The sequence below is a fragment of the Schistosoma haematobium genome, chromosome 3 (genome assembly GCF_000699445.3).
Source record: "Schistosoma haematobium chromosome 3, whole genome shotgun sequence".
Classification (NCBI taxonomy): Eukaryota; Metazoa; Platyhelminthes; class Trematoda; order Strigeidida; family Schistosomatidae; genus Schistosoma; species Schistosoma haematobium.
In genome coordinates, this window is record NC_067198.1 from 29503546 (window position 1) to 29622771 (window position 119226).

The 119226-nt window shown below is 34.9% G+C and overlaps 2 protein-coding genes across 3 annotated transcripts; one reads left to right on the forward strand and one right to left on the reverse strand.

The window, feature by feature from the left end:
* Nucleotides 1–52146: 52146 nt before the first annotated feature.
* Nucleotides 52147–88581, forward strand: MS3_00005466 (uncharacterized protein). Its single transcript, XM_051213539.1, has 15 exons — nucleotides 52147–52343; nucleotides 52379–52608; nucleotides 52642–52743; nucleotides 52777–52879; nucleotides 52987–53294; nucleotides 54928–55073; nucleotides 55435–55747; nucleotides 58270–58542; nucleotides 58918–59063; nucleotides 61777–61862; nucleotides 63345–63454; nucleotides 72701–72794; nucleotides 74267–74457; nucleotides 78477–78576; nucleotides 84696–88581. Exons 2-15 carry the CDS (start codon nucleotides 52426–52428, stop codon nucleotides 86483–86485), a joined length of 3945 nt encoding a protein of 1314 aa, XP_051069528.1. The 5' UTR covers nucleotides 52147–52343; nucleotides 52379–52425; the 3' UTR covers nucleotides 86486–88581.
* Nucleotides 88582–88665: 84 nt separating this feature from the next.
* Nucleotides 88666–89620, reverse strand: MS3_00005467 (uncharacterized protein; the record flags this gene model as incomplete). 2 transcript variants are annotated; one of them, XM_035730330.2, is made up of 6 exons in its annotated part: nucleotides 88734–88868; nucleotides 88903–89000; nucleotides 89033–89119; nucleotides 89149–89251; nucleotides 89291–89410; nucleotides 89447–89620. In XM_035730330.2, 6 exons carry the CDS (start codon nucleotides 89618–89620, stop codon nucleotides 88734–88736), a joined length of 717 nt encoding a protein of 238 aa, XP_035585625.1. The 2 variants fall into 2 exon arrangements, with proteins under 2 accessions (XP_051069529.1, XP_035585625.1); XM_051213540.1 differs by having other exon boundaries at nucleotides 88666–88868; nucleotides 88903–89251.
* Nucleotides 89621–119226: the final 29606 nt, after the last annotated feature.

The window sequence follows — 119226 nt, forward strand, 5'->3', positions numbered from 1 at the left end:
AGAATGTGTATATAATGAAATCTAAATTACATAGAGAATTTTCACACAGCAACAAACTTTCTTGATATTCTAAACCTTTGCAGTAAGTCGAGAGCATTTGCTTCGCACTTTATTTATGTTAAGTAGATCCGAAGTCGAAAAGAATACTTCATGCTACTTATTATCGAATACTGTGTTTTCAAACTTTGATGCAATTCAGATAATAACAATATAGTGGATAAAGAAAGCTTAGACAGAACTAGGTGATAACTGTTACATACGATATAAACTTCATTGTCTAAAATGATCCAGTTCCAATGACTGACTACTGAAACTAATGATGCGTCTTGGTGATCCTCAAATGATGCTTCATTTTATTTATTCTGATTAATAAATCAGATGTTTGTTTATTACTTTCATTCAAGGATTCACACAGCAGTCATGCTAAATTATCCGTCACCTATAATTTGACTGTACATCAGTATTCACATAAAACGTACGGTATTAACTCTACATTATTTATACTATGTTAATCTACTATCCAATAATTAGCTCATTTTAATTTGTTCACTAAGCTTTATAGTTATCAATGAACAATCTGTAATAACAAACTGTTGTGTATCGAGCTCTCCTGAAACAATCACATTTATATCTAAGTTTAGATAATTTGAATTCCTATTTGATCTCCGGATCTTTATGAAACCTGAAAAGATGTTTACATGTATATTTCAAATTTGCAATTTATTATTCCATAATCTATACATTTATCTTTTATTTATGCTTATAGAAACATTAGTTTTCAGTATGGGGTTGTGGAGATTATTGCGTTTTTGATTAAAATCATTAACCGATTGATGTTAGACCACCATTAAAAACCTGGAAGCACTAGACAGCCGTTTCGTCCTATTGTGGGACTCGTCAGCAGTGCGCATCCACGATATCGTCCCGCAGGATTCAAACCGAGGACCTTTGGTTTCGCGGTCAAACGCTTAATTTCTAGACGACTGAGATGGTTGGAATCCAACGGCATTAATGTCTGACTTTAATCAATCCATAAAATTGAGTAACCACCTCCCATTTTCTAAGATAGATTCCTGTCTCTGTCTGACACGGATTTGCTCCACTGGTCACGTCTTCTCATCAGAACTCTAAGAATTCCCTCACGAAACTAGTCACTATTGAGCACATGGTAATTATCAGTATGTTTTCAATGGTAGTCTAACATTAATCGGTTCATGATCTCAATCAAAAAAAAGTATTATTTTTATTATTACTTTAAAATTGATCAAACAATACAGTTATTGAGTAATAATGTAAATAACATGTTAACACTAACCATTTCAATTAGTAATTAATATTATGTTTTGATCGAATTTTTAATGAATAAACAAAAACAAAATTTACTCTTTAAACAAACTACAACTTTCGATATTCAATATGTTTTTCAATGTTGAATATGTTTATGTTACATGTTTTTATTCAGTTACTATGTATATATATATAAAGTAAAAATACACATGATATATGTGTTTTAGCAAACATCATATTTTCGTTAGGCCTATACATGTGAAAACGTTTCAATCACAACATTGTTTATTAACCAGATGTAAACGAAAATAGATTGAATTGTGCGAATAGCAAAATATATAAGTAAACCGTTTCGATGAATATTTCATTTATACCATTATAAGGTAACATTTAATTTCTATGTGTGGCAAGGATATAATTTATTAAGGTACATTCATTTGAAAAAAAGGTTAATTCCCAATTTTAATTTACTTGGAATTAAGGAAATTTATTCGTGAAATTATGTATATTGTAAAAAAGGAAATCAGGCATAATTAAACGATATGAATGCTTGTTATATAGTATAAAAGAGAAAGGTAGACATTTTACAGTTCAGTTCATAGTTTCATTAATCCTCTAGACTAATTAATGCATCAAACTATTAACTGTTTTGACATGAAAAGAATAAAAGTCCTAGAATGTTTTAATTTTATGTTAGATTATCTTAGTAACTAGTAGTGTAATGAACGAAAACTTGGTGGGGATAACTAATTTATTATTTAATACAAAATCACTGAGGGGTTTAGTAAAATATTAATGTCATACGTTAAGTATATCATTTGTAAATCTTTTCATTATTCCTTCATTCCTCTTGTTATATTGGTGGGTTTCAGGTTTTTTTCTCTCTCTCCTCTTCATGTCAATCTTCTCAATCTTCTGCTGACAGTTTTCCCCACTTCCCATTGATGCTACATGATTTTTATCTGTCAACATAAATAGCATACATCACAGTAGTATTCAGTTAATTTGAAATCAAAAACCGTTTTGATTATAGCGAATGAATGTTATTAACAGAATAGAACTAAACGTTTTATAGCGACTCTTCTTTATACATCGGATTTATCAGTCAACGAATTACAATTTATCGGCACAATGCTATTATTGCATTATTTATTTTTATTACACTATATTATTCAAACTACAGTTTGCTGATAAACAGCCTATCCTTACTACATTCACGTGGATTGACAGAGAATTATTCAGGTAAAGATTATTCAAACTACCAAATTTATAATCAAAGATGGATAATGGCTAGGAGTGAAATCCAGGACGCGCGTTTCATCCTATTTGTGACACATCAGCTGGATGTACCTGCATCTCATTGTCGATATTCACTCTGGAACCAACGTTATCAGTGACTTATCCAGTTGACCTTAGTACTTTGTGTAATATAAAAAGTTGTGAAACATTTTATTTCAAAAGATATTTGTTTACTATAGTAAATTGATTAAATCGGCATTATATTCAATGCAGTATCAAAAATTGTGATTTATTCAAACGGTTCAATAATTTTAAAACTTTTTAAGAGTTAGGTATAAGAGTTTTGAGTCTGAATCATTACACAATGAGGCTGCTGCCGTGCCGTACCATATTTTAGATTCTATTCGCAAAATAAAGGCATGAAATAATTATTACTATACCATTAATTAAAACAATTTGGAGAAACTGGAGTTAAATATTTCATGAGACAAGTAATACGGTCAATATAGCTTTTATTTCGTAAAATTAATGAAATTTCTTATTTTAATTATAAGAAATCTTGTTAAATGTGATACTACTTTCTGTTGTGACTGTAAATATCAGTTCTTTGATGCTAGCTCTAATGAAACCTTCTTATGAGATTGATTATACAGGTTAATTAATCTATAGCATAGAATGGATTTCAAGTATATCTTAAAGTAGATACAGTTCTACTGAATACAATAGCTTGAAAATCATAGCTGATAAACAATATCAACAATATCAACATCTCAGCCGCGAGAAGACAAAGAGTAGGGCTTCCCTGACAGTGGCTGTAAACGTGTGACCATTCGAGAGCATTTCAAGAGGGAGAGAGGACTCTTTCCACCCTCGGACGTGCTAGGGCTTGAAATTAATTAATAACAATTCTTTATATACTTAAACTGAAACTTTTATATCATTCATTGAGCAGCATTAATCAATGTTATTTTAAATAGTCATTAAATCACTTGGCTTTAAGTTGATGTAATATACTTGTGTGAAATTATGAAATTTAGAAATAATACTATAATCTACCAATGAATACAATCATAATCACAGTACAATTTAGTTTGTTTAAATAATAAATACTACATTCCATTAAGTATCAAATTTCATAGAAAATCATTATAATTAGAAATATCATACGTATAATTTAATTTGGGTGAATAAAGCTGAAGTGGTTTTATTCATTCTACATTTAGCTAATAGCCATAATTAATTGTTTCAAATATATAGAATAAACAAGTATTCTTTCATACAATCTAATTGTTAGATTGTTTTATGTATCTACTTAATATCTACTATAATTACTGGTATCAATTTAAACAACTGATCTAATAACAGTATAAATGAATGAATTGACTGATACCAGTAAACATTATTAACGACTGTATGATACCGGATGTGCGATGACTCTACTGATTATGAACTTTCACTCAAATTTCAGAAAATTTATTAGTCAGGTGAATGTCTAATTTTAAATAAAGTGATTTTATGGAGATTATTTTATGTTCTTTTAGACTGTGTTCATCACGAGTGGTTATTGTCGTTTCAAACTGCATTTTGAGATATGTACCATCTGATATCCGCACAATGTTTCTGATGCTTAAGCCCTGTCCTCTAAAACTGAAGCCACACAAATACGACTGCTGGAAGAGTAGTGAATGCGTACTCTTGGAGTGCCCCATACCAGGATAAAACATTTGTCCGCTGTTCCTCAGTTTGCAATGTGGTCAATCGGTGATGAATTCCATCTGCATAATGAAAATCTCTAAAATCGATTTCATAGATTATGAATATAACTGATTTTTTTATGGCATCGACGCCGACATGTTATAATTTCTACAGTAGAACTTAGAGAGAAACATTCTTTTTGATACTCTATTACAAAATGATCTTCTTTCTAAATATTTCGGTTACATACGAACAAAAGAGAAAACTGCTCCCCTTGAATAACATGAAGTCCTTTTACCAATGTAAAACATGACTTTTTTGTGAAAGATTACTTTTGAGTCAGTCAATAGTAGTATCCCTCCATAGTTCCAGTTCATATAAAGTTAAGCGTTTTACTTTCACATATCATTAATATCCCTAACTGTGAAAATATAACATTTACTGTAGAGATCGTTTAAACTCCAACACTTCACTACGTTATATTTCGTCAAGTTACTATAATGTCATTATAAGGTCCTTATTCTTGTATAAACTGAACTTTAAAACAATCGATTAAGTAACATTCAAGTAAAAATGAGGTATAATATCATATCAACTTACGTCTTACTCATACATTCTGTCCACTTACAGTAAAACTTAGCATATTTGGTCGGAAGTATAGTTATTTCACGAATAAAGCTATGGTATTTGACTTAGCTACACAAACAGATAAATATCGTTTAACAAATTCGATAACCCTACTACTTTCTCAGTCTTCACGTTTTGTTAAAAAAAAATAGCATGATCTCAAGTATTGTAATGATTTATATTGTAACGTGATAATTTTTCCGATCAGAGGGCCAATGTAGTATTTGGATTCGTTTGATATATATTGAGTAGGCCATTAGTCAATTTTCCATTTTATAACTTGTGCGGTAGTTCAATGCACTTAAGATTTTTTGTTATAATCCGTCATTTGTCAACAGGTAACACATTTCCAAGTTTTATAAGATTGGGATCACTACAAAATCATTGGTCAACCGGACCTTTAAAATACCAATATAGCTACTTCTGTGGATATTGATTTTATGTATTTCAAGGTAATACACCCAATTTATAGAATACAACCTATTTATACCATATAAACGCCCAAATATCTTTATATATGCGGTAAAAGAAGTATTTCCTGAAAAATGATTTCATCGGAAATATATATTTTAATATAATGGGACTTCTGAAGATTTTAGAATTTTCATGGTTTAAATGACGAATTGATATTGGCTGGACCACTAATGGAAATCCGGATGAACTGAACGTGTGTTCCATTGAGTTCCATTTTGGATCTAGTCATAAGTGAATATATGATTATTGGTAGTCTAAGGGAATCTGTTGAAAGGAGGAGTCTTTTACTAGGACAGAATTGCCGTCCAGTCCTTCCAGGATTTTAATGGTGGTTCAGCTGAAATCATTTTGTGATTTAAGCTATGAAAATATACATTTCTTAGGAAGTTAATATTAACTTCACCTGGAGCCCATCTTGGGCTACTGCCAGTCCCAAGCCCAGATAAAGGATGAGGGTTGAGCATGGGTTTAGTAAGTTAATGACTCATGAATCAATATATTCTAGAAGTCAAAATCAGTTAATTAGAATTACTAAACTACAGATATTACTAATGAAATACAAACCCTTCAGAGTCAAAACCAAACTATTGATATCCATTTAAATAAATCATAATAGAATGTATAAGTTTACATTTATGACTGAAACTCTAAGACTTTAAGCAACGAATAGACTATATCTAAATGTTTGATCGTATTCACGCGCAAAATTTGAAATCAAAATGATTGCATATTCACGTTCATTACAAGTAAACAAAATTTACATATTTATAAATAGCAGTCAAATATCCATATTGTACTAACGTGCATGAATATGTCAGATACAATAATCAGTTAAATATGCTTATAAATTTTCGTTATAATCATAAAACCATATAATTTAGATCATCATTGAAAACCTCAAAAGCTTTCTGAATTTTTAATGAATACAAGTATGATTTTGAAATTCATTATAAAATCATTAAGATCCATATGTAAAGATTAAAAACACACAAATCTTATTAATCTTTGTTTTAGCTATAAGAAATCTTTTACAGAATAGTTATGTTCAATCTAACGAAACTAGTATAGTCAAAGTTTCTACTCAGTAGAACTAAATCATTTTGTTTATAGAGTTTTGGTTTTTATTAGGCTTTCACTGATATATCATTTTTAACATTGTTTAAGTGTTCCATCAATTAGTAATTGTTACGTTACATTTGTAATATTACAAAGAATAAGTAATACGACTTGTTGCACATTCCATAGGCGTTTAAGAGAAACATGAATCGATTTTTTTTTACAGTAAGATGCTTCTTGGTGATAATTTTATGTTTTAATCAGTAGTTAAAACTAGATAAGTTGAAACTAGTTTATGGACGGACTAATCAGGTATAAGATAACAGATCTCGGATTTTGATGTGAAATGCACTCACCCATTTGGTTAAATAGAGTCTTGGCATTATAGCTGATGTCAGTTAGTGATGAAAACCCTAAATATAATTCCTAACCTTAACCATCAACTTTAGATCATAATTCGAATTCTTCACACTAATTTATAACCCTTATTTGGTCTTAGTTATCAGGTGGATACTCTCAAGGTCATTCTAGTGTCGCCCAAAGGTCCTTCATAAATTATAGTCTCGCCCTAGATAATTCAAACTTTATGGCAATTATCTAAAATCTTATCTTATTTTTGGCAAACCTTTCGGTTATGGTGTGATATATGTAAGCTCAAGTAAGAATTCCGTGTATCATTTCCATCCAATTGACCACTTGTTTGTATAACATATCATTGAGCATTTCATTTCATGTTTGATATTAGTTTGTAAAATTTAGTATGGCATTCTGTTTCATATCAGGTTAGTGTGATATTTCATTGTGTGAATTCAGTGTAACATGTTGATTTATTAGTATAATTTAAAAATGGTATTTTACTACCTAATAATGAATGTGTTTAAATTTACATATAAGTGACTATACTTTTAGTTTAAAAGTCTTTTTGTCTCAAATGGATAAGTAAATCTTTATTTCCACTAATGCCTTTCTTGTTTCTTACATTCAGCTATATCAATTTCAATTTCTATTTAGATCACAGTTTCCGACTATTAAATCTGTAATCCAAGTGAAAACATTTTTTTAAAATCCAGTATCACCTATAAAACATTTTGTTCTCAAGTTATAACAGGAAGTATCAATGAAATACATTATGTTCTAAATCGGAGACGGAAATAATAAAACAATGGTAATTAAAAGCATTAACAATTGATAAATCAAAATTGGTTAGATTGCATATAATGAATTAAATGTCATCAACGACGACAGTGAGATAGTTACTAACAATAGGATTGAATAAATATGAAGCTACATTGAGACCTCAAAGTTGAAATTTTTGACCTGTAGAGTTTAAATGAGTAAATGGAGGTTATTGTGACCATGACGAGACTCAAATGTTTAGTATTAGATCCGTAACAGAGTTGCAGGTATGCATATAAATTTCCAGTATATTTATTCCTTAAGTTTTGAAAGTATAAACATAAAGAATTATAAATAAACTCGTGAGTATCAAAACGATTTAACTGTTAAACTTTTGAAAAAATTTAAATGCTTCACTAAAAGGATAAATAGGTTCAAGTTAAATATCCTATGTGACGTTTGTTATTATTTATCGGTGCTACTTTTGAAGCTATCACGAGTTCACTTAGTCTGCAAATGAGAACAAGACTCGGTGACCAAAAACCAGTGCGCTAGATATTGATGCGTCCCAGCCCCGCTAACTAGAGGGAGAAGTCCAAGCTTGGAATTGGAAGTATATTCTGCAAACAGCCAGAAAGAAGAGATAACAACAAACACAGTTCAAAACGTATATATACAGTGCAAAACCGTCCTTGGGGAGAGTTACCAAATAGCATACTAAAGACGCAACGGACCAATAGCATTTAAGATATGTCCCAGTGGGAAATACAACATGAGGGTGACAAGAGCGCCTTTGGAGCGAAAACAAACAAATTTAAACTTTCTAAATAAAATTACAAAATTAGGTCCTTTCCCAAGTGAGTTCTGTAAATTTAACTTCCCCAACAATCGGTGATAAAAGAATTCCATTCTGGGCCATTGTTTTGTGTCTGACAACCACCAGTTTCAAGATACAGAAGATGGGTAAAATATTCAAAACAGGAATTAGTGTGGATATGGTGATCATGGTTACGACATACAACACGTTATACAACATTTTAAAAAGAAATTCAACTTTATATAAAATGACAGAATGGCATTCAACTTATCAAATTAAAAGATTCATCAGAGTTTAATTACTTCACTTTCCATGTCAGCGTGAAGTATCACACTGAAATTACTAAGTTATATAAATTTTGTAACAACTGATATTTGGTTGAGTCGAGAAGTGGCTAATCAACCTTAAAAATGGATAAATTATTTTTTGTAAGTTAATACGAAGTAAATGGCGCTTTCTTTCTTTTTAAAGAAAAGTCTGTTTCTAAGACTTTGGTTCAAAGGTTATAAAACAGCTGAAAATATTGATTTTCTTCTGAAAGCTATACAAAAAAATGAAAATAATCATCAGCGAAGCTGGTTTCTCTCTACCGAGAGAACCGACCATTGCATCAGTCGATTGGGGACAAGTTTCCTCCTTATGTTACCTTCGATTGTGTCCACCGAATAACATCTATAAGCTGAAGCACTTTCACTGAAAATACAAAAAGTAGGGGTATCAATTGAATCTTTTGGCGCACATCACAGAAGCTGAGACTAAAAGGAAGAATATATTCTAAGCTGTACACTCATTTATCATCTACTTAACATTAAACGCGATGTTGACGCTGCGAAATCCTTCAAGGTAATTAATCCATCAAAATGTCCGCCTTTTTTATTGCCCTTCTAGTGCGTTAAGAATATAAACCAGACATATGCATCCAAAAAACATAGTTATCCATCATATTGTAATTTTATGACTTTATTTTCATTAGTTTTTACATGAAGAGTTTTTAAACAAACTTGAATATAATTTCTTATTTTCCGCTTTACTCAGTTAATCACACATTTGATCAGTATCTATACTGTAACAAAAATCCTTAAACTTTAAAAAAGAACCCTATTTTAATGCTTTTTTCAGTTTTTCATTTCAGAATAATCATAGATATAACTCATAAATAAGCACCCATTTGAAAAATTTTAATGCCGAACTGAAATCTCTCCAATATTCGTTTGATATGATGAAATGAATACCTGTTTCCTTTTTATTGATTAGTACTGCTGTTTCAAGGTCATCAACTACAGAAGCAAAACCATACAAGTAATGAATATATACTATTCTTCAACTTTTATTCTTTCTTTATTCAACTATATCTGAGTTGAATGAAACACTGACCAACTGACTGCAGAAATATATTCCAATGTTACGTAGCATTCGATTAATTATAAACGATGTTATCAAGACGACGTTATCCATCTGATATTTAATCAAACAGTTACTCAAGGACGAAAACAAAAGTTGATGAAACAATTTTTTTTGGGCCATTCAATGTTTTAATTTTAATCTACCAATAAAATTCATCGAACATATCGAATGGGTGATGATACATGTGAATAACAAAAACAAAAACGCATGTATTATCATTTATTCTGATGAAGCGTGAATATGATATCACATGGTCAAAAGATAATAGATTTGCTTGATATTGCTTTCGTGCATAAAAAAATCATCTCGTCAAGAATAAATTATTGTTTTGTGATGCATTTATAATGGAATGTTGTTACCATCTACAAACAATGTTCATTATCTGGTCAATTTTACTTTGAGTAACGTTCTACTTTTATAGTATTAATTAAGTTAATTATTATATAATCATGAAGTGTATTGTTTATTGAAGACAGTACGTATTTAGTATAATAATTAAATTGTAATCATTTGTTTTGCTTTATACAGATGATATACATCGTCATCATTTTAGTCATTCATCATTTCATCCGTATAGAAATAAGCTAAGCGAAGTATACAACTTTCCAATTTAAACTAGTGATGTTTACCTGGACAAACGTTTAATCAATTCTAATGGATATTATATACATATACATATATATATATATATTGAGACCACCTATAAAACTTATAAGATTTCCACTTTATATTGGAAAGTACAAAACAAATTTATTTTTGTATTTTTACTTATTCTAGATTTTTAATTTCCTATCGAAAATAAAACAAAATAAAAAATAATGTCATTTCAATATATTTATCAAAAACATTTGTTTGTTTGTTTGTTTACAAACTACTCGATGTTTCCTGTCATGTGATTTACTTAGTAACAAATGTGTTAAAAATATAAATAAATAAAACCATCTGAAATATACACTTGGTATTGTTTTACTTGAATTTTCCCATTGATGTTTAGGATTGTAATTGACCAGTCTCTTATTGGCATATGTGCATACTGTGTGTGTTGCCTTAATATTGCCTTTAATTTGAGTCATAAAGTGAACATCAACTCTAAGATGCAGGTATGCTCAACTGACGAATCTTAAATAGAACGAAACGTACGTCCTGGATTCCACTGCTAGCCACTATCCATCATCCGAAATATATTTTTAAAATAATCTGTAAACACCTTATGAACTAAACAACTTATTGAAAATATATTTCAACATTACATAATGCTGAAGATATAATGATAATAATAATAATAGTAATAATAGTAATAATGTAACTCATTTAACAAGCACAAGTTTATGTACTGGGCTTTGAGTCATAGATTATTCTCGTGTACGAAACACTGATGCTAAATGGCATTGCTCTATCCTACAACCTGTTGGTTAAAATCTGATTATTTTAACCGGTTTCCAACAGCCTTTTTTGCTTCCCAAAATTATTTAATAATTTATGGAGAATATAAGCAGTACAGTAACCTGAAATCGATACATTTATGTACAGAAGAAAAGATTTCATAACTTACTTTTGTATAAATATATTTGGTTACCATTAATGTTTAGAAATGTTTCAGAAATCGAAAGAAGACAAACCTCCCTGTTCCTGTTCACGTTTTAAATAACATTTGTTGACGAATTTATTTTGATTAAAAACAAGTATTTGTAAGAATTTCGGTCACTGTATTTATTAAATACCCACTTCTGTTTAGTTGTAAAGAAAGAGGGTAAATTTCTTTAATCCTATTAAATATTACTTGCTTCTAACGACTGATAGCTCGAGACCCGAATGAATTGATATATGTACAACTGTCAATATAAAGCATTTGATAAGTAAATTACTACTCATGAAATATCAAAAAAATGCCTATATAGTTTGACATCAGACCACATTACTTTTAACTCCCTTTCCCAGTCCATGATATCATTTCTAATAAACCGAGTTTGTCTAATGTCATTCCTAATTATTAGTACCCGGTGGTGTATATTAATTTCAATATCCATTCGCTTGATTGGAACACCATCGGTTATCCATTTTTTAAAGTATTCATTTGCAGAATGACGGTTAAGTGCAACATTACATTTTATAAACTAAATTATTTAGTCATCTTCAACTGAATACGGCAATCAGGATACTCAAAACTTACAGGGTGTGTAAAAGCTTTTGACCAATCAAATGACTAGTATGTACTTTATTACAATGACTTTTGACAAACTAAAAGAAACTGAAACATTATATGACCATTTCCTTGAGTTGTGATTGACTTCATCAATAATAAAGTGATCTGATAAAAAATAAAGCTGTAATTCACTTTTCTCATAGTTACTAGATTTCTCACCCAATATGTTAATAAAATTAAAAAAAAACAAGCAAATATGAAACACATATTCAGTGGTCTAAAACATTCTTGGATAGTCTAATACTAAATATATGGTTTCCATTGCTTATTTTTTGGTTCACTAAATATAAAGCACCGCTGATTATTTCCATTATGCATATAATTCTCATTATTCCGTTCACAGATTACATATCAATGAGAACTTGGAACTAATTGCATTTTAAAAGTATCAACAACTTCCAGAAAGATTCCAACTGTCTTGGGTTTGGTAAATTAAAGGGTCCAAATTACCGAAAAGTCCCAAATATGATCAACACATTTACTCATTGTTTCAAAATGATTCTTTAGTTGGTGTCAATTTGAAAAACAGCATTTTTCAAGTATATATTATAGTCGTTTACTAATTTGAAGTATTGTCTCCACTGACTGTCAGTCCTGTATATATTTGGTTTATAATTAATATCATTTTTCTGTCCGGTGCGTTTGATTTTTAGGTTGCTTTTGCGTGGACTCTAGAAAAAAGCGTAATTTTTGTATATTTAGTTAACCTTGGCATATATTATAGCGTATACTGTTACAATTAAAATCAAAATGAGAAGTCTATAAAAACAATGAGCCGAAAAACGTCCAAACACCTCTGTTAATAGCAAATTCGTTATAAACCTGACCTCTTTCCCATTGACTCCATGCATAGCAGATAGTATCAGGATTAGATCAACTTCACTATTACCATTATCTAGCTTAATGGCTAGTTATTATAAGACACTTAACGAGGATCTAACATAGTTAATTTGAAATGCAAATTATATGGTATAAACAAGGAACTAAGCTATATGCGTTTCAAATGTGAGTAGCTTGCAGGTTTATTATCAATATCTGATGATCCCAAACATAAAATTAAGGTCTGATCACAATCTACGTTATTACTGTTCAAGGGTGTGGTTCTATCTGATCTTAGGGATGTTATTAAAAACGATTCGTCAGTGATTTTACAGCTAGTAAAGATAGTGAGTGAATGATTTCTATAAATAATGTGAACATCCACAACATACCTGATAAGACGCCACTTAAATCGGTTAAGGACACGATATTGAAAGCAGCTAATCTTCTTATCAGTTCATTCTAAGGCATCCGTCTTAATAAAATCCATCTAGAATTCTGTCTTATCGTATTGATATTCGATTCATATTTAACCGCCAAACGACTGAAAGCACACTTAATTAATGCATTCATTTAGTCTAAAAGTGCTCGTTAAGTTTCAGAAACAATTATCAACCAATGTCTTATGCGAAGCGACCCTTCAAACAAAACTAAAGTTGTGAAGACTAATGCAATTAGTTTATTACTGGGATTCATGCGTGAATTAAACTAATTTGCTATCTTGAGTTCTGATTCACAAAAGAAAAATGTAATTTGAGCACAAATGTCACAGAATTCCGATCTCACTTTTGAAAACCAATATATATCAAATAATAACATAGATTTTATTTCTTCTGATTTGATATCTTCTAATGGAATGTTATATGTTTATTCCTAGCAGTGCAGCTTTTCAAAGAGCCTGTACGAATTCTAATTCGAAAAAGTGGAAATACATACAGAAAAAATCCGGTTTCAGTAGTAATTCTAAAAAGCTAATCAAAGCTCCATCAGACAAAGATGGGCTTCTCAACAAAAGATCTAACTCATCTAATCATGGAGGATGTTTGAAGATTCTATCAACAAGATGTGAGCTATCCAGTAATGAGCCAGTCCATCTAGACCTATAATTGTTACTTAGTCTATCGAGACGCCTTATAAGCCAACCAAATAAACCTTATGTAGATGACAAACACAAAATCATCTATAGCCCTATTTTAAGTAGATATCAAGGAAATTCTAGACCAACTATAAGACACCAGTTTGTTTGACGTGTATACCCACCATTATTTTACTCATTATCTACTTGTGCTTTTAGCATCCCTTCTCATTTTATCAATTATGCACAGCGAGAGCTCATAGTTCATGAAGCAATTACTCCTCAACTACAACTAACGGACATGTTTCCTAAATACGCTTTAAATCAACATGGACATCTAAATATCTCTTACCCACGTAAAGAGTAACCTTATAAAATCCTTTTCTTTCACATATCTGCAAATAAGTTAGGTTATAACCATTTTCAAAACCCAAAGGAGGCATGGAGAACACTAGATTATATCCATCTATTTCAAATATGCAAACCTGATACTCTACTACTTCTATCAAAACAGTTTACCTTCTCACTGAAAACAACCACCTATCCTTCCTGCTGAACAACACCATGTAGCATACCACAGTACACATTTGGAGATAAGACAGGCCTGAACAATTACCAGATTATAAATATTACTCAAGCTACCTCTGTAATTGTATGGAAAATTGTTGGTGATGAAATTTCCAGAGAATTACTCACTGGAAAACATATCACAGATTAGCAACATGCCTTTCTTTAAAATCAGATCTGGTATGACTTTGATTTATTCTTTACTAACAGGAGCCTAAGATGTTCAGATTTTTATCATATTTTAACATGTCTAGAGCTGTTGACATTGTTAACTACAAACTTTTTATGGGAAAACTCTCATCTTACGAGATTAAAACCATCTGCCTCCTTGGTTTAGTTCTTTCCTCAGTAACCGACACGAAATAATCAAAGTACACTCTTCCTTGTAGGACGATGTCCCAGTTATAAGTGGTGTAACACAACGTAGTGCTTTTGATAGGTTTCTACTCACAGTTTCCACAAACGGTATCTGCGACTGTTTTCACATGAGTATGGCTTTTCTGTGTAAACGTAATCTTCAAGTATTGTGCTCATTTTCTTTTTCATCCACTGATCCAATCCAATATGCAGAAATACCTAATTACAATATTAATAACTCTAAGTCAAGAGTGAAAATATCTCATTCAAAATCTCTCTATATATTACTTACTCTGTAAGTAAACTTTCGAGACTGTCAAATAGTCTGAAATAATCTGTCCGTGAAAAAAAATCACTATCATGATTTCTTCACTAGATCGATGGTTACTTATCCTCTGAAATTGCTCCAAAAACACTTATAACTGTGACTATATCCCATTCCACTAATGACATTACAATAACATCGTGTTTGTTTTTGAGTACATTCGTTAAACTTCCATTGTTGATGATATTTCACAGTTACACTATTTCTTGTTATTACGAACAGTTTCAACAATATCTAATCAAATCAGCAGTAGATAAATAACCTGATTCATGTATACCAGTAAACCCATCATATTAATTACTAGTTTATTTGTTCTTTGATCTCTATTTCGATTTTTCCTAGTTGTCGATGTCTAAATTTACTCTCTAATGTCACTGGAAATCAACCTTGATATACCATTTGTACTTTGACAGGATGTCCCAGGCCCCATATAATGAATGATTAGTTCCACTCAAACTGATTTGATAACTAAATATTTTTGAACAATTCAACCGTTTATCTCTGTCCTTTACCGATAAATTTTCTTTCTTTATCAGCATGATCATACCTGCGAACCCGTATGGATTCTGTAATTATTTCCAGTATATAATTTATTAATTTATTGGTTTTAGTAAATTTTCCATCATTAAAATTCCGATGCTTTTGACTTTATTCATGCTTGTCAATAATTGTTTCACTTAGAGGTTTTATGAATATTATACACTCTGTACTGTAAAACAGTATTTATGAATTCATGTCTTTTACGTTTGTTGTAAAGAGAATACTTGAGTGTAGTTGTTCATTTTATATTCTTTCTGTAAGAATCCTTTTGTTACTTGGAAAGTGCTCAATAACATGTTTTTTATATCTTTTTAATTGTAAAATCTACATGATTAGGATAATTAGCTAAGTGTCTAACTCTTCTTTTATGTATCAATAATTATTAAGTAAACACAGTTATTTTTCTAACCCCATTACACTGCAATAATTTTAATTGTTTTATTTATAAGGGTACCCGCAACATCTCAATGTCGCTCAAACATAGATGCTGTATTTCAAATATTATTACAATGTGGGTTATAAACTTGGTTGGAGTAATTGCGATGTGCTTCCTAGCTTAACCGTAAACATTTCTGATAATTACCACTCAACTATTGATATTTAAGTAATACATGTGATATCTCGTTAGTGATTAGATAAACTGGTACCCAAGTTTAAAAAATGATCCATTGAATATTTAGTCAAAAGACTATTTTATCAGAAAGAAAAAGTTTCATTTATTGCATTAAATAGTGTTATTTATTAGCTTGAAATTGACCAGTGATTATAAAACTTATGCAAAAAATATTAAGCACTTGTGGCAGAGTATATTCTGAACGAATTTGACTGTACACTCTGTTTTAACGAAGTAGAAGTTTGTGCTATACATAATAAAAGTTTCAAATAAATGGTTTGACAGAGTGTATGTTTACATGAATGTTGTATCGGTTCTGCAACTAAATATGTTAACTAGTTTAGCTTAGAGTGACTTATGAACTCAACTGTCAAAATTACCTAGATTCGTTTATGTTTATACAAGCGCACATTGAATAACATCCTGAAATAATGAATCTGTTTGAGAGAGTTACTTTTAACTTATTGACAAACGTGGGTTAAGTAAACTACTTCAATAAAGTAACAAGAATTGGATTATTTATAAGCTACCTTTATGATTTGTTAACTTAATGAATTTTTCTGGTTCATAAGAGAAGATGCAGACTTACTAATCATAGTTAACCCAGTAACCCTAATCTAAAGTAAGAGACACTAGCTGGTACAACCAAATGCTATTTATAAAATGTTTACTTTAACTCATCCTTTACTATTCTCTAAATTGTTGTTCAATATGATATTGTTTCATTACCTCCCTTATTTTTGTTCTATCTGACGTAATTTACTGTAATAATAAATAAACGGAAGAAATAGAATGCAAAATGTATATGTGGATATTTACGAAACTACAGGGGGGAAAAAGACAAAATTTCTTCAAACATAACACATTCTTTTTCTTTCTTTATTCTAACTACTTATTAGATCAATAAGTATCAACAACTAATACAGTATTCAGTTATGTAATAATAATTACGCATCTAATCAAACATGTGATATTGAAATCAAAGACTCATTGAAACTATTGTCTTTTTCTAGAATAAGTTAATCTAAATGCGTATTATAGTCTGTACGTCTTAGTATATAAAATCCACGATTTAATTTAAATTTAAACCAACTTTGGTTTTACTTATCATAGGATACTGAATTGTTTTATTGTATTACTATTCATGTGTTTAATACTGTGGTGAATAACGAAATGATTTAACACCTTGATTGAAAAGTCATTAGGGTGATAGTGTAGACATATATTTATAGTCTAGACTTCAAACATCAAATGAAGCTTCAAATTAAATAAGCTTTTTTTAAAAGATTTATGTTATCCATATCCATAATTTCTAAAGCTAATTCTGCTGTAATGTAGATATTTATTGTTGACATTGCTTTATCAAAGGTTCGTTTGTTAGCTTTTAAACTTGTAAGACCTTTTCTATCACTTAATAATAAAAATTCATTTATTTAGTCTGCATACTTATGAACTAATTAATAAACTTTATTAAATATGACATATAACTATTAGATTGAGTAAAAAATGTGTATTATCCTGAAAATCAATATATTAATTTTTAGTGACACAATGTGTTACTTGTGTTGTGTCTGAAGAAGATTAAATTATGGGTAACTTCTGGGAACGATTTATGGAATGTTATTATATATATTCTTATTGTATAACTATTAAGTAACTAGATTATGTGTATTCATATTTCGCTTATCATAAGCTTTCATTTGAGCGATTGGCTACCATTATATGACTTATTACTCTTAAGTTATCCCTATTTATTAGTCACAGCATCTCACACTCATAGCCACTTTTGGCCTGATCTTGTATAATTGGCATTTTTAATCTAATGGAGTGATGCGGTCTGGTCCGTTTGTATATAAACCACGTATTTCTGAAATATATGATTCATGAAGTGGAAGCTGAGATTGTGTTCTGGACTCAATGGGAAGGGCAAGGCAAAAGGAATTAATAAAGACTCTGAGTTGACTCTAGGTTGCTCTCACTGGTTAACGCGTTAGTGGTTTGGCACAGTACCAATGTCATATAAGTTGATGTTCTAATTGGCAATATTTCATATTTGATGGAGCATAGAACATTACAACTTGTTCTACTGTAAGGTTATAAAACGTTTCACATAATTATATTATATTTTTTTGCAGATTTGTAAAACTGATTATTCATTACATTCATTCTAGGCTCTAATTAAAGCCCAGTGCTTACATCTTTGTCCGTCATACTATCAGAAACAAGCATTCACCAGATGACCACTTACAATTTATTTTCAATAATGTTAAATCATCTTAAGACTTTGTTCCGAACATTATATTGTAATCTATAAACTTCTGAATAAATTATAGACACTAACTACTTAACATGATATGAACCATGGTCCAGTAAATACTTAATGTATGAATAACACCATTAAAAAATATCTCATTTCCGAAACATAATGTAGTATGTAAATCTGTCTAATATGAGGGAAAGTACATAACCCAGATTAACAGAAAAGAATCATCAAGCCTAAATTCTCGCTTGAGAAATCATAACAACCATTTACATTTATAGAAACTTGTATCATTTGCGTATCAATCCATTAACAATCTAAAAATGTGAAACAGTTTAAATTTAGAAAGCAATAATTCAAAAAAATGAATAAATCATATTTATAATTTCTGTGTAATTACCCACTGATCTCTATAAACAGATACCTACCGAATTCTCCATTCACCTCTTTACATATATATATGTATAACTAAACATCTGAACGAAACAAATGCATGAACTAAATTTCGGAAAAGTTTGTGATTCTGATGATGTAATTAAATGATCAAAAACAAGTATTTAGTTTATTTGTTTTGAAAGTATTGTGAATAAAAGTTGTACCCTTGTGTATACATATATATATATGCATATATTTATTTACGTGTGTATGTACTTTACGGTAATTTTTCAATGTAAATTTCAGTCATTCAATAAATAAAATAAAAATAAGTAATCGAATTTCATTGGAAACACAAGCTTATACTTTCGAATTAAATAATAATGGTAAATAATGATAATGGGACAGAATAATCAATATGAATATATCATATTGGAAATATGTAATTGTGAGAAGTTTGATTGTTACCGAATGATATATTCATAATTGAATGTTGCTTAATGGCAAAACAAAGTTGATATCTTGTTTGTAATAAATTTACCTTACTATAAATCCTTTACATCTACTAGATGTGGGTCAAAATGACCTGAAATAAAACAGTTGAAAATACGGTTTCAATCTTACCGGACTTCAGAATCCCATCGTGCATATAAATGAGGGGAATTCATGTATGTAAAATGGTACTTCTTACTCATTTATCATTTCTTGTTACCTAAATGGAACTTGCACAAAGTTAAATTTAAAAAATAAGATACTTCTCGTGCTATCTAGTTGAATGAAGTCAATGGATCATTCAACTGTTGAGTCTTATAGAAATCATGTTTTTTTAGTTCATAAAGCTATTGGACATCCAAAAGTTAATTGCTAATTATGGTTATTATTCGTTTTTTCTAAAGCATAATTAGTAACTGCTTTTATTTTTTTTGAAATACATTTACTCTAGCTTTTACAGTTAAATTTTTTAATATGCACTGAAAGCTTTACATTTCATTTTAATAAAGAAAAGATTACTTAGATTGCGAAGAATAATAGTCCAGAAGGAGTATTATGTATGTTCTGCGTTATCTAAACTGAGTTACTCAGTCATGTAATTAATGAATAAATCACTCAGTTTGAAATAAACTAACACCTTCAAAAATAATTTCTAACTTGATGTTTAACTTTAATCCACATCTCTATTACTAGTAGAAAAAATGTTTCAAAATTACTAACATGAAAACACTTTCTATTGTATAACTGAAGCCTTCAACAATAAATTTAGGTCATTCTCAAAGCATGCTTATATTTGACAGTTTTTACTTCATTGATTATATTCTTTTATAATATGAAAACAGCTTTTTTTTCTTCAAAAGCTTATAGCATTCATTTCGAATGTGTTAAAGCTCAGTTTTGCATAAAAATCTGACTAGTTCTGCACGCATTTATTAATGTCGTGTTAACTCTGGTATGCATAGCACATCATCATTTTATAAAGTTTCATTTATTTTCTTAAGAAAAACTTTATAAACCTTTTTAAGTTATGCACATTTACTCAATACCTTTACATTATTCTTAAGTAACACTGATGAAAATCTACATCCTATATCAATATTATATGAATAGACTATGACTTTTTCAATCTTACTCAAGAGTTATGTTTACTCTATTGGATACTTTAATAAATGGTTCACCTATTTCATCAAATAACAACATTCAATAACAAAAGAACTATTAATATAAAACTTCAAAATATTTCCGAAAAAAAGGTAATACAAAATAAAGGAAGTCATAAATACATTAAAAGACTGTTTGGTTTGTACAGTTCAGTTTTCCTTTTTCTTTTTTTTAATAAAATTGATGATTTTATTTTAGTCAATGTAAAACCTTTGCTTTTTTTAAAAAAATTACTTAAAATTGAAATTATATTTAAATAGTAATAATAATAATAATAATAATAATAACAATAATAATAATAATAATAGAAATCCAATTATTCTAAAGAATACTTGGCAACTCATTTCGTTTAACCAATCAACTTATCAGACTAATATATTTTCAGACCAGTCAATCAATTAACCAATCAACGTTAAGAATAAATTCTAGAGAACAGAATACTCTTCTGCCTAAAGTATAATTGATATAATTAAAAATAAAGGCCAGAAAAGAAAAAAAAAGATTGGCTTTCACAACCTACATACTTTTAAATCTAGAGTTGAAATTCGTTCTTGTATTCCACTTCACTGATTGTTATCTATCACAAAGAGGCATTCAATATTTATTTGGTATTGACTATTTTTATGTTTTTGTCATATTATCTATTGTCAGAGAATTAACTTAATCTTAGACTGTTGAATATCATTAAGGCTAATTAAATGATGTTTTCTTAGCAGTGGTAGATAAGACGAGGTTTCATTCCAGTAATTCAAATGAATGAAATAAATGATTCTCTATCGTTTTGCCTTATACTATTCATGTATTATGTGAATTTTTACTAAAGAAATTAAGGATGAGAATCCCATATGTCATTTCATAGTAAAATAATCTGTAACAACATAATATTCTGATCTAGAATCCATCCTATAACTTAACACACTCAGTAGTTCGCTTTACGTTTTTGAATCTGTATTCTCTTATGATATTAAATAACCTTATGTAACATAAGTTTTAAACGTTTCACAAACGAATGCTTGTTTTAATTATCATATTTTAGTAAAATCTTTTCTAAACCAATATATCTGTACAAAGGAAGATATTACCCATTTTGGCTTTTAGAGCAATTAGATTTCAAAAAAGGACAGGTTTGTTTTATATGTTAATCTTTACTCGTTTTACTTAATACATCCAACTCTATCAAAATCATCCACATGAGCTACAAATCTTCTCCACCATCACATCCAACACTAAAAAGTTTTTTATGGATTGTTATAGACAAAGAATAATTCCTGTTCCGAATTGGTTATATTATCAAACTCACCAGATAAAGTCTATTTTTATTCGTAAAAACAAAAACTTAGTCGTTTCAAAACAAATACTGTTTCAACTTTTTATACATAATTTGAGTAGGAAATTTACCTAGCCAATCATAATATAACATATATTTAACAAACAGTCGAAAAAGACATTCAAAGAAGTAAATAGATCTGTATTTTCACAAATTAGACAATGAGAAACAAATAAAGACAACCCATATCCTCGTACCTTCCTAACAGGAAAGCCTTTTCCATTTATCTTTTCATTATTAGATTAAATTGATTAAAGTTAGACGTTAACAGAAATACCGGCCAGCTCAATGGTCTGGAGGTTAGGGGTTCGCGCGCGAGACCGAAGGTCCTGGGTTCAAATCCTCGAGTGGGATTATGAATAAGTACTGTTGAGGAGCCAAACACTAAGACGAAACGGCCGGCCAGTGCTTCCAGGTTTTCAATGGTGGTCTAACATCAGTCGATTCATGATCTTAATCAGAAACGTAACAATCTCCACAACCCTATACTGATAGTCACCATTTATTTATGCTCAAAGTAAGTAATAATTCAAGGACCAAGCATTTAATTTTCAAGAGATGTTAGGTAATCCGCTAGAAAATATTTGCATGCCAGGTGATTGAGGGTAGTCAAATGGTTTTTTGTAACTAAGCCTTCGTCGACAAGAAGTATTTACAATCTTGAGGTAACTAGATATCATTGTAGGATTTGAGCCCACGTCGCCTAGCTTCCAAGACTGAGAGGTCACTACACCTACACACAATCCATCGGATGGCAAGTCACTTGGACTAATGGAGACATTAAAACTTGATCAGCAAAATTCAATTAGTACTCAAAAACTATATAAGCATGATGTTGATTGCAAATCAATGATCAGTCAATTGTAAATATTTTCATTCAATAATTCAATATAATGTAGAGCATTTTTGAGTGACAGAATGTGTTCAATTATTTTAGCAATCTACGAACGTAAACAGTATGGAGTTGTTTATCTTCCAACTTATTTAAAAGATGTGCCAAAACAAAATAATTTGTATTTATGTAAACAAAATGTTAGGTATTGACTCAAAAATTAATACGAACACGTTAGAGTTTTAAATAAACAACTAATTTTGAGTGGCACGTTTTCTAATAATTATAAAAACAATTGGAGTGTTCAGTATAGATAGATGAAGATAGTCACCAAAAATAATTCTTGATCATGATAAACCGTTACAAAATAATCTTAGTTTGTATACTAATAACAGGAAATATAGTTAATGATAAACAATCTAAGTCAATTTAATATGCGGAATAAAAGCAACTTTATCGATTGTTTATTAAGTAATAACTAATGTCGTATACACTTACTTACGCCTGTTAGCACTCGTTTAGAAGCATAGGCCAACACCCACCATGATTCGAAATCGAACTTTGTCCTAGGCAACCCTATCCAGTTGTTTTCAAGTGCTATTCATTCTTTTCATGTCTGCTTCCAATTCCCAACACAACATTTTGCTTGGCTTATCTCTCTTCCTTTTCTCTTCAGGATTCTAATTTATCACTTGACTCGTAATGCAGTTTAATGGTTTCTTCAATATATGTCTTATCCACTTATAAAGTCCTTTCCTAATTTGGTCATCATTTGGAAGTCGGTTTGTTCTCTCCCACAGTAGAATGTTGCTGATGGTATCCGACCAACGGACATTCATTATCTTGTGTAGATAATTGTTTACAAATATTTGTATACTCTTGATGACGGTTGTATTGGTTCTCCAAGTTTCAGTTCCGTACAATAGAATGGTCTTGAAGTTGGTATTGAAGATCGTGACTATGATGTCGGCCTGCAGAGAGATGCTTTGAGTTACATATGTTGTTCAACTGTGGAAATGCTGTCCTTTCTTTGCCAATCCTCGCCTTTGTGTCTGCTTCAGGTTCTCCTTGTTTAACGATAATCCTGTTCCTGACTACGTGAAATTTTCCACCTCATCCGGAGCTTCGTCGTGACTTAGTCTCTGCCTGATCAACCCTTACGGAATCCAGTCTGTTGATCTCGAATTCGGGCGTCTGCTGAATCCGTTATTTAGTTCAACAAAATTCAGTTGGAAACTCTTGCTGATATCAATAATAGTGTTATGCCTCTATAGTTCTCACACTTGTTCAAATCTCCCTTGTTTGGTATCTTAATGAGGTACCCTTGTTTCCAGTTTGTCGGTAATTGATCTTTCTCCTACATATTCCTGAATAGAACGTGGAGAATGTTTGCAGTTACTTGCATTTCTGGTTTTAGTGCTTCAACTGGTATTTTGTCAGGTCCTGCTGCTTTGCCACTCTTGATTCGGCTGATGACCATCTTGACTTCTTCGATCGTTGGTGGAGTAACAGCTATAAGAAGGTCTGTGTGTATTGCTTCAATATTTAGTGAGCTCAGTGTGGCATATCTGTTCAAGAGTTCTACCTATCTGTTTCTCTGTTCTTGAATCTTAGTGGTTGACTTGTATTCTTTGTCTTCGACTGATCTCTCTGGTTCACCATATTTCCCTGCAAGTTTCTTCGTCATAGCATATAGTTTTCTGATATTTCTTTCTCTCGAAACTTTTTTTATATTCACTGCTAGTTCATCCACGTATTTCTGCTAGTCAGATTTAATGCTCTTCTTCACTTGCTTGTTTGCTTCTGTGTATTTAGCTAGTGTCCTCACTTTCTCTACTCTTGCTCAACTGTTTTTAGTTACCGTCTTCTTGTTCTTCATTTCTTGAGTCTTGTTCACGGTTTCCACAGAGATCCAATCTATATGATGAAACTTCTTGCCGCCCAGTACCTCCAGACACGTTGAAGTCAGTGCTTCTTTAATGCCTTTTCACTTGTCCACCATAATAGTTTCTTCTTCTTTATAAGTCTTGGAACCTGTTGTTAAGAGTTATCTTGAATTGGTTGAGTTTATCAGTATGTTGAAGGAAGACTGCATTAAACCTTTGTAATGCTGTTTGTTCAGTTGTCCAACGCTTCTTTAGCTTCAGTTTCATCTTAGCAATCACAAGTTGATGGTGATCTGAAGCTATATCTGCTCCTTCGCTGGTTCTCACGTCTTCTATTCACCTTCATAATATTTTGCTGATGCAAATATGATCGATCTGATTCTTTGTAGTGTGATTCAGTGAGACTCATGAAGCTTTGTATATGATCTTGTAGGGGAATACCTTGTCGTCTATAAGCATCTTGTTGAATGCACAAAATTTGCGAATCCGTCACCATTCTCGTGCATAGCATTGGATAACATTCATTGTGATTCCCACATTCTTTGTTTTGAAGGATGCTTTGATGATCCTGGATCCATGAGATTCCCATCCTATGAGTGTTTTACGCGCTCCTTTGGACAGCATCAGGGGAACTCTTTAAGTGTACGGAGCATTTACTTCTTCACAACCAGAATATAGCAGCATCTCTCCTGAATCTAACCTTTTCTATCCACCTTGGGTCCAATGGGTTTCACTGATTTTGAGCACCGTCAATTTGTATCTCCTTATTTCCGTAGCTATTTGGCTGGTCCTCCTGATCTCCTACATTGTCCGGATATTCCATGTACTATACAAATTGTTGCTGTGGTTGTTAGAAGGAGCATCGACCTCCTGACATCCGAAGAACCTCGATTTTCACCATGAGACGTCATAACTCTTCTAAATGAAGATCCTTCAGCTCAAAAGACAGAGTTTGAATGGTTTAAACTGTTTACTCTAGTTAACATATTTTAAAAAACAACAAAAAACTCCGCCTGGAGTCCCTCTGGGGGTTACTGTCGGTCCCAAGCCCGGATAAAGGAGGAGGGTTGGGCATGGGGTTAGCGTCCCCATCCCGTAGAAAACTAACTCGCTAAAAAACGCCAACCAGAAAAAATTATTCAAAACTTTTAAACTCTGCCCTGGGAGTAAGAAGGTATTCATTTAGTAGAACTATGACGCAATTGATTGATCACTGGGTGGTGATCAATGTCATGCTTGTCTAGTCCATATTAGTGCAGATCGAATGCTATCGATCATGACTATGACGCCTCATGGTGAAAGCTGAATTCCTTCGGAAGTTACGAGACCGATGCCCCTTCTGACAATCAGAGCGACCATTTATTTAGGTATATGGAATGTTCGTACAATGTGAGACATTGGAAGAGCCTTCCAAATTGCTGCAGAAATGAGAAGATACAACCTAGAGGTACTTGGGATCAGTGAAACACATTGGACGCAAGTTGGACAACAACGACTAACTACAGGAGAGCTCCTGTTATACTCCGGCCATGAAGAAGAAAACGCTCGACATACACAAGGAGTTGCATTGATGCTGTCCAAACAAGCGCAAAATGCGCTTATAGGATGGGAATCTCATGGACCAAGGATAATCAAATCCTCCTTCAAAACAAAGAAAGAGGGTATTTCAATGAACATCATCCAATGCTATGCGCCTACCAACGACTGCAATGAAGACGCTAAAGATCAATTCTACAATAGGCTGCAGTCAATCATCGAGAAGTGCCCAACAAAGGACCTGACCATTCTGATGGGAGATTTCAATGCTAAGGTTGGAACGGACAACACTGGATATGAAGACATCATGGGACGACACGGACTGGGAGAAAGGAACGAAAATGGTGAGAGATTTGCAAACCTACGTGCCTTCAATAAACTGGTCATAGGCGGAACTATATTCCCACATAAACGCATACACAAAACCACATGGACTTCCCGGGATCACACAACACAAAACTAAGTCGACCATATCTGTATCAACAAAAAGTTCAGGAGGACTATAGAGGACGTGAGAACCAAGAGAGGAGCTGATATAGCATCAGATCATTAGTTGCTGATCACCAAGATGAAATTGAAACTCAAGAAGCACTGGACAATGGGGCGGACAATATCACAAAAGTTCAATACGGCTTTTCGTCGGGATACTGATAAACTCAACAAATTCAAGATAGTCCTCAGCAACAAGTTCCAGGCCTTTCATGATCTACTCAATGGAGAAGGAACTACTGTGGAGAGCAACTGGAAGGGGACCAAAGAGACAATCACTTCAACATGTCACGAGGTCCTCGGTCACAAGAAGCACTATCACAAGGAATGGATCACTGTTGATACACTGAATAAGATTCAAGAAAGGAGGAACAAGAAGGCAGCAATCAATACCAGTCGAACAAGAGCAGAAAAAGCCAAGGCACAAGCTGAATACACAGAAGTTAACCCACACAACATCGAAGCAGCACCCACGGACCTCCCAATCAATGTTGGCCCACCAACAATTGAAGAAATCAGCATGGCCATCAGACAAATCAAGAGTGGGGATGCAGCAGGACCAGACAACATTCCAGCAGAGGCACTGAAAGCAGACGTAGCAGTAACTACAAGGATACTCCACATTCTCTTCAATAAGATTTGGGATGAGGAACAAGTACCAACAGGTTGGAAAGAAGGACTCCTGATCAAAATACCGAAGAAAGGCGATCTCAGCAAGTGTGATAACTACAGGGGCATCACTGTTCTCTCAATACCAGGAAAAGTCTTCAACAGGGTATTGTTAAACAGGATGAAGAACTGCGTAGACGCCCAGCTTCGTGACCAACAGGCAGGATTCCGTAAGGATAGATCGTGTACAGACCAAATCGCAACTCTACGGATCATTGTGGAACAATCAATAAAATGGAATTCATCACTCTACATCAACTTCATTGACTACGAAAAAGCATTTGACAGCGTGGACAGAACAACACTATGGAAATTTCTTCGACACTACGGCGTGCCTCAGAAGATAGTCAATATCATACAGAACTCATATGATGGATTACACTGCAAAATCGTGCATGGAGGACAGTTGACAAAGTCGTTCGAAGTGAAGACCGGTGTCAGGCAAGGTTGCTTACTCTCACCCTTTCTCTTTCTCCTGGTGATCGACTGGATCATGAAGACGTCAACATCTGAAGGGGAACACGGGATACAATGGACATCTAGGATGCAGTTGGACGATCTAGACTTCGCAGATGATCTGGCCATTCTATCCCAAACGCAACAACAAATGCTGGAGAAGACGAAGAGTGTAGCAGCAGCCTCAGCAGCAGTAGGTCTCAATATACACAAAGGGAAAAGCAAGATTCTCCGATGCAACACAACATGCACCAATTCAATCAAAATTGACGGAGAAGATTTGGAAGATGTAAAAACCTTTACGTATTTGGGCAGCATCATTGATGAACATGGTGGATCTGATGCAGATGTGAAGGCGCAGATCTGCAAAGCAAGAGCAGCATATTTACAACTGAGGAACATCTGGAACTCAAAGCAACTGTCAACTAACACAAAGGTCAGGATTTTCAATACAAATGTCAACACAGTTCTACTGTATGGGGCAGAAACCTGGAAAACTACTAAAGCCATCATCCAGAAAATACAGGTGTTTATTAACAGTTGTCTACGCAAAATACTTCGGATCCGTTGGCCGGACACTATTAGCAACAACCTATTGTGGGAGAGAACAAACCAGATCCCAGTGGAGGAAGAAATCAGGAAGAAGCGCTGGAAGTGGATAGGACACACATTGAGGAAAGCACCCAACTGCTTCACAAGACAAGCTCTCACATGGAATCCTCAAGGTCAAAGGAAAAGATGAAGACCAAAGAACACATTACGCCGGGAAATGGAGATAGACATGAGAGAAATGAACAAGAATTGGATCGAACTAGAAGGGAAGGCCCAGGACAGAGTGGGTTGGAGAATGCTGGTCGGCGACCTATGCTCCATTAGGAGTAACAGGTGTAAATAAGTAAGTAAGTAACAGACAACAAAAAATTATCAGTATTTGCTAGAAACCTATACCAATAACTGGGTCACTTTTATAAAACATTCAGCTACGTTTGCTGAAGCTATCTTGGATGATTAGTCTGTAAAATTCAATAAGTTATGGTCGTATTTAGGGATGTATCATACTCACCTTTTATGAGAAACACGATTGTAGTTTGAAACTAATGATTTTCAGATCACTATAATCACATTCAATTTGTGTAATACAATATGTTTGGATACAATAGAGAATTCATAGTTCAAAATATAAGATACTGAAACTCACCAAACCATTATATCTACTAAACTTTCAAGTATTTAAATATATTAATAAGATATTTGAACAATGATTAGCTAACATTCATTTTCATCACCAATTATTACTAGTTTCTCTTCTAGGAAATTCATATTCATCACATCATGTCACAACTAAGCGATCTCACAGTTAAGTGATTCATATGATCACAAGAGGTTCAAATCTCAATCATCCATGAGCTTATTAACTTGCATTACTGAAAAAAGTTCATACTAGAACGAAATACCTCATTAAAGATTAACTGATCTTTCCACAATTTTTAACCAAATTCAATTTTTAATATAAAAATTAAACATTCAATACTACTCATAACTATTTTAACTAATAATAAATTTTATTCATAAATTTCAATGTAGTTACTATTTGATTTAATGAAAAATGAATCGAAAATGAAACAATCCTTAAATCTATAATGGCTGTTTATAAATATTGAATCATTTTATTTGTCAGATCTTTTTTTCTCTATATGGATCATATGGGTTTATACATAATTAATGAGTAAATATTAATCTTAAACAGAAATGTTTATTTATAATTTTCACATTTTTTTTAGAAAACAATCAAACTCAGGGAAACCTCTGAATAAATAAAATAACATTTGACTTAAATGCGCATAATTCATCCAAAATAATAGTAAGGTCCTGGGTTCGAATCTCGCGAGGCGGGGTCGTGGATGCACATTGTTAAGGAGTCCCATACTAAAACGAAACGGCTGTTCAGTGTTTCCAGATTTTCTATGGTGGTCTAGCTTCAATTGACTCATGATCTGAACTATTGAAATTACTACAATCTCCACAAAACCCCTTCTGATAATAATTTTTGAGCAGAATAACAAGAAATTCATCTTGGATGTTCAGTGCTGAGGAGGACCATACTAGGATGAAATGGCTGTTCAGTGCTTCCAGGTATTCTATGGTGGTCTAGCTTTAATTGACTCATGAATTTAACTATTAAGTTACTATAATCTCCAAAAAACCCCCTTTCTGATATTAAAAATATTAAAGAGAATTCACCGAAGAAATTTTTCTTTTCGATGAAATCATTTACTTAAGCTGTACATTCATATTTATAGTTATGTGGAAAATATATGTCTGTACAAGGACAGAAAAGATTGCATCATAAATTGGTAAGAGATTAATATAATGATGGAAATTATTTACGGGTCTGATTTATGAAGGATAATTGTCCGATTAAATAAGAAAGATTAGTTCAGCGAAGAGTTCTCTTTTCGGTGAATTCATTTTCAAAGCTGTACAATCGCAAATATATATACTTACTTTTACAGGATGATAATAATACTGATAATAAACTTGTTAGACATGGGGACAGTGAGGTTAAATAAACAAAGGTATTTAAAAAAAATTGGGAAAGGATGGCTCAGCATGATAAAATAAAATGTTGAAACAGAGATGAAATGTAATCGGATTGATCGTGAAAATAAAAACAAACCAGTTGGGGGTAGAAGATTTAAAGGGAAGATGGAAGGTGAAGCAGATGACTGCAAAGGAACAAGGGTATGAAAAAGAGAGAAAAATTTTAACGTATTAAGACCATGGTAGCAGAAGAGGTTGTACTAACTTCTTTTGCACACACAATTCTGGTTTTTCCAGATGTATGGCTATTGCTTCGGCAATGCGAAGAAGATGCAGTCTAATCGTCTTAGGAAGACTTCTACTTACCTTGTAGATGACTCTGAACGCAGAGTCTGTTTTGATTGAATGACTTGTGTTCACATAGTCTTCGATTACAGAACTTCTTACTGAACCGTTGCCTCCTCATTTTAGCCACGCCGGATAATGTTACAAACTAGGTTAAGATTACTTACATAAATACATTTATAATTAAGATTCTATCTGATCATAAAGAAAAATAAAGAGAATTCAGAGAAGAAAATTCTCTTTTCGACATTTTGAATTTTAAATCATTTTATGATACAACATTGGCAGTGAAAATAAAAAGAACTAAAGGGTTAGAAATAAGCCATTGTGTTTTTGATGGGATTTTGTTCTCTGAGCTGGATGGTTTGGTTGTGGAGCTTTCATTGTTCTTCTGAATGACATCATTAGCACAAACTTCAAGTAGAAGTCTTGTGCATCCATTTCATCCGATGTAGTGTTTTTCGCAGTTGAAACAATTAATTTTGTAAATGATGTTCTGTTTTCTTTCTTTTGTTGTCTCATCCTTTGGTTTGCATAGGATTGATTGAAGTAATTTTGTTGGCTTGTGTACTACACCTATCACAAAAGGCTTCAACAATCTCACCGTGATTTCTAATATATATATATATAGCATACGGCAGGAGTATATAACAGGTGCTACGTTTTTCTTCACAGAAATTCATCCGTAACCCTTATCAGCGGTTAAAACGCAAAATGACCAAACTTTTTAATCACATTAGTTTAAATGCATAACAGGAAAAGATTTATAATAGAAAACTTTCATTAAACGCATTGATCAAAGACTATATTTTATTCCAACGAAAGTGAGACTAACTTTTAATTAATTTGGTCATCCGAAATCGTCCAATTTAGCAAAATCATTTCCTCGTTAACGATCAGCTTTTTGGTGAGTTCCTGATGTCTGTATTTTAACTTATGGCCGGTGAAGTTTGGCAGTCGCTTATCGATGACACTAGCTAACAAAAATGTATCCCACTTTCCATGATTTTTAATAGGCCTCCAGCAGCAGACGTCAGTTCGTCATGAAAGGTGATTTCAAATACCTTATTTTAGCAAAATTAATTAGAATACACTGTTGTAATATAATATCCTTCTTGCCTTAATATCAGTAAAGGATTCTTGAAATGAACTAATAAAGGGAACACACTTATTAGAACTGTGGGTTAAAAGATGATTGTTGTACATTTATTGAGCTAATTACCACTAACTGGTTAAATTATTAGTTGAATAACAGATTATTAACGACAAAAGATACTCACTATGAATTATTCCTGGGTTCTTTTTGACAGAATCTACTATCTAAACAACACCTACGACCGGTAGACTTTGACGAAAGCAGTGAAAACAATTTAATATCTATACTTTGAACTTGTTAGTCCTAAAATTAGGACAATAAACATTTTCTGTATATAAATTTACTTAATCAGATAACTTATCATATTTCAGACAGTTTCCTGGAATTTTATCTATCTGCTGATTAGTCCTACCAACTCCTTGTCTAATGTAAGTTCAGTAATACTCATTAAAGTAAAAATTCATAATCAGACAACCTTGAACAAGATCACATGTTTGGTTTCAATACTAGCCATATATTTTAATTTGTCTTTTATTTGGTCAAACAACCATGAGACTAAATTATTGACACAGTTTCTGTAGTTAAGACAAACAGACAAGTAACCAAATGTGTTGTTTTATGAAAATAAATGAATCTTCGTGATCACTGGATATTTTGAAGCACCAATAAAACATAAATCTGCTGATAATGATCCAGACAATCATTCCATTTTGAATGACCGGATACAACTAACAGAAAACTCTGTACGTTTCATGCATATCGGTATTCAGTAGTAAGATGCATCTTCATGAGTGAAGTTGGAACGAGTCAATTATATTTAGGATAACGCTTCTTAGATTCGTCTATACGGTTACTGAGTTTTCTTGCTTTATAGTTGATGTCTGTTGTCAATGAAAACCCTAACCTTAATTCCTTATTCTGATTCTCAACCATAACTCCTAGCCTTGATTTCTAGGCCTATTTTGAATATGATAATTGCGTGGGGTTTAGCAAAGTCACTTTTAGTACCGGCCCCCCAAGGTCCTCCAAATGCTCTACTCCTGCCATATTGAGATAACATATGTTTTTAAATAGAAGGGATTCATTTGTTAAACGACTGATCAGGATGTTATATCCCGCCGCTTATTATTTATTCTTGAAACAAGGGACCACTACAATTCCCATGACGTGAAGTAAGAATACCAAGACTGATAGAAGTAGAAATATATTAATCCCAAAAACACAGCGACGACTCTAATCGAAAACACAATTATATATTGATTTGTACACACATTTGGTTATTAATTAAGAAAAAACCACACATGTGAAAAATGGCCAGAATTATAATAAATGACGTGCTGAATATTGTGCTGAACATGGTTCACGTCAATTTAATACAAAGAATATCGTATCTTAAATAAACATCACACTGAAATAAACCAAGTTTATACTGAGTATAACATCACACCAAAAATAAAACAAATATTACATTGGATAGTCATCATATTGAATTAAAAGTGAAAGCAATGTTGAATGAGAATCACAATGAGTTTAAAATGTAATTTGACTTATCATTTCGTCATATCACTGAGTGAAAACATGTCAAATCTTCGGAGAAGCATTAGCCGCCTCATCTCGCTGGAGAGCTCCGAATCAAGTCCTAGGTCTTTCTAGTAAATGCTTGCAACAGTGGAAATCAAATAATGCCACTTTCGAACTTGTTCATTTTACCACTCGGCAGAGTTTTATTTTGAGACACACTCTTCTGTCCGGATTTTGAGAAGAAATTAGCACTTTTAACTGAAGCATTAAGCTCAACAGTCTATATCCTACTCATGTAACCTCAACTTTGAAGTTCAATAAAAATAATAAATATTCGAGCAACTCATCAACCAAGTACAGGTCCTTATATTAGCCTTTGATCAGTGCTTCTTGTTTAAATGATACTGATAATTTACGACTAAAGCAGGCAGGTTGGAGTTCCTACCTGTAACCGTGTAGATGAAAGCTGAGTGGTTTTATAGTTAAACTACTATAAAACAATTCTGCAAGCAGTGCTGGGTAGTTAAACAGAGCTATTACATCAAAAGCATATTTTGAAGCGTTATCAATAAAGGTACTCGGTGTATGAGTAACTCATGATCTGAATTCAGTAATTATTTATAAAATCTATTTTATAATCGAGTAGTCTGTAGATGTCAGTCCAGTTCGTTATAAGCAGAGAGTATCTGAATAACCACTGAAAATCGAAGAGTACTGGATGGTTCTTTCGTCTTAATTTGAAACTTTCCAATAGTGTGCATATATGACCTCACAAAGCGTTGAGCTCAATATTTCGGGGTCTCGTGTCAATCATAATATCTTTAAACAAGACAGTTTTGGGTTCGATAGTGCATGGGGTTGTGGTTTCACATTACAGAGAGTCCGAAATTTGGTTAAAACACTTGTTTAGTATCACCTGGTCTCTAAAGATCCTGCAGATGATATCAAATTTTGACAGAAGCTACCTACATGCCTATTTCTCCTACCATATGGTGCTTTACTTAGATGGAAGCATTAAACCTATGATATGTTTGATAACCCTGACTACATTAAAACAATTGTGCACATTATTTACTGGTTACAGTGGTCGTCAACAGCCTTTGACCGATTCACAAGCTGAGGGGGATACCGATAACAAGTAATCATCGTCTACATAGTGATACAATTATCTCAAAACAATTAGATCAACAAAAAATACTAGAATACACGATAACAACGGGAGTAACCAAAGATAACCATAACAGTTCAATATTCAGAATGTCATTTTCAATGTGCTACAGTCAAAGTAAGGTAGACTGGATAAACATGAGGTACTAATCTATGAAATGAAAACGAAAAGTTACGATATCATTATCTAAGGGACCACTATTTATTCAAATCGCAGCTGGTGTACATCTTCAGAGATTCTGATTTATATTATCCTGCCACTGGGTCAAAGATTTATATCTTAAGAATACAGATGAAATTCTACCAAGTCTGTTTATGAGATGTTGAACTGCTGTTTTTTCAGAGCTTACTTCTAATATTTGACTCTATCACCGTATTTCGGTGGATTTCTCAATTGGTTATATTCTTAACTAACTCGTTTTAGATGGGAAGAAGCAAATATCTTATATGTAGTTTAAGATATATTGTTACCGAAGTATAGGTATTTTAAGGCTGCTCTCTAAAGTGAAGCCTCATTGGTTGCTTTGTAATCTTTGAATTTATCATTGATTAAATAAAATTTTAAGCAACTCAAAATCACATTATCTGGGTTTCCTGAGTGAGTTATCCTTTCTATCACTTCGTTTACTGAAGTATTTAATGAGATTGTCTATACCGTTATAAGATTTTCTAAATATAGCTTGTTAGATATGGCGCTGTTGCATGTAGTATCATCCTTCTGGTCATTCGATCGACAAAAATTTGTAATGCTATCGATCTTTCCCTTAAATGTCACTGCAAGTAATTGTTCATTATGCCTATATATTTATATCAGTGATAGGTCAATTTTCAAAAGTATATCTGGTAATTTTAATCATTATGTATCATGAATATTTTCGTACAATATGGTTTACATCTTTAGGTGGTTTGATTTATGAACTGAAAGGAATTTACGCTGTGTTTTGACTGTTCACAAATTTCACGTTGAAGTTTTTATTTCTCTTAAATCACCTAAGGGATTACTTTCTGGGCAGTTTAAACCAAAAATGCCATATCCAACTTTATTTTCAAAGTTCTAATTTTTTATGGCTTTCACATGAGAAAGAATATCCTATTCTAAAAATGGTTTATGATTAGATCAACACTATCAAAATATGTCGTGTTTATCATTGTATAAAAGGGATTTGAGTATGAGTTACATTCTCAGTCCATCTAATAAGTATGATCACATTTAAGCTAATTGTGAGGAACCCCATCGTGAGACAGAATACATCCTTGACTCTCTAATTTACACATGAAGAAGTGCAGACATGTTTTTACGACTATGCTTTATGAGAGTCCATGGATTCCCTTAAATCAACCCCATCTTAACCTATTAAACAATACCTCACACCTCATTAGCGTTCAAATGACATTGATTGTTGCTGACCTAGTTCAAGGCTACTGAATCATGAGTTGAAAATAACTCGATTTTCAACTGGTTAGTTATCTATATCCTCAATAACAAACGTTATCCAATTACTACGGACAAGGTATATATACATTAGGATTAAATCTATTTATTAAGCAAAATGAGTGATGATTAAATGAAAAGTCAAGCCAGAACGAAATAGGATTTTTCTTTCCAACATATTTGTAAGCATTTTCCCGTATTTTCTTGGTTCTGTATGAGATATTTATTAACTTTGAATATAGTTAGCACAACTATGCCATCAACAAAAAGTAATTCCAACTACCAATAGTTTAATGACAAAATTGTCGATGAAAAGTGCTCATATGTACTTTATGATTCCAGAATATTCGAACAGTCACCGGACGATTTTCATTAGCATAAAAATCTTACTAAATTGCTATTAAGTTATGAAGTTTGGTGTCCTAAAAACATCCAAAACTTTCAGCCTGTATCTAACTACGAGTCACAGAAATGATAAAATGTTTAGAATTGTTTAATTTCTTTTCCACTATGTTCTAATGATAATATCTCAGACAATAAATCATCCAGCTCAGAGAAAGTAAAATCGCCAACTTATTTGAATATCAATTTTATCTCGCCTTATAATTGCCTATTATTCATTGAGTTTTTTCGTCATAATTATTTGAACTACCAGCTGCTGAATACATAATGATCCAAGACTTATCATCTACACTTCGATGACAACGAGTCTATCGTTGATAGAAAGATCGTTTTCTTCAGGCTATGGAAATATAGATACTTATCCTGCTTAATGATATTATCCATTAATTCTCAATAACCTTTGTCTCAAGTATAACGACTTATGATCCTGAATAACAGGTTACCATTTGAGACAATACTGAAGCAACAGTTACGTGGTTGAAAGTTTGCAACCGTAAGAATTATCGGTATGGACTGTGTAGTCAACCACTAATTGGTTAGCTTTTCAATCTACAAGGTTATAACATCTTAATAATCAGCTCGAAGATACTAGAAGAAACTTCGAGAGTGTAATAAGAAGAATCTAATATTAGCTTATTATCTAGAGTGATGAGGTTTCAAATTGTTTTCACATTATTTGTTTATTATCCCTGTCTCCTCTCACCCTCTATTTCTAATCTAGTTGACCTTTCATTATATATATATATATATATGTTCTTAACAAATATACGTGTGATCAGATTGTTCGAAATGTATTGCGCTAATATATCACATAGTTCTGACAATCTTCATCTTCTAATTACACTATCAAAATTTATCAATGGGACTACTTGCTTTAAATTTCTTACAAGAAGACTCCCTGCACATACTAGAAGAAACGCGTTTGAACTCGTCAATGGAAAAAATTAGAATTATGTTTCTACTTCGCTCAAATTATCGTCACACTATTTATTTTGTTGTAATTGAACTACTGAATAATAATAAGTAGTCACACAAAATATGTTCAACACCCTAACCTACGTGTTGGGGCAGTTAAAGATTCGTGGTGTTATTACTTATGTTCCGTATAACTAACTGTCACTCCTAAATAAACCCATTTCATTTTCCGCAGTCCCTGTTGTTTATTAGTACCATAAGGTATATCCACTAGTTACTGTGCTAATGTATGTGGTATGTTGTCAATAATGAATTATCTTAAGAACCAACTTCTTTAAGCAAGTAGTAGTGAGTCAATGCTTGTGAGAATAACATTTGAATAATCCAAATAAATTATCTGGTAATTTATCGATGATGTTCCAGAAGCATTAATGAATGTATTTTTTTGCATTTTCGCAAGTAAAATTTCCATCATACCAGCGTCCAGTAACTGCCTAGGGACGAAGTCATCAGACAGATACGGTTAATTAAATATAGTATTTGCACACAAAAGCATTAAAACTCTATAGGTCTGCGGAACCTGAATGTTTATCTAGGCTGAATAAAACAGCGGATACAAGTTCACAAATACTATCAAGTATAAATTTATTAAACCAGATGCTTTGTGTTAAACATCATATAGGACACTTATGGAAGGTATTCCCAAAACAGATACCATCCTTGGTCGATAAACCACAGCAAGTTATGTTAGATAAATCATTAAAGTTAACAAATATAATCGATAAGAAGGTGAAGGTCAATGGCGGTTGTGTGATGACTAGAAGCTTCAGCAAGCAAACAGGTAATGTGTTCCAAACAGATGATATTTCAATAACTTTACCTAGTATGACTATTGTTACTAAAATTGGCTTAGCCAGACCATACTATGATTTTTTAATACCCAGAGAATGTGCTCCTAGAACATTTATTTCCACATGTTCCAGAGTTCTGCGGGTTTTTTCTGGGGTACAGAGTTATTCACATTTATCTCACTAGTCGATAAACGACTTGCTTGAAAACCCATCTTTCAGATGACTCAAATCAATGATATCTAGAATTCCAATCATAGATCTTCTAACACTATCCTGCCTCACTAAATAACGCTGGATCTTTATATCCCGAAGTCACAAATAATTTGGCTTTATTTACAATATATTTCTTAAATTTACTAGAGGATCCACTAGAAGAGACTTCATGGTGAGGATTAACAACATTTGACATGAGACCATCCAAACTGTAGTTACGTTTGAATTCACTTAAAACTTTTGCTTCAGATCGACCAAGTTTTTACCAGAAAAAAATACATTGTAAGGACAAATAACATTTAGTATGAGATCATCAGTGTTTGATTCTTTTGAAATATTTTCCTCAAATTTATTAAGGATGTCAGTGAAGGACAATGGATAATTGAAAAAATCAGTACCTGTCAAAATTGCATTAGATTTTTTATCATAAGTGGGTTCATTCGACATATTTTTATCATTTTTACAAGACTTTTTATTGGAAATATGTAAATCATTAAGACAACCTGTATCTGGTAAAACAGCATGAGAAACCCAATAAATTGGTTTATAAGAGATATTTTGTCTCACAGATATTCTTGTATGACCGGGGATGGGGAAAGTCAGCTATCCCTCTCAAAATGCCCTCACACAACCACGCGTGTACAGCCACTGTCAATGAAATCCCACCCACTACCTTCTCGCGGCAGGGGTGTTTTATGAAACTGAAAAGGCGAAAAGCGAGTGTCTTGAGCTTTAACCGGACTGGTAGTCACCTATGAAACTCACCTACTTCGGTTTGGGCTCTCAGGCAGTACCCCAGTCCTCACACAAATCACCTAACTTGAGAGTCGCATTTATATTTGGTGCCTCCTTGTACTAATGTTGGTGTGTTTAAAGAAATAAAGAAATACTCTTGTTGCACTTCCCAAGCTCCCTGTTTTGGGGAGAATTTCGAGGAAGACATCATAGAAAACATCGGGGAAATAGCCCAAAAACCCCGAAAATTTCTTCAGATCCGGAGAAATTCCTAAACAGGGAGATTGGATTACATTCATTGTGCTGCTCCAATTATTTTCTGAAAACGTGGAGTACAGTTTTTTTGTCGCTGGAGTTCAGTTTCAAAGTTATGCAAGGCTAACAAAGCTTAACTTAATTCTGGACTAGTCTAGAATATCTCAGCTGAGATATGACTACACAGTGCTTTTCAAAATTATGGATTAGGATAAATGATGATTAGAAACATCCAAATTAATAAAATTTAAACCAAAGGGTTTGTCATCATTAGTGGTAAAACGAACAGTAGCTTAACAGACCGAATGGATGTGTCATATTTTACCATTTATTATGACGTAATGCACATGAATTACGTCGGCAAAATTTGCCTCATGCCAAGCTCATTCATTGATTCATAGTTAATACATGATGTTTTTATTTCTTGGAATAAAATTTTGTGCTTCTGAACTAATTCTTTTTCTAAATTCGGAATATTTCAATCTCCCTATTTTAAGGGAAATTTTATCCGTTTTGAGGAAGACACAAAGAAATATTTTAGAGTAATGACACAAAAATTCCAAAATTTCTCCATAGGTCTGAAGCATTTTCCCCGAATTTTGAGTTGTCCTCAATATTTCCCTAACAGTTTTAAACACTAAAAGAAAACTCATCTATATTAATAGATAAAACCCCATTATTTTCTAACATTTAGTGGGATTTCTCCAAAGCTTTTAGTTTTCCCAAATATGTCCCAGAAATACCCCCAGAATTTTTGACAACTTTTGAAAAGTTCATCTGTGTTCTATGATTAAACTGTAATATTTTTTCGTACATGGGGGAAATTCCGCAACATTTTCGGTTCTCTCCAATACTTTCCTAAACTAATTGCACGATTCACAGAAAACAAGTGTCAACACGCAGTTGCACCTTATTGATGTTATATAATATCCCTATCTTGCCAGCATTTGTTATGACGAACTCGATAGATAAGCATCGCCGTAGTTTAAAGACTGACGTGTTACAAATGAGATAGTCTATTGAAGTTTTAAAAAAGTACGTCTTCGTATTATTAGTAGCCGCTGCTGGGTTTCTGTCGGTTACGTCGAGTGGAAGTTAAACTATTGTTCACAGTGTTCTACAATAATTAAAGAAATATCACTCTTCTGCGTTACAAACGAAGTGTCAAAGCTGCCAAACTGCGAATGTTTTATATCATAGCAGTTATGCAACCTATGAATCCATAATACCATGTGAAACTTTGATTGCGTACCAACAGTATTTTAAAATGGTTTGCTGAATTAAGAACTTACAGTTAGGTCTGTGAGCACTTGTGGAGTCAACTGAAAATAAAATAAGAAACAATTTTGTCAATATAAATGTCCACCACAAACTAATATGGAATCAGAAACTGCTATTCTGTTGCAGATCGAAAGTGCATTTAGCTCAACTATTCTTTGGATCGCCATCCACGTTTATTGACTCCATCTTTTGCGTCGTGTAAAAAAGTGCGACTCGTAGCATTCATGGCTTGTACTATTTGTTTCTCTGAACAGGTTACAGTCCGGAACCGTGGACACATAACGTCCATAAATATATCAAGACTGCTGTCTGAATTCACTTTGAATCGTTCTGTCGAATCTGTAATTAATAATACCTATTTTACTTTTAATTCCACGTATGGTGTGAGTAATTACCAGTTCCGGCGTCAGCAAGTAGGCTAGACAGCTTTAGTTGACTTCAGAAGATCATCACATACAATCTCTGACAATCTGTTCGCCTAAAATTTCATAAACAGCAGTCACAAATTAAGAACTGGTCACAAAATTTATTCCTCTAATGCATCTTCAACAGAACGCATTTCCTCGGGTGCTTTCAATGGGTACGCGCAACCCGAATTCTTCATGCTGCCGTTATACCTATCATTTACAAACATGGATGATATAAGCAGTTAGTTCGTTCATCTTGTCAGACAGTTCAGTAACTGCTTCCATAATTATTTTCGACGATCTCTTACTGTGATTATTGTGCAACCTTTTGATATCATGTTTGCAATTCTTCCAACTTACGTGTTATTAACTGCCGTTGAAGTAGATGAAAGCGGTGATGAGAACATCTTTGTTTTTGAGGGACTATTTTATGAGTATGTACTTAGTAGATACTTACTTATCTATTGGGGAAAAGTTACCAGTCAAAATGTTGTCAACTGGAAACTCAACTGCGACACATGCAGCTTTCATTTCAGCAACCTCTTGTTCTTCAGAGATGCACGAGTAGTCGTTCATTTTGCGTTTGAAGGCCCTTGCAACGAATGAATTGCGTACGTTTATCAGGCCACCTTTTCGGCTTCTCAATTCCATATAACATCTTGTCATCCTCGTGTGCGTCAGTGCTTTTGTAGCTAAGTACTTCAGTTAATTATACCTTTTGTCCCTCGACTATATTATGTTCATCTGAGGGCAATGATTTTAAGGTGACGACAACTTACCGCAATGATGCAATGCAGTGAAACTGTCTCATGTCTACTTGACATGCTAAAACAAGGCCTAAACGTTGGTGGTGGAATGAGGACCTGTCTTAATTATCATGTAGTAAAATATTTTAATTTAGTGTAATTACTTCGAAAAAGACCTAAACAATGTCCTTAATACCAAATATTTATTCCCAGAACTGTGTGAAATGGATTTACTGTTTACCTCGTAATTATTATCAGTGGCCTTACTCAATATTATGTTTTTGGTGCAATATAGAATTCTTGGCGTTATGCTTTTCAAAGATTTTCCTTTGCAGAATAAGTAAAAATTAAAGAAAATGACAACTGCATGCATATATACATAAGTTAAGTAGATGAACTATCTGGAATTAAATCAAATGCCTTTTCAAGATGATTTAGATCTTCACTGAAGATACTTTCTGCTAAGGTGGTCGCACATCAGTAGAATTTTACTACAAAGGCCAGAATCTTCCAGAACGATAACCGCTTGCTCACTTTCCATATATTCGATTTCCCTCATGACCTTTAGCCTCTAATTGGTTGCTATGTTTTTTAGTGAGCTAAAATGCTACATGCTTGAAGGTCATATTATGTTACCATAACTTTTATACCAAGTTCCTTTACGTTGCTTGTTCTACCACAAATACTAAGTTACCTGCAATTCCATTTTCTTCCTCTGTTAGCCATAGAGGTTTGATGTGTTGGGTATAGTTGATTTCAGATTCAGATTCAGATTTGTGTAGTAAGGACAGAAGGCCTACGGCCTATTTCATTCCTTTTCTAGTATGCTTCTGTGAGTGTCCAGTCTTCTCTTGAAGGAGTCGATTGAAGGTGCGGACACCACTGCTTCAGGCAGCAGGTTCCAAGTATTGATGACGCGGTGTGAAAACCTGTATGCCACGGGTATTTTGTTCGTTCTTGGCTTTTCTACTCGCCTGCTATGTCCTCTAAGGTGTCCCGATCTAGTGGGAAGAAAGAGAGAGAATAAGATAGGTCTGAAATCATCTCTCAGTATTCTGTACATCAAAATTAGATCTCCCCTTAGTCTGCGATAGGACAGAGTAAAGAGGTCCAGTTTTTCAAGCCGCTCTTTGTATGATAAACCCCGGAGTTCCGGAATTGCACGGGTAGCTGCCATCTGTACTTTTTCTAGTATGTCCGAGTCACCTTTTAAACAGGGGCTTGCAGTCTGAGCGCAGTTCTCCAGCTTAGTTCTCACTAAGGATGTGTATACTGTGGTGAACATGGTAGTATCTAACTTAGTGAATGTCCTTTTTAAAGCCCAGAGGGTTCGAAACCCCTTGGATGAGACCTCCTGGCAGTGGGCCGTCGTCTTAAGATCGTTACTCACTGTCACCCCTAGATCCTTATGAGACCGGACTACGGGTAATGACAAATCCCCTATGTTGTACTTATTAATCTTTGAATCCCCCAAGTGCATGTAGACACACTTTTCCGAGTTGATAGGCATCAGCCACTCTTTAGACCAGTTTATCATATTATTTAAGTCTGCCTGAGGAGTAAATACGTCTTTGTCTCCAGTTATTACCCGCCAAATTTTTACATCGTCAGCGTATAATAACACTGGAGACTGTACTATACTTGTAAGATCATTAACGTACATTATAAAAAGTAAAGGACCTAGGACGGAACCTTGGGGTACTCCACTAAATACTGGTCTTCAGATGGAGCACTTGGAATTTATTCTTAATTTTAGTCTACGACCTACTAGGAAATCTTTAATCCATTTTAAAAGAGGTCCGGAAATACCAAGGATTTCCAATTTCAATAGCAGTCTATTAGTTGGCACCTTGTCAAAAGCCTTGCTGAAATCTATGTAGACAACATTCACTGAGTTTCCGTTGTCTAGTGCATTAATCCAGAACTCCCTAGCTAAAAGGAAGTTCGTTGTACAGGATAGACCCTTTCTAAAACCATGCTGTGCCATGTTCAGCAAGTTACTGGTCTCCATAAATGCCGTTATGGTCCGTTTGATTATTCCTTCCAGTATTTTGATTACAACACTGGTGAGGCTTACGCGTCTGCAATTCGATGGAACTTGTCGTGGACCTGTTTTATGTATGGGAGTGACGATTGAGTCCTTCCAGTCCATTGGTAACACACCTTGGTCAAGTGACATATTGAATATCACACTCAGTGGGGCCGCGATATATTGGGCAATATGTCTCAAGATTTTGGAGTGTAGCTCATCTGGTCCTGTTGACTTCTTCATGTTAAGGGTGCTAAGAGCCTTAAGCACATCGTTTTGGTCGAAGTCCACGGTGAGCAGATGGTTTGTTGACTCTGTATTTGGGTCTGGTTCTTTCTCCAGAGGAGGTTTCTGAGTGAAAACTGCCCCAAAATAGTCAGCCATAGCCTCTGCTTTTTCTTTATCTTCCTCTATCATTTCAGATTCACTTCCTACTTTAATTAGGTTGGGAATCCAGTGATGCATCCTTGTCCTGTAGTTTATGTACAAGAATATTCTCTTGAGCTGCTTGAGTGCAGATTGTGCCAGCTGCATTTCATATTTTAATTGAGCTTTCCGAATTTTCGTTATACACTCGTTTCTTACCGATCTGTTGCGTTCCATCGTACCTGCTGTGCCGAGGCGGATGGCAACGTCCCAGCATTTTTCTTTTGTCTCAGTAAACGTCGAATATCCCGCCCTATCCAGGGACGTCCGTGCTTCTTTCTCTTTGGGACAGTCCAGGGTATGTATGGTTGAGTTACCCGATTGTATAACTGCCTGAATAGAGTCCATGCTTCTTGTACTGATGCCTTTGAGTCAATTTCCCAGTTTTCAGCCGATGCTGCGGAGTTAATTGCCTGCATATCTGCCTTCCATATGTTGGAACGAGCTGAAAAGAACCACTCGTATTAAAGTAGCTCGATCGTTGTCTTTCCAGAATCGTAACATCTTAGGCTACAGTGAAACTTAATAGCGAAACGCAACATATTTTAACCTCATATCCATAGAAAATTGGAACACAACTATTCTTAGAGCCTGTGGATCATGAGATCAGATGACTGACGTACAAAAGACTTGTTTAAGTCACATTTATCTGGTTACCGCTTCTAATGTGTCTCTCACCTGTTAGCTCTTTAGAGAGTTTCCACATACTTGTAACGTTTTCGCGAGATAGAAGTTCCTGAGTAAACACCGAGTTCAGACGCCTAATATCTAGGTTTGCCAGACTACTTAGCTTGCGAACTTCAATGGAGTTTTTCTCCTTGTATGCTCACTTTCTACCCTTCATATTCGCTTCAGTTAGGAAGACATAAGTTGATCTAAACTTACGAAAATGGTCCCAATCAGGTAAAAAATATCAAAACATAATTTAAGTTAACAAGTGATAATGTTAACAGCGTTTTCCGATGGGTTATCTGTAAATAATCCCCAATCGGTCGTACGAAGTGTTTTTCAGACTTTCGATATTTTCTTTTCAGCAGTTTCTGTATTTGACTTCGTTTACCTGATGTAAGAGTGTACCCTTTCCAAGCTTGCCATAGATTCTAGGTAGGAGTGTAGTGTATTGGTATTGGTTCTAACCACACAATACTCGGAGATGAACATAAGATGGCTGAGAAAATTCACATCAAACATCTAACACGGTGGAAAATTCAGTAATATATATATATATATATTCTGAAAATGATAATTACAGAATTCACGCCAGTTTACAGGCATGATCAATTTGATATGAATAGCAACATAACATGTACAGAACAAACATGTGATAGAAGATAGTTTTAGGTATACTAGTTCAGTAATTGTTTAGGTAGTACGTGTATTACAGCGATCCAGTGCATCAGCCAGGAATTTTTAATTTTTCTTAAATGGACAGCCTGTTGATTTATGAACGGTGTAGTTAAGGTCATTTCCTGTGCCAGATTGAATGATTGCCAATTATCTACAACTAGAGAAATTGAAGCGAAAGAAGAGCACGGAACAACAAAGCAGTCATTACCAAAATATGTCAATCAGATCTGCCAAAATGCATGTGACACAGTGATATACTGTTGATGTTATTCAAATTAGTTAAAGTTGCTAGGGACGGTGTTAACATGGAGTGACAGCAAGTAGGTGGTTTCACTCAGGGAATGCACTAATAAAATCGGCTAAACCTTTAAAGTTCCTATAATATCTATTGTGGGATGAGATACACTTACAGGTGCTACAACATTCAATGCATTTTTAGAAGAGCAGTATGTAGCGAACAAATAATGGGAGTGATTTTATCGTACGGATAGATTGTGGTAGATTATTCCAGATTCTAGAAAATTTGCAGGCAAAGTAATTCATATAGAGAGATGATTTAGAATAAGTTTGTCTCACTAGTATCAAGGAATTACGGATGTCATAATGAGAAGTTTCTGCATGTTGAATCACGTGATTGGATTTAAAGATAGTTTATGAAGTAGTTTGAAGAAAAAATAAGATGTAATTTGAGTCTCCTCTTCCATAAAGGGTCTAGCCCAAGTTTATTACATCTAGAGTTATACGTTAAGGTACAATCACCTCCAAGAATACGAAGTGTAAATCGTCTCTGTACTGATTCCAGCCTTAATTTATCATTTATGCGCGCACTGCTAAGAAAAAACGGACACAAACTTTGTACATTAAAATACGTGACTCATTAATGTAAAGGTTTCGAGTTATGTAACCTATTAGACGTTGAGACTTATAGGTCTTATAGGTACACCTTGCTGACGAGTGCCAAGTAGCACGAAACCCGGGTCCAGGGTTTCCTGTTGACTACCTCCAACCACCATCTAAATCTCAACTTATAGGTCTGTTTTAATATCTGTTCTGTAAATGACAAGTCATAGGAGTATCGAAGTCCCAAGTCTACTGCACTAACACTTATTCTAACGCCATATCTTATTGCGATAATAGGTTATTTTCCTTAATCATTTTTTAATTTATCTTTGTTACTAATTTGGCGATGCAAACATAGTCTTTTATTCTTGTTCTGTGTTAATAAACACACTTATTAAACTATTTACGTATTTCACGTCTCCTTTATTTCTATTACCATATTTTCTCCCCTTCTTTGAAGTCAATTCAATATTCTTCTCAATTGCAAAAACCCTGATTTATTATTATTCTATTATCATTATTATCTTTTTTTTAATGTGGCAAACATAATGCTAACATTATTGAAACTTGTGTATTATTGCATTTTTACGAAACCCGAAGTGGTTTCTTGACAGCACTTATGTGCCTATAAGATGTATGTGAATAATAATAATAAGTCCGAATGGGCATCCAAACGACTGGGGAAATCTACTTCGTTTTGGTAACCTGGTGATGAAAGAACGCTACAGTCACATGAATTTGTAGAATTATGGTCTAGTTTGTTATTGGTACTGCTCTCACAATAGATTTAATCCTAAAATTGTAGATGCCTACCTAATCTATGAGATGTTGCGTGTAAGTCACATCATTGTCCACACTGACTCGTCGCATTGGAACCATCAGCAAAATGTTTAGTGTTTCCAAAAAGCACATTTAGTTTGGAGACAGAAAAATAAGTTTCATACGAACAAAAGAGGTAAATCACACAAGAATTATCGCACATGCAAAGCCGAGCCAAGCCATCCGATTGGTCCTCAAATGAATGTTCTTGCGTCTGCTTTTGTTGGCCTTTTTCTCTGCTTTAAATGTTGAATATCCATTTACTCGGTTATTTCATGTCCAGCTTTGGGTATTGTGTGGTTAGGACCAATATCATAAAAAATAAAAACCACCGCATACAATCAAAAGCGAACCATTGAAGGTATTAACAGTAAATTCACTGAATTCGTCGGCAAAAATAGATGGTAAAGATGATGTGAGGTCTGGAGTCCCGTAGGTGTTGGCAAAACAAACAGTTTTATTTATTCAAGTGTTTTGGACGGCTTCTCAAAATTAAATCACCGATAAAGTCGTTTAAAAACTTAAAACGTGCAAAAGTAAATCAACACCAGTTCACGTTTACAATTGTGGCCACACCACCGCCACGCTTTATTGCTAGACCAACTCTGACTATAAATATTAAAATCATGTAGTGATATTAAGCAATCGTCTTGTAAGTCATTTACCCGGGATCCTTGAATTGTGATAACACCACACTTACGACACATGTTTAGACTTGGTAGGAGATGAAGATACTCCATCTTGCCAATTAGTTATCGACAGTTAGTATTTAGCATTTTGGGAATCGACCTCTGATTAATGTTCAATATTTTCAATGCATATTGCCGGCAATCATGATGTCTCTAATTGTACTCTTCTTTATTTTAAGCGACAGGCTGTAGACTTTCTATAAATGCGCTTGAATAGGTTATGCGATTAATGTGCGTAATGATGTGTTAAAACAAAGAAAAAGGATAACTTTTTGAAATATTTCAATGGGTAGCTCAGATATTCAAGGAGGCAGTCTGTATACGTATAAGGTTAATGATGTGCATCTTGGTGAAATCATGATGGAGACAAAAATAACGACACCATAAGATCGGCATTAGTGAAAGTTAAGGATAGGTTCTCAAAGGAAGAACAGCAAATACTGTCTTCGAGATCAACTACCATGATTGTAATGCGGCGTATATGGGAGGAACATCCACATGATTGAATGTAAGGCTGAAGGAACACAGTGTTTGAAAGTGTTCCCAAATCCTCGGTTGACCTAATGAAACTTGATAATCAGTAAGTGATAGCGTTACATGCGTTCGGAACACGACACGAGATTAATTTTGAAGGGACCAAAATATTTCAGAAAAACTTAGACGCTCATAAAATATTGGCAACAGAAGTGCTGTATATTAGGGTGAATAAGAACAGTTCAAACAGAAAGGACGGTATTCAGCTAGCAACTACTTGGCAAACATTCGTTACCAAGTAACTGGATCCAATCTTTATTCGACCTGTTTATTTCACATGTATCGTTATTTTAACTGAAATTATTTTTAGTAATACAATCGTGTGTTTGATGTTTCTCATTTTTACTTCCACTTAAATGATTCAGAAACAATTTTTGAACCTTCGACTCGCACTTTTATTTTTACTTTTCCTTCGTGTGAAAACACATAAACAATTGATATCAACTATTAATAACTCAATCTAACACATACATACACACACAATTCGTTCAGTCGTTTATCTTCACATGTTTCACATTTAACTGACTCATGTCATCTTATTTACTAAAAATCAACATCCAAATAAGAATGATTAACACAGTATAGACTTGATCTGATTGGATAGTTAAAACGCTATATATTTCTTTGATGATTTTAATTTTGATTGTTACCCTGAAGAAGTCCAGACAAGTTACCTGGACGAAAAATTGGAATGATTTTAAATTTCAATCGCTGAAATTATTTCAAATATAATTTTCACGTGTAATGAATGGGCTAAAATTTATTGATATGTCATTACTACTGACAAAAGAAGAACAACATATGATGCAGAAAAATAATTTTGCAAGTTATATATAGTTAAACAAAAGTACACTCACAGGTAGCTTCTTATGGTAAACAGAGTTACGGACTCATCTCCACACCTTATTTTATTCCGAACCATGTTTTTTTATCGGAAAGCAGACTACATGAAAATAAGCGTTACAGAAACTGGTATGTTAAACAGTAACTAATGATTCTTAAATAATGACTGTCGACTTTTTTCTTGACTAACATTGCAAACCACTCACCTTATTTAATAATAATCCATTACGTGTGCATTTTCTGGCACCATTGAATCTGTACATACTGTTTGCTATTCACCTGAAACAAATTATCGTGTTATTGTAAGCGTATTTGTTATTTATCGTCCATCGACTTCAATGTCTAAGAAGATGATTACCTATGTGGTTTGTACTTCGTAATTGACTGAGCCTAGGTTTAATAGTTCGTATACTTACGGACCCCAGTAGAATATGACGGCAAGGACACCAATATGCCACAAATGTTCAACAATTCCACTTGAAAATCCTTTCATCTACCTCATAATGCCTGACAAAGTCTATCATAAAATTTCGATCACGGTTTTCGTATTCCATGTGGATATGACGAATCTTTATGCGTTCTGGTAAAACAATTGCTCTGAAAAAGGGTGAAATATTCATATTCAAAACGCTCTCACAATTCAACATTCCGTCGCAACATGCTAACTACTGGTATTTGCACCCGTGAAAACCTAAAATTTCTTAGTCTTCATATGTGCAGTATTGGCCTAACCACCAGTTCATTCCCTATTACTTGCAATTACTTCCTCCATCGACAGTGATTGTAATATCACTGGCTTCAAATTATCTTGATCTTTTGAGAACAGTCTTCTGGTACTTGGATCATAAATCATCCACGAGCTACTACGAAGATGATTGTGAAGTATCTTCAGTAGTTTTATGACATATTCTTCCCCTTCGAAAGTTACGCGGAACATAGACTGACATTTCAGAAACTTAAACCTCAAATGCCGCATATAACCCAAAGTCCGCAAGGTTTTCGATTCACTTTTAAACCTTGTGGCCTGCGCTTTTGATAAAATGTGCACTGAAACACCATAAGCATTTATTCGAATCTCATGTCCTTCAAAAATTTACCTTCAACATGAATGTAATGGGTGTGGGTAGTCCGACAAGAGATAACATTATCCTTCTCCTACTTGTTGGGACTCGCTCAGCCTTAGAAAATCCTGTCCAGTATTGGACGTTGAGATGGCTCTCCTCAGTCGACTGAGATATCTCTTGAACATAAAGCACTACAAACAGTACTAAGTAATTATAAAACAAAGCAAGCAGTTAGTCACTGCAATAATACTTTACTAAACGCGAAACGTATTACTATCATTTAAGATGGGAGCTTGAAACTTACGGGTTATTCGATACTTCCTCTTGGACTTTGCGGAAAAGAATGCTTTGCACCAAGTTTGCGTTACGACAATTATCACGTTATTCTTATTAATATAACGCTTTTTTCTTAATTTCATCAAGTTTAAAACAAAAGCATTGAGGTTCAGTAGAACAAGAGGTTTCCGAAATCAAGTTAAAAAGCATCAATCGAGCCAAAGTGAAGACTACTGAATGAAAAGATCAGTTAATGATATTCGCAAGCAACCTATAGGATACTCAGCTAACACAGGAACTGAAATACAGAGTAGCCGCTGCACGCTAGGTATTCAAACATCGTTGGAACAAAGTGGTAGGTGTCTCTGAATGAGCCTGACGTTATCACTGTGTCAAAAGTGGACAATTAACTTTCAATTGTGGAACTGAGTCAGCGTGTATGGTGAAAAACTGACGTCACGGTTGTGCTGGGTGTATTTTAGAATATCTCTCATGAGTGATTCCAGAATTTTCCTTAGACTCAGGGTTTCAAATAACGTAAGGTTGTTTACAGTCCAACATAACACTACCCTTTAGTTACTTAACTGGGGAACAGGGATGAAGACATACTCAATCGTTGTCTGTATAGATATTCTTTAAAATAATTTCACTGGTATCTTAAGTGATGATCATACTGACGAACACTAATGAATCGTACTTTAGACCACGTAGTGTACGCACTGTAGAAAGAATGGTCATAACTCTTATTCGGTAAACTGTTTAACAAAACTAACTCCTAACTAAGCTCTTGCGTTTAATTACTCTCTTTCTAAACTAGCATAGCGATTCTTCATGATAAATGCCTAAATCTACTAGTATACCGAAATTACTGAGGGACCATGTTCACACTACTTTATCTAAGTTGCCCTTATCCACCGATATTTTTGACTAAATGGATTCTCAGTTGGATAATACAAGGGTTTTACCACTCTGTATTTCAGGATATAAGAAACATTTATTTCGATTGAACTTTGTGGATTTGTCGGAATGAAAATTGTGTTTTCCGTTAGGGAAATATATACGTTCACTGACAGTTAAATGAGGTAACATCACTAATATTAACAATACCTTTGGAAGACAGAACGGGGCGCCTCAAACTATTTCCGTCATCGCAACTCATGTTACTGTTTGATTTATTGCTGTCTTATCGTGTATTAAACAGTGGTCTTGGTAATAGTATGTTCTATCCTTTGTTTCATCTAGGACTCATTATCTGAGAAGGCATTCAAAGTAACTTCAAAACCTAAACAAAATCACCTGGGTTCATTTCTCGCTCGGATATCTTGGAAAGAGTGCAGAGGGCATCTACCCATACAGTTCCAGGATTCTTGGGTTTACTGTACAAAAAGCAGCTTAAAAACCCAGACCTCTTTATTCGGTCCTGTCGCAGGTTGAGGTGGTCTGATTTTGATATATAGAACACTAGGAAATGATTTTGGACCCAATATATCCCCAATTCTTCGTCCAATTAGATCGGGACATCTCGGAGGACATAGCGAGTGGGTAGGAAAACCAAGAACAGACAAAATACCCGTGGCATACAGGTTTTCTGACCGAGTCGTCAATTCTTGGAACCTGTTACCCAAAGCAGCGGTGTCCACACCTACAATTGACTCATTCAAGAGAAGACTAGACACCAACAGAAACACACTAGAAAACGGATAACATAGGCGGTAGGTCATCTGTCCTTACTGAACAAATGTGAAATTTGAATCTGAATCTGAGTAGTTAGTAACTGGAAATTTTTTGCCTGATACGTGGTGTTGGCTCTTTTTGTTGATAAATCCAAGGCAAGACTGGATCTCCACAGAAATATAATATTACGGGATTAAAGTAAGTCGCTTAACTCCCTATCCTTACTACTGAGGACTGAAAACTAAAGACTGAGGTGGCTTTTACGAATCGTTTTCGCCACATGAGTTTTGCGTTCTTTTGGCGGGTTCATCAAAAGTCTGTTGCGAACATTCCGTGTAAATTAGCACTTTGTCTTCCCAAAATCACATTACGTTTAATAACTGGCGGTGTTCACTCTGCGGAAATAAGAAATATGAATGGAGTTACAGATATAGACTCATTACGTGCTAAGGTTCGCGATCAGGTAGCTTTCATGTCATTATTTACATTTTTTCAGGGTGATATAGTACGACGTCTGAAGGAAGAAAAAGCATCTGACAGCGCCCTAAAGGAAGCTATATCTGCCTTAAAGGCTTACAAAAAAGCTTTGGATGATAAGGTTAGCTAATTACTAGGTTACCATAACTTCTAGGAAATTGAGCTGTCTCCTAAAGATCCTTCTTTTGATCGTGGTAAACTAGAGGATCTTTTGAAACAGAAGTTTTTCTATGATCAATCTTTCTCTATTTACGGAGGTGTGTAGACATTTCATACTAATTGTGTTAAAATTTGTGTATAGTTAGCATTGCTTCATATCTGTTCTGTGTATTCATCCCGTTCTGTTTTCACCGAATTATTTTAGGTATTCAGGGTCTCTATGATTATGGCCCGATGGGTTGTGCTATGAAAGCTAATTTACTTTCTGCTTGGCGTCAATTCTTTATTTTGGAAGACCATTTATTAGAAGTCGACTGCTCTGTGCTTACACCTGAACCTGTTTTACAAGCATCTGGACATGTCGATCGATTCACAGATCTAATGGTCAAAGATGTGAAAACTGGAGATTGTTTCCGTGCTGATCACTTAGTAAAGTCAGCACTCGAAGCCAAGAAAAGCAATAAGAAAACCCCTGAAAATGAAAAACAGGAAATCGATAAGATGATCTTACAGGTAATAAGTGCTGCATTGTGTTAGAGTCAAATATTTTAATACTTATTACTAGTTTGACCTGAAGTTTTTCGGATAATTTTTTCCCATTGCTTCTTGGTTGATTGCATTGTCAAGAAAATTCTTTGGTCGTTCTGTTATTAATAGATTCTACAGCCAAAGCCGAGTTTTTTTTTGCAAAGGCAATTTGCATCTTTGATATCTATAGTTGGAGTTAAGTCCATCAGTCTTGCAATAAAAAAACACGTACTTTCCGTTGTCATATTGGTCGTTACACACGAATAGTATATGACAAATCAACTGAATAGGCGATAAATCGACATTAGATATCGTACATTTTAAACGACCTACATAATATTTATTCTAGTTATCATCCATCTAGTCTTATCATTCATGTTAGTCAATTGTTCTGGTGTTTTAAAATGTAGCTTGTCATGTCTAACCTCCATTCGAATTAAAATATAAGGTTTTATGAATGTGGTCGTTATGACGCCTCCTAAACCTAGATTGTAAGTATACCAGTTTAAGATTAGGACCAATTTTGTCACATTAAAAATGTCAAAATACAATAACGCAATAAAATATCCACATTTATAGACCACAGTAGTGATGATTGTCATGTTCTTTTAGTTCTTCAGTGCTAAATTAATCCTACCGATCAAATGCACGTGTTAAGGCACTTGAACTAGTGACCACATCGCATCTTGATCTCTAAAATTCGATCACCGCTGAAGGATTAGACGAACATCACATTGCTGACGATTGTAAACATTTCAATCCCACGAGAAGTCAGTCACGGCCCGAACAGCGCAATGGTAACGTTACAGTAAAGCGAGGTAAGGACAGTTCAAATCCCACGAAGAGCATAAACCTCTATATTGTATGTCTTGGTGATCAATACCATCTGGTTTGAAAATTAGGTTCCTAGTTTCCTACAGACCACCTCTAATCAACCAGTCAGCCAATAGCAATAAAATACGTTCAACGGATATTTTGGGATTTAAAAAGTTTACGTCAATCAGCAATTCATTAATAAGTTTGGATCACTTTTGCAATGCGTACGATAGGACAAAAGACTCAGTGATTATCTTTGTAAAATTATATATCAGTCTAGTGATTATGAGATCCTTACTAATTATTGCAGTTGGGTCAAATTATTTTTATCTTTTCATAGTGACCGTACTTTGCACAGCTAGTAAATTTCCTAAATATCTTTCTTACCTTACAAGTCTTACTAGAAATCAGATTGCAACAAAATTATTTTAAAACACAAATGAAGCAGTCATTTTTCTGGCAGAAGCATCTTACCTATTAGTCGTGCCGAATCTGTGTACTGCTAGGGTTAATTTATACGCATATTGGTATATCGAAATTCGGTCTTTCTGAAAACTCATATTTTCACGTTGATATATCTCCAATCCATTTGAGTGCACATTTTTCACAATAATTAGTTGTCAGTCCATCGGTCATGAGCAACGTAGGGTGCTGCACATAGCTACATCTGTTTAGGTGGCCACACTATTAGAACACCTAGAAATTATAGTATATCAGAGTAGTGGGAGCAATAACATCATTAGTAGTAAGACAGATTAAAATATTTATTCGGGGTTGCATACTTTTATCATCTACATTTCAGCTGGACAACTATGGGGCAGATGAGCTACACCAAATTATACGTCGTTTTGATATCAAATCACCGACAACAATGAACGACTTAACTGAACCAAAAGAATTTAACTTGATGTTTTCGACAATGATTGGTCCTACCGGCCAATGTAAAGGGTAAGCTTTTTGTGTCATTTTCTTAGCAATTTTTTTGTTTGTGGTGACTTACGTAGCTTTACAGGAAATATCGATGTACCAGGCAGTTGAGTATGAGCCACACTCTAAGTGTGAGGCCCGATGGTACTGTTTGGTTGTTCAAACCGAAGTAGATAGAGCGAAGTTTGAACCTGGCAATTAGTGGCCGAAAGTCGAACGCCTTAACGACAAAACCCACCCCTTCACGAATGAATTTATAAGCCTATAGAAGATTATCTCTATCGTATTTGTTAACTATAATACATTTCAACCTTTATCACTTCCACAAAATATAAGTAATTAAATATTTGATATTATCAATAATCTAACGTTTCTTTTCTAGTTATCTTCGCCCGGAGACTGCCCAAGGGATTTTCGTCAATTTCCAGAGGCTCTTACACTTTAATCAAGGTCGTCTTCCTTTTGGAGCTGCTCAAATCGGTTCTGCATTTCGTAATGAAATAAGCCCGCGTTCCGGTCTAATTCGCGTCCGAGAGTTTACCATGGCAGAAATTGAATATTTTGTAGATCCCAGTGACAAACGTCATCCCAAGTTTGAGGACGTGAGAAATACAGAAATGATACTTTATTCGTCATGTGATCAGATGAGTGGCGAAAGACCTCGAAATGTTACTATTGGTGAAGCGGTCGATAAAGTGCGTTAAACTCCCAATCAGTTTGGTTTTTATTTTACTGGGCACTAACATAATTTCAGTATATAACTGGCCAAGTCATGTCAACGAGTTTGATTAAGAAAAGTAGGTTTCATCCAATCGTAGTGTTAGTGTTTCATCAACGTTCGAGATCATCTATGACTGGGAAAAATAGGTAACATCGCAATTTAACTAATAAAGACAAACAACGGATAATCCAGGGGGGGGGATAATTGTTCTCTTCATAAATCTCATCCACATTGGAAGCATCTTGCATAGTTTGTTTGCATCCTGACCATAACTTTTACCTTGACGTGGTGGCGAAGCTTACATATCCAGTCGAGCTATATTATGTGCAACGCTTGTTCCTCTAGATTCTGTCATGTCAAGCAAGCCCTTTGGGTAACGGTAAGACTAAAAGCACTAAATCAAGGTTCGAGAGTAAAGTCGCACGGGTGACTGTACATGAGTGTGACAGTAGTCAAGTATTTCCTTCAAATAACTAGCATCTATGTTAATTAGATAGGTAAGCAAATCGGTTAATGAGGTAGTGAAACTTCATCAACTAAGGTGGTTGAAACACGTCACGTGTGCCTAATCACTGCCAACCTCAAAGAGCGATATTTGGCAATGCAGAAGTAGTTAGGAAAAAAGGGTAGGGTCGGTCAAACCGAAATTTGGGATCAGTCACTCACTTTCGGTCTGAGGCAAGTAGTCAGATGCAATTGCCTAGTGAGGATCTACGTGATAACACAGACCAGTGACTTGAAACTTTTGATAACATGCCTCAAATTTGTCCGCAGTGATACAGATGCATTCACTCCTTATGTTTTTCTCGATTTCCAATCCCAGTATTCCTTCATACTTACCTTCCACCTCATCCAGCGATTTAGTCTTTCATTTTTCACTACCATTACATTACTTCATTCTCCTTCGTCGCTTTCACCCTGTCGTGCCAATCCAGTATGGGGCGCTGGGGCCAACTCACGTCTGTTCCAAGTCCTTTATTGATGATGTCTGTACTTTTCTTTGTATAAAATCTCGGTTATTTATAATGTGACCATGACAATGATTGTTTCTCTAATGATCAGTGCTCATATAGTCCTGGTGATACGCAAATTCTTTTACTTATCGAAGTTTGAGCAGCCATGTTTATCCAGTCCAAATATTATGTTCCTGTTTATTAGGTGCGTCTTTACGTAAACGCGATTGTTTGGTTGTATTTTGTTCATTTCCTTATAATAGCATAATGTACTGTTGTTTATTATCTTCGTTCACGCAACATACAGAAACAATTATTAGTTTACATCATATTAAAGATTACCATGTTGGCTACAAAATTATGGGATATATGAAGTATTTGATACACTTTCTTCATATTTAACTTAACAGTGTCACTCACATCTTTTTAATGGTCTTGAAAAATCTACTGCTTCAGTCATATATACCTTTGAATTCTGGTAAATTTGAGTACCAAAACATGTATACACCATAGAAAAACTAAAATTCATTGATAAAGAAACAGAAAAGAGTAGGGAGTACAATGAAAATCAAACAAATGAGCGATAATAGTACATAATAGGAAATATTACCCAGTTAAAATTTCAGTTAGAAAGTGAGTTCCTCCCACTTTCATGAAGAATATATAAGAAAACTACAGAACCACTAAATTCTTTTCTAAGTTATATCTGATAACATCTCAATCCACTGAGTTACACAGCATCGTATTTCGATTTTGTTCATACTATACTACCATATACTATATTCAATTATCTCTAGAATTTATTGATCAGTGATTCTAACTTTATATTCACTACTTGTATTTGATCATATTTCTTTTTCAACCCTATGATTAGCGAACAAAACATCAGACCAATTAGGTCGTGTTGTAACTAAATATAGTAGTCATGGATCACGAATTCTGCTATTAAATCAAACAGTTTGTCTGAATGGCTTATACAAATAACTCATTCAGTGGTTACTGTGACTTTTATGGGCAATAAAAACTATGTTGACAATAAAGAGAATATTTGTTGTACATACTTCACCTGTTAGTCCATTCCCAGCAGGATTTAATATGACAGATGCTTAAATCATTGTGAACAGATTGCTTAACCTAAATAGATCTATTTTTCAAATCTAAATCTTTTCATTTCTGTATGACTGAATGCTGAGTTGTGTATACACTTCTCTATGGTATTCCATCACACGATTCCCCAGTTGACGTAATCGGCCTCCAATGGGTAAATAATGTAATGTCTAGTTCTTAGTGCTGAACGACGTTTACTCCTTTTTATGCGGCCTCTGGGTTGAGAGATCTGACGTCATGTTGTGACTCAAGTAGTTGTGCAACGATAACTCTGGACTTGAATAACAACAAAATAAGTTTACTTCACCTTAGGTCTTACTAGTGGTCGTCAGAAACTGAAGGTTTTTCTAATGCTTTTTTAATCATCTATTGTTTTACATATGATAATATAAATAATTGTATTGTAATATTTCCATCGATCCTTTTGTCTTTGTAGGGTGTTGTGGCAAATCAAACGTTGGGATACTTCATGGCGCGAATACACTTGTTTTTAGTCCATATTGGTGTTGATGCAAAACGACTACGATTCCGACAGCATTTATCAAATGAAATGGCCCATTATGCCTGTGATTGTTGGGATGCTGAATGTCAAACAAGTTACGGTTGGATTGAATGTGTTGGTTGTGCAGACAGAAGTTGTTATGACTTAAATCAACACAGTAAAGCCACTGGTACCCGTTTAGTCGCAGAGAAACCCTTAGATGAACCTGTAAGTATTTCCCCTTATTTTTTTTACCTCTTATGATGAGAGTAATGGTGGCCTGTTGCATCTAAACAAACATTTGTAACTGCCATTTTTCATAATTATTCTTAAATGAAATTTCTTACGGCATTATTCACTACCTGTAGTAAAAATGTACAGTTTCTCAATAATGAATCAGTGGTAAACGATTTAATTACCTCGTCATCTGAACACATGTTAATACATATTATTTTGAAAGTGACTTTCACATACATACTTCCGTTCAGATTAAAGATAAATCCCTGGAAAAGTAAAAAAAACATGTTTTTATCTCGCCTTTATTTTTTTTTGTTAATTGTACAAATATGATTACTGTATTATTATTTTTCTTCCCAATCGTAGAAAACTGTACAAGTCTGTGAATGTATACCCAATAAAGGTGAGTTAGGAAAAGTATTTCGAGGAGAAGCGAAAACTATCATACAACAATTGAGCTCACTTACTCTCGATGAATGTCATTGTCTAAACAATGAGTTGAAAAACACCGGGTTAGTTTCTGATATATTGCTGAATAATCAACATTTTATCACTTCACTGTAGCTATAGGTGCTTTAAATTTTACTTCCTAATAATTTCATTCAAATCTTTTGGTTACAAATTCACTAATCTTTCTTAGTTTTCATTTTGTAATTCACCGGTTTATAAGAATATTTAGAATTTAACCAATAGGTCAGCGGTCCAAATACTGCTCCACCTACCTTTGTTAATATAACGAAATAGTTAATAAGTCTTCTTTGGACTAGTATTTTTAAACTCTTCACTTCACTCGACTAGTCTCAAAAATCAAACATAACTTGGGGAAAAACAGTGATACATTTCAAACCAAAGAGCAAAGTTTAGTCAACCAGTTATATACCGATTAAAATGAGATCATTTTCGCTAAATACTAATTATAGTACATCAATTATACAATAAACATGCATTGAAAATAAAGTTACACTTGATAAAATTCAGTAAACAAAATTCACTTAAAGTTAATTTGAGGATTTCATATCTCAAACAGTAATATTTTTCCTAAAATTAAGCAGGATTACACCAGCTATGTTAAAATGTACCCGTACATCTCTGGAAATAATCATGAAAATAAAACTACAAAAGAGTTACTTCATATTTTAATCAGTTTCTTGTTGACATATGTGCATCCTGTGTGTCCTGGATTCCACTGCTGGCCACCATCCATTTCTACTTATAACATTTGTGGTTTAAGGCAGTACCTAGGCAATCCGCACAGGATGCACATATGCCAACAAGAGACGGGTCAGTTGCGGTCCTAAACATCAATAGGAAGGTTCAAACAACCAATACAAAGTGAATTAATATTTTGTGTCAAAAAACGAGTTCTTTTCGGAAAAAAACAGGTTCCAAGTCTTTAAATGTCAGTAATCAGGCAAGCAACAACTTAAGCAGTTTTAGAATTGAGTAACATAGCATTGTGTTCAGGTGGTCGACTAACTGCAAGTTTAAATTCCGAAATAGGCGAAAACTCAATAACCCAGTCAAGAATTGGATAATTAGCTGTGTTGCATGGCTAGATTCTCCTGTCAGTCAGTCAGTCAGCTACAACGTAGGACTAGGCACATATACGCATCGGTCCAAGTTACCATACCTCATCAACACAAAATGAATACCGGATTCATAGAAGTAGTTAATTCAATGGTGGTAACATATAAAAGAAAGATTGCAATGAGGATATAGTACAGGAAGAAATAATTAGTTCGTAGAAAGAAAGATATGAAGTGAATTTAATCTCTTTGTTTAAGGGAAGATAGAGAGTTTATACACCGACGCCATTGTGATCGATTCTCCTGTATTTTCCTCAGAAATAAAAGTAGCAGTAGCGCCAAACTCTAGATTGACGGCACCGAATCCTTGTTTCCATATGTTTACTGTCGCCCCATTAGAAATGAAACAAGTAATATTTTCATAATTGGCATCAGAGTAAGACTTTCCTTTTCTACCTCATTCTTCTCACTTGCATAATGAAAATCTCTTCGTCGTATGTGAAGTGCCCAGTAGTGTATATCTGGTTGGGAAGTAAATTGTAAGAAATTGTACGTATACATCTCGAGCAAAAGGGAATTTTCTCAGCTCATTACAGTACGCACTATATGGTTATACTTGTCCGTTAATAACAGCGTTTTTTTCATGCAACAACAGTAGACTAGCAAGAATTTTTTTCTCGGGTCACAAAATGACCTTATGAAGCGATAATAAGGAAAAATGGCGACAAAATACCATATCATGGCATGATGTTTAAAGCAGTCGATTTGCAGACAGTACTGCTGTAGTGAACGAGAACTTAGGTGGGGAAAACCAACTGATTTCTTAATGTAAAATTACAGGGTGCCTTGATAAAATATGAAAACCATACATTAAATACATTATTTGCACATCTTCCTTAATCCGTCCCGTACGTGCTTCACGTTTCTTCCAACCCTTTTGTTATTGCAATTTCTCTTTGTTACCCCTTCTGTTCTCTTCAATTTAATTTTCTGTTATCCGGCGTTCTACTTCCGATTGGTGCTACATACTACTTAAATCTTTCAGCATAGCTAACATACACCACTGCGAGTTCGAACCCCGCTTCACCCGCCTCGGATTTCTACGTCAGTTATTATTAGTAGCCCGTCTCTTCACCCGCAGCAAATTGTGTAACTTGGGGCAGAACAATTAAAGTCTGTGTTGGGGATGGTTGAAAGAAAGTTAGGGGCGGCCTAACCAAAACGTGGCATCAGTGCTTGAAGTCACTAAATTCCGGTCTAAGCCATATTGGTAGATGCAGACTACTTCGTTGAGGTTCGCGTGACTATCGTAACCAATGGTTGGAGACTTCGAAACGGCTCAGAATCGATCACAATGGTGTAGGTGTATAAACTCTCTGCTTTCCTTCAAACTATGAGGTTAGCATCGCTTCATACCTTTCTTTCTACGAACTAATTATTTCTTCCTGTACTATATCCTTATATGCAATCTTTCTTTTATGTGTTACCACCATTGAGTTAACTACTTCTATGAATCTGGTGTTCATTTTGTGTTGATGAGATATGGCAACTTGGATCGATGCGTATATGTGCCTGGTCCTACGTTGTAGCTGACTGACTGACATTCCAAATTAGTTGATGTCTAGTGTGATTTTGTTAAAACAATAACCTGAATAACATTCATTGCTAATTATTTCTACTGTTCTCTTTTTAAAATTAGAAAGATTACTCTAACAGTTAATGGAAAGCAAGTGGATCTTAACAGTTCAATGGTTCAGATCAATGAATGTGAAAATGTTGTACACGGTAAGTAAATTTCCTCGTTCTTCCAGTATTTGCTCGTATATACATAACTCATTTCTCTACAAACAGCACGTAAATCTTGCTGTACTAAGTCATAATCAATGCAGGGATTGAAAATAAGATTCTTTAGCGAAAGTTTTCACGAGGTGAATAGCAAGAAAGTTAAAATACTTATATCACTAATCACAATGACAAATAGTAAGCATTAGAGAATATGGTTCGAGAAGAAGGATTAAAAAAGTATATGCGAAGAAATACTAAGACTAGAGGACTATAAATATTGGACGCGTCTGCTCCTTTGTGATCAATTTAGAACCATATCACCCGATTTCTCCAAGAATTTCACTTAGATATGTTTCTGTAATTATGGAGAACTAATTTCTCTTGGATGTCCTTCGCACTATAATAAATGCTACTTGTTGGTTTAAACCATAGTTCTTATCTTGACCAATGGCGATCTTGTTTTTCGTAGTATACTGAGCGATATCAGTGTTGGGGAGATCCAGAAAATTCCTCGAAAAATGCAAAAAGGGGCTCCGAAATCTTTGAGAAACATCTTATCCAATCAAAATTCAAAAGAAGTTTTACCAGAAACATCTAGAAAGTGAAAGGTCACATGTTATATTTCTGATTGGATCATTACTTATACTGCTACTATGTTTGGTAGCGTTCCAAAACTTTCCGGAGGCCTAAGGCCATCTAAAATGCTATAAATACCCTTAATTTTCTGTACTTAGACCAACCTTGAAGTAAGGCGTTCTTTCCATATTTTGCATCTTTTCTCTCATGTTCAAGTTGCCGTGTAGATTAACCTGGGAGTTACTAGAAGAGCTTAGGAGATCGAACCTAGCGTTCAATTAGAAGATTGATCAATCTGTTTGTCGAATTCTTTTCAATGTGGCTATTAGTAAGACTGTCACTTATCCACTGTACTTTAGTTAAAATCAGTTCAATTGCAGTCGTTTCTTTATCACAACATATTTTGAGCATTTGCTGACTTAATATAAAAGGTTTTTATTTCACACTTAGTTCTTATATTTGTGCCTTTTTAAACAAGACAAAAACATTGCTGTCTGACAATGGGTCATGATCGGCTGGATATAATGTTGAATGTTTCTCGTTTACATCTTTTAGGAGTCATTCATATCAAACTTTATTCACTGGTACTTGTAATTATTAAACTTGTATCCCTGTTTTCCTACTTACCAACTCTAAACAAATAAAATCAGATTAAAACTCAAAAAAACACCATTTCAGTTAGTTTAGTGACCATACTAGTTTCTTTGTTCAATGAACTTTGACTAATATCATGACACATTAATTGTCATTCAGCAGACAGTTCGTATTTCAGAATTTTTATGTGGTTAGTTTGCATTGAATAGCTACCCATTTTCACAGTTTCTAATGTATTATATGAACTAAATTTGGCATTTCAATTACGTTTTGTTTTCTAGTATCGTACTGATAATTTTATTGTTATTTTAGTCAGTGAAATAGTACCTAATGTAATTGAGCCTTCATTTGGCATTGGTCGAATTTTGTATACTATATTTGAACACTCTTTCCGTGTACGTGAAGGTGATGAACAACGCACAGTAAGTGATTTAAATTATATTTTCTTGAGTTTAATGTTTTGAACGGAGGTAAACAAGCACAAATATTAATTGTTTGGACTTTATTGATGTAACGCAGTAAGTTGTTTAAAAACAGTGAAATAGATTTAATGATTTTTCGCTTTTCTAATCAGTATTCAGTTTACTAATATTAAAACTGTATTTACAGTTAGTAAATCTTAAAAGGCGAGTATTTCTACTGTTAAGCTCTATTAGAGACGTCTAGTCCATTTAAATGATAATCTTACAAATTATACCACAGTTCAGTGTATTATAACTTGTCAGTTATGCATTGAAACTTGTAAACAGCGTTTTAAAACGAAGACAGAATTTTACTGTTTTTAATAATACACACAATTTAAACGTAACCATATATGAGAATGGTTTACTAACTATCCACAATTGATACTAGCATCAAACATCCGATCTCTATTGTCTTAGTTTACTTACTTGATCAGATTCCATCTGACGAAAACTCATTTTATAAAATTATTTTCTGTTATACATTTATAAATAAGCATTAACAACAGTTTTAGGAGACAGTATGAATTTATAGGCTAAAATATTAAAATTTCAAAAACCCATGTCTCATATTATGAAATGGGAGGAGGTTTTTATTAGAAGAGTTTCTACCATTAGCGTAATGTAATCGACAGTGACAAGATTGTTCTCACCTATTTAAAGAGATGATTCAACTGTAGTGCGCCGATTCAATTACATTGTCACACTTCAATATTGCATTGTTTATGTTCACTTTATAATTGAAGTAATATTTTGTAAAGTGTATGAAAAAAATATCTGTTTTAAACGAGTAAATTTCTAGTGAAAATGACCAAAGATGACATGCAAAATTGTAGTCTATTAGGATATGTATATTCATAACCTTTTTTCATCACTCTAGCTAGTCCTGTTTTAAAGCTAAAATGGAAAGAAAGAATTTTTTATCTTTAATCGAACACAATAAATTTCATACAATGTTGTATTACTACTTAGTAAACAAAATTAATTTTGAAGGTATGCACATGCATTTCTCACTTTACACAGTGTATGACATCGATGGAATTATGGAAAATCTTTAAGAGTAGATAATTTTATCTTTAAAGATCAGCTTTAGTTTGTTCCATTTCTTTTTAATGATCAAGTAAATGATCAGACAATTGATATATAGTTCGTTGTCAATTATCATAAGTGATTATATAAATAGTCTTTATTCATTGAACAGTATTTCTGTCCACATAGAATTCACATAATGATTTGGATTATTTAGACATGAAGTGTTTATTAAGAGAAATTTTCAAATCTGCCATGTTTAACTATCAGTTGTGTATTTGTATTTTTATGTTCAAGAGAAAAAACATAACAGGTATTCATCTCTCAGTTGAATTTCTCATTCTACCTACTTATAATCCTACTTTACGTTATTTAGTTAGATTTTATTATACTGTTGTGTGTGAGAGAGAGAGGTGTCATGTGTTAGAGATAATGTACTTTCCAAGCATATTCTTGTGATCTATGTTCACCTGACATATTGTTCATTCTTAAAAAGGAATTTGTTTCCTTAAACTTACACCCAAGATATTTTTCTTCTGTGTATTTTGTTTAATGCCATTGTTTTCAAATGAAAGAAGGCTTATATATTTTACTTATACACACATAATCAATTAAGCCCTTTTTTGTATGATATAAATATAATATACATAGTATTAAAATTACATGATATTTTTTACTGTTTCCTTTGTTATCCTTTTTTTCACCTTGAACTGACCTTTCTATAACGATTTAATTTTATTGATTACTTACATTATTCCGTAATTTCGATCACTTTTAAATTCCTCTCAGCAAAAAATATTCTGTCGTGACAATTTCTGTAATAAAAAATTTATTCTTTACTGAGAATCCTAGATTTACTCTTGATTGTTAATGATAATATAATTTAAGGTAATGATTGAAGGTAGTTGACAAAAAGTCCTGAACCTAGGTTCCGTGCAAGGCGTGCCTGTAATCTTAAAAAAATAATACTTTCGAATAGCTCAGTGTTAACGTCTCTGATTGTGAACATGAGTGACACGAAACCGACTCTGCCAAAGAGTACCAATTCTCTTAAAGTTACAGTTAAACTTTTCTGACGAGTGCCATGTAGCATGAAACCTAGGTCATGGGTTACCTATCGACTACTACCTCGCATCTCAACATAGTGTTCTTGATATTGGTTCGCTTAGACTAACAGCTATATTGCAACTTGATCGTCAGAATTCAGTGGAGACTAACAAGGACTTGACACACATGACATTGGTCACTACTCAGTGGTCGACCAATTGCAAAATGATTACATAATTTATTGTAAAATATAATGTATCATTTATGATATTCAGACGTACTCTAGGTAAATGTGTAACTGAAGGATCAATCGTCTGTGTTTAGGGTGTTGGTACAATTAAGTTTCGAGATTTTCCATTATCATAGTTTCACATCATGCTAATATTTCTTACTTCAAAAATATCTTTGAAAGGTTAACGGATTATACTTTCTGTACATGAAACCTCCTTTGGAATTGATGACTTCAAATGATGTTTGTCAGTCTTCTGTTTGTTTTCTCTGTTCTTGTTTAACCTTGTCATAGACATTCCTTCAGAGATAATGCTCTCATCGTTTAACTTCTCTTGAGTTGGTCTACCAGGAGATTCAATTATTGACTTATAATGCGCAGATAGCCTAGTCCTGTTTAATGAAGATGCAGAGTCTTTTGATTGTCTTGAGCAATAGTGCTATCCTCTTTGTGATTCATTTTCTCTCTCTAAACCCAAATTCTGTTTGACAACCAAAAGGTGTGTAACCTAAACAGAATTCCACTCCGTATTACTTCCCAGCTATGGAATATGATCTTTGAAAGTAGAAAATATACGTAAGCTGACAGTTTTTAATTACAAATATTTTCGAAACATAACCGGGTAAGCAATGTTAAGGTTGGACGTATGGTACCAGATAAGGATGATAAGTCAACTAGTGAGGTACTAAACCTTCATCATCTAAGGTAGTCAGGGATGTATGATGTATGTCTAACCACCGCTTATCTGGACTCATGATAATGGATAGTGTTGAAGTAAATTGGAAAAAAACTAATAGGGGCTAACACAAGACGTAGAGTAGTTGATGAAGTCACCAACTGTTGAACTAAGTCATGTGAGTAAATGCAGGCTACCTGGTTGGGGCCCGCATGATTATCATAACCAGTGATTAGAGACTTTGGGTGACCTAACTCAACATCACTTTCAATGGCACGAATGTATTTCCTATTTTTCTTTAAATTCTGAGTTTCAAAATTATCTTGTATTTTTTTATTTCATAAATTCATATTTTTTCAAATTATATCCTCCATATCTAATCTTTTCGACTACTTCTAAAACGGTTACTACCCAAACTAATCTGTCATGTCACTGTGCCATATTGGTATGACAACTTAAAGGGATGACCAGGTGTTATGACCTTGGATCGCTTTTACCCCGTGATACTTGTTATGACTTGACCTTGGTCTGTGTAGTCTAAATTATGACCTTGACGCGTTAGGCTGAGTGGCTTAACCTTGAGTCTAATACGCGTGAGTTCGATTGGGGTAGAGAGAACTATTCTAAATCCTGATTGGTTGGCAAGCACACACGTGAAAGAAGACAAGACAGTTGGAACACTAAACTCTGGATTCTCTGAATTCGGATTACTACAAAAATGTACATGAATAAATAAGTGCATATCTTGACCACGACGTAGGATAATTTGGAAAATACAGTTATGCCCGAACAGGGAATTAGGGTAGAAATTATAGTGCAAAATATAATGTTTAAATTACAATATTTTTGGAACAAAAAGGGTATGCTAGTGAATGATACATAGAACGAAAGCTCGTGTTATGTAGAATAAGATAGGGACAAAAATAAATATAAGTGTTTTACAGGTTTTGAATGAAATGCAATAACGTCCCAAGAAAATAGCTTTCGTAATTGTCTGGGCTTCTTAATTCCCCGTTCATAACACCTTCCCCTTTAAAAAAAAAAAAAAAAAAATGGTTAGTTACTATATACAGGTAAGTGCTGAGATATCATCATTGATATCTTCCTTCGGAAACGTATGTTCTCCTCTTTGGGTCTACCTGTAGAATATCTGGTCTTCTGCGTTTCCGTGATGCTTTCCTAATAGGACTTTGTTCAGGTTGCGTGGTCTTCTGAGTCGCTGAGCATTTTATGTCAAAACTGTCCAGAATGATTCTCCACATTGAGTCTAATTTCTCGGTTTTCTGTGAAGTGCCAGCATTTTCCAGTATGTGGTTGACATGGCGTGTCCACTTCTGTCCTTCAACTTCCACCACATACATTACGTTCCCTTGTCTCTTAAGTATGCGTCCACTGGTCCATTGTGGAGGTGAATATCGGAAATCGCGGACGTATACTTTTTGATTTTTCTGGAAAATTCTGCGTTTCGCCCCATGATGGCGATCAAATTGGTTTTCCATCTTTCTGTTTCTTTTTCCGATGTCTCTTTGCTGTGGTTTCATGGCATCGAGGGCAGTTCTTACTTTTCTACCAAACATAATTTCTGCTGGGGACATTTGATTTGGTGTTGATGGGTTTGGAGTTGTTCTGTAGACCAAGAGAAAGTCATCAAGAATCTCCTCTATCTTTCCCTCCCCTTTTGCCTTCAGTAGCGCTCTTTTGAAGGTATCTACAAACCTTTCGGCCTGACCATTCGATTGTGGATGGTACGGAAGTGAACGGACATGTTTGACTCCAAACCTCTTGCAGAAATCTGAGAAGATGGAAGAAATAAACTGAGTGCCGTTATCTGTCACGAGAACATCTGGAACTCCAAAACGGGAGAATAACTGCCGTAGCTTCATGATAGTCTGTTGCGAAGTGATTTGATTTATAGGAAAAATCTCCGGCCATTTTGAATAAGCATCAACACAAACGAGGAAGTACGTACCCTGGAATGGGCCAGCAAAATCAACATGTATACGCGACCAAGGTTCTTCTGGAGATGGCCAGGAATGTAGTTCAGCTTTTCGTGGACACTTAGAAACCTCAGCACATTTTCTGCACGCACGCACGAAATCTTCGATGTGTTCATCGATATTAGGCCAATATACATAACTTCGAGCAATAGCTTTCATTCTTCCAGTACCTGGATGGGCTGTATGCAGTTGTTTCAGGACGAGTGAGCGTAAGTTATACGGAACCACTACGCGATCAGCAACCATTATACAGTCATTGACGATGGATAAAGATTGGCGTCGTTGATAATACTGTTTCAGTTCATGAGATGTTATACGTGGGGGCCAACCACGCTGGATAAATGTAGATAATCGTCTTAAGATAGGATCGCGGCGAGTGTGTTCAGCGATTCGAGCAGCTGTCACTGGAAGAATTTGTCGAAGATGGTTTATGTAAGATACGGACGACAATTGAGAGGAAGCAGAAGACTTTGATGTAGACATAACATTAGAAAGAAGTACATGAGATTCCGAAGTTTCACTAGCGCATACTTTGTCTGAAGTATTCGATTTGGAAATTTTATGAGAAGGCAATGAATCGGCGGTATTTGATTTGACATGGTGAGAACACATAACATTTGAATTGTTTGATTCAGAAAGATCATAAGAACATGTTTCATCAGAAGCATTTAATTCGTTAATATCCAGAGAGGATGATTCGTCGGAGACATTTGATTTAGAAATATCATTAGGGATTTGGATAGAATCATAGGAAACATTTTGAGAACATACCTCATCTAATAATTTATTCAAAGTATCAACATGTGCAATCCAATCTAATCCCAATAGATCTAAATCGTGTCGATTTGTTAGATAACAAACATCTGTAAATTTACTTCCCATAAGTTGAACATTGCATAGGACCTCTCCTGTCAACTTTACTATGTCTCCTGACGCATTTCGGGCGACATGTTCCGTCGGTCGGATGGATGGGCATCCTAACTTGTGCCATGTGTTCTTTGAAATCAACGTGACATCAGAAGCAGTGTCTAACTGAAGTCGTATAAGTTTTCCATTTACTAATAAATTTACAAATTTCCGCCTATTTTTAAATCCAACTTTAAAGGTTGCAAACGTGGTTTTAATCTGACTATTTGATTGTTGCTTTGAATTTTCACTACGATGTTTAGTCTTGCGTTTATTTAACGAACAATGACCTTCTTTGTGGCCAATGCGATGACATTTGCGGCATTTATGATTCTTAAACGGACAGAATTTTGCAAAATGCCATGCTCCGCAGAACCAGCATGGTGATGGGGGGTTGGCAGGTTTTTTCATGCTTGTACAGTTTTGTTTCGATGATTTTATGGATCGGAGCGCATTAATTGAATCAGAACCGGAAGGTTTACCCTTCTGTTGCACCATCGCAGTGTCATGCTTGAGATTAAGTAACCGCTGACATTCGGTTGTGACCATTTGTAATGTCATATTTGGTTCTTGTTCAATGCGTACCAACATTCTGGTACGGACATCTGCATCTTCTTCATTCTTTAGACCACATATGAAAATCAAGCATTTAAATTGGTCCGCTGTGATTTCGTTTATTTTGAAGCGTTCGCACTGTCGATTTACCTTCCCGGCATACGTGAGATAATCGTCCTCTGGAGATTTCGTTATTTGGAAGCATTTATAGCGAGTATTAAATAATGAGGACTGTTCATCGAAAATATCAGATAAAATCTGGACTGTATCTTTGAATGATACATCTCGTGGATTTTGCGGCAAGATAAAATTCACATATTTATTATATTCCTGTGTTCCCAGTCTTCTTAAGAGTAAGCGGACTTTTGCTGCGTCATCAAGATGCGAGCATTCAACGCGGAAAATATCTTCACAGCGGTGAAACCACGAACTGAAAATGACATTAGCTTCAGGATCATACTGGAATTCAGAAATAGAATTTATGATGCTTTCATGCTTATCTGATTGACAAGCTGAGGACGACTGTAATGAGAACATTCGTGCGAATGCATCCAAAAGCTTCGTCTGATTTGCCTCATTTTGTGCTTGCTGCATTTGAAGAATAGTTTTAAGGTCATCCAATGAAACAGGCATTTTGTACTGGATCAATCAATATAGGAAAGAAAAAAAATTCTCCGTCGCCAGTTGTTATGACCTTGGATCGCTTTTACCCCGTGATACTTGTTATGACTTGACCTTGGTCTGTGTAGTCTAAATTATGACCTTGACGCGTTAGGCTGAGTGGCTTAACCTTGAGTCTAATACGCGTGAGTTCGATTGGGGTAGAGAGAACTATTCTAAATCCTGATTGGTTGGCAAGCACACACGTGAAAGAAGACAAGACAGTTGGAACACTAAACTCTGGATTCTCTGAATTCGGATTACTACAAAAATGTACATGAATAAATAAGTGCATATCTTGACCACGACGTAGGATAATTTGGAAAAATACAGTTATGCCCGAACAGGGAATTAGGGTAGAAATTATAGTGCAAAATATAATGTTTAAATTACAATATTTTTGGAACAAAAAAGGGTATGCTAGTGAATGATACATAGAACGAAAGCTCGTGTTATGTAGAATAAGATAGGGACAAAAATAAATATAAGTGTTTTACAGGTTTTGAATGAAATGCAATAACGTCCCAAGAAAATAGCTTTCGTAATTGTCTGGGCTTCTTAATTCCCCGTTCATAACACCAGGTGTCAGGGTCTACGTTGCATATAACTGATTAACTGCCAATTATCTCAAACGATTTTATTCATGAAATTAAAAGATAGTTCATCTAGGTTCATATTCTGATACTTATTCAAAAAACAAATTGTTTCTTCAGTATAATCATATCAATAGTTAATCAAGAATCTTAGGGAAATCATAAAATTCATGATAAAAGTCCCAACAACCTTGAGCAAGTTACTCAGAAAATTAACAAGGAAATGGGAAATGGATTCATTATTTGATCTCTTTGATCCTAATTAGTGCAAATTTGTAAACTAAATTGATCAACAGGCTTTTCTTACTAAAAACTTCAGTAGGTCGGTAACTGTGAGTCTACATTTTGAAACATGTTAAAGTTGGTTTATAACCAGATAGTTTCATCACATGAATTTATTCTTCACTATTACTTTTTTACGAGCTCCCAGACATAAAAAGTAGTCTAGGCGTAGTCTCATTTTTCTTTGCCAATTATCCTGTGCAGTTTAAAACGGAAAAAATTGATCTTTTCAGTCGCAGTAGTTAAAATTAAATAATATCTTTTCTCATCAGTAATATTTTGGTTAAATATTTAAATAATTAAGATCCATTTTTTTCACTGTTTAGTGTTGTATCCTCTTGAGTACTATTGTTTCTCCAACACAGTATTATAGATTTTGATTTATTCAGCTGTCATAATTATTATTAGCAAGAAGCCTAATTAACTAGTAACGGAACATTTCCATCGTTGTGTCCAAGTATATTCAGAATGTTATGATCTCAGCAACTTTCATTATATATATATATATATATATATATATATATATATATATATATATATATATATATATATATATATATATATATATATATATATATATATATATTCAAAGCTTTGGTGGAGTTTTGCTCTCTGAGCTGGATGGTTTGGTAGTGGAACTTCCATCGTTCTGAACGACGTCATCAGCGATAACTTCAAGTTGAAGTGAAGTGTTCGAATTTATCCGCATATGACTCACAGCTTGTCCTGTAGACCTCGACCTTGATTGGTTATTATCAACCTTTAATCTGTCATTATTTACTTTCTTTTGATTGGATCTCCTACCATCTCAGTATATTCAGAGTCATTTGTCAGTAGTTAATTTCCTTTACATATGGAAAAGCTAATCATATACTATAGAGAGAAAGTATGTTAGTTTTAGTCTTATTGAATTCTATACATCAGTTACCCTTGCAGTTTACGCTTACTGTTGATATATATTAAATTGCACAGTTTGCTAATCGTCTAAATATCTTTGTGTTCGATATCCTTATTTTAATTCAATAGGTTCATGTTATCTGGACACATTTCTCTCCAGTTTCTGTTTCTCTTAGTAAAGTGTATTCATATTTTGTTGTTGATTATTCATATTTATGAGTTAACTAACTAAATTGTATATTTTTACTATGAACAACACTACATCATTAATTGTATTGCTTTTCCAAAATTATCTTACATATTATCATTGTTTTCTTCTGTTATTTTGTTTTGAAGTATTTATCTGTATCTCCAGTATTAGCACCATATAAGTGCTCTTTACTGCCACTTTCAAATCATGCTGACTTTGCTCCAGTTGTTCGCAAGTTGTGTAAGTGTTCTTAAATTAGATTTCTAATAATTTCAAATATTAGTCATTCAGTCAGTCATTTAGTAAGCACTAAATGTTGTTTTTTGTTTTATTCTAAGTATTACTATTAAACATAAAAACTCATTATATTTGCGTTGTGCATAACATTCTGAGAAAAAAAATAAGCACTTTGATTATTTTTAATAACATATCGGTTTTTGTTCGACAAATATCTCCATTTATTTGTAGGAACTTCTATAAGTAGTTACTTTGTACATAATAAAGTTACATTTTGTGCCCATCCTTCGTGAATCAACTGCGTTATCTTGATAAGCATGCTCGTGCTTGCTAATTAACCGGGAAACAATTATTCATTGATAACACTGCGAACAGTAGTCAATCAGTCAGCTACAACGTAGGACCAGGCACATATACGCATCGATCCAAGTTGCCATATCTCATCAACACAAAATGAACACCAGATTCATAGAAGTAGTTAACTCAATGGTGGTAACACATAAAAGAAAGATTGCATATAAGGATATAGTACAGGAAGAAATAATTAGTTCGTAGAAAGAAAGGTATGAAGCGATGCTAACCTCATAGTTTGAAGGAAAGCAGAGAGTTTATACACCTACACCATTGTGATCGATTCTGAGCCGTTTCGAAGTCTCCAACCATTGGTTACGATAGTCACGCGAACCTCAACGAAGTAGTCTGCATCTACCAATATGGCTTAGACCAGAATTTAGTGACTTCAAGCACGGATGCCTGCGAACAGTAGTGGAAACAAGTAACAACAATCGATGAGAAAATCGATCAAATCTCAAGTTGTTTAATCTATTTTCTATACATTGTTAATGGAGATTTATGGCTAGTTAACATTCTATGGCTTCCCACACCACATATTTTCCTTATGAATATTGATTTTGTTCTCTTGCATGGCATTTTGGAATAAATTTTACTGCTGCTTTCAGAATTCGTGTGTTACTTTTATGAATGCTGTTTCCTAACTTTTTGTTTGTGAGATAGCATCGCTAAAAATAACATTTATCATTTGTGAGTAACATACTATTATAACTCAACAGTCATTTGTTCAGCTTCGCTCTTTGATTTATTATATTCTGATTGTCGTCTTCTATGTCCCGCTCAAAATCCTATTCCTCAATCAAGTTATTAGTATATTATTTGTAATCAACAGTCACAATATTGTAAACCTTAAAAAGGTCCAAACTTCATTAATCCCAGCTGCATGTATCAAGTCAGGCTAACAGGTACTTTCCTTGCCGATATCGAATCCAGTGTGATGAAGTATCTACATGCGTTGATATTCCCTCACTGAAACCTGTACTGAAGTGATTGCTAAGCCAGCCTCCATGGAATATGTCGCGTTCTCATTTCTCTATTGTTTTGTAAACACTTTGTAAACCTGTGTGAAACACTTCATTCAATTCTCAGTTTCATGTTTTAGTTTATTTTTTGTTTCATTATAGCCTCAGAACTGACCAAATATGCTGTTTCACATCGAGTCGATGAAAGTAGCGGGTCCATTGGACGACGATATGCTCGTACAGATCAAATTGCTATTCCATACGGAATTACTATCGACTTCGACACCTTGAATAAGTCACCTGCTTCAGCAACACTTCGTGAACGTGACAGCATGAAACAAATCAGAGTACCAGTAAGCTCATATTTCTAGACATTTTGTAAGAAATCATTTTCATACTAATTTATAATGCTTTAATTTAGGTTCGTAATTTTTGACATGTTTACTTTTAGAATAACGTAATTTATCATTGTAAATAAGATTAAAATCAAATTTTGTAGTAAATTTCATAATTATAACGTTAATCACTTGGTATTGTTTACTTGAATCTTCCCATTGATGTTTAGGACTACAATTGATCAGTTTCTTATTGGCATATGCGCGTATTGCCTTAATTCACGAGTATTATAAGCAAAGATGAATAGTGGCTAGCAGTGGAATCCAGGGTGGGCGTTTCGTCCCATTTGGGGCTCGTCAGCTGGGCGTACTTGCATCTCAGAGTTCTTGTTCACTCTGATACTCGAACCTAGTACTGTTCACTTCAAACGCTATCGTGTTATCCACTTAGCTACTGAGCCGTGATAGCCAGGTACATATAGCTGAAGAGTCCCAAATAGGACGAAACGGACGTCCTGTATTCCACTGCTAGCCACTATCCATCTGTGCTTTTAACGTTAATCCCCTAAAAGATGTCAGTTGACTACCGTATCGAAGGGATCCATCGATAAATTGAACAATAAAATTATTGTTCTCCTGAAGTTAAATTATCCAGCTAAACTTTTCTGTTTTATTGTAGTGAACGAAAACTCAGGTGGGGAAACCAATTTATTTTTTAATGCGAAATCATACAGTAGCTTAGCAAAATATGGAAATAATACACTCAATACATCATCTGCACACCTTTGTGTTGTGCCTTATATACTTCATTATCCTTCTAATTCCGTTTTTGTCTCGATTGCTCTCCGATTTCCTTCTTGTTCTCTTCATTTCAGTCTTCAGCTGGCAGTCATTACACCTCCGATTACTGTTACATACTACTTATATCTGTCCGTATAAGTATCATACACCACAATATAACTTCAGCTAATATTTATACACTTTGTTGTGAATATCCCAAGTAGATAATCATGCTTTCAGTATTCTAAATGACATTCAAATTGATATCGCAGCTACGCGCCGGTATATCGATCATTTATATACTGTTCAGTTTGTTATGATTTTTTTCGTAAACATACTCTATTCAAGTGAATTATTAGCATGTAGTGCTTTTTCCAGCAATCATTTTAACCAACTTTAGTTGTAAACAGTAAGCAATTTATTATCAGCAGTATTGGTATCAGAATATTTGTATGTATTTCATCACATCGATGCCCTTCTACAAAAATATTTTTTATTATAGATGAATTGTTAAAAATCTAAGTATTCAGTTATTATATCTTTCAGTATTTAACCAATGTTAACGATGCATCAAGATGGGTGATATTGTCAGTGTACTCTCAAATTGCGTATGAATTCTTATTGTAATACTGTATAGAACACTCCATTCTTTTTACTACTTACAGTAGTGTCTAGTGTTTAAAAACTCATTTTGTCTGAAGTCATTCGATATCCTTCTGGCTAAATATTTATAAAAAAGAACACCAAAGCATACAAATTAATCTCATGTGATGGTTTCTTTGTTCTTTTCGGTTATGTGCTTAAAATAACACTTGATTATTTTAACAGCAAAAGATCAATTATTGATTGGTTATGTCTAAATTTACAGATTAATTTATTGTTACTAGTAGTAATGGCATGTGATTTGATTTTCTCAACTGATGTCTGCATATAATAAACCATATATCTCACTTACTTCAGCGTAATATTTATTTTATAACCACTCATGTTTGCCAGTTATAACAAACACTTGCACTGAAAGCAAAACTCCAGGGTATAAATATTTCCGTATATCGCTTAAATTGGCTTTCAATAAATTTGTCAATATTAAATTAGTAGATTTGAATGTTTTTTAATCCTCTACTTTTATTACTTTCAAGTAGTATTGTGATACTTTGGGTGTTTTTTCTCTAATTATGATTTCTTGTCATAAAAGGCTTTTTGAACTACGCTGCTTTGTTGGTAAGAAAAATCTTATTTTTTGTTAAGCAGAAGACCTTGATTTGTAACTCATCTACCAATTAACTTTATATTAGTTGACAGCTTTGAATATTACTGTCAATACCTGACCGTTTAAACTAAAGTAGATGAAGTGTAATTTGAACCTGCAGTCTAGTAGTCGCTAGTCAAATGTTGTAGCAACTGAGCTATCTGTCTTTATCTCTCATAATGTGGCTTAACTTTTGTCAAACCAGTTCTCATGCACACCAAGCTATGTAAAGGTCATCTTGTAATTCAATGCCACCTGTTAATTCTATAGAAGCGTCCAACTACACGTTTGAGATAAGTGTGAAACTGAAGTTCATAAAACAACGATTTGTATAAAGAACATTTCGTTTATTGAGGAATAAACAAATTGTTCACAAACCCCAACTCTTGAGGTATTTGCGCGGTTAACACATCTGTATATCTTGAAGGAAAAGGGTAATTAAAGCATACTGTAGTGTGAATGACAGCTGATAACTGTTTGTAATGTTAACAACAGTATATCAACAACCAAAATGGGAACTTGGAGCAGACAAATGTGAAAACTGTCGCGTTTAAGCAAAGATTCAAGAAGTATACAAGATTGGAAATAAATGTCACAGGGATCGAGAGAGAGTAATTGTGATAATAAATACACTAAATGTGTATGTAATTGCTGTACGATGTTACACAACAATTGAACACGTGATACCGTACGACTAGAAATTATTACAAATACAAATGTTTACTGAATTATAGCAAGTAGTAAAAGCAATACACAGAAACATGTTTGACGAGAATAGGATAGGGACAAAAGGTGCAAATGAACTTGACACTATCTATTATATTACCTTGATCATCAGTATTGAATCTTCTATTTGTTTGATGAGATGTTCACGAATTTAAAATCTGAGATGAAATTTCTGTGAAAATTTTAATGTCACATGTTATTTCGCGATGAGGATTTTATACTCATTGCTAATATGTCTTTTTTGCGAAGTACTTGCTCTCTTTGGGTTCTCTTTTCACACACGAGTAGATTTGATAACTAAAATCGACCTTAGAAGTAGTAGTGTTATTTGTAAAATGCATAGATTATATCTTTCCATGATTCAAAGATCGTAACATGAAAATGTAATGATCAAGTGTACGTAGCATTGATGTACTAAAAATACCTTAAATTTTGGTATCATATATTTTGGATCTATCAGTCAATGATGCGATTTTGAAACATGGGTTTCTGCACCTTAAATACGTTTTAACTATATTTCCTCGTTAGTTCCATACCATTATTTCATATACTGAAACCGGGACTTAATATCAAAAGCGGATAACATTAATTCACATTTTTTGGTTCATCACGACTCCGTGTATATAAACGATTATATTTCACCATACATACAAGCGGAACGTCTTCCGTCCCCTAAGATGTGAGACTCCATATAAAAGCGGGTAAGCGCGCTAAAGCACTATTGCAAAGCAAAGTATTTAAGGTTGGAAAATGTATTTAGGTTATAAATATTTGTTGACAGATGTATTTTCACCATTTTTTGGTACCGCGAAGTCGTCCAATGTCGCGTATTAATAATAAACATATGGTGTATGGCATAGCATTTTAATTTCTCGGTCAGAAATTTGAGGTTCGTGGGTCTTCTGTTGTACATATCGAGTGACCATATATTCGTACACATGAAACTGATTGAAGACATATTATGAATTAACTGAAGCCTCCAAATCTCGATTCACCGCCCATCGACCTAACTGGTTGAGGGAGTTAATAATAAGAGATTATTCAATGGAATTGTCCCTCTGGAAGTTCTAGAGTACAGTCTTAATAACTTAAAATAGAATTTTACTTTTATAAATTGTTACTGATCACTGTTTTTCATTACTGTCAGTCTCTTCAATACTTTTATTTCGATCAAGGGTGAAAAATTTTATCATGTGTTCAACTCTCAAAGGAAGTTACATTTTTTGACTTTCATTGTCTCCATTTCTATTTGATTCTTTGATTTTCGTTTTATTTTCCATAGTTGGATGAACTGCCTTCTTTGATGTTCGATATTGCCAGTGGCAATAAGTCTTGGGACGATGCACGAGCAAAGTATCCAGCATTTGAACAACAAGAAACGGGTAAACGATAAATCCTGTTTCATGTTTACTTGTAAATGTTTGTAATACTTTATTACTTACATAAAATCTTTATGCTACTTGAATATACTGACTTGTTTTTTTTACTCCATGGCATGGTGTACGTTTGTGTTTAGGCTTGTGTTTTGAAAATCATAGAATCTCCGATTTCAGTGTCTTTTTAATATTATAACAACTGTTTCTAATCTGCTTTGAATTATTCGCTGCTTACTAACAAAAAATTGCTGTATATTCGTTGTCAGTGATGTTATGTTGTGTACACTCTTACTACTAATTGTCGTACAAGTTCATATTTTGTCTGCAGTCATTCATTTCTACGCATGTTCGTTAGATAATTTCCGTCAACTGATATTTTCTAATCTTATTACAAGCAAACAGCGAACTTGCAGTTTTTCCTCACTCTATCCACCTTCAGGGAATTAAGAAAATCTTTACATTGCAATAAACTTCTTAAAATATCTTAATCAACACCTTACTATTTAATTGATAATTATGCATGATACTAACTTTGTTAAGCAATACATCAACAATCTTAACAAAACTATTATGGTTGAACAGTTACTTTATGAGTGACCTACATTTGGTAAATCCGTCCTACTAATGTGATAATTACTACAGCCCAATCAGTGGTGTATATTCAGCAGTTTAGTGTATATTGCTTATAGTATTATGGATGTGTTTACTAAATGTTTAGAGGCCGCAAATTCATACTATAAATCAATTCCCCTATTTCGCTCTCTTATAGTATATAAATTAGTTTTTCTGTCAAGGAAAATATAATTATTGTGGCGTATACTGAAAATTCAATTTTTAAAATCGTATTGTGTTCAAAAGTGATGCTGAAATTATCAAAAGCAATCGTTACTAACTCTAGCGTTTGCGAACTACTGAAGTTCTAGCGAGCTTCAGGAACTTATTCAATCGGACCCTCGATTTATGTAGCTTCGTCTTAACTGTCAATTTACTATTATTTAGGAAGTCTCGAACAGTTAAAAATCTAGCTCTTTAATCCGTGAATTTGTGTTGTCCTGAACCCTCATTTACTAAAATCAAGAATAAATAGTTGTTGTAGTGAATCTAGTCACTTACGTTTTCATGTTCAGTCAATCCTATAGCTATGTGAAGATTAAGTAAACAGTTCTCGTGAAATTGTTAATATAGCCATAACGTTGATTCCAGAATAAAACCTCTTGTAATTCGTTCGGCCATTCCCATCGAAACCTACAAAGTTCTGTACTTATGTAGTCGTCTTTTAGCAGATTTATTCATTTCACTCACTGAACATCGCATTTTTTAAAAAGCTAGGCTTAAAGTCAGTGCGCAGGTAAAAAAAAGGTTTATTGTTGTTCTCAATAAACTTTACTCAGCGTACTCCAGAAGTTAGTAATCCAGACTAATCTTATGTTAATAAGCTCACGTTATGCAGAAAGATAGAAACCTAGTGTTAACCTTGATGAATTACGTATTTAATCTCCTAAAGCTTTAAACTGATAACTGTTCCACTCTTGACTGATACTTCAGAACAGAGAACAAGGGAAATTCGTCCATACTTCAAACTGTGAAGACTCATTCATCAGATTTCAACCCTTTATTAAATCTTGGAACATGTATTTGTCATCCTCGCTATTTACCTATCCTAACGTAGGATAGATGTTTTATTCTGCTGAAGGTTTGTTGGTATATGACTAAATTATTATCAGGTGCATATCACGTTTCGATCGGCGAAGTCTAAACTCAGTCCTATAAGAATTTTATAGGATTATCATCCAACTTGACATTTCGTTTCTTTCACCTAAAATGTTCACTGTTAATATCTTTTTCTCTTATACATTCACTGAATTACGTGCGTATGATCTTCCTGACATTTACTCTAACCTAACCAAAATACATATCTGTTTGAACGATGTTTGTAGTTCTCTGAATAAGTTGTGGTCAATCCATCAGATTTGAGTTTATCCTTTGAGAAATGGTCGAATGCACTGACCACTTTACCTATCCTCAAAGCCTCAGCAAACTGGTGAATTTGGTTTATGACAAGACCGCATATTTCAAGAAAGCTTGATTACCGTTTGTTTCGACTTCTAACTGACAGTAAGCCTGTCAACCCTGTTGTTGTAAATTTTGACGTGATTGATAAGCTACGAAAATCCCTATATTTTCGAACAGTGAATTAGACAAACAAGAGGTCAAATAAGCAATCACAAGTAATTTTATGATTCTGTTCCATATTCCATGATGTCATAAGTAAAATATCATAACTTATAGATCTTAGTAAATAAATAACTGTGGACTTTAGTAAGAAGTATAACCATAACTGATCAATCAAAAGGGAATCGGTAATCATAGTTAGATATGAAAGCTGTTTCACAAACACATTTGAGAGGTTTTGTCAATGGGATATAGATTGAATTAAAACATGTTCCGCGCAAGGTTGTGAGGGGGCACACTGATTGGCTATTTCCTAACCACTCAGTGCTAACAAAGACTTGGAGAAGACTCTAGAATCTTATATAAAGATTATAAATACGCTACATTTTTCTTATTGTGATTCCTACTTCCCTCCAATCTTTTTATTTGGAATATAATTACATTCCTGTCCAACCGTTTTCTGATTTGGGGACTTGTCGAATGAAGTAGCGTCCAAGAATACCAAGTAGTAAGAGTAACTGGGTCATAATAAGAGAAATTTTAACAGGTTTAGAAACTAATCTATCGAATAATAACTGTTTCATATTTTTTGTTTTTTCATCTCTCAGAGTATATTCATTAACTTGAGGTGATAGTTAACTGTTTGGGATAATTAAATATTGTTGAAGTTAGACAGTTTGTTCTGTATGAAGACTTTAGTCAGTTTTTTGCAACTGAAGGATATCCACAATATTTAAGCCATTTCCTAGTTCATGATATCCTTTTAACTGAGGTTGAACCAGATTAGGGGAACTGTCAAATTCATAAACTATCGATATATTATGTGGACTATCAGAGTAGGGTCTTTAACGTATTACAAAGCAGTGGTTGGAAATCCTAACTTGAAATAAACCTCAATGTGAGAGATAGGCTTATGCATTCTTTCTAATATAACTTCAACCGTTCTATCGATATCTGCTTTCATTGTTTTCTTGATTTATCTTATTAGTCGTATGCGTTATTGCAACATGTATCAGGTTAATAGTATATCCTTTTGTGTGATTCCAAACGTCTATCTAATTCTTTTCGTTTGCTACTGCATCATATTTTAGTTCTTGCCATATTTAACACTGTTGAATATTCCAAAGCTTTCAGTGTACTGTGTATGTTGACTGAAACAATAACTTTTTTAGCTTTCGTTTACTGCATTGGTTTCAAAATTCTCTCTAGTTCGTCAATACCCAGTTCTTTTGTATTAAAATATGTAATTGTGTAATTACAGTTTTACTGTTATCTCATTATGGTTGGAAGTTAACATTTATCTCTAGTAATCTTCACCTGGCGTATTTTCATGTTCCTTTTAACCAGTCTTTTAATAAACTTTCGGTTGTCCCGTTTTCTTCTGATCGCTCCCATACAGTTAGTTTACTGCAGATAGTACTATTAAATTCACCAAAATAGCTTGTTCTAGTTTCTAATCATCATTCACTTTATCCCAAAATGAACTGATTATCATATTCTCTTTATTCGGTTGGCTTTTGGAGTTGGTTTAAATTGATCCTAATTAACTATACTAGGATTCCTGACGAATAATCACTTTAGTGGTAGCTTGATTGTTAAAGTATTCGATCCTCGATCAGAAAGGCATATTTGAACTCTTTCTTACCAACTATGGTTTAATCAGTTGACCTGTTTCACCAACCCTCCCTCATTCAAAGCTGAATATATTAAACTTCACTTGACAAATGGATTACACCAGTTAATCAATTTGACCACAGACCTTTCGTTAACAGATTTTCACCAGTTCTGCAATAGTCATTGATGATAACACGTACAAAAAAAACCGTCTGTTTTCCTACCAATTATTATTTTTAAAATCAGTGAGAGTATGCTATTTCACATCTGTAAAGCGCAATTTCTAGAGGTGGGAAGTGCATGTAGGTCACTGGTATTTATTCATAGGTGTGCATGCAGCATCGCTTATGTATAACGGGTGTCCAATTAGCATTATTTAAAAAAGTGAGAACTTTTCAGCTAGTTTTATTTAGTCGATTAGGTCGTAAAGATAAATCGCTTACCTTATATAAGTCATACTGATTACTTTATATATGCACACACGCGGTACTTGATTACGTCTATTTCAGGAAAAGATACAGACTTACGATGTCTCTAAATGTATATCTAAGTTTTAATGAAGCTTGTAAGCTTCTTTAGTAAAGTTGGAAGCTTATGAAATCCCTGGTTAGAAATAAATAGTGCATGGCTCAGAATAGATTACAGAGATACGAATGCTTTGATGCTTTATCTTGAGCATCTTGTTTATTTTACGTTTGCGAGTTTTGTCAGTGTTAATATAATTCTATTTTTGCTGATTTTCTGTGCGTCTGCAAAACCCAGCAACTAGAACTAATAAATTTGTATGCACAACTTCACTTTTTGTCCTGCACTTAACTCGGAGCAATGAAGATTTCACCTTTCTTTTGACAGTAGACTTTAAAGGTTTGGCATTTTTGGGACTATTGTTGTTTCTTTGTGTATGTTGTACACTTATTCTGTTATTTGCTGTTTTCTTATTAAGCTAATGTATTTTTTACTTGGCTTCCGAATTCGTGACCTGGATCCTCGAAAGCTTTTTAGACAGGTCCACGTGTATTATTTCAATCTGCACCGGTAAATTGGTTGGTTACTAAAGTTTTATATTCCCGAGTATCGTTAGTGACAAGTCTTCAGGATGAAACTATGTAGTCTTGAAGTCAAGTCGGAAGTGGTTCCAGAAGAAACTGTTTTCTAAACTTTAACAAAACAATGTATTAATTAGGCAGAGACTTTCCCTATTTACTTAGTTTTCAATAAAATTACTTTCCATTTCCATGAACCAAAGTGGAGTGAATTGTACTCTTATGCTGAGAAACTCAACGGTTCTGCCTATTCTCTTAGTATTAGTAAGGATTCTGACTCCTTTCATTATGAGGTGAGTTATTGAGTTTCGTCAGCAGCGGTCATTTTAGTGGATGTTCGAAATCTATGTGTACTTTTGATAAATTTAAAGCACAAATCAGAAATGTCACTCACATATAAACACCTTTCTTCACCGCGGTTGCTGTTTTTAATCCTTCATGAATGACTGTAAGTACATAACTTGATGATCACATTTAGCTTAAGTGAAATTCACTGAAAACCGGATGAAACTTGATAGACTGTTTATCCATAAGTGTTAACTCGATAATGCTGGTTTCGTTCGAAATTACTACCAAAAAACTGCAGAAACCTTGAGAAACAGGGCTCCGGCCTGTCACCCATATCATTTTGGATTACTTTAGTAGTAGTTGATTGTTTGATTCTAATAAATCAGATTTCGATATTATTTCTTCTTATCACTGATCACCATTATCTCATGTGTCATTCACAGTTAAAGTGGCTTCGTCCGCCAGGCAAGCGGATTTTTCATTATACGAATACCTTACAAAACTTTAAGTGTGAGTTCTAGTCAGAATACCAACCCAGCTACAGTTTTCCAAGACGGGAAATTATATAACCACGATCTTTAATTTGAGTAAATTTTATTTCCTTCTTTTGAATGAGCAATAATTGGCATTAATTTGTAATGCTGACAGTATATTTGTTTTCTGTCAAGGCGAACAATATGGTAATATCCTTCTCTGTTGTGCTAATACCGAAAATCATTTCAGGAATATGTAGATTTTATGTAATTAGGTTGATCGAAGATGCCAATAATGTGTTCACTTCCAGGCTTATTTGTATTATGGGAAGCAGTATAATATATATTTTGTTTGAAGACTAATGATACCTATCAATTGGTTCAGAACAAAACAGTATGTAGCATAGCTTCCAGCTACAATCCCAATTAATGAACATCGACTAGACCTAGCCAAAACTTAGTAAGGTAAGTTTAAGTATTATCTTTTCTAATGTCCTACTGGTCCTGGTATATGTACCTGTTTTTGTTGTTTCAGCTCAAAAGAAGGAAACAGCAGAATCTTCATCAAATGACCATTCATTAGATTTGATAACCGAACGTATCGATTTAGGTGAGATAAGCAACTCAGTAAAAGAGCAAAAAAATATCACTAAAACACACCAACACACTACTCCTGTGCACGGAGAACAGACTGTTGAATCTAAAGAAACTCATGCTAGTCGATTTGGGAAGAAAGCTCTTAATTGGACAGACTGTGGTAAAACCATTCGGAAACGTTATAAAGAGCAAGAGGAACGAGAAAAATCGCTCACTGGGCAAAACATGTTGACACATCCTAGCGTATCAACTGATCTCTTGCGGAACACAGAAACTGGGGGTATTATCTCGGGTTACGACGCTGATCATGAAGATAATACTTGTGGCTTCAATAAATCATCTCGTATTCACCCCCAAGATTCTAGTGCTCATTGCTCTGATCTTTCCCAGTCGACGAACTGTCCGAAATCTCCTAGTAATGTGCCATCTGTCAAAAAATCATTCGCCACCGATAAAAATCATACAAAACTTGACATTTCTTCTGAATACCCGCCACTTTCATCAAATGGTAAGTCGAAAGAGAAACTCCCATACCATGGCGTTTTTGTTGGAGATGGGTGGCCCAACGACAAAAAAGTAGATCCAGAGCCGAAAACTAATAATCCTAACCCCTCTGTCTCAAAACACAATTATGCAGCAGACGAATCTCAACTGTCTTCAAATTTAGCGTCTCATAATACTCAGAAGTATAAAAGTGAAAGTATATTCGACAAAAATTGCTCGGAATGGGTTTCTACTTTGGCCAAGCTAGATCAACCACAGTTTGAAGTTGAAATGAGTCAGTTTTTTTATGGACACTCAACTAGAGTAAGAACAGAACACATCACAACTAGTAAGTGCACTTCGAAAAGCAGTCAACCTGTTGTCTCTCAGTCTAATAAATTATCTTACCATGGACTTTTTGTGGGTGAAGGATGGCCTATTATCGAACCCGATAAGAAGGGAAAATCCGAAACTAGAAATATTGATTTGGAAGAAATATGGCAGAATGAGAAGGATAATCTAACTATCAAGATAGCAGAAAAGGCGAACAAATGTGATTGGAATTCAGTTGTCTCTCAGATTCCAGAGAGTCTTATAGATTCAGAACAAAATCAACTTAATCAAATCGATCTGACTGACTTTAATGCTTTCGGTACTCCTAAACAAGTTTCAGATACTCAATTGGTTTCAGTTCTACAGGACCTTGGACCCGATCCACACGATGAACTGCCATCAAATGACCAAGAAAAAACTAAAACCCCTAATATATTAGAACAGTGTACTAATTTGGGAACAGTGACATTCAAGCAGTCTAACAAGACGGAAGATCGATATAACGCTCACTTGTTAGTGGAACCTGTTTCTAAGGAGAACATCCTAAACAAAAGTAATATGCAAAATGATGTTAAGGATGATTCGGAGTTATTTTCCAGCAGTTCACCTACGATTTTAAACCATATGAAATCAGATACAAAACAAACTAAATTAGAGGCAAAAGCTACCGAACTAGATTCATGTGTGCACAAAGCTGACAAATCCGATGAGCCTATCATAAATGAAGTCAGCCAGAATAAACCGACCCCAGAATGTCAGTCATCAGCAAGTCTAGTGAACCCCGAAATCCTCCATGATAAAAATGAATCTCCCATTGTTAGTAATGGCCCTAAACAAACAGAAATCACTTCGCCTAAAGATAAAGCAAAAAAGCATAAGAACAGACATAAGAAAAAGAAGAAAATTGCTTAAACTCATACATACCACTCTATAGTCTCAACCAACTTTAATTTCATTTTGTTCATTTACAGTGTGATTTTATTTTAACTTTGAAAATGTTTTACTTGCCTCTTATTGCCTAAAATAATAAAAATGATGTAATAATCTACAAACAACGTATACGCAAGTGTTTAGTGATATACCTTATTACTGTGTGCTTTTATTTATCACAAAACTGTATAAAATGGATAGAGAAGTCAATCCATTCTACTTTCTTACTTTCGCATTGGCGAATCTTGATGAATGTAGCCAGAAATTGATTTAATAACCTACGGACGTTTTGGTACTTTAGATAAATCAACGTATCTACCAGGTACTTGGGTATGAGTCTTATTTGATACTTGAGGGCTGATGATACTACCCGGTCAGGCAGAACGGGGTTCAAACCAGGGACTTAGTGGTTAGGATTTGAACCTCTTAACCATTACGCCTCTGCTCGCAACGTTGCCACGTTATGTCTAAAAAACCTCATGGTAGTATTTTACGGCTGTAATAATCTTACCGAATTCGTCTGAAAACTATAGTAATACAAACCTTGAAAGCAGTGGATCCAGGAACTATAAAATTTACTACTGAAAGTCTCATTTAACGAGTTTGTAGTAGCTACGCAGTCCTGAATGGAACGCGTTTACCTTGTGCTTTGTCCATCCAGAAACACTAGCTCTGAAACAAGTGGACACTTAGTGCATGAGTGTGTGATTTCAAAACAGATAGTGGTACTAAAATGACTTGCAACTAGAATGTGCTGCCGGGTTGAGTCAATTATGACCATATAATAATTATCTAAATTTTGCATTGACATTTGATTTGTAGTGATTAGACTTCATTTATTTTAACACACAGATATTGATACAAGGAAGCACCAAATACATATGCGCCACACAGATCTCATTTGATATGTGTGAGGGCTGTGATACTGCCTGGGTACCCAAACCGAAGCAGGTAGAATACTTACAATGTAATATTTTAAGTTGACCTGAAAGGTAGAAACTGATAACAGAATATTATCGATGCATTGTATTTACTCATCTCGTTGACAACATATAATTCAGAATAAACAGATCCCAGTAGTTTGATGTGCCGTTACTCCTATGAATTTGGAGGCCGAAACAATAGAGTGCAGGTTAAGCAATATCAAGGCTAAGAAGTAAATTTTAGGTTTTCTGATATTCACATAGCACTCAGATATAAAGTGTTCGAATAACCAAACTATGATGTACATTGCTTACGTACATCGATAACTATGGATATGTTCCATATGTTTAGGCAGTAGTCATGGCATATCATGCGAAATAAGATTAGTAAGCTGCGACAAAACTATATGATAATACAATGTAAATACTTCGTTGGCATGTTAGAGGTTAAGAAATAATAAAAGTTATATATATATTCCTAGTATTCCATAACATTTTTATATTCAGAAGCAACGACTAGGTGATTCAGTGAACTACTACAGAATCTAATAAATAATGTTACTTGGGTTCAACCTAATCGTCGTCGTTGTGAAGTTCGGTAGATTCAAACTATTTCAAGACTAAATCAAGGCCTTAATCTTACATTGTCTTTCAAAATACCGGGTTATGAATGCTATCAAGTTTAAGGCACAAATCTCTAAGTGTATTCATGAGACGACAGAGTTAAAGTCCATTTTTACGTGCTTTGAATGTATGCGGTCTGTCAAGTACATGTGAGTCAACAGACGCTTGACTGCATACAAATGTTTACTTGACTGTAATATAACTAATCTGTACATTATCACACCAGACCGAAGGGTACATTCGAAATCACAGACCGTCACCTGGGACTGCGTGATCACTCACAAATACGTTATTCTCAAACATTCAAACAAAATTCAGGCCCATATGCGTTTAGAAACCTAGCAAAAATGACTCCCGGTAATTTATATAAGCAAGAGTGCTGCTCCTATACTCAAATCAAGCCTGCACAGAAATTAGTGGTATTTCCTAAGGTTTTAGCATCGAGAGCGGCCTAGTTAAACAGATCTCTGAGTAGAAATTATTAAGACATATATCAGAGAAACCCTTATCAGACTGAACAAATGAAATCTTCACTAGACAAAAGAATGTCAAATATTTCTACGGATGACAAGTTAGCTAGAATCTACATACGTCTCATGAAAAATCTGTACACCCATCCACTTGACCAAATTATATTTACGAATGTACATAAATACAAAAAGTAGGAGATTATTCACACTAGTTTATTCTACAGCATCATCGTTGGTTACCGAAAACGGAGTCTCCACAGGAATGTGTCCACAATTTGCTATTTTGATGCTCTTAACAGGTCTATCTCTCGAATCCGTCGTTTCATTTTCAATCTGTCTAACAATATTCTGCAAGGTAATAACAAGACTAAAACCAACTAACCATTCCTTCTACAACCTTTCCGAAAACAACATGTTTTCCATCTAACCATGATGTCTTTACGGTCGTAATGAAGAACTGACTTCCATTTGAGTCAGGACCTGCAACAGTAATTTTAAGCGAGTAAACTTACCAGCATTTGCCATTGACAACCACCCTGCTCCGACATGTCTCAATTTAAAGTTTTCATCAGGGAACCTATCACCATATATACTAAAACCTGGGAAAATTAATAAACCCGAAGATTACCTCCAGTCCCATCGTGGTTTGTGAAGTCTCCACCTTGTATCATGAATGACTTAATGACACGATGAAAACCGCTTCCTTTGTATGAAGCAGTTCGACCATCCTTCTAAATTCGAAGACGTAACAATACCAAGCCTTTCCCTACCAGTTGAGTGCCAATTGCAATTTGCTTGAAGTTTTCAACTGTCTTAGGCACTGTTTTACCAAACAATCCGATAATTATTCGACCAAGTGGCTTATGATCGACTTCAATATCGAAGAACACCTGGAGTTCGAAATATTCCGAATTTTCAAACCTTACTTTGTCAGTAACTCTAGGTCCATTTGCTTCACTGAGAATAAGGCCGAAACATAAAATAGACGTCAATAATAACGCGCACAGCAGTTTTAAAACAGCCATTAACCTCGCTTTACGACTAGTCGGATTGCCGCGTACACAGAAATACAGATATAGCGCTATTCGACGCGGATGCATACAAACAATGACAGGTTCAAAGTGATTCTTTTACTTGTTTTTAGGCACACCTTCGTAAGTATCTGGTCTTTTGAATGAGTCAGATGACCATAGATGCATTTCTTCCGGAAACAAATACTTTTCGACGCTATAGACATTAATACCGTCCTTAATGATTTTATTGGAAATAGCTGTGAGTCTCAGTATACCTGTTTGCCCATGACTTCGAACTAGGAACCTAGATGAAAGGAAGAAGTAGGATGAATCAGTACCGAAATAATCTATCAGTATCTTATACAGCTTGATGAAATCACCTCGAAAAATCAGGTACGTATTCTTCAGGGGTCTTTACTCGTACAATGTATATGGAGCCACACAAATGTGGGGTTCCCTACAAATCATTTCAACCTGAATTTCATACGGCCATAGACCTCCCAACCTCTGTATCGTTTCGAAGGCAAGTCGTAATGATGTAACAAACGATTTACTTAAAGTTTGTGGTACTTAAAGAATTGTTTTCTTGAGTGAATGATTTCTTCGGAATGTATATGAATCGGCCGATAAGACTTGAAGAATTGTAGTACTTAAAGAATTGTTTTCTTGAGTGAATGATTTCTTCGGAATGTATATGAATCGGCCTATAAGACTTTCTTCATGGCCGATTGTTTGTAGTCTTGTGTTCTTTGAACAACATAAATAACGACGAAATTACAAAACTCGACGAAATGCGGCTGTATCCATTGCTTAAAGAGATACCGATGTTGACCCAAGTTCCGTCACTAACATGTGAGCCTTGGTGAATAACATAATTACTATTATTGATTGCAGTCAATCATCCACTGATTTGTGATAAAATACAAGACGAACAGTTACTAATGATACGAATTATTACTGATCTAAACTGCGAGAGCCTGTTGCTCGCAGTTACAATTGAACACTGTAGCTTGATACCGGCGAAAAATAAGAAACAGCTCCTGTACCTGCACCTAATATCCCCTTAAAATCCCTCGTGACACCAGGCAGAGTACTTGGCACGACTAGACCCAACGAAGAATGATGCGTTTGCTCTGGAGGGTCGATTATGTATAAGGAAAAACGAAACCCGAATTCTTACACTGCAAATTTGTCAACAATTGTCTTTTTAATTGTTCCATCAGCGATTTTGGCAATGACTCAAATCAAGCTTATGAAGCTATGGATTGTGAAGTTTAGCCCGAGTAGTGTTTGATAAGCAAACAGTTTGTGTCCTTCACAGATTTATTGACTTGATTTATTTTAGATTAGTTGTTAGGTCTTGTCGACCAACCCTACAGACCATGTTGCCTGATCAACCCATATTAATAGTTTTGTGATGAAGCAAATGTCTGACATGTAAGCGACCAACAAGTATCTAACACTTCACTGGCGTCAATGCTTCATCAGTGCGGAAGTTAAAGAGACGACCTAATTTAAATAACCTTGCCACGATGGGCCATCTATGTCATCGAGTTAATTATTCCACACTGATTAGCCTTGATCCGAACCACATTTCGTCAACGACTGTACGATGGATGATCAGACTTTCAATCTGAAGGTCGGTAAGACTTTCGTGCCTTAAGGTAACCCTCGTGCTATTGATAGAAGAAACCAGAGAAGTAGTGAACAGGTCTTTATTTCGATCTTCGCGCAGTCACAGTGGAGCGTGGGACTACCTGTTCAGACAAACAAAGGCTCTGAACATTCAATATAAGATAATAGGAAATATAACGCTTATAAAAAATAAGGAAGTGAATGAATACTTGAACAATACTGTTTTAGCATATGCTTGGTTGTTTGGGGTCAACTCTTAACCAACCAACCTGAGCTGTTACATTAGCTTCCCCCTAGAATCGACTTCCGTAGGAACGTCGGTTCGATTAACCTATCTACCGAAAACACCTTAGTTCTATTTATCATCCCAAGGGAAAATTATCAACTCGCTCACTATTTGACTTACAATCAATTACGACTAACGCTGTCAACGATAGTCCATGGATGTCTCTTCATTTACTAGCTTGTCATCTTATTTTGTACCATGTGATCTCTTCTGCAACTATCGCTGACGGTTTGCTGCGTGCTTTCAAGAGAAAGAGTGTGAGAATGTGGAATAAGAATATCTGAGGAAGTGCCGCGAGCGGGCTACCCAACACCATGTTGGTGAGGTACGATTTTTCCATGCTCAGACCGGCTATCAGGTGTTTACTCACCTGCCTCTTGAGTCGCCCTCAAGTAAAAAGTAAAGAAGAATCTACTTCAAAGGCAATAGTGAAAACCAATCAATTCTGAAGAACTGCTCCACTGCCTGCATAAAAATAATAAGATACAAAATGGAAATACATAAATATAATTGATAATTGTTCGGTTCCACGTAAGTGACTGGCCTCCAGAAAGGACTGGTATTCTGGAAGGAAATAGACATAGTGTAGCCATCTTGTGTACGAAAAGGTATGAAAACAAAAAAAATACTTTTTTGTAATGCATATATGTAAAAGTGTAAACTTGCTAGAAGTTGGACTCATTGTCAAACCCGATCAAATCCTCCAGATTATGGGTTTCTATTGAGTCTGACGTGAGGTATGTGCCAAATATAGCAATAAAGTTAGCACGAAAAATGGTTACTATAACACGAATAACTTAAGATAATACGAAATAAACTAGTTATATACTCAACTTAGTTTACGGATAATCAGGTCTACTTTTACGATTAAGTAAAAAAAATGTTAATAACAGAAATGAGGTTAAATTTGTGTTCATAAAGGGCTCACCACTTTCGTGCCTTAAGGTAACCCTCGTGCTATTGATAGAAGAAACCAGAGAAGTAGTGAATAGGTCTTTATTTCGATCTTCGCGCAGTCACAGTGGAGCGTGGGACTACCTGTTCAGACAAACAAAGGCTCTGAACATTCAATATAAGATAATAGGAAATATAACGCTTATAAAAAATAAGGAAGTGAATGAATACTTGAACAATACTGTTTTAGCATATGCTTGGTTGTTTGGGGTCAACTCTTAACCAACCAACCTGAGCTGTTACATTAGCTTCCCCCTAGAATCGACTTCCGTAGGAACGTCGGTTCGACTAACCTATCTACCGAAAACACCTTAGTTCTATTTATCATCCCAAGGGAAAATTATCAACTCGCTCACTATTTGACTTACAATCAATTACGACTAACGCTGTCAACGATAGTCCATGGATGTCTCTTCATTTACTAGCTTGTCATCTTATTTTGTACCATGTGATCTCTTCTGCAACTATCGCTGACGGTTTGCTGCGTGCTTTCAAGAGAAAGAGTGTGAGAATGTGGAATAAGAATATCTGAGGAAGTGCCGCGAGCGGGCTACCCAACACCATGTTGGTGAGGTACGATTTTTCCATGCTCAGACCGGCTATCAGGTGTTTACTCACCTGCCTCTTGAGTCGCCCTCAAGTAAAAAGTAAAGAAGAATCTACTTCAAAGGCAATAGTGAAAACCAATCAATTCTGAAGAACTGCTCCACTGCCTGCATAAAAATAATAAGATACAAAATGGAAATACATAAATATAATTGATAATTGTTCGGTTCCACGTAAGTGACTGGCCTCCAGAAAGGACTGGTATTCTGGAAGGAAATAGACATAGTGTAGCCATCTTGTGTACGAAAAGGTATGAAAACAAAAAAAATACTTTTTTGTAATGCATATATGTAAAAGTGTAAACTTGCTAGAAGTTGGACTCATTGTCAAACCCGATCAAATCCTCCAGATTATGGGTTTCTATTGAGTCTGACGTGAGGTATGTGCCAAATATAGCAATAAAGTTAGCACGAAAAATGGTTACTATAACACGAATAACTTAAGATAATACGAAATAAACTAGTTATATACTCAACTTAGTTTACGGATAATCAGGTCTACTTTTACGATTAAGTAAAAAAAATGTTAATAACAGAAATGAGGTTAAATTTGTGTTCATAAAGGGCTCACCACTTTCGTGCCTTAAGGTAACCCTCGTGCTATTGATAGAAGAAACCAGAGAAGTAGTGAATAGGTCTTTATTTCGATCTTCGCGCAGTCACAGTGGAGCGTGGGACTACCTGTTCAGACAAACAAAGGCTCTGAACATTCAATATAAGATAATAGGAAATATAACGCTTATAAAAAATAAGGAAGTGAATGAATACTTGAACAATACTGTTTTAGCATATGCTTGGTTGTTTGGGGTCAACTCTTAACCAACCAACCTGAGCTGTTACATTAGCTTCCCCCTAGAATCGACTTCCGTAGGAACGTCGGTTCGATTAACCTATCTACCGAAAACACCTTAGTTCTATTTATCATCCCAAGGGAAAATTATCAACTCGCTCACTATTTGACTTACAATCAATTACGACTAACGCTGTCAACGATAGTCCATGGATGTCTCTTCATTTACTAGCTTGTCATCTTATTTTGTACCATGTGATCTCTTCTGCAACTATCGCTGACGGTTTGCTGCGTGCTTTCAAGAGAAAGAGTGTGAGAATGTGGAATAAGAATATCTGAGGAAGTGCCGCGAGCGGGCTACCCAACACCATGTTGGTGAGGTACGATTTTTCCATGCTCAGACCGGCTATCAGGTGTTTACTCACCTGCCTCTTGAGTCGCCCTCAAGTAAAAAGTAAAGAAGAATCTACTTCAAAGGCAATAGTGAAAACCAATCAATTCTGAAGAACTGCTCCACTGCCTGCATAAAAATAATAAGATACAAAATGGAAATACATAAATATAATTGATAATTGTTCGGTTCCACGTAAGTGACTGGCCTCCAGAAAGGACTGGTATTCTGGAAGGAAATAGACATAGTGTAGCCATCTTGTGTACGAAAAGGTATGAAAACAAAAAAAATACTTTTTTGTAATGCATATATGTAAAAGTGTAAACTTGCTAGAAGTTGGACTCATTGTCAAACCCGATCAAATCCTCCAGATTATGGGTTTCTATTGAGTCTGACGTGAGGTATGTGCCAAATATAGCAATAAAGTTAGCACGAAAAATGGTTACTATAACACGAATAACTTAAGATAATACGAAATAAACTAGTTATATACTCAACTTAGTTTACGGATAATCAGGTCTACTTTTACGATTAAGTAAAAAAAATGTTAATAACAGAAATGAGGTTAAATTTGTGTTCATAAAGGGCTCACCACTTTCGTGCCTTAAGGTAACCCTCGTGCTATTGATAGAAGAAACCAGAGAAGTAGTGAATAGGTCTTTATTTCGATCTTCGCGCAGTCACAGTGGAGCGTGGGACTACCTGTTCAGACAAACAAAGGCTCTGAACATTCAATATAAGATAATAGGAAATATAACGCTTATAAAAAATAAGGAAGTGAATGAATACTTGAACAATACTGTTTTAGCATATGCTTGGTTGTTTGGGGTCAACTCTTAACCAACCAACCTGAGCTGTTACATTAGCTTCCCCCTAGAATCGACTTCCGTAGGAACGTCGGTTCGATTAACCTATCTACCGAAAACACCTTAGTTCTATTTATCATCCCAAGGGAAAATTATCAACTCGCTCACTATTTGACTTACAATCAATTACGACTAACGCTGTCAACGATAGTCCATGGATGTCTCTTCATTTACTAGCTTGTCATCTTATTTTGTACCATGTGATCTCTTCTGCAACTATCGCTGACGGTTTGCTGCGTGCTTTCAAGAGAAAGAGTGTGAGAATGTGGAATAAGAATATCTGAGGAAGTGCCGCGAGCGGGCTACCCAACACCATGTTGGTGAGGTACGATTTTTCCATGCTCAGACCGGCTATCAGGTGTTTACTCACCTGCCTCTTGAGTCGCCCTCAAGTAAAAAGTAAAGAAGAATCTACTTCAAAGGCAATAGTGAAAACCAATCAATTCTGAAGAACTGCTCCACTGCCTGCATAAAAATAATAAGATACAAAATGGAAATACATAAATATAATTGATAATTGTTCGGTTCCACGTAAGTGACTGGCCTCCAGAAAGGACTGGTATTCTGGAAGGAAATAGACATAGTGTAGCCATCTTGTGTACGAAAAGGTATGAAAACAAAAAAATACTTTTTGTAATGCATATATGTAAAAGTGTAAACTTGCTAGAAGTTGGACTCATTGTCAAACCCGATCAAATCCTCCAGATTATGGGTTTCTATTGAGTCTGACGTGAGGTATGTGCCAAATATAGCAATAAAGTTAGCACGAAAAATGGTTACTATAACACGAATAACTTAAGATAATACGAAATAAACTAGTTATATACTCAACTTAGTTTACGGATAATCAGGTCTACTTTTACGATTAAGTAAAAAAAATGTTAATAACAGAAATGAGGTTAAATTTGTGTTCATAAAGGGCTCACCACTTTCGTGCCTTAAGGTAACCCTCGTGCTATTGATAGAAGAAACCAGAGAAGTAGTGAATAGGTCTTTATTTCGATCTTCGCGCAGTCACAGTGGAGCGTGGGACTACCTGTTCAGACAAACAAAGGCTCTGAACATTCAATATAAGATAATAGGAAATATAACGCTTATAAAAAATAAGGAAGTGAATGAATACTTGAACAATACTGTTTTAGCATATGCTTGGTTGTTTGGGGTCAACTCTTAACCAACCAACCTGAGCTGTTACATTAGCTTCCCCCTAGAATCGACTTCCGTAGGAACGTCGGTTCGATTAACCTATCTACCGAAAACACCTTAGTTCTATTTATCATCCCAAGGGAAAATTATCAACTCGCTCACTATTTGACTTACAATCAATTACGACTAACGCTGTCAACGATAGTCCATGGATGTCTCTTCATTTACTAGCTTGTCATCTTATTTTGTACCATGTGATCTCTTCTGCAACTATCGCTGACGGTTTGCTGCGTGCTTTCAAGAGAAAGAGTGTGAGAATGTGGAATAAGAATATCTGAGGAAGTGCCGCGAGCGGGCTACCCAACACCATGTTGGTGAGGTACGATTTTTCCATGCTCAGACCGGCTATCAGGTGTTTACTCACCTGCCTCTTGAGTCGCCCTCAAGTAAAAAGTAAAGAAGAATCTACTTCAAAGGCAATAGTGAAAACCAATCAATTCTGAAGAACTGCTCCACTGCCTGCATAAAAATAATAAGATACAAAATGGAAATACATAAATATAATTGATAATTGTTCGGTTCCACGTAAGTGACTGGCCTCCAGAAAGGACTGGTATTCTGGAAGGAAATAGACATAGTGTAGCCATCTTGTGTACGAAAAGGTATGAAAACAAAAAAAATACTTTTTTGTAATGCATATATGTAAAAGTGTAAACTTGCTAGAAGTTGGACTCATTGTCAAACCCGATCAAATCCTCCAGATTATGGGTTTCTATTGAGTCTGACGTGAGGTATGTGCCAAATATAGCAATAAAGTTAGCACGAAAAATGGTTACTATAACACGAATAACTTAAGATAATACGAAATAAACTAGTTATATACTCAACTTAGTTTACGGATAATCAGGTCTACTTTTACGATTAAGTAAAAAAAATGTTAATAACAGAAATGAGGTTAAATTTGTGTTCATAAAGGGCTCACCACTTTCGTGCCTTAAGGTAACCCTCGTGCTATTGATAGAAGAAACCAGAGAAGTAGTGAATAGGTCTTTATTTCGATCTTCGCGCAGTCACAGTGGAGCGTGGGACTACCTGTTCAGACAAACAAAGGCTCTGAACATTCAATATAAGATAATAGGAAATATAACGCTTATAAAAAATAAGGAAGTGAATGAATACTTGAACAATACTGTTTTAGCATATGCTTGGTTGTTTGGGGTCAACTCTTAACCAACCAACCTGAGCTGTTACATTAGCTTCCCCCTAGAATCGACTTCCGTAGGAACGTCGGTTCGATTAACCTATCTACCGAAAACACCTTAGTTCTATTTATCATCCCAAGGGAAAATTATCAACTCGCTCACTATTTGACTTACAATCAATTACGACTAACGCTGTCAACGATAGTCCATGGATGTCTCTTCATTTACTAGCTTGTCATCTTATTTTGTACCATGTGATCTCTTCTGCAACTATCGCTGACGGTTTGCTGCGTGCTTTCAAGAGAAAGAGTGTGAGAATGTGGAATAAGAATATCTGAGGAAGTGCCGCGAGCGGGCTACCCAACACCATGTTGGTGAGGTACGATTTTTCCATGCTCAGACCGGCTATCAGGTGTTTACTCACCTGCCTCTTGAGTCGCCCTCAAGTAAAAAGTAAAGAAGAATCTACTTCAAAGGCAATAGTGAAAACCAATCAATTCTGAAGAACTGCTCCACTGCCTGCATAAAAATAATAAGATACAAAATGGAAATACATAAATATAATTGATAATTGTTCGGTTCCACGTAAGTGACTGGCCTCCAGAAAGGACTGGTATTCTGGAAGGAAATAGACATAGTGTAGCCATCTTGTGTACGAAAAGGTATGAAAACAAAAAAAATACTTTTTTGTAATGCATATATGTAAAAGTGTAAACTTGCTAGAAGTTGGACTCATTGTCAAACCCGATCAAATCCTCCAGATTATGGGTTTCTATTGAGTCTGACGTGAGGTATGTGCCAAATATAGCAATAAAGTTAGCACGAAAAATGGTTACTATAACACGAATAACTTAAGATAATACGAAATAAACTAGTTATATACTCAACTTAGTTTACGGATAATCAGGTCTACTTTTACGATTAAGTAAAAAAAATGTTAATAACAGAAATGAGGTTAAATTTGTGTTCATAAAGGGCTCACCACTTTCGTGCCTTAAGGTAACCCTCGTGCTATTGATAGAAGAAACCAGAGAAGTAGTGAATAGGTCTTTATTTCGATCTTCGCGCAGTCACAGTGGAGCGTGGGACTACCTGTTCAGACAAACAAAGGCTCTGAACATTCAATATAAGATAATAGGAAATATAACGCTTATAAAAAATAAGGAAGTGAATGAATACTTGAACAATACTGTTTTAGCATATGCTTGGTTGTTTGGGGTCAACTCTTAACCAACCAACCTGAGCTGTTACATTAGCTTCCCCCTAGAATCGACTTCCGTAGGAACGTCGGTTCGATTAACCTATCTACCGAAAACACCTTAGTTCTATTTATCATCCCAAGGGAAAATTATCAACTCGCTCACTATTTGACTTACAATCAATTACGACTAACGCTGTCAACGATAGTCCATGGATGTCTCTTCATTTACTAGCTTGTCATCTTATTTTGTACCATGTGATCTCTTCTGCAACTATCGCTGACGGTTTGCTGCGTGCTTTCAAGAGAAAGAGTGTGAGAATGTGGAATAAGAATATCTGAGGAAGTGCCGCGAGCGGGCTACCCAACACCATGTTGGTGAGGTACGATTTTTCCATGCTCAGACCGGCTATCAGGTGTTTACTCACCTGCCTCTTGAGTCGCCCTCAAGTAAAAAGTAAAGAAGAATCTACTTCAAAGGCAATAGTGAAAACCAATCAATTCTGAAGAACTGCTCCACTGCCTGCATAAAAATAATAAGATACAAAATGGAAATACATAAATATAATTGATAATTGTTCGGTTCCATGTAAGTGACTGGCCTCCAGAAAGGACTGGTATTCTGGAAGGAAATAGACATAGTGTAGCCATCTTGTGTACGAAAAGGTATGAAAACAAAAAAAATACTTTTTTGTAATGCATATATGTAAAAGTGTAAACTTGCTAGAAGTTGGACTCATTGTCAAACCCGATCAAATCCTCCAGATTATGGGTTTCTATTGAGTCTGACGTGAGGTATGTGCCAAATATAGCAATAAAGTTAGCACGAAAAATGGTTACTATAACACGAATAACTTAAGATAATACGAAATAAACTAGTTATATACTCAACTTAGTTTACGGATAATCAGGTCTACTTTTACGATTAAGTAAAAAAAATGTTAATAACAGAAATGAGGTTAAATTTGTGTTCATAAAGGGCTCACCACTTTCGTGCCTTAAGGTAACCCTCGTGCTATTGATAGAAGAAACCAGAGAAGTAGTGAACAGGTCTTTATTTCGATCTTCGCGCAGTCACAGTGGAGCGTGGGACTACCTGTTCAGACAAACAAAGGCTCTGAACATTCAATATAAGATAATAGGAAATATAACGCTTATAAAAAATAAGGAAGTGAATGAATACTTGAACAATACTGTTTTAGCATATGCTTGGTTGTTTGGGGTCAACTCTTAACCAACCAACCTGAGCTGTTACATTAGCTTCCCCCTAGAATCGACTTCCGTAGGAACGTCGGTTCGATTAACCTATCTACCGAAAACACCTTAGTTCTATTTATCATCCCAAGGGAAAATTATCAACTCGCTCACTATTTGACTTACAATCAATTACGACTAACGCTGTCAACGATAGTCCATGGATGTCTCTTCATTTACTAGCTTGTCATCTTATTTTGTACCATGTGATCTCTTCTGCAACTATCGCTGACGGTTTGCTGCGTGCTTTCAAGAGAAAGAGTGTGAGAATGTGGAATAAGAATATCTGAGGAAGTGCCGCGAGCGGGCTACCCAACACCATGTTGGTGAGGTACGATTTTTCCATGCTCAGACCGGCTATCAGGTGTTTACTCACCTGCCTCTTGAGTCGCCCTCAAGTAAAAAGTAAAGAAGAATCTACTTCAAAGGCAATAGTGAAAACCAATCAATTCTGAAGAACTGCTCCACTGCCTGCATAAAAATAATAAGATACAAAATGGAAATACATAAATATAATTGATAATTGTTCGGTTCCATGTAAGTGACTGGCCTCCAGAAAGGACTGGTATTCTGGAAGGAAATAGACATAGTGTAGCCATCTTGTGTACGAAAAGGTATGAAAACAAAAAAAATACTTTTTTGTAATGCATATATGTAAAAGTGTAAACTTGCTAGAAGTTGGACTCATTGTCAAACCCGATCAAATCCTCCAGATTATGGGTTTCTATTGAGTCTGACGTGAGGTATGTGCCAAATATAGCAATAAAGTTAGCACGAAAAATGGTTACTATAACACGAATAACTTAAGATAATACGAAATAAACTAGTTATATACTCAACTTAGTTTACGGATAATCAGGTCTACTTTTACGATTAAGTAAAAAAAATGTTAATAACAGAAATGAGGTTAAATTTGTGTTCATAAAGGGCTCACCACTTTCGTGCCTTAAGGTAACCCTCGTGCTATTGATAGAAGAAACCAGAGAAGTAGTGAATAGGTCTTTATTTCGATCTTCGCGCAGTCACAGTGGAGCGTGGGACTACCTGTTCAGACAAACAAAGGCTCTGAACATTCAATATAAGATAATAGGAAATATAACGCTTATAAAAAATAAGGAAGTGAATGAATACTTGAACAATACTGTTTTAGCATATGCTTGGTTGTTTGGGGTCAACTCTTAACCAACCAACCTGAGCTGTTACATTAGCTTCCCCCTAGAATCGACTTCCGTAGGAACGTCGGTTCGATTAACCTATCTACCGAAAACACCTTAGTTCTATTTATCATCCCAAGGGAAAATTATCAACTCGCTCACTATTTGACTTACAATCAATTACGACTAACGCTGTCAACGATAGTCCATGGATGTCTCTTCATTTACTAGCTTGTCATCTTATTTTGTACCATGTGATCTCTTCTGCAACTATCGCTGACGGTTTGCTGCGTGCTTTCAAGAGAAAGAGTGTGAGAATGTGGAATAAGAATATCTGAGGAAGTGCCGCGAGCGGGCTACCCAACACCATGTTGGTGAGGTACGATTTTTCCATGCTCAGACCGGCTATCAGGTGTTTACTCACCTGCCTCTTGAGTCGCCCTCAAGTAAAAAGTAAAGAAGAATCTACTTCAAAGGCAATAGTGAAAACCAATCAATTCTGAAGAACTGCTCCACTGCCTGCATAAAAATAATAAGATACAAAATGGAAATACATAAATATAATTGATAATTGTTCGGTTCCACGTAAGTGACTGGCCTCCAGAAAGGACTGGTATTCTGGAAGGAAATAGACATAGTGTAGCCATCTTGTGTACGAAAAGGTATGAAAACAAAAAAAATACTTTTTTGTAATGCATATATGTAAAAGTGTAAACTTGCTAGAAGTTGGACTCATTGTCAAACCCGATCAAATCCTCCAGATTATGGGTTTCTATTGAGTCTGACGTGAGGTATGTGCCAAATATAGCAATAAAGTTAGCACGAAAAATGGTTACTATAACACGAATAACTTAAGATAATACGAAATAAACTAGTTATATACTCAACTTAGTTTACGGATAATCAGGTCTACTTTTACGATTAAGTAAAAAAAATGTTAATAACAGAAATGAGGTTAAATTTGTGTTCATAAAGGGCTCACCACTTTCGTGCCTTAAGGTAACCCTCGTGCTATTGATAGAAGAAACCAGAGAAGTAGTGAATAGGTCTTTATTTCGATCTTCGCGCAGTCACAGTGGAGCGTGGGACTACCTGTTCAGACAAACAAAGGCTCTGAACATTCAATATAAGATAATAGGAAATATAACGCTTATAAAAAATAAGGAAGTGAATGAATACTTGAACAATACTGTTTTAGCATATGCTTGGTTGTTTGGGGTCAACTCTTAACCAACCAACCTGAGCTGTTACATTAGCTTCCCCCTAGAATCGACTTCCGTAGGAACGTCGGTTCGATTAACCTATCTACCGAAAACACCTTAGTTCTATTTATCATCCCAAGGGAAAATTATCAACTCGCTCACTATTTGACTTACAATCAATTACGACTAACGCTGTCAACGATAGTCCATGGATGTCTCTTCATTTACTAGCTTGTCATCTTATTTTGTACCATGTGATCTCTTCTGCAACTATCGCTGACGGTTTGCTGCGTGCTTTCAAGAGAAAGAGTGTGAGAATGTGGAATAAGAATATCTGAGGAAGTGCCGCGAGCGGGCTACCCAACACCATGTTGGTGAGGTACGATTTTTCCATGCTCAGACCGGCTATCAGGTGTTTACTCACCTGCCTCTTGAGTCGCCCTCAAGTAAAAAGTAAAGAAGAATCTACTTCAAAGGCAATAGTGAAAACCAATCAATTCTGAAGAACTGCTCCACTGCCTGCATAAAAATAATAAGATACAAAATGGAAATACATAAATATAATTGATAATTGTTCGGTTCCACGTAAGTGACTGGCCTCCAGAAAGGACTGGTATTCTGGAAGGAAATAGACATAGTGTAGCCATCTTGTGTACGAAAAGGTATGAAAACAAAAAAATACTTTTTGTAATGCATATATGTAAAAGTGTAAACTTGCTAGAAGTTGGACTCATTGTCAAACCCGATCAAATCCTCCAGATTATGGGTTTCTATTGAGTCTGACGTGAGGTATGTGCCAAATATAGCAATAAAGTTAGCACGAAAAATGGTTACTATAACACGAATAACTTAAGATAATACGAAATAAACTAGTTATATACTCAACTTAGTTTACGGATAATCAGGTCTACTTTTACGATTAAGTAAAAAAAATGTTAATAACAGAAATGAGGTTAAATTTGTGTTCATAAAGGGCTCACCACTTTCGTGCCTTAAGGTAACCCTCGTGCTATTGATAGAAGAAACCAGAGAAGTAGTGAATAGGTCTTTATTTCGATCTTCGCGCAGTCACAGTGGAGCGTGGGACTACCTGTTCAGACAAACAAAGGCTCTGAACATTCAATATAAGATAATAGGAAATATAACGCTTATAAAAAATAAGGAAGTGAATGAATACTTGAACAATACTGTTTTAGCATATGCTTGGTTGTTTGGGGTCAACTCTTAACCAACCAACCTGAGCTGTTACATTAGCTTCCCCCTAGAATCGACTTCCGTAGGAACGTCGGTTCGATTAACCTATCTACCGAAAACACCTTAGTTCTATTTATCATCCCAAGGGAAAATTATCAACTCGCTCACTATTTGACTTACAATCAATTACGACTAACGCTGTCAACGATAGTCCATGGATGTCTCTTCATTTACTAGCTTGTCATCTTATTTTGTACCATGTGATCTCTTCTGCAACTATCGCTGACGGTTTGCTGCGTGCTTTCAAGAGAAAGAGTGTGAGAATGTGGAATAAGAATATCTGAGGAAGTGCCGCGAGCGGGCTACCCAACACCATGTTGGTGAGGTACGATTTTTCCATGCTCAGACCGGCTATCAGGTGTTTACTCACCTGCCTCTTGAGTCGCCCTCAAGTAAAAAGTAAAGAAGAATCTACTTCAAAGGCAATAGTGAAAACCAATCAATTCTGAAGAACTGCTCCACTGCCTGCATAAAAATAATAAGATACAAAATGGAAATACATAAATATAATTGATAATTGTTCGGTTCCACGTAAGTGACTGGCCTCCAGAAAGGACTGGTATTCTGGAAGGAAATAGACATAGTGTAGCCATCTTGTGTACGAAAAGGTATGAAAACAAAAAAAATACTTTTTTGTAATGCATATATGTAAAAGTGTAAACTTGCTAGAAGTTGGACTCATTGTCAAACCCGATCAAATCCTCCAGATTATGGGTTTCTATTGAGTCTGACGTGAGGTATGTGCCAAATATAGCAATAAAGTTAGCACGAAAAATGGTTACTATAACACGAATAACTTAAGATAATACGAAATAAACTAGTTATATACTCAACTTAGTTTACGGATAATCAGGTCTACTTTTACGATTAAGTAAAAAAAATGTTAATAACAGAAATGAGGTTAAATTTGTGTTCATAAAGGGCTCACCACTTTCGTGCCTTAAGGTAACCCTCGTGCTATTGATAGAAGAAACCAGAGAAGTAGTGAATAGGTCTTTATTTCGATCTTCGCGCAGTCACAGTGGAGCGTGGGACTACCTGTTCAGACAAACAAAGGCTCTGAACATTCAATATAAGATAATAGGAAATATAACGCTTATAAAAAATAAGGAAGTGAATGAATACTTGAACAATACTGTTTTAGCATATGCTTGGTTGTTTGGGGTCAACTCTTAACCAACCAACCTGAGCTGTTACATTAGCTTCCCCCTAGAATCGACTTCCGTAGGAACGTCGGTTCGATTAACCTATCTACCGAAAACACCTTAGTTCTATTTATCATCCCAAGGGAAAATTATCAACTCGCTCACTATTTGACTTACAATCAATTACGACTAACGCTGTCAACGATAGTCCATGGATGTCTCTTCATTTACTAGCTTGTCATCTTATTTTGTACCATGTGATCTCTTCTGCAACTATCGCTGACGGTTTGCTGCGTGCTTTCAAGAGAAAGAGTGTGAGAATGTGGAATAAGAATATCTGAGGAAGTGCCGCGAGCGGGCTACCCAACACCATGTTGGTGAGGTACGATTTTTCCATGCTCAGACCGGCTATCAGGTGTTTACTCACCTGCCTCTTGAGTCGCCCTCAAGTAAAAAGTAAAGAAGAATCTACTTCAAAGGCAATAGTGAAAACCAATCAATTCTGAAGAACTGCTCCACTGCCTGCATAAAAATAATAAGATACAAAATGGAAATACATAAATATAATTGATAATTGTTCGGTTCCACGTAAGTGACTGGCCTCCAGAAAGGACTGGTATTCTGGAAGGAAATAGACATAGTGTAGCCATCTTGTGTACGAAAAGGTATGAAAACAAAAAAAATACTTTTTTGTAATGCATATATGTAAAAGTGTAAACTTGCTAGAAGTTGGACTCATTGTCAAACCCGATCAAATCCTCCAGATTATGGGTTTCTATTGAGTCTGACGTGAGGTATGTGCCAAATATAGCAATAAAGTTAGCACGAAAAATGGTTACTATAACACGAATAACTTAAGATAATACGAAATAAACTAGTTATATACTCAACTTAGTTTACGGATAATCAGGTCTACTTTTACGATTAAGTAAAAAAAATGTTAATAACAGAAATGAGGTTAAATTTGTGTTCATAAAGGGCTCACCACTTTCGTGCCTTAAGGTAACCCTCGTGCTATTGATAGAAGAAACCAGAGAAGTAGTGAATAGGTCTTTATTTCGATCTTCGCGCAGTCACAGTGGAGCGTGGGACTACCTGTTCAGACAAACAAAGGCTCTGAACATTCAATATAAGATAATAGGAAATATAACGCTTATAAAAAATAAGGAAGTGAATGAATACTTGAACAATACTGTTTTAGCATATGCTTGGTTGTTTGGGGTCAACTCTTAACCAACCAACCTGAGCTGTTACATTAGCTTCCCCCTAGAATCGACTTCCGTAGGAACGTCGGTTCGATTAACCTATCTACCGAAAACACCTTAGTTCTATTTATCATCCCAAGGGAAAATTATCAACTCGCTCACTATTTGACTTACAATCAATTACGACTAACGCTGTCAACGATAGTCCATGGATGTCTCTTCATTTACTAGCTTGTCATCTTATTTTGTACCATGTGATCTCTTCTGCAACTATCGCTGACGGTTTGCTGCGTGCTTTCAAGAGAAAGAGTGTGAGAATGTGGAATAAGAATATCTGAGGAAGTGCCGCGAGCGGGCTACCCAACACCATGTTGGTGAGGTACGATTTTTCCATGCTCAGACCGGCTATCAGGTGTTTACTCACCTGCCTCTTGAGTCGCCCTCAAGTAAAAAGTAAAGAAGAATCTACTTCAAAGGCAATAGTGAAAACCAATCAATTCTGAAGAACTGCTCCACTGCCTGCATAAAAATAATAAGATACAAAATGGAAATACATAAATATAATTGATAATTGTTCGGTTCCACGTAAGTGACTGGCCTCCAGAAAGGACTGGTATTCTGGAAGGAAATAGACATAGTGTAGCCATCTTGTGTACGAAAAGGTATGAAAACAAAAAAAATACTTTTTTGTAATGCATATATGTAAAAGTGTAAACTTGCTAGAAGTTGGACTCATTGTCAAACCCGATCAAATCCTCCAGATTATGGGTTTCTATTGAGTCTGACGTGAGGTATGTGCCAAATATAGCAATAAAGTTAGCACGAAAAATGGTTACTATAACACGAATAACTTAAGATAATACGAAATAAACTAGTTATATACTCAACTTAGTTTACGGATAATCAGGTCTACTTTTACGATTAAGTAAAAAAAATGTTAATAACAGAAATGAGGTTAAATTTGTGTTCATAAAGGGCTCACCACTTTCGTGCCTTAAGGTAACCCTCGTGCTATTGATAGAAGAAACCAGAGAAGTAGTGAATAGGTCTTTATTTCGATCTTCGCGCAGTCACAGTGGAGCGTGGGACTACCTGTTCAGACAAACAAAGGCTCTGAACATTCAATATAAGATAATAGGAAATATAACGCTTATAAAAAATAAGGAAGTGAATGAATACTTGAACAATACTGTTTTAAAGAGAGTAAGAACAAAGGTTGGTGCAGAATAATATGAATTCATTTTATTTCGTTAGGTTCTCATCAGCTGCTTACAACCTAAAATATTTGAAATTTAACGTTATTATAGATATTGACATACTTATACAACAGAGGGCGATGAAGGATGAATATATGTAACATAATGTGGTAAAGATTTCGTTAGAGTTAATGAGGTCATCAAATTTTTTGTTTCGAATATATAGAGTTTGGGAGGGAAGGTTCCAGAAAATTGAAATAGTGATTAGAAATCATGGAATTAAAACACATTAGACGATTATGTAATGAAGTAACTGAAAATAGATTAATGTTAATAAAGAGAGATATGAATTGAAATTGGTCAGTTATGAGTGATGTAATTATAAAATTCAGAAAGAGTTGAAATGACGTAATAAAAATAAAATAAACGGGGTTGGGGTGAATGTTACCAGGGCAAGGAAAGATTTATTACTGTTTCTTTTTGTATACAAAGATCTGGTTTTAAACGTTTGATTGCTATTGCTTCGGCGAATTTCAAAAGGTTTGAATTTGATTGTTTGTTGATTACCCTGAAGGACTTCAGTATATCGACTTCGTGTCCTGTGTCAATGAGATGTCTTGCGACAGCGCTGCTGAATGCTTTTAGTCCGTTTGATCTCAAACTCTTCGGAATATGTTCTTTGAATCGGACGTAGGCTCTCCTTTCTGTTCTACCAATGTAACTGCTTTGGCAGATACATGTAAATTTGTATATACAGTTGGTGGTAACATGAAAGGGATACCTGTCGACCTTTGATTGTGTCAAAGAACATGTCGTTTTGGACAGGACAATCAGTTTAGCTGCAGGATATGTTTTTGTTAGTGCAGTTTTTAGTCTCATATTGATCGATCCTGTGACATTATCGCCTTTGAATTGAAGTTGAATAAAAACAGGTTTTTTATTTACTGTAGTTTCTTTGGGTGTTTTATCTTCACGTTTTCCATATTTCTCAATGAATTTCAATGGGTATCCGTTATTTCTTAAACACTTTTTAACATTCATAATTTCCTCTTCTATTGTATCTGCAGTGCATATTCTTTCTGTCCTATGAAACAGTGTTTTAACAAGCGCCTTTTTATAATTGATTGGACAAAAACTGTTGAAATTGAGATAATTACCATTCCATGTGTCTTTCTTATAAACTGAGCGTTGAACTGTGCCATCCTTTCTTCGTTTTATCGCTATATCGAGGAAATGGAACATGTTTTCTTTTTCATGTTCCATAGTGAAATGAATATTTGGATGAGCTTCATTGAAAAACTTTAACAGATTTGTTGCATGTTGTTGATTATTACATAAGATGAATGTATCATCAACATACCTCGAATAATACATCATTTCATCAATCGCTCCTTTGAGCTTGGTTCTTTCGAGGTTAGCCATGAAAATGTCTGCTAGGACGGGGCCTAACGGACTTCCCATTGCTACACCATCGGTTTGTCGGTATATAGTATTGTTGAACTGGAACTGAACATCTTTTGTACACAAGAGTAATAGACGTTTGAATTCTATTGCTGGTAGAGGTAGGATATCGGGATGTTGACAAATTATGTCTATGGTTTCAAGAAGTGGTATTTTTGTAAACAATGATGTCACATCAAACGAAACCATAAACTTACCAGCAATATTCATGTGATTCATGCTATCAGCAAATACAAATGAATCCTTCAGTGTATAAGCAGCTAATCGTTGACGAAGTGGTTCTAATTTATCTGCCAGCCATCTTGCAACTTTGTGGTATGGTGAATTGATCATTGACATAATAGGTCTAAGAGGATTATCTTGTTTATGTATTTTCGGTAGACCATACATGTGGGGCAAACGAGACCCACGAGGTCGTAGGTTATTGTAAGTAGAATTGTCGATCATCTTCTTTTTCAGTAGGTCTCTGAGTACTTTCGTGATTCTTTTCTCGGTGGAGTCAGTTAAGTCTTTGTTACTTTTTTCCAACTTGAATCTCGTGTGGTCACTCAAAATGGAGTTCATCTTAGAGACATAATCTGTTGTGTTCATTAGGGCAACACTTGAACCTTTATCTGACCGCAATATCATTATATCATCATTTCTTTTAATATTTCGTAGTGCTGTTAGGTGTTCTTTGGATAACAGCTTAGATTGCGTTGTGGGTGAGACGAGGTATTTGCTGATAGCATGAATCACATGAATATTGCTGGTAAGTTTATGGTTTCGTTTGATGTGACATCATTGTTTACAAAAATACCACTTCTTGAAACCATAGACATAATTTGTCAACATCCCGATATCCTACCTCTACCAGCAATAGAATTCAAACGTCTATTACTCTTGTGTACAAAAGATGTTCAGTTCCAGTTCAACAATACTATATACCGACAAACCGATGGTGTAGCAATGGGAAGTCCGTTAGGCCCCGTCCTAGCAGACATTTTCATGGCTAACCTCGAAAGAACCAAGCTCAAAGGAGCGATTGATGAAATGATGTATTATTCGAGGTATGTTGATGATACATTCATCTTATGTAATAATCAACAACATGCAACAAATCTGTTAAAGTTTTTCAATGAAGCTCATCCAAATATTCATTTCACTATGGAACATGAAAAGAAAACATGTTCCATTTCCTCGATATAGCGATAAAACGAAGAAAGGATGGCACAGTTCAACGCTCAGTTTATAAGAAAGACACATGGAATGGTAATTATCTCAATTTCAACAGTTTTTGTCCAATCAATTATAAAAAGGCGCTTGTTAAAACACTGTTTCATAGGACAGAAAGAATATGCACTGCAGATACAATAGAAGAGGAAATTATGAATGTTAAAAAGTGTTTAAGAAATAACGGATACCCATTGAAATTCATTGAGAAATATGGAAAACGTGAAGATAAAACACCCAAAGAAACTACAGTAAATAAAAACCTGTTTTTATTCAACTTCAATTCAAAGGCGATAATGTCACAGGATCGATCAATATGAGACTAAAAACTGCACTAACAAAAACATATCCTGCAGCTAAACTGATTGTCCTGTCCAAAACGACATGTTCTTTGACACAATCAAAGGTCGACAGGTATCCCTTTCATGTTACCACCAACTGTATATACAAATTTACATGTATCTGCCAAAGCAGTTACATTGGTAGAACAGAAAGGAGAGCCTACGTCCGATTCAAAGAACATATTCCGAAGAGTTTGAGATCAAACGGACTAAAAGCATTCAGCAGCGCTGTCGCAAGACATCTCATTGACACAGGACACGAAGTCGATATACTGAAGTCCTTCAGGGTAATCAACAAACAATCAAATTCAAACCTTTTGAAATTCGCCGAAGCAATAGCAATCAAACGTTTAAAACCAGATCTTTGTATACAAAAAGAAACAGTAATAAATCTTTCCTTGCCCTGGTAACATTCACCCCAACCCCGTTTATTTTATTTTTATTACGTCATTTCAACTCTTTCTGAATTTTATAATTACATCACTCATAACTGACCAATTTCAATTCATATCTCTCTTTATTAACATTAATCTATTTTCAGTTACTTCATTACATAATCGTCTAATGTGTTTTAATTCCATGATTTCTAATCACTATTTCAATTTTCTGGAACCTTCCCTCCCAAACTCTATATATTCGAAACAAAAAATTTGATGACCTCATTAACTCTAACGAAATCTTTACCACATTATGTTACATATATTCATCCTTCATCGCCCTCTGTTGTATAAGTATGTCAATATCTATAATAACGTTAAATTTCAAATATTTTAGGTTGTAAGCAGCTGATGAGAACCTAACGAAATAAAATGAATTCATATTATTCTGCACCAACCTTTGTTCTTACTCTCTTTAAAATAATAAAGGGAACTATGTGTATGAAATTTCTGAAAATGCGTCTCCCTGCACAGTCATTCAAGTCACTGAATCGCCTAGTGACAATACGCTGCAGAATATCGAGAGAAATTACCCGACTTAAGTTTTTTGATGAATGTCTCAAGTCATGCCGTTTCCCACGTCAATTCTTAAAATGTTTGCGCTCATGTAAACTTCCACCTTCTCTTAAAAACCTTCGACGCATCACAAAATCTCACATAGAATCTACAAAGTTACTGGTTGAACGTTTGAGAACAGAAACTAATGCCTTTGATGAATTAGTTAACGGTATGAGTATCGTATGTCGCATAAAATTTATCAATTTTATCCAAGCATTGCAAAACAAAATAAGCAAGAACTTCCTCGTAACTTTGTCCAAGTCTCTATCAAAGGAACAACTTTGTTTCGGCTTCCCAGAAAACCCTGAAAATTCCCTCTACAATCTGTCAACAGTGAAGTTAAATCAGATAGAAACAGAAGCCTTGTCTCTTGGATTTAAATTTCATATCCCCAAAACACATGCCGAAAGAATCGACACAGAAACTCAATTTGAGAATTTATTTGATCAAATTAAAGAGTTGCACCCAGTTAGCGAAGAAAAGAAAGGCTGGTTTAAATCTAAACTAGTCGATATCGCAAACCAATACCTCGTCTCACCCACAACGCAATCTAAGCTGTTATCCAAAGAACACCTAACAGCACTACGAAATATTAAAAGAAATGATGATATAATGATATTACGGTCAGATAAAGGTTCAAGTGTTGTCCTAATGAACACAACAGATTATGTCTCTAAGATGAACTCCATTTTGAGTGACCACACGAGATTCAAGTTGGAAAAAGTAACAAAGACTTAACTGACTCCACCGAGAAAAGAATCACGAAAGTACTCAGAGACCTACTGAAAAAGAAGATGATCGACAATTCTACTTACAATAACCTACGACCTCGTGGGTCTCGTTTGCCCCACATGTATGGTCTACCGAAAATACATAAACAAGATAATCCTCTTAGACCTATTATGTCAATGATCAATTCACCATACCACAAAGTTGCAAGATGGCTGGCAGATAAATTAGAACCACTTCGTCAACGATTAGCTGCTTATACACTGAAGGATTCATTTGTATTTGCTGATAGCATGAATCACATGAATATTGCTGGTAAGTTTATGGTTTCGTTTGATGTGACATCATTGTTTACAAAAATACCACTTCTTGAAACCATAGACATAATTTGTCAACATCCCGATATCCTACCTCTACCAGCAATAGAATTCAAACGTCTATTACTCTTGTGTACAAAAGATGTTCAGTTCCAGTTCAACAATACTATATACCGACAAACCGATGGTGTAGCAATGGGAAGTCCGTTAGGCCCCGTCCTAGCAGACATTTTCATGGCTAACCTCGAAAGAACCAAGCTCAAAGGAGCGATTGATGAAATGATGTATTATTCGAGGTATGTTGATGATACATTCATCTTATGTAATAATCAACAACATGCAACAAATCTGTTAAAGTTTTTCAATGAAGCTCATCCAAATATTCATTTCACTATGGAACATGAAAAAGAAAACATGTTCCATTTCCTCGATATAGCGATAAAACGAAGAAAGGATGGCACAGTTCAACGCTCAGTTTATAAGAAAGACACATGGAATGGTAATTATCTCAATTTCAACAGTTTTTGTCCAATCAATTATAAAAAGGCGCTTGTTAAAACACTGTTTCATAGGACAGAAAGAATATGCACTGCAGATACAATAGAAGAGGAAATTATGAATGTTAAAAAGTGTTTAAGAAATAACGGATACCCACTGAAATTCATTGAGAAATATGGAAAACGTGAAGATAAAACACCCAAAGAAACTACAGTAAATAAAAAACCTGTTTTTATTCAACTTCAATTCAAAGGCGATAATGTCACAGGATCGATCAATATGAGACTAAAAACTGCACTAACAAAAACATATCCTGCAGCTAAACTGATTGTCCTGTCCAAAACGACATGTTCTTTGACACAATCAAAGGTCGACAGGTATCCCTTTCATGTTACCACCAACTGTATATACAAATTTACATGTATCTGCCAAAGCAGTTACATTGGTAGAACAGAAAGGAGAGCCTACGTCCGATTCAAAGAACATATTCCGAAGAGTTTGAGATCAAACGGACTAAAAGCATTCAGCAGCGCTGTCGCAAGACATCTCATTGACACAGGACACGAAGTCGATATACTGAAGTCCTTCAGGGTAATCAACAAACAATCAAATTCAAACCTTTTGAAATTCGCCGAAGCAATAGCAATCAAACGTTTAAAACCAGATCTTTGTATACAAAAAGAAACAGTAATAAATCTTTCCTTGCCCTGGTAACATTCACCCCAACCCCGTTTATTTTATTTTTATTACGTCATTTCAACTCTTTCTGAATTTTATAATTACATCACTCATAACTGACCAATTTCAATTCATATCTCTCTTTATTAACATTAATCTATTTTCAGTTACTTCATTACATAATCGTCTAATGTGTTTTAATTCCATGATTTCTAATCACTATTTCAATTTTCTGGAACCTTCCCTCCCAAACTCTATATATTCGAAACAAAAAATTTGATGACCTCATTAACTCTAACGAAATCTTTACCACATTATGTTACATATATTCATCCTTCATCGCCCTCTGTTGTATAAGTATGTCAATATCTATAATAACGTTAAATTTCAAATATTTTAGGTTGTAAGCAGCTGATGAGAACCTAACGAAATAAAATGAATTCATATTATTCTGCACCAACCTTTGTTCTTACTCTCTTTAAAATAATAAAGGGAACTATGTGTATGAAAAATACTGTTTTAGCATATGCTTGGTTGTTTGGGGTCAACTCTTAACCAACCAACCTGAGCTGTTACATTAGCTTCCCCTAGAATCGACTTCCGTAGGAACGTCGGTTCGATATAACCTATCTACCGAAAACACCTTAGTTCTATTTATCATCCCAAGGGAAAATTATCAACTCGCTCACTATTTGACTTACAATCAATTACGACTAACGCTGTCAACGATAGTCCATGGATGTCTCTTCATTTACTAGCTTGTCATCTTATTTTGTACCATGTGATCTCTTCTGCAACTATCGCTGACGGTTTGCTGCGTGCTTTCAAGAGAAAGAGTGTGAGAATGTGGAATAAGAATATCTGAGGAAGTGCCGCGAGCGGGCTACCCAACACCATGTTGGTGAGGTACGATTTTTCCATGCTCAGACCGGCTATCAGGTGTTTACTCACCTGCCTCTTGAGTCGCCCTCAAGTAAAAAGTAAAGAAGAATCTACTTCAAAGGCAATAGTGAAAACCAATCAATTCTGAAGAACTGCTCCACTGCCTGCATAAAAATAATAAGATACAAAATGGAAATACATAAATATAATTGATAATTGTTCGGTTCCACGTAAGTGACTGGCCTCCAGAAAGGACTGGTATTCTGGAAGGAAATAGACATAGTGTAGCCATCTTGTGTACGAAAAGGTATGAAAACAAAAAAAATACTTTTTTGTAATGCATATATGTAAAAGTGTAAACTTGCTAGAAGTTGGACTCATTGTCAAACCCGATCAAATCCTCCAGATTATGGGTTTCTATTGAGTCTGACGTGAGGTATGTGCCAAATATAGCAATAAAGTTAGCACGAAAAATGGTTACTATAACACGAATAACTTAAGATAATACGAAATAAACTAGTTATATACTCAACTTAGTTTACGGATAATCAGGTCTACTTTTACGATTAAGTAAAAAAAATGTTAATAACAGAAATGAGGTTAAATTTGTGTTCATAAAGGGCTCACCACTTTCGTGCCTTAAGGTAACCCTCGTGCTATTGATAGAAGAAACCAGAGAAGTAGTGAATAGGTCTTTATTTCGATCTTCGCGCAGTCACAGTGGAGCGTGGGACTACCTGTTCAGACAAACAAAGGCTCTGAACATTCAATATAAGATAATAGGAAATATAACGCTTATAAAAAATAAGGAAGTGAATGAATACTTGAACAATACTGTTTTAGCATATGCTTGGTTGTTTGGGGTCAACTCTTAACCAACCAACCTGAGCTGTTACATTAGCTTCCCCCTAGAATCGACTTCCGTAGGAACGTCGGTTCGATTAACCTATCTACCGAAAACACCTTAGTTCTATTTATCATCCCAAGGGAAAATTATCAACTCGCTCACTATTTGACTTACAATCAATTACGACTAACGCTGTCAACGATAGTCCATGGATGTCTCTTCATTTACTAGCTTGTCATCTTATTTTGTACCATGTGATCTCTTCTGCAACTATCGCTGACGGTTTGCTGCGTGCTTTCAAGAGAAAGAGTGTGAGAATGTGGAATAAGAATATCTGAGGAAGTGCCGCGAGCGGGCTACCCAACACCATGTTGGTGAGGTACGATTTTTCCATGCTCAGACCGGCTATCAGGTGTTTACTCACCTGCCTCTTGAGTCGCCCTCAAGTAAAAAGTAAAGAAGAATCTACTTCAAAGGCAATAGTGAAAACCAATCAATTCTGAAGAACTGCTCCACTGCCTGCATAAAAATAATAAGATACAAAATGGAAATACATAAATATAATTGATAATTGTTCGGTTCCACGTAAGTGACTGGCCTCCAGAAAGGACTGGTATTCTGGAAGGAAATAGACATAGTGTAGCCATCTTGTGTACGAAAAGGTATGAAAACAAAAAAAATACTTTTTTGTAATGCATATATGTAAAAGTGTAAACTTGCTAGAAGTTGGACTCATTGTCAAACCCGATCAAATCCTCCAGATTATGGGTTTCTATTGAGTCTGACGTGAGGTATGTGCCAAATATAGCAATAAAGTTAGCACGAAAAATGGTTACTATAACACGAATAACTTAAGATAATACGAAATAAACTAGTTATATACTCAACTTAGTTTACGGATAATCAGGTCTACTTTTACGATTAAGTAAAAAAAATGTTAATAACAGAAATGAGGTTAAATTTGTGTTCATAAAGGGCTCACCACTTTCGTGCCTTAAGGTAACCCTCGTGCTATTGATAGAAGAAACCAGAGAAGTAGTGAATAGGTCTTTATTTCGATCTTCGCGCAGTCACAGTGGAGCGTGGGACTACCTGTTCAGACAAACAAAGGCTCTGAACATTCAATATAAGATAATAGGAAATATAACGCTTATAAAAAATAAGGAAGTGAATGAATACTTGAACAATACTGTTTTAGCATATGCTTGGTTGTTTGGGGTCAACTCTTAACCAACCAACCTGAGCTGTTACATTAGCTTCCCCCTAGAATCGACTTCCGTAGGAACGTCGGTTCGATTAACCTATCTACCGAAAACACCTTAGTTCTATTTATCATCCCAAGGGAAAATTATCAACTCGCTCACTATTTGACTTACAATCAATTACGACTAACGCTGTCAACGATAGTCCATGGATGTCTCTTCATTTACTAGCTTGTCATCTTATTTTGTACCATGTGATCTCTTCTGCAACTATCGCTGACGGTTTGCTGCGTGCTTTCAAGAGAAAGAGTGTGAGAATGTGGAATAAGAATATCTGAGGAAGTGCCGCGAGCGGGCTACCCAACACCATGTTGGTGAGGTACGATTTTTCCACGCTCAGACCGGCTATCAGGTGTTTACTCACCTGCCTCTTGAGTCGCCCTCAAGTAAAAAGTAAAGAAGAATCTACTTCAAAGGCAATAGTGAAAACCAATCAATTCTGAAGAACTGCTCCACTGCCTGCATAAAAATAATAAGATACAAAATGGAAATACATAAATATAATTGATAATTGTTCGGTTCCACGTAAGTGACTGGCCTCCAGAAAGGACTGGTATTCTGGAAGGAAATAGACATAGTGTAGCCATCTTGTGTACGAAAAGGTATGAAAACAAAAAAAATACTTTTTTGTAATGCATATATGTAAAAGTGTAAACTTGCTAGAAGTTGGACTCATTGTCAAACCCGATCAAATCCTCCAGATTATGGGTTTCTATTGAGTCTGACGTGAGGTATGTGCCAAATATAGCAATAAAGTTAGCACGAAAAATGGTTACTATAACACGAATAACTTAAGATAATACGAAATAAACTAGTTATATACTCAACTTAGTTTACGGATAATCAGGTCTACTTTTACGATTAAGTAAAAAAAATGTTAATAACAGAAATGAGGTTAAATTTGTGTTCATAAAGGGCTCACCACTTTCGTGCCTTAAGGTAACCCTCGTGCTATTGATAGAAGAAACCAGAGAAGTAGTGAATAGGTCTTTATTTCGATCTTCGCGCAGTCACAGTGGAGCGTGGGACTACCTGTTCAGACAAACAAAGGCTCTGAACATTCAATATAAGATAATAGGAAATATAACGCTTATAAAAAATAAGGAAGTGAATGAATACTTGAACAATACTGTTTTAGCATATGCTTGGTTGTTTGGGGTCAACTCTTAACCAACCAACCTGAGCTGTTACATTAGCTTCCCCCTAGAATCGACTTCCGTAGGAACGTCGGTTCGATTAACCTATCTACCGAAAACACCTTAGTTCTATTTATCATCCCAAGGGAAAATTATCAACTCGCTCACTATTTGACTTACAATCAATTACGACTAACGCTGTCAACGATAGTCCATGGATGTCTCTTCATTTACTAGCTTGTCATCTTATTTTGTACCATGTGATCTCTTCTGCAACTATCGCTGACGGTTTGCTGCGTGCTTTCAAGAGAAAGAGTGTGAGAATGTGGAATAAGAATATCTGAGGAAGTGCCGCGAGCGGGCTACCCAACACCATGTTGGTGAGGTACGATTTTTCCATGCTCAGACCGGCTATCAGGTGTTTACTCACCTGCCTCTTGAGTCGCCCTCAAGTAAAAAGTAAAGAAGAATCTACTTCAAAGGCAATAGTGAAAACCAATCAATTCTGAAGAACTGCTCCACTGCCTGCATAAAAATAATAAGATACAAAATGGAAATACATAAATATAATTGATAATTGTTCGGTTCCACGTAAGTGACTGGCCTCCAGAAAGGACTGGTATTCTGGAAGGAAATAGACATAGTGTAGCCATCTTGTGTACGAAAAGGTATGAAAACAAAAAAAATACTTTTTTGTAATGCATATATGTAAAAGTGTAAACTTGCTAGAAGTTGGACTCATTGTCAAACCCGATCAAATCCTCCAGATTATGGGTTTCTATTGAGTCTGACGTGAGGTATGTGCCAAATATAGCAATAAAGTTAGCACGAAAAATGGTTACTATAACACGAATAACTTAAGATAATACGAAATAAACTAGTTATATACTCAACTTAGTTTACGGATAATCAGGTCTACTTTTACGATTAAGTAAAAAAAATGTTAATAACAGAAATGAGGTTAAATTTGTGTTCATAAAGGGCTCACCACTTTCGTGCCTTAAGGTAACCCTCGTGCTATTGATAGAAGAAACCAGAGAAGTAGTGAATAGGTCTTTATTTCGATCTTCGCGCAGTCACAGTGGAGCGTGGGACTACCTGTTCAGACAAACAAAGGCTCTGAACATTCAATATAAGATAATAGGAAATATAACGCTTATAAAAAATAAGGAAGTGAATGAATACTTGAACAATACTGTTTTAGCATATGCTTGGTTGTTTGGGGTCAACTCTTAACCAACCAACCTGAGCTGTTACATTAGCTTCCCCCTAGAATCGACTTCCGTAGGAACGTCGGTTCGATTAACCTATCTACCGAAAACACCTTAGTTCTATTTATCATCCCAAGGGAAAATTATCAACTCGCTCACTATTTGACTTACAATCAATTACGACTAACGCTGTCAACGATAGTCCATGGATGTCTCTTCATTTACTAGCTTGTCATCTTATTTTGTACCATGTGATCTCTTCTGCAACTATCGCTGACGGTTTGCTGCGTGCTTTCAAGAGAAAGAGTGTGAGAATGTGGAATAAGAATATCTGAGGAAGTGCCGCGAGCGGGCTACCCAACACCATGTTGGTGAGGTACGATTTTTCCATGCTCAGACCGGCTATCAGGTGTTTACTCACCTGCCTCTTGAGTCGCCCTCAAGTAAAAAGTAAAGAAGAATCTACTTCAAAGGCAATAGTGAAAACCAATCAATTCTGAAGAACTGCTCCACTGCCTGCATAAAAATAATAAGATACAAAATGGAAATACATAAATATAATTGATAATTGTTCGGTTCCACGTAAGTGACTGGCCTCCAGAAAGGACTGGTATTCTGGAAGGAAATAGACATAGTGTAGC

Excerpts from the sequence above, each read along its gene's own strand:
- MS3_00005466 (XM_051213539.1), top strand. The coding sequence starts at position 52,426 with ATGAGTTTTGCGTTCTTTTGGCGGGTTCATCAAAAGTCTGTTGCGAAC. Across the intron at positions 52,609-52,641 it reads GTGCTAAGGTTCGCGATCAG|GGTGATATAGTACGACGTCT; the intron begins GTAGCTTTCATG and ends ACATTTTTTCAG. Across the intron at positions 74,458-78,476 it reads TGAAACAAATCAGAGTACCA|TTGGATGAACTGCCTTCTTT; the intron begins GTAAGCTCATAT and ends TATTTTCCATAG.